This window comes from Apteryx rowi, unplaced genomic scaffold (assembly GCF_003343035.1).
Source record: "Apteryx rowi isolate R43461 unplaced genomic scaffold, aptRow1 scaffold_198, whole genome shotgun sequence".
NCBI lineage: Eukaryota > Metazoa > Chordata > Aves > Apterygiformes > Apterygidae > Apteryx > Apteryx rowi.
Window position 1 is genome coordinate 1,152,116 of NW_020448285.1, and position 132,333 is coordinate 1,284,448.

Below are 132,333 nucleotides of genomic sequence, written 5' to 3' on the forward strand. Positions count from 1 at the left end.
GGACCGGCGCGCCGGGCACACGGCGCTCTCGCCCTGGGCGGCCGGGCCTCCCTGCGGCATCGCGGGCCGCGGCCGCGGGGCTTTGCCCGTGGTGAGACGCGAAGGAAAGCCCTGGGCCAGGCAGCCGGGTCCGGATTGTGCGTGTTTTGTGCTGGTCTGCGCTGTTTTCCCTCTGAAAATGCTTTTCTGTTAGCACAGGATAATGTTTGCAGTAACATCTGCTTTGCCTCGTTCTCCTTTCTAGAGAGTTTTTTCTAGGCTGTGCTTTAAGGAAGAAAAGGAGACAAGCTGAGTGCTTCACGAGGGTCTATTTAGAAACCTACAGAGGGCAGTCCGTCAGCCTGAGGCGTATGGAGAATGGGATAGGCGCTGATAAAAAATCAGAAGATAACGGTGTTATCTAGTATCCATGTGCAGCGCTCAGCTCTTGCGCTTAAAAGCATTACAAGTACAACGTGGTTCCCATGCAACATAGCAACATGAAACAAAACATTGCTATTTGTTACCTGTGTTGTGGCAGTGCACAGGAGCTCCAGTCACGGGCTAGGATGCCATTTTGCAAGATGCTGTACAAGCAGAACAAAGAGCACATGTCCTAAGTACCTAACAAAAGACAGCAGTCAGATACAGGTAGATGGCAGAGCACAAGCAGACAATGAGATGATGTTGGTCAGCATCACAGTGATCAAAGCAATTTTTGCTGCATAGCCTTTGTCAAGGAACAACGGGATTTCAAGGAGAATGAAATGTGCCTGAGGGGAGCTTTACCCAAGTGTGTGGAAAAGCATAACTGAAGGTGTAGAGCTCTTTGAAAATTTAGTAAGTGGACAATGGAGAAACTTTCTGATTCTGAAGCCTAAGTTGTCAAAAAGGATTTCAGCTAGAAACAGTGGGACATAATGAAGGAAAGGAAAATGTAGGTCAAGTGCTTGACATTATCTCCTTAGGGAACCAACAAAAGCCCAATGAAATGTCCTATTAGTTGGAACATTTACATTTATGTAGAAGTATATATATATATTTTTTTTTTTTTCACTACTGCCTGGTTTCCTGACCTCTCTCTCTAGCAATCCTGTACACCAGCAATTTGAAGCCTGTGTAGTATTTCCTACCTTGTGGCTGGTCATTTATCCTAATTTCCTTCCACATTTACATCCTGCTACCAGTATTGCCATTTTCCCTGCCTTCTGTTTTCTTCACTCTGTTTCCCTTGCCTTTCCCATTCTTTGCCTTTCCCAGTTTTGTTCATTTGTTCTCCTATTTTTATGCTGGTCTTAGGGCCTACTGTCAATTACAGATACAACATAGGGACTGCACATCTGGGGATAGCCCAAGGCTGAAGCAGACAGTTGGAATGGGATTCAGTAAGTTAGAGATCTACAGGGACTAGCCACCCAGACCCAAACCCAATGGGGAGAAATAAGCACCTGCAGAAGGTTATTCTGGCAGATGATTTTCTCACTTTTGGGGACCATTTCTCTCCATTGACTATGAAGAGAGCTTTGCGCAAATAATTCAGAACTGGACACCAACCCTTTAAAATTCTAGAATTACGTGATATGACTCACCCTTCCTTGAATCTCACCCTGCGTAGAAATCTTTAGATAGGAAGCAGTGGAGAAACCTGTCTCCTTGTGCCCTTTTACGTATTGCACTCTCTCTACTGTATAAACAAACATATTCTTTCTCCACTTTCAGAAAGCAATTATTTTGAAATAACCTCTTTCTCCTGACCTTTCCTCTGTCACATCATACTTTTCCCATATAGATTATAAGAAACAAAACAAAACTTCCGTTGATGGTTACAAAACACTGGGATATGTTGTAATCCCTCAGGAACTATTCTTGGAGAGAACCATTTCTAATCAGCAGGGAGAATCACAACTGCCAACCACAAATGTTATCCCTAACAGCTGAGTAATCTTTCCAATTGTAGCATTCCAGCCCTTCTGCTGCATGGACATGACCTAAACCACTCTGCTTAAATATCATGATGTGTTCCCAGCAGCACTGGGCTTGTTTCCCACTGAAATCCCAACTAATCCTTGTTTTGGGAGCTTAAAGGTGATTCAGTAGGGCATTCAAGAGATCAAGTAGATGGCCAATGGTGCCCTCTCTGTGCAATGGTGAGTCTTATCTTTGAATAACTTTGAAGAGGAAAGAAACATCATTTTTCTCATACCTTGTTCTACCTACAAATAGGAACAAAAGTAAACACCAGTGCAAGCCCTAAGCCTCCAATGTCGACACCACAATTAAAACATCGGTGGTTTGTCATAGGACCAGGTGGCATTGAAGGGCTGGGAGGTGGGGAGGGGAGGGCTAATTGCTCAGTGCAGTGTTGTTCAATTCATAAGAGATTATGAAGAAAGCTGCACTAAGCAATTCCAAGCAAATCCTGAACTTAGTCCAGTAATAGGACGCTACCCTGGGAAGCACAAAATGTACCGCATTACTGACAAGTCTGGGTGAGAAAATACCCGTGTTTCTCTGAGAACTGCATTTCTTTCTTCTCTGAAAAATACTGACTTTTCTCAATTTATGGAATCATGTTTTATTTCTGAAATAGACTATTTAAGCCATTTCCATTTTCAGAAAAGTATCTTTTACCAGTAATGCAGGAAAACACATGGAAGAGTTGTGTATAATAGTCAAATGCTTAATCAAGAGAGTATTTCAGAGGGACAATAATGTTCCTAGATCTTTGCTACAAACTAACAAAACTGGGACTTCCATAACCAGACATTCTGACATCTGGTAATCCCCATATGAACCCACAAAACTTATTTGTCTTCTGCTAAATATTTGTATGGTGCGTTACCTGTTTGTGTGACAGAACTGATGAAATTGGTATTAGCTGTCTTAAAAAAATGTTTCAGGGAAGGAAAGGGAATAACTTTAATCTTCATTTTAAATTCCCTTAGTTTTAAGTTTGGTTTTATCTAGAAGTGGTGTTATTCCAGAATAGTTATTTACACCCTATTTTAATTCAGCTAACCTTCAAAAGTAAACACATCTTTAAGATAGAAGGGGTGGGCAATATATTTGCCTCTCACTCAGTACATCAGGAATTCACTCTCTAGCTAGGATATGGTCTTATACTCCTCTCTTAAAATTTACATTTTTAGCATTGTACTAGGGAAACACTCATGATATGATTATGATATTGAATACAATATTATGCTGATAGCTTCATGAAAATTAAAGATATTTTCTGTATCTTATGGTATAAATGTTATGGCATGCATGACTTCTCAGTTAAAAGTTTATTCATATTAAAGAGAATGTGAAAGGGAACAGTGGCTGTTTCTGAGTATCTTCTTGTGTGAAAATTCTTCTCCAGAGGCAATTATTATTATTCCTAAGGAAACTATGTACATATGAGGTTATTCCAGACCAGACTGTTGCTGTGTAGATCCATATGAAGACTTGCCATTTAGTCAATAGTTGAACCGCTGTTGAGCTCGTAAAACGTATGCCAGTTACTGCACTATCAGTATCTTCATCAATTATATAATCACTTTGGCTCTGCTTGAGTATAAAAAAGGTCTCCGTAAAAACAATTATTATTATTATACTGTAGATAAGCCACCTTTTAATCCCTATTTATATCATGGAAAACTATGTAAGTATAAAATTGCACTGGTACAGGTGTCACTTTATTCCCACACAGTACATCCGTTTTGCTTGGGTTGCACTGATATAATAAGATCAACAGAATTGAATGAATTCATGGGAATTTGCCTGGTGATTTTTTTTAATGTGCTTGGGATAATGAGGCCTGAATCCTGTCTGGGCTTTGAAGTGCTAATGCACTGCAAAAAGATATTTCAGAGCTCTTGAAAAGTGAAAGATATATAGCTCTTGTAATTGCAGAGTTCCCTTAGACCCTGTAATAGAGACAGTAAGACTGGTGACAGTGGGAACTGCCCCCTCTATGTTAGCCTAGGGTGTGTTTGCTCAGCCTGGGGGTCAGCTGAGGTCAGCCTCAGCTGAGGAGGGGCGAATGGCACAAAAAGGTGTCAGTGGCTCCTACCAGTCTCCACTTCCCTTCCTACTGAATGGGGGCAGGAGAGGGAAATTCTGGTCTGAAAAGGGCTGAGAACCACTGGCATAGAGGGGTCACATCTAGGGGAAGAGAGGAATTTAATCACCATGGTGATTCAACCCTTGCCTTCTTTTCTAAGAGCCTGTCTGCACCATAACATTCAACATGTCAGGGAGCACATCATAACACCTGAGAGCCTGAACCATGTTTTAAAGAAGTTTGCACTTGCTTGCATGTACAGGCCTGACCGAGACACATTATACCATTTGGGGGGAACTGAGACTTGGTTCACGACCACATTCTTCAGGTTTCACACAATTAGAATTGCTGTGAAATCGATAGGGACATACTGTCATAAACATTGAGTAACACAGGGGTGAATAAGTCCAGGAGTCTTTCTGAGGCCATAATTTGACTCTATAATATGATTGTGAGAATTCAGCTTCAAACACAGGTCAAAGAGTGTTGTACATAGAACGCTCTCAAGTTACATAGCATGGTAGCATACAGTTGTCTGTGTAGATGATCATTAGAAGATTGAGAAGAATTTGACCATAGTGATGATTTTTTTATACCTGTCCTCTATTGATTGGAGTGAAACTATAAAACCACTTCATTTTAGATACTTGGTAGTTATCAGATAATTATTTCAGTTAATGCATACTTCTCATTTACCCTACTGGTTTGGGTCTAGCCTTTATCTTTGCAGATTTTGTAGTGAACTTAAAAGCTGACGAATGGTCAGCTCTATAGTCTCTACAAACCCTCTACTTCATCACAGAAAACTGTCACAGTAAGTTTCCTTACTTTTTCCATTCAACATGTCTCAGAGGTGTAAAGGATCGGCTCTAGGAATAAAAGAACATTCTTAACACTCATTATATTTCTGGTCCTTTTGCTGAAATTGCCAGGCATGGTAGTGCACGTGACAGTCTTTTAGAATAAAGATGCTAATTCATTTCAGCTAGGTGACTCAAGAATTATTAATAAATGATAATGACACTTAACTCTTCTATCATACCTCTCACAGGATAGGTGTGCTATATAATGATTATGAATGCTAGATTAAAGGTATTTCAGCTGTGACTACAAACACCAGAAAGGTATTCACACAACCTACACTTGGGCTAGAGAGACTAAAACAGATTGGAGAGACTTGTGAGGCTATTGGAAGTTCCCTTTCTAACAAATGGTGAAAGACTAGCTTCTCCAAGCAGGAACAGTTCAAAGTGGTTAAGCTGGACTCTTGCTTTGAACCATCTCTAAAGGGAGCAGAGAGTGCCAAGGCTCACCAGCCTCTGTGAGAACTCTCCGAATTTGGACCTGTGGGGTTAAAGGAAGTGTAGTGAAGCTACCATTATCAGCTATTTAAATTTGAGGCTAAATCTTTCCCTGGCTGCTCCCATCAGGATGAAGTGAGGTAATATCCAATATACCTCTGCTAAGGCGGGTGCATTCAGGCAAAGCGAGTGTCCCCTGAGGAGGTTTGGGTATGCATTGCAGAGGCTCCTTTAAGCAGAAGCAACCTCTGTCTTCAGCTGCCAGTTGTTGCTGACATCAGCATCAGATCTAGCTGGTTACAGGGGTGAGCACATACCTTAATTAGCAAGCCAAGCTCCCTCCAGGCTGTGGGAGCAAAAAAATAGCCTGCTCTCAGTGCTATCTGTTCAGATTTGCTTCCTGATTTCATCATTTGCCTTTATCCCTCCTACCTCTTTCCCCCTCTGCTATTTGCCATCTTCCTATTTCTTTTCCCTTCTCCTTCTCCTCTTTATGTGTTCCTTTGTCCTACTTCCTCCTTTCTTTTCTACCCTCTCTTTCCATCTGAGATTTATCTTTCCAGCTGGTCTCCTGTACTGCTCATTCTGTCTGCCCCAGCCTCTGATTTGCCTTGTTTTCTGCCATGTTTCACTTTTCTCTTGTTTCCTTCTCACCTTCACTGATGCCCTCTCTTTTAGGAGTTGTTTAAAGTGTTAAAATCTGCCCAGAGGTTGAATTTCCTATTTTTGTGTTGTGCAGGTGGCAGGCTTCCAGCAGAAATAGTGCCAAAGGAAGAACAGCAGCCCAGAGGAGATATCACACTTTACAGCAATATTTAAAGGATTCTGAGTCTGATTAGGGGATGTGGCTGAAAGTCACACAGCTTCCTGATCCTACACAGCATTTTTTAAAAGCTATCAGAGCAAAAAGTACTAAAGTGGAACTAAAGCCCCTAAGCAAGTTCTAGCTTCAGCTCAGTATTCCAAGGTAATGTCCGTCAGACACACAAACACCTACTGCAATGACTGGATTCAGAAGTGCCATAAGCCATCTTTGGATCAAAAGTGCCATTCAATTTTTCTCACTGTAACTCTCTTTTATAAATTCCTCCAGATTTACTTGGAGATCAGAATTTGACTCACAGGTGTTATCTCTGACAGATGAAGGGAAAAAGGTGAACATGTAGGACTGGGGCATCAGGAGTAAAAAAGGATATTCCAAATATACAATTTTTTTTAATGCAATAAAATGTTGTGAATGAACAAAACCTTCTGTCAGATAAAAACATACAAAGACAATGACTTCTTAAGAAGGATGCCTTCTCAATGTATAATAAAAAGCACATTTCACTGCTTATATCTATATACACATACACACACAGACAGGCATGGGCACATATACAGATATTGAAAACAATCCCAAATTTATCTTAAATGATATGTTGGATCAGGTATATTTTATAATGCAAATGACATTTGCATTATAAAATACTCAGAGGTAAGAGATCTCCATGAGAACCCCCTCCAGTTCCCATTTCCCAATTTTCACAGTATTCTAGATGAGGAAGAGAAAGTTATGGATTTAATAAAGGTGCAGCATGCCAGAGTGCTCGTAAGAGACCTCACTTTTTTTTTTTTTTTTGGCTTGGAGTCACTGGCTTTGGCTCAGGTTTGGCAAAAGAATATGTCTTTCATGACATAATTCATGTCAGTATCCTCTTACTGCAGCCCCAGTGTTACACTTTCCATTTTCCCCTTTTTGTTTTTTCTCACAATTTAGTTACATGAATATAAAATATAGCATCTAAACAACAAAAAGTAACCCCCCAAAAAGCACAGGGGTTAGATCCATAGAACATGTTGCTTTGTGGGTTAAGAATCAAGGTCAGGTGAGGAAACCTCTCCCCTGAGGAGAAGATGATTCCTTGTCATTGTGCTAAGCATCTCTATGTAACCATGCACTGCATCTTACCACCCCTTCATCTCTCTCTTCTTCCTTTTGGTTGGACTTGTATTGCTGCCAAGTGTAGGGTTGGACTGTGTAGAGACTTAACATTTGGTAGAAGCTCTTTACAATGGTTCTTTTCCAAAATAAATATATAAATCTGAGAGAGAAAGAGTAACAAAGTTCTTTAATTAACGCTGAGTGTACCCTCAGGCTTGCCTGTAGGTCCAGAGCACTGTCTGTAGTGAGCCCATTGCACTGATAGGTGGTCTGGGGCTGGCAGCAGAAGAAATCTCCCAGAGGAACCTGTCAGTCATAACAGATCGGTGATGATTCCTCCTGTTAGGTAATTGCTCAAGCAGAAGACTCTTCAAATTGTTCAGAATTCAAGAAGAAAGACTAGCTCATCCTGCAGCACTGCCATTTTTAAGATAATTTTAACCTTAAAAAAAAAATGTCCAGGAAAACATACAGCAGTCATCAAGATGATCTTTGCAGATCACTATCTTTTGAAGCTGAACACTGAAGACAGGCTTCTTCTTAACGAAACAGCTGCACTACATGGTCTTGCTTGTGCTGTTTTGCCTGCAAATGGCTGGGGCAGCTGCACAGATAACACTGCAAAGACACACCACTGATGCAAAAGCTCTCCAGCTAAACAGCTACTGTCTGCCTGCTAAAAAGGAAAAGGGAATGTGGTTACCCAGAAGAGAGTGTGAAAAATGACAAATTTTGCTACTTAATTCTGAATTGGAGCTACCATCATCTGTGGCCATTACGTAAATTTGACTAACCCTCAGCATGCTCTGCTACAGCATTATAAAGAAATCTTCAGAGAAACACTGGGATCAATGCAGTGTAAGCACGAGCTTTAAGTCAGCTTTGCATGCCAGCATCTGACTTATGCTTTCAAACACACCCACAGATCTCTGCCTGAGTTTGTTAGTTATCACTAGCAAAATACATAAGGGCATATAGTGCCTTAATATACCTCTCCCAGAAGAATAAAATCCTTATCTTTACTCTATTAAATTAGATGGTTTAGAGAAGAAGTATATATTCCCGAAGATTGGATTTATGAAAAGATGTCTAGAAGCTTCTATTTTTAATTAATTGCAAATTCTGTAGCATTATAGACAACTTTTATGTTCAAAATTGTCCTCAGTAAATCTGTTTTAACTACTACCATTTTCGTATAAACATTGATAAATATAGCTAAGAATGGAGTGTTAACTGTCTCTTTTATGATACTAGTAGAACACAGTAAAGGCTTCTTACCATTTCCCTCATCCTTGGAGAAGTACTTAAGCAGATAAAGTAATTAATAATGTGAGTTCCTAGCTTATATAGTAACAACAGAATATTTGTTAGCTGCACATGTAAGAAGATTTCAAATAAATTCAGTAGTTATATCTGTAGTTCATTTCTTCAAAAGAAAAAATCCTATAATTGGATTTATTTGTTGAAAAAAAGCTATTTCGCAGTTAAGAAGGGAGAAACACAGCAGAAACTCTTTAGCCATGAAACTGTCATTAACGTGTGGTAAAATGAGCTAGATACTCAGCTTGGGTTAAATAGCATAGCTTTATGCAAGCTGTTTGACCCGTACAATTAATTCCAGATGAGCGTCTGTCCCTGTGTAACTCAAAGTAGGAGATAACAAATTATATAGCAGACATATGAAAAAAGCACCTCAACAAGACAGTGGCAGGAAATGATTGATTGACTCTGTGTTCATTTGGTAACCTCAGGAGGTCAAATACAAGAGAGGCTGTAGAGCTTAAAAGTTTAAAAAGTGTACATATTCTAAGAGCTATGTTCTGTCTTCTTAAGAATTTGCCTGGGATGCTAGCCAGAATAGCTTTGCAATAGCACCTGACAGATAAAATTAAAGCGTGAATCATAATCTCTCTGGTCTGCCAAATTGAGGTTTACTCAAGTTGTAGTTTTAAGATAGATTACGGTTTATAATTTGATGGTATGTCCAAAAGCTAACTATCCCTTAGTTTCAAATGGTGTAATGGAAAGACAATGTATTTGTGCTGGGGTACAAACTTGGGTTTGTATGATAAGAATTGAGTGAATGGGTTCAAAATCATAATAGCTTCTGCCGCTTAAATTTAAATGATACCATCTGGACATTTGCCAGGATAAGATATCCTTCTGACAGACCAGAACACTCAAGTATATAAAGCTCTTTGGATTAGTCTAAAAGAATAAAGTGCGTCATAATATTTTTCCAAGGTAGGGTAAATGTGGAATGCTACAAAAACAAGTATCCAAAATAGCACTGATAAGAAATGATTTAAATATAAACAGAGTTTGGAATTTGTAACTCTTGACATTTGAAACCTTTATCTTAGCTATGAGGAAAAAGACTAGCACACTAGTCCTGGAATAAAGCCCATTATAAGGTAGAAGGGTATTATTTTCATTAATACTGGGATTATTGATAGGTTAATCTTCCAAAGCAAATCTACTTAATTTATAATCTTTGAAGCTATAGAATTGGTTGGGTACCACAGTAAGTATCATCCTTCCAACTTGCATTTTAGACACTGTAGCAATCAAAGGATGATATAGCTTCAAAGAGGAACACAATGTAGTTTGAAGTTCAGTCTATCATGCTGGTAACGGACCGACCACTGGGAATTTTTAGTTGGCTTGACTGGGACAAGGCATGGACATACAGAAGTCTTCAATCATCAGATTACGTTGATATGCATGACTAATTGCTGGTCCAAATATAAGGTTTTGTAAACTAAACAACTTGTAATTGACAGCAAACTGCCCATTTTCCTCAACACTAATCAAAAAGACTAATGCTTTCTAAGAGTTTTTCTCTCTATGTCTAGATATTGCAGCAGATTTGTATCTGTTAAGAAGTATTGTAATACATAGATCAAAGTATAAGACAGTACAAAATTAAAACAGACTATTCCATTTACAATTCAAAGCAGTCTTAGATTTGAGTTATCAACTCAGAAAAGTAAAATAGATAGTAGACTTCAGTTCAAGAATATACATTTACTATTTAGTGTCCTCAATATTATCCAGTCAAGACTAGACATTCACTTCATCAGTTGCAGATATAATGAAATCTATGAAAAAAGGGATACAGATTCTGATGTGAGTAGCCATTACTAGATGTAGATCATATCTTCGCTGAGAGTATTTTCGGTTAAATTAATGATATATAAATTAGTGATATATATAAAGTGATATATATCCTAAATATTAACTCTAATTTAACGTTGATCTTTGTCTGAGAATTTCTTTAAAAGATTTTTACAGATGACTATTTAACAAGAAAACCCAGGAAGAAACCCAACAAGAAGAAACAGGAATGGTACCATAATATCTGGCATAAAGTAAAGATATATATATGATGAATCCTGGCTCAACTGAAAACGTATTTGCAGTTTTAAGACAGATTCATCAGTTTATACTGGTTGCTTTGTGCTGCTACATGACAATGCAAAGCAAACAAAACATAGTGGTAAGTTAGGCCAGGTCTACAGCTGCTTTGCATTACTGGAAGTGTTAACCCCAGCCCAAAGAGTCCTTATAAAACTGATCATTAATTGACTACCATTTAGGTATAGAACTTCTAAAGAAGAATGACACTGAGGAGCAGGTGATAATTGTGTGTGCTGTCAGGGAGAGCTATTAACAGATGAGGCCACTGTCCCTGGCTGATTTTGCCCAATTAAGTTAAATCATGCAAATGGACTAGTGAGGAAGGATGGCGCTTAGCTATGCTATCGCCAATGTTATGTATTGAATTATAGATCTGCATCTGCTTATCACCTACAGTAATTTCTATAACAGTCGTTAATACCATACTGTCAATGTATGTCCTCCAGCTGTAGCCTACATGTGAGATTTCAGGAGTTTACGGAAAGTTTTCACTCTTGTGTTTTTGCATTATTGCACAGAGACGTGGGATAAAAGATTGGCAAATGATGAATTTCTGAAGTAATTTTTTTTGTTTTAAATTTTAAGTTAAAAATTAATTAAAATGTTTTATCTGTAAATTGTTACAAAAAGTGTTGTACCCAAAGTGTAGGTGATGCATTTGCAATCCATAAGAAAGGATCTTGAATGCTTGATGTGTAAAAAGCAGAGAAGTTTTATGTACTGAACAATTCACTCAGATATCCATAAGAAGACACATACCACAAACACTCCAGTACTCTCTGTTCCTTACAGTACATTCAAGGTCTAGAAATGTGACAATAAAAGTCACCTACAATATTACAGATTATATAAGCTTTTTCTGGTGTTCAAAAGGTGTAGAAAAGATTGGCATACTAGGCATAGTCAGGATGATCTCTCACAGCGTGCTGCCGCTTCAATTCGAAGTCCTCTGTAAAGAGTTTGGAAGAATTATTTCTGGCCAGTCCAATCATAGTGTCTCAGATGGGCTGATGAATGGTGTTGCCGTACAAAAACTTCAAGTTCAGAAGCAACCTTGAGATGTCTGTTTCCAGCGTTATCAAAGATAGGAAGTATTGTAAAGTGAATATTACCTATATGAAAAGGAAAGGAACAGCAGGAACAGCAGTGATAATATGAGTGTGCTGCAGCTGTACCTGGACAGTGGGAAAACCAGGGAGTTAAAAGAAAGAGACAGTCAGTTCCAGAAGATAGTCTGGGTGAAATTTTTCTTTTATTGTCTGCTGTTTTATTTCATTTTTAATTGGCAAGGAAGAGGGGTCATATTCTGATTCCAAGAGTCTTCCAAAAGTCAAGAAATGTCATATATAAAGTAAGTCAGCATAGTTTTTTTTCTTGGAAGAACTATCAAATACTAAGTTATTTTATTAGCCAATAGGTTTATTTTAAGAAGCAACTGAACATTATACATAGGGTAACAAACTACGCAGTAACCGTTTTTTTCTCTACAAATCTTGTATTTGTAAGACAAGAAAAGCTATTACACATGAAATATTTCGCACAGACAAATGTGCATGCACATTCACTGTCTTAGTGTTTGAAATCAAATAGAGATGGGCAGAGAGAGAGAATTTGGAAAAGCTGGTTATATACCACAGTTTTCAGCTGTATTAGGGTAACTGCACTGGTCTATTGGGAAAAAAGAGTTCTTCTGCTTGAATGCCTAGATATATTACTCCAGAATACCAGTAACCTCTGCTAACTTTTGCATTTAGGTCACCATAGAAAGATTAAAGTACATTTTCAGAAGTAGTTATTGTTACTAGCTTTTATGTGTCCAATAACTCCCAGTTGGTGTAGCCCCTTGGCACTTTAAGCAAATGAGGTAAATCAGAGCACTTTGTAGACTTCTCAGAGCTTTTTTTGGAGGCTGCCCTTACAACATCTAAATCCCCAGAATCTGGGCAATAATCTCTTTTACTTTAGTGTGGCTTCCCACTTTACGACCGAGCACTGGGGCTTAGGATTTGTCAGATGTCCACGCTGAGGAACCTTCTCTTGGCAGTTAACAGGGTCAGATTTACTGCAGCCACAACTGCCCAAATTGATTCACAGACTTCATTTCAGGATAGCATGATGTGTTTACACTGAAATAAACAATGGGCCTCAGTTCTTTCTTGTTTAAATCTGCTTCCAGGTTGTTTACATGTGATTCTAACTCAGCCTTTGATAAAGATTTTGAGTTCTCATCTGTCTGTCCCTGTAAATCTTCAGTGACTCTACTTAAATCAAAGCCTTTGCTCTGGATTTTCAAAAGGTTTAAATGGATGCAGTCTTTTCAGTTTTATCTTGTTTTGTTTTCTTTTTCTCCTTTTTTCTGCCTGGGAAATAAAATAAGCAGATGGAATCTCAAGTCTTTTGAGAACAACTGCAGGGAAGAAGTTTTCTGTGGGTGTGCAAAAACAAGCTAGAGGACAATCTGTAATTTACTGCTGCATTGCTGAGTCTGAAGTAATTGTGTCACTTCTGAACAGTCTGAGGAGGTTGTGCACATATTAACATGGGGACATTACTAGAAAAAAATTGCAATGTCAAACTGGCCAGTTCCCACAAAAATTGCTGATGTGTAAATAATAGAAAAATTGTTATTTTTCACAATGATGTTAAAGTAGGTATGGACTAAGTTGCATTAAATATAAATAAATTTACAGCTTTTCTGATTATTAACCTTTGTTAATGGATGTGAATACAGCATTAAGAATGATTTGTTTATTGCCAGCCAAAATATTCCGACACAATTATAGCACTCCATGGTCTTTCTTAATGGATAGTATTAATTTTGGAGCCTATCCAGGCTTGCAGAAATTATTCACTGTATTAATAGGTGCCAGCTGTGAAGACAAGTCACTGACAGTTTCTTAAAAACACCGTTCTTCTTTCACACTGATTTCACTTAACGCTAATCACTGCACAGTTCTGTGTTTGCTGCTAAAAGCCAAAAAGAAAACCACCACTTTTGTTTACTATTGTAAATATGTAACCGATGAAGTATAAAATATTCTCCAGCTTACTCTTATTCTATGCCAGCAGAAATAATCATTTTCAAACAATCATTCTTTTTTGTTACATTCATTTGAGGAAAAAGGATATTGTAAGGTGTCTTCTACTGATTCTGCAACTTCACATGAAATTTCTCATAGAACTTCTAGTGTATTTTTTACATGTAAATTCACTCGAGTAATAAATGTAATGCAAGTACTTCTGAGGAGCAAAAAGTGACTGATCTTGCAGTTTTATGATCACTTTATCCAATCTAATTGTAGGGAGCACTCTCCTTCTCTGGCCAGTGGCCTGTTCCCGCCTCCCTTGTGTTGGCTGTCATACTTAGAGAGCTTCATGGTGAGATAGCTCAGCTTGCCAGTCTGACTGTAACTGCTCTGCTGGTCTTCCGTAGAGTTCATTTTCTGTACTCTGATCTGTGAGATAGTCCGGCTCAGCCCACAGCTGTTTGACTGGAAGCAGCAGGAGCTTGTAACCAGAGGCAAGGAGGAGAGAGCTGGACTGTTCTTGCTAGGCTGCAGAATGAGTGAAACTTCAATGCACACATCACAAGGCAGTAATATAAAAATAGGTAACCTGAGTAATAAGACAGCATTGGAAGTTGCACTAAAAATCACTAAAAAAATAAATTGTCCTAACATCATCAAAAAGAACATGAATCTGACCTAAGATCAAAAGACAGAAAAGCCTCCAAGCAGGCAATGTACTGGGAAGCAAAGAAGCTCTATGTAGATTATCACTTATTTAATAACAGCCATGTAAGTGGTACTTCACTGATACAGGCCTTGATTCCTGCCACTTACAGTCTAAACCCTTGCCCTGTACATTGCAAGATGGAGGTGCAGGGACCTGTCTACATCATGGGGTTGCAATCTTGAAGGATCAAACCCTGTACTAAATAATTAGACATGATTATGGGATAACTGAACCAGAAAGTGTCTAGACACATCTATATTAATCTACAAGAGTAAAACTGTACTGATGTCATAGCTGACATCAGAAGCTAAGGCTTTGCTTTTCCAGGGTTAATTCTGGCCATGTGGTCTCACCTATTCGCCCTGTACTGCCTCTGGCACTGTCTGACCCATCCGTGAGCCAGTTCAGTTCACTAAACTAGCTTTCTGCCAGCTTAGCCAGTGGATTAAAGGCACTGTGGGGACACACGAGCACTAACAGGAAGGCAGGACTGGCAGAGCAGAGAGCAGCCTTCCAGAAGCAGCCAGCCTTGGCTTGGATTGTCTCAGCTACAAAGTGAACCCAAAAATTCTCCAAAGCAGTTATTATTTGCTTTTGGTTTATAGCACTATTGATAGCAAATATGTATCTGGTTATTCTTCACTTCAAAAACTCATAGCATTACAAGATGTTTCAGGTTGGAAGGGACCTCAGGAGGCCTCTAGTTCAATGTCCTGCTCAAAGCAGGGTTCACTTTGAAGTTACATTCAGTTGCTCAGGGCTTTATCCTGTTGGACCTTGAAAAATCACAATCTTTCATTTGAGAAGCTGCACAGTTTGCATGAAGCCTGTGATATTTTCTGGGGAAAATGCCTTTCCTCTGTCACCAGAACATCCACATAACTTTAGCTGAGAGCAAAACTGTAAAAAATGACCATTGTTCTTCTCTTGTTTGGGTTGCTCAGGTGCAGGCAGAAGCACACTCTGCAAACACCCCCACGCAGAAGGCAGCTACTCACTGGCCATTTATCGCCTTCTCGGCTGGAAGGGGCCATTTCTGCTGGGAGGGTCTGCTGAAAGAGCTGTGAACTCCCACCCTGAGAACCCTGACTTTCCCAAACCCCCCTCAATCTGAATAAGGCACGTGAGTGAGCAAAGCCTGCTGCTCGTGCTGTTTAACCATTCTGACCCAGGAGGGGGACGGAGGGCTCAGCTGGGGGGTGCAAGGACACAGGAATCTTTGCTGGGCAAGGGGTGGGTGACTACAAACCCGCAGGGAGGATAACTCTCCCCCAACACAGCTGGATCTGGAAGAGGGCATCAGTCCATAGCCTGGGATACACATAAACTGGCTGTTTTTTCTTCTTTGAAATGAACCAGAAATTTTAGTAAAAAAGCAGCAAGGAAGCTGCTTAAGAAGAATGTTATGTGGGTAGCAAAATCAGCTACCCAAAAGTTAGGAAATGCCAGTGTTACAGCTGACTATATGACCTTGACTTGGTCCCCTATGCAAAGTGCATTATGCAGTATCAGCACGTATTGTCCATCTGTGGTATCTCTGTCTTGTTCAGTGCAGAATATAGATGAAAAAGGAGTAATAAGGAGATCTTAAACTCACCACTTTCTAACTTTCAAAAGCCTCACCTTGGACCTTATATCCTGATTAATATTCCTGTAGTGTAGAGGGTTACATGCAGTATGTATGATGTGTGTAGACACACTTGTTTATACTTTAGACCTGGTTCTGACCAAAAAGAAAAGCAAAAATGCCTTTAAAAAGAATGAAAAATAAAATGATAAAAGATGAGATTTGATTTTCTCTCCTATTACAATTCATGTTAACTTTGGACTTACAAGGTCATGTTAAATAATTTATATAGGAAATAATAAATCAGCTTATCACAGCAAATGTAAAACAAATATGACTGAGTTTGGATGTGACAGCACAGACAGTCACATGGGGAGAAAATCCAGGCGGCTGGCTCCAAATAACCAGTAATCTTCCCAAAGGCAACAGACAAGAGAATGGCCTAGGGCCTCTAAGAGCCTGACCCAGCAAATTTCAGGAGAAGCAACACTGAAGAAGCTGGGATGAGACAGAATGCTGAGAGGAGAGCTCACAGTGACACCATTTGATACAAATGCTGGCTTTTTTCCATCTTAATCTCTTCAGCTTTTCTTTTCCTTCCAGAGTCTGAAGTAAATTCCAGAAGACAATATGTGCATAACATCAGCCACAATAAAATTTTCAGATGCTTAGGAATCCAAATAAAATTCTGGTAAAATTCAGGTAAAATTTCAGGTAAAAATTCTTACACTCCTGAGATTCTTGCAAAGAGCAAGAAATGTATAGAATGGGCTTAAAGGTGGGAAATCTCTGCTATTTACTCCCCGTGGAATTCAGCAATCCTTCTGTATAGCTCTCTGGCCCTTTATTGCTTCATTTTGCCTTTGTGGATGAGTTACAGGGCCATCATACAATGGCTTTCTATTTGGTCCCTCAATTCCTATTAAAAAATAGGGGAAATGTAACATGTTAGTGGCAACACACACTGGATGAAAAAGTAGGTATGGAAATGTGAGCAGGAGCTTTGCCATTGATTTAATGTGATCAAGATTTACACCACTGTTTCTTAAAAAGGCATCCATTTCCAAATGTCCATAATAATAAAAGGGCCAAAAGGTGCACACATTTAATCAGAAAAACATGCACAAAAGAAAAATTGTAAAATATGAAAACCTTTCTGACATAAATAAGATGTCTTTAAACATGCTATTTTAATTCAGATCAAGTGTTTGTCAGTTAAGAGCATTAGCTAAGGACACAATCTTCCTAACTGGCATATGCATTCATCCATTGACGTAGCCTGGAGGGATGGTGATCAATTATTCAGCAAGGCATTTTATGTTGCCTCTACCTTTCATAGCACATATCTGCTAGATTGTGATCAGCAGCAAATATGTGAACAGCAGCAAATGAAAAAACAATATTTCTTGGTTGAAGCTAAGTGAGATTTTAATTTCCTCAGTAAAAACTCCCCTCAGTCACTAGACTGTGGAAGATGCATGAGTCCAGTTCCCTCTGTTCCCCTAAAAGACCTGAGATGGTGGTTTCCCACTCTCCAGATGACCCATATGCTTAGCATTCAAACCCCTCAGAATTCTGCCGCTTCCATCACATTTTACTGTCACCTCCTCCTCCCCCAGATCTTTCCTGTTGGTCCATCACTGTATCAATAAAAAACAGCTCTCCTCACGTACTTTTCCAGTTTTGAAATCCTTCTGTCTAAGAACACAATCAGAAATGTTCTGGCTAAAGCTGATAAAGGTAAAGAGGTAAAAATCATTTTCTTCCCCCTTCTTTCCCATCCACCTCCAGCCCCGTTCATTTGGGACAGGCCAAAGAAAACTATCCCACCAAAAACACATTAGTCTTCTGCTGGATCAGCGGAGCTGATTCACCCTAAAGTTGCGTAATCCCTGGAGGCAATGCAAGGAAGAGAACAGGAACACCCGTGGGAGTGGGGACATGCAGAGAGAAAGACTGCCATCTTTGGTGGCAGCCCACAGTTATACCAGATTAAGTGCAGCATGCACTGCTCTTGGAGAACATGTTGACCACAATGTCTATACTGGGAAAACACAATCTTTTAAGATAACATAAGCTACTTCCCACTTGTTTTGGCTTTTTTAGTTTAGGCTTTTTAGTTTGTCTTTCATTGGCCTGTCCCTCTCTAAAGCTGGAGTCACAGTTTTCTTTAATGCCTAAAGCAATTTATGCACTTCAGAAATGAGATATGTTTAAAATTCCTTCAAACTCAGCTTTTTTTCTCAAATCATCACATGCCTGAATGAATCTATGCAGGATTCTTTCCACACTCATCCTCTGACTTTCTAAATTATGTATTCTTCACTCCTTTGCCTTTTAGCACCAGGTAGATTTCACATTTGTTATGTGTAGAAAATAGCTTTTTTACTTCATAACATGAAAGATATACCAGAGATCATTATAAAACAATCAAGATTTTTAATCTTATTCTTCTCCTGTGGGAGCTGCTTTGTGCTTCTCTAGCTCCAGGGCATCTGTCTCTTAGAAGAGCATATTTAGGGTTTTTCCCCTTGTATTTTTTGTTGTCATGGGTAACATTAGGTACAGAGTAGGACACACAGGTGAAACTGTAGTATCTCTCTTCAGCTCTCTCTCACTCCTAGGAGGTTAGCGGTAAATACAACATGACTTGAGAGAGAGCATTTCAATGATCTTCCTGTGGGAAATTATTGTATCTTCATTGTCTAGATACATTTGCTTAGTAACTTGAAAAGATCTGGCTGATTCTAAACTAAGAGCAGTATTTGGAAAAGAAAGTGTTTCCTACTAAGAGATTAAATGGACCTGGAGATGCTGGGGTAGCTCTTTAAGAAGTCAACTGTGCAGTTCTTACTTTTGAGTAAATAATCAGACATTACGTACCTGAACTGTGCTTCGTGTGGAATTAAATGCCTAAGTAAAAAAAGGTAACTTACTAGAAAACATTCTGGTCACAAAGGTACCTCAGTAGGCCTAGTTTTCACCAGAAAACATCTCTGCTGCGGAAAGGCTGGGGAGCAGGATAGCTTGAGGAGACTGGACAGTTCTGCTGGAAAAACCTAGTACTTGGCAGTGTGCCCAGAAAATAAGACCTGTCATGAAAAAAGAAGCAAAGTGCCCACCAAGGAGGTTGTCCCTCATTTAGTCCGCCTATTAGCCTGGGACATTTTCAAGGGTAGCTGGGAACTGAGGAAGTCTCGTTTACCCCTACACTACCACTGTCACCTGCATCGCCACTCTCAGAAAACTTCAGTCATCATCCATGAGTACCCCTCTTTGGAGGAGGGGAAGCAACCCCCACAAAAGGGAAGCTTGAGGACTGTACCACAAAACCCCTGCTGTACTCAGGAACTACATCCACACTCCCACACCAACTGCAGTCAAGTTCTCTGTGGTACAAACAAGACATGCCCCAGCAATGGACCATATATTAGTATTCTAGGACTTTTTATAGGTCCTCTTCAAAGCCTTGGTTAGATGCTCCACTAGAAGTATTTTTGATGCATCTTCTTTAAGCATGCACGAGGCAATGGCATAGTATACCTTATCACTGGCCGTTTTGCCAATGAGGGACTACCGCGCAGCAGCTCCTCCCCAGAGCCTGAGCATATTCTGATCCAGGATCTACTTTGGATCACAGCTGATAGGACTGAATGCAAATGACATTTATATGACATCTGATGGGCTCTACGTAGGTGACAGTGCCGCACTGTTGGCTACTATGGCAAAGGAGAGGTCCTGGGTAATAAGGCAAGGTCCAAAGTAAAGTTTCTGGCTATAGAGGTCCAACTGTAGCAACTACAGGAAAAGAAAGGAATGGACTGAGAGCCTGTATTTAAAAGAATCACCTTTGCTTTGGGGCATAATCATTATATGGACCAACAAAAGACTTATGAATAGCTGAGGGAGGTCCAATAAAACCCAGCTGAGAATAGATAATACCTGATCTGTCATAAAACCTGTCAGCACAGAATTAGCCCTGTTTGGTTTTTTTTGAACATTTAACTTTCTGGAGTGACTTTATCAGTATTTTGTATTATGTGATTGCAGGATTTTGATCTGGTGCAAAGTGTTCAAAAGTTCGGTTTAGCTTTTTGTCAAACTATGACCCAGACCCCTTTACTCCATGGCACTATCACATCTGATGGTACAGAAGGAGTTTGGGCAGGACCCAGGCATGGCGGGTGGACCCACAGATCTATGTTGTCGCTCTTTAAACCACTGTTTCATTTTCTGCTCTGTATCTTCTACAGTAAACCACTGTTTCATTTTCTTTCTTGTATCTTCTACAATAAACTGTAAAGCAGCATTGTTAAAGGAGTTAAATAAATAAATGCTGTCGACGAACAGCCTCCTCTTAAGCAGGAAGCTGTGTGTCATCGAACTTCTCGCTTATGTCAGGGAACAGAAGAGTGAAGGAGAGGCGATAATGACAGGGGTTGCCTCTAGGGAGGGAGGTGGAGACAGAAGAACTCTCGGCATTGGAGGGGGTGGAGAGCTCAGACTGTGGCGAGGGAGGAAAAGGAATATAGTGCAGCCAAATGAATACGGTGGAAATAGATAAAGGTCAAACAAAAGAAAAATTGATTAAAAGGGAAACAAAGCAGAACAACCAAAGTCTTCAGAGCTATAAAAATGAGGGAAAGAAAAAGGTTTAAAAACATTCCCACCAAAATTCCTAAAATAGGCACATGTTAACACATTCAAAGAGGAAAAAAAATAAAATAACGGGGAGGCTTCGATCTTGTCTGTCTTTCTCTATCCTAGCCAGCAGTGTGCCCACGTTCCCATGCAACGTGACTATAATTATAAGCTGTGATCTGTCAAAGTAGGACCTGGAAATTTTCATCTTATTGCCCTGAAAACATAAGGGGAAGGCTGCAAAATTGTTATGATGCTGATTCCTTCGGTCTAAACACATTGTTATTTAACACTTCACGATATGCCCACATAATGAGGGTAGCTGGATTTGCAGGGACTGGAGATTGATAGCATCAGACAATTAGATAAGAAATCTTATGAACGTGACCAATACCTCACACAGGTTTACTGTCTCTTGGCATTTAAATTGGAAATTGCTTGCAGTTGCCTCCTCTTTAAATGGTGATCACATATAAGACTCCCTTTCCAATTAACAAAAAGCCTTGAATGTAAAAATACATTTAAAGAGCCTTTTGCAGTTTTGTCACTTATTTGTGCTCAAGAGTCTGTCTTTCATTCTTTCCCCCACATGCTGACAAATTCCATGCTGACAGACCAAAGAAAATTGGACTCAGCTAAGCCCTGAGAATTTTTATTTCAGCTTTGGGCATTTAGTGTATTGGCAATGGGTGCCTCTCTTTACTACTTCATGAAAGCACCAGCCTGCCATTATAAAGGAGCATAAGCCCAGATAAATATAGGGGTGCCCTCAATCTAAGAACAATGAAGTATTTCATAAATGTGATATTTGACCTTGTTAGGGATGGGAAGTTATTGATACTAATGTAAAGGGGCACCAGAGAGAGAGGCACAGTGGAGCTTGTTGGGGGCTGTGGGAAGTACAAGCAGGAAGAAGTCTGTGGCCCCAGGCGTCAACGTACACTTGAAAGATGGAGGACAATTATTAGCTTTGAAGATCTTATAACTTGCCTCCAAGAAAAAGAGAATTTTGTTTTGCTAGAGAGGGACTGTGGAGATGAAAACAAACAAAAAACCCCAGGATCTCTCCCTGAAATATGGCAGATAAAGTTGCTTGTGAACTGAACATTACCAGACCTAGCATTCTCTGGCAGAGAGAACCTACTGAAAACTTAGATCAGCCAGGAAAATAGTCAGTTACATGAAATCAGTTTTCGGGGGGTTAGCTCATTTTTTTCTGAAAATCTTTTATTAACACAGTCTGCCTGGAGATGCTGCTTAGTTCCTTGTCATCTAGCCACTGTCCCCAGAGGACAAAAAGAAGCCCTGAGCACAGGTCAGTTCTGCCCAGGTAGTTGCAGTGTTGAGCAGAGGGCAGAAACCTACCGGAGTGGAAGACCCATGAGGAGAAGCAAGGGCTGAGCAGAAGGTACTTGCAGAGGTCACCATAGGTAGCTGATTAGCTCAGGAACAGCCAGAAAAGGAAGATCTAATCTTATGACCATTCAATATTCAGCAGAATCAGATGAAAAGCCAGGACGGCTGGCGTCCTATGTGATGCCTGTCATTTGCACCTTTTACAAGCATATTCTCCATTTCATCATCCAAGGTGTTAAAGAGAGTATTGAGTAGTATTGCATTCATGGCAGATCTCTGCAGAACCCCACTCGGTACATCTCACCAGTCTGCCCTGTGAACTACTAAGAACAGTTCTCCACAAAATTTTGCATTCAGGTTATAGCAGCGGCATTTACACCATGACATTAGTATGTAATATGAGACAGTATCACAAATCTTAATGAATTCAAGATACAGAATATCTACCACATCTCTTTTACTTGTAAATTCTATATCCTTACATAGAAAGACATCAGATTCATTACAGTCCACATTGATTTTTACTTCTTGTCCCTTCGCATAATTATTTTATTCCAGGGTTTTTTAGCATGGGTCTAAAATTCCTCAGCTCCTTTTTTTTTTTTTTTTGAACAGGAGCTAAGTTTACACTTGTATATGCAAATTCTCAAAGACAACTCCTAGAATTGCCTAGGGCCTCTATGTACTCTGGGTTGAACTCCATAAGGCCCAGCCATTTTAAAAGCATCTAAGTATTCTCTAACCCTTTCTTTCCCTATTGCAGCCTGCATTCTGATACCTTTGCTGCTGGCATTACAGTTGGCTTGATTAGTGAAGAGTGATTCCACCAGTAATTAAACACTTCTGCCTTTTCAGCTTATTCACTGAAAACTCCTCCCTGTTGAAAGGTGGATCAACTGAGTTCTCAGTTTTAACCTCCTTATGAACATATCCTGTTTTCTTGTTATTCTTCCAGCACTCTCTTGTTTCTTATTTAATTGGCTGATGTTTTGATTTTGTCTCTGTATCCTTGTGCTAATTACAGTTAGCAAACTTAGGTTCCATTTTTCTTTTTATGTTTTAACACTTTTTAAGAGCTTATGGTTTAGCTAAGTTGGCCTCTTATTTCACTCCTTATTTTATCCCACTTTGAGATAGTTTGCAATAATGCCTTTATCACTGCTTCTTTAAGGAATCGCCTTTTTGGCTTTTGACTGTTTCCTATGAGCACTTAATTTCTCGTTTCCGGCTGCTTCAGTTCTGTTATGACACTATTTGAAAATTAACAGAGTCAATATTACTTTCACCGAGTAGAACTTGACCCATATTCTTTTGATGAGAAAAGTAAGCTGGGAAACCTGTAAGAATGAATGACTAGTCATGTGGGATTTCTCCTCAGCAAGGTGGCTTGTATACTTCATATGACTCACCTGTTTCTTAACAAAACCATTTGTGCCATGTAAATGTTATCAGTCTATCGAGGTTCCTCTGAGTCTCTCGGTTCCCTCCTATGATTCTTTCCTTTGAGCTGAAATGCAGTTTCTCTAAATAAGTATTCATATGTAGTGGTACTAGTAAGATATATGAACATTTGGGAACAGCCTGAGTAAGGAACTATAGAAATACGAGTCAAAATACAGAATAGCACTCTGCTGGTTGGCTTATTCTTATTAAAAGGGACCACCAACTAATACTTGTTTCTAAATGAATTAAAGTACAATGAATTATGAACTGAATAAGCTTAAGAGAGTATCTTTGAAATCATATCAAGATATAATAAAAATTCCCACTCATACTGTTTTCTATATTAGAAATAAAAATAGGCTCCTCAAATGAGCATGTCTGCCAAACATCAGCAGATTTCCATGGTGAACTCTTTAATCCTTGAACAGAAGGGGGAAAAGAAGAAAGAAAGAAGAAAATAATGGAGCAGCTAATAAACCTTTTAAGACAGCAACAGCAAAAAACACTGCTGATCATAATACTATGGCACAAAATTCATCCTTTAAAACTGGATATGAATGAATACACTTACCACTCAGACTGGAGGTGAGTATGAAACTGATATGAGTATTCTCCAAAGGACCATGTCTAGACATTTGAAATACAGTTCGCTGGCCTCTCATCAGCTGAAGCCTGTGTATGATACATCTGTCATCAAACCTGGCAGCAAACATTTGCCTGTGTGATTCATTGCTTGTTTTTTTTGCTATAATTCAGTTAATGATGACCATATATATTTTAATCATTTCAGTGAATTCAGTTTAGGTCGTTTATATTATGCAACAATTATATTGCACGGAGAGAGATAAATGGAGATGGTAGAGGAAAGTTTCCAGGCAGGCAACTGTCAGCAAATTTTGGAACGACTTTCTTGTTCCTCACTCATTATTAATACCAAAAATTTTAGAACAAAACATAGGATGAACTTGTACTATTAGTTCCTTACTTCAGCTGCTAGGGTTGGATTCCTTTTTAAACATTTTATATTTTTATGGTTAATTAATTTTTTTTTAATAAGGGCTAAATGTGACAGATGATGAATATGATAACTGAACTCCTCACATTATGAGCAGTTTGCCAAAGGAAACATGACTCGAATGACTAGTTTAGTTGTAAACTTAGGTCCTTATTTAGATATCAAATTAAACCAATGATAAGAAAAGTGGAAAATAAGTTGGACAGAATAACTAAATGAATGACATAGCTGGAAAGCATTTTTTTCTTTTTTAAAACATCTTGCATTACAATGAGACACAACCTGAAGGTGGTCTGCAAATTGGATATAAAAACAACGGAACAAAAACTCTCTACTTGACAGAGTAAAAGATCTGGGGAGGAAACCCTCACCACAGGAAGAAGAAAAATCATCAAGTTATTAAAAAAGACAAAACCCTTGGGCATAAATGAAATCAACGGTGAAGTGAAGAGAGATAGCAAGACTTCTCATCCAGACTGTCTGAAGAACTGAAGAAAGCTCTGAGCAACCATAATTCTATGGGAGAAGGATGGACAGTAGAGCAGGGAGGTGGGTTAAGAGACACTGATTTGCTTTCTGAAGTACCATTATGTCTTAAAAGTTGTTTGTTGGCTACAGAGCTCTTGAACAATAATTGGAGAAGCAAAAGATGTACTGGGAAACCATTCTTGAGTTTAATTTTAAAAAAAGAAACAAAAAACCCAGTGTCTTGCATTCACCTTTGCCATATTGCTATGAAGCTCAGCACCAGAGAAAATCAGATACTGAGTTCAGAGTTGACTATGAAGAATAAACTTTCACCACAATATATAAAATCACTCATTTCCTATACAAGCCTTCTTTAAATGGAGGGGAATTAATGTTAAAGACAATCATGTGTTTCAGTTTTTTGTTGATCTTTTATCTTTTCCTCCTTACTTTGATGCTGGTCTCTGTCCCACCAATGTTCTCAGTCTCATCTGCCAATTCTTCTTTTATTTTTAAGCTTCTGAAGTCTTTTCTATCCTCCCTCCAAGCATAATATATGCTCTTATTTTCACAAAGTTGCTGTGCTGTCTGCATTTAAGCCCCTCTTAAACATAGGCTTACAGTCGCTACAGTTGACTTGTGTGTAAAATATCTATTATAACTTTAACTTTTCTCTATTTGTCTTTAAACTGTGGATTCTTTGGAGTTAGTTTTGCAAAGAGCAGTAACAACCTTTGTTGAACATCTAGGATGTACTATCATATCAAGCTGCCTCCATATTAATAGGTAACAGAAGTGATAGGAAACATTCAAGTTTGGGGTTAAAAAATCAAAAAACCCTCTTTTTGTCCAACTAAAGTTTTGAGATTTTTAAGATGTTAAGGGAAATTCAAGGATTTCTTCTCTATTAAATTAGTTCCTCTGGCTGATTTTAAACATCTTTAATAATATTTCAGATGTGCTTTTCATAGCAACTACTTCAGAATTGGAAGACGTGTGCAATATAGTAAAAAATCCCCCACTCAAGCACAAGGAACAGAAGGGTGAAAAAAGTAAAAGTTTTGCAAAGGCTACTTTGTCCAGAACTCATGTAGTCCATAGTGAACTTGACCTAAACTGTGCAGCAAAGGGACAGAATTCTGGGCAGTCTCCAACAGCTTCAGCTAAATTAAATATGAACATGAATAATGCTGTGGGGCCCTGCATTCTCTGGAACTCCACAGGCATGGGACTCGCAGAGGATCCACCCTTGCTGCAGAACTGTGTTCCAGATTTTAATTAACTGAGTTTCCTCTGTTATGGTTTTCCTATGAAAGCCTCCCACCATAAAAACACTTCTCAGAAAGTTATTCTGCAGCTGATGAAATAAATCTTTAGCTGTTGTATTTTCAAAAAGAAAAGAAAAACTACATTATTTGAAAGAATGTAATTTCAAGGACTACAATCACTCCTTTCAGATACGTGGTTCATGAACTCAACACCATCACGTCCAAGTACTGCATGTTCTCATCTTTCCTAACCTGCCATATGCTACCAAGTCATTTCAATTTATATGCACACTTATGGCTCCAGGCATCATGGGCAGATGGCTCTTTGCCACCTAATCAAATCCACACATCAAGGGCATCCCAAACGGAGTCCTTTGTAGGATTATATCCTCTTTTAGTTCCTCTCCCTTCCTTGAACATTTGCACTCACCACAGACTTGTACACCAAAAAGGTTCATAATTTTCAGATTTAACAGACTCATTATTAAATTAAGCACCAAGTATTACAAGCATTTCTAGCCCATTCACTCTAATAATACAATTCAGTGCTTTGGAACTTCACACCATATCCATTCAGTCCTTAATAGCCTTTCTGGTTCTACTTTGAGTCCCTCCTCCTTTTAGAGCTGCACTGATTCACTGAGTAGAAAGCTTATAGAGATGTCCTCTGCTATCACATACACAGTTAAAATCATGCATCTTTATTCCTGCAACCAAATGACAGTTTGTGCTGTGCTGCACCAAGCTCGATGCAATATGTAAATCTGGAAGCCTTCTAATTTTCTTTAGCTGCATACTGATGAAATTGGAATTTCATGGATCAGCTCATCTTAACGTAGGCTCGCAGTTGTTGCCTTTCATGGGCTCATAATCTCAGAGTCGCATTTGATTCTCTGGAACATCCTATTAATCAGATGGGAAAGTTCTCATATGAGTAACTCAGGTATTTCTTCATGCCACTGTGACCTACATTGGTGGTCTGGTTTTTCGCACATGCTTTTATCACATCTTATTGCTGTGATTTTTATAACTCTTTACCTGCTGGTTTACCTATCACATCCATTAAATACTTGTATAAGTAGACATTTTGACTTTCAGAATACACAGCAAGGTCAGGGTTAGCCTGGCACTGAAGAAACATTATTTCACAAAGAATCAGTTAAACCTGGACAAACAGCTTCAAAAACACTACTTTCTGTTATGTACAGAATTTCCTCAGACTTCTAGACTTCCTTTCTTCTTTCTAGACTACTTTTTCCAGACATTAGGATAGATACAAGAAAACCTCATCTACCCTCTGAGAGAGATTAAGCCCTTCAGTTTACACCTTTTCCTCTGAAGGAGGAACAGTGTAGTAATTTTTAATATTGCTTTCAACAGCTACAGAAAAAACTCACCCTTGTATGATCCTTAAGATAAACAAAGCTGTTTGGTATGAATATTTTAAGAATACCTAAAAACAGTTTTGGAGTCTCTACCAATAAGAAGCAATCAACTATCTAATACCAGTCATTTTATGATAATACAGCTGGAAGAGTCTATTTTAAATATTATTATAAATGAGCAATAGTAGAAATATAAAGATATACATTATTATAATGACACTGCAGATGCCAGATAGAATAGAAACAGGAAACAAAGTTTTTTTTCTCTATACTAATACCTCTAAATGTTCACAGTAGCACTTCATAAATCTCATTTTTAAATAGTGCATATGTTTTATATCTAGCTTTTCTAAACAGTTCAGTCAGTATGTTGTGCCTCAGAAGACTACAGCCAGAACAGCATACACAGCGCACCTTCCCATGCCACAGTAAGCCACCTCTGCAGGTTAACAGGGGGCTACCCCAGAGAACATGGTGACCCAGAAGCCAAAGATAGAGTGTTTACAATTTGTTCCAGACATCACCTAGCTACATGTAGTTCTTTGTATTTACAGTCCCTTCTACTGCTCTGCTGAGTGTAGTAACCTGAATATGTCAAGCATATAGTGGGAGACTGTTAAAAGTGGACTAAAATACTCTGGTTTTCCAGTTTCTTATAGCTGCAATGGTTTAACAGGTGCTTCATAGGTACAATTCAAGTAATAAATTTATAACCAGTTAAGATTCTGCAGCCCTTTTTTTTTCCCCAAGGAGAAATAAAAAACATCCTCTAGTGGCTTTTGAGACACTACCCTACTAGCAAATTCAATAGACAAGAAGAGGTCCTGTGACCCAGAAAACATTTATTTTGACAATTTTCAAGCTCTGTTTTGAAAATACAAAAGACAACAATCTAATGAGTGGATGTTTGCAGAAAGATCCAAGTTTCTGACATGATTAAAAAAAAAAATCTATTTGCCACTTAAAGTCATTTCCTCCATAATCATAGTCTAATTAAGTATCCCCTGACAACAGCATTCAGCTTGCTAGGCTAAGCTGGGGCCTATAAGTACTTAACCCCCCCCCCCCAAAAAAAAAAGAAAAAGAAAAAAAAAGAAAACAGGAGGACACACAACTTTGTGGTTTCTCTGACAATAACAGGAAGGTGTTCTACAGGATGGTTTTTATTTTTCTCTCTTTTGATAATATGGCTACATAGCCTCCTCTGCTCCCTGAGTTGGTGCTTTAAAATACCAAACTATGACAAAAGCACCACTCTGTCACCCATGTTTTAAAAAGTAGTTGTACCCTCCTGGCCTGCTCTAAAATCCTGGAGGAGTCTAGTTAACACTCCAGCTAGCCTCTGAACACTGATCAGACTCAGATAGGAACCTAAAGCCACGCTGCCTGGTGTAGGTCAAGTTGGGCACAAACAAGCAAATCTCTTGGCATTCAAAGATCAAGGACAGGGAGTCAACAAGCTTTGGCCTTTTTCCAGAATGAGGCAGCTGCATCAGGGATTGCTTCAGATAACAAATTTAGATATGAGAAAGCAGAACAGGTACTCTTTCTCTCTAATTTAATAGCTATCTAATGCTAGCATTCTGAATTTCCCACCCAAGGATAATGAAGTATCTTGTCAACAAAGAAAAGAAACTTGTACTCCTAACTTTGGTCCCCTGAACCAGTGCAACTATCTCACTCCTCCAAAGGCCCTCTGGGTCCTGTTTTAGGCACTAGGTGCTTTTTTTTTTTTAATAGTTATAAAGCACTGCTAATCAATAAAAGTAAAAACAGTATAAAGAAAACCGTTAAAGAAAGATAAGTTAATGTAAGGAATTCTAAGTGCCAATCCTGCACAGAAGCAGGCTTATTTTTATCTGCTTCTTTTCCAGTGCCACCTGCTTCTTCACGTAACTTTAACACTTGAACAAAGGAGCATGGAGAAGGGACACCAGGTCAGCTGCAATAGTCTGGACTGAGCTACTGCTTCATGCTGACAAAAGCAGTCCCTGGGGGGAAAGCAGTGAGGCAGAAGCAGCAGCATACAAAGATATATCAACCTGCTTTAGCTACTGAAACTCTTGAAAAAGTGCTGTATTAGGTCAGAACAAAGGTCAGCTTTGTTTGTTCTGTCAAGACAGCAGTAGCAAATACTCAGGAAAAGTGTATAAGAATGTAGCAATTCCAGACTGATAATCTCTCTGTATATTTCACAATTACAGGTAGTTAGTAATTTAGGATTTTTCTGAGTAGAGATTGTATTTAAGCCACCATTTTTGAATAATTATGACATTCCACAAATAAGTCTAACTCTTTTGACCCTATCACACTGAAAAAAGTCCCACTGCAATGAGTTCCACTACTAAATTACATAGTGTTGAAATAAAAGTTTGTTGAAATTCACTGCCTGATCACTTCATTGAATGCCTCTCAACTCTTACAAGTTAGCAAATATTCCCAGAACACAGTCATGGATGATGTCAAATGGTCCTCTATCCTATTTTAGTTTATAGTATTGCAGATGTAGACAAACCATGGTTTTCAATAGTAGCATAACTTTTTTTCCTGTTTTGTGCTCTATTTTGTTCCTTTTTTTTTTTTTTAAGATTTCATCTGCTTTTTTGACTACTATAAAGCAGTAGCCTGGCATTTGCCAAGAAGCATATATGCTGACAGCAAGATCTTTTTCTTAGCAGAGTTTAGAACTCCTCACTGTAGAAAAACAATCTTAACTATTACAAACATTATGTGCAGTGATTTGCATTTATTAATACTAAATTGCACCTGGCACTTCAGAACCCAGCTACTCAGTATCAAGAGATCTTTCTGAAATTCTCTAAAGCTTCATATTTCACTAACCTGAGTATATTGTGCTTTCAGCAGAAAGTCACAAAGCTGTAAAAACATTCTTTGGAGTACTAAGACTAAGATTTTCCTATACATAAAGCCCAGTACATCTCCACCCCTCTCTGTCTTGAGTAGTTAGTGCAGAGAAAAATCTTTCACTTTATTACCTTGTTCTCATGCTAAACTTTTGTGAAAGTAGGAACAGAAGACCCCAGAATGACCTTTTAAATTTGACGGCTTCATATTAGCTTACTGGAAGGTAGGTGGTGTTGCTGAAACAGTCATACAGTTATATATTTAAATGTAAATTGGCATTAACTAAGAATGTGTAATGGTATATCCAAATTTACATTTTCTATATCTGGAAGAAAACCAAGTCTTGATAAGCAACAGGAAGAGCTGAAAATAGAAACAGGGGCCAGCTGGTCTCTTCTGCCAAATGTTAAAGTGTGAAAGTGTTCTATATTGTGCCTCCTAAAAATGAAAAGCTTGACTTTGAGCAAAATAGCCAATATAAAAAGGTTATTGCCACCACCACTCATCTGTACTTTTGGGAGTGATAACTGTTGCAGTGCTTTGTACTGATCCTGATGTGTCTGAGGCTTGCTAGGAGAACATCTGACTAGAATCTTACAGAGATTTAGGCTTAGAGACCCTATCTGAAAGATCTGAACAGCTTTAGGTGCAAGATAGGTGCCAACACACTTCATTCAAAGACTGCATCAGTTCTAAGCATATGTAAGAGCTGATTTTCATGCACTTAGGGAACCTTATAGGCCCTTCAGGTTTTGTCAGCAGATTCAGCCTAAAAAGTAGATATGATTTTGAGATCAATGTTAGATACAAGTACATTTAAATCAGTGCAGAACCATAATGACCATGTTAGGCACCAAAACTGCAGTCAGGAGAAACAGTGCCCTCATCATGTTGGGAGACATCAAATATCAGACTACAGAATATTAAAACATATGCACATTCCCATCTTTAAAACATATGGCCTTTCACAGAATCACAGAATGGTTGAGGTTGGAAAGGACCTCTGGAGATCGTCCAAGTCCAACCCCCCTCCTCAAGCAGGGTCACCTAGAGCACGTTGCACAGGATTGCATCCAGGCAAGTTTTGAATATCTCCAGAGAAGGAGACTCCACAATCTCTCTGGGCAACCCATGCTCTGTCACCCTCACCCACACCTTTCTTATATTTAATGCAAGAGCGCAGAACTATCATTCTTAAAATAAATAAATAAATAAATAAACAAACAAACTAAGTTTGAAGATTTTAAGATTAAGCTAATCACTTCTAACTTGCCTCTCCTATTAAGTCTGTATTTAGATTACAGCAAGTTACTAAAACTGTACATAGGACAGAAAAAACAACATCTAAATACCTTTTTGGAAAATGGATAGCTGTATCGTTTAGTCTAAAATGATTTCCCAGAACAAGCTTACAAGACAGTATTTTATTATATAACTGCATAAACAATTAAAAAACTAGTACAATCACTGAGGCTGAAAATCAGCCTTAGGCAGAGGAGTCATGGCAAAATTCACATACTACTAAAGCACTGCTTCCAAACAGGCTCTAAACTGACCAATACATAAAGTGTCAGTGGTGCTAACAGTGATTTTAAGAGGAACTCCTCTTAGTTCCTCTAATGAGAAAGATTTCACTCCCAGGTTCAGATCTAGACACTAACTGCATGAAGTGTTCTCCCAGATATTTCTCTGGATTTAAGTTTAGAAACACATCACTGTCTTCAGTAGTTGCCTTGATGGCAGAAGTTGAGAGAGAGATCAAAGATTTTGTGTTGGGAACTATAAAATGGGGGTTGGAGGGAGGATAGAACTACTACAGGTTTTTTTAGTAAATGTCTTTAACACCAAGATAAACCCGTATTACAGATAACCTTGTAGCACTTTACAAAATGTACATTATATATATATAATATATATACACACATGTATATAAAATAGTATTATTTCAATCACTAAGTTCTTCCTCATCACTGAAATAAGCACTTTTCTTAATCCGTGGACGTTTTGAATCATCAGAAATTGACGACTCTCCTGCAGTCTGTGTCCATCTTTGTTCCTCTTCCTCAATTTTAGCTTGCTATAGTGAAAAAAGGGAAAGTATTAGATAGTACTAAGAAAAACTAAGATGCATTACAGATGATAATGCTAATTATTAGTATGCATTGAATTATTTCTGAAGAATTCAAAGGCTTTACCTCCATTTCCAGATAGACTGCCTGATGAATGCACTGAAAGCCTTTCTGAAAGTCATTCTCACATGCAAATAGTAAAAATGTCTTTTGAACCAAATGCAGGCCACAGGCAGTACCTTTTAACTTTCAAAGGGAGGACCTGTATGTGCATGGTAAACTTACAAAATTTTAGAGTAGCTGAGATTTGAAGCAAACTATACAGGTTGGCATTATTGAAGCAGCTTTATTCTACTAAGAAGTTATCTCTTGCCTTTTGCAGTCATTTATTCACACTCTCAGTGATATGAAAATTACTCAGTTGAAAGTTAAATTAGATATTTCCTAGCTTTACTCGGACACATGACTTCCCAATCAAAACCTTAGGATGAAAGAAACTGAAGTATTTCCTGGCTTATTTACCACTTCCAATTTTTATTTCCAATGGTGGAGTATTTTCAGATGAGTAATTGTGCGTATTTGCAACATTTTTTTCAGACTAGATCATGTAAGAGTCTGTTCTCACCTTGATACAGTTATATTAAGGACAAAGTTATCTTAATAACTCTGAACTTTTTTTTAAAAGGGGTAAAGGAACAGATGAGGATTGGGGAGCCATGAAATCTGTACATCAGTTCAGGCTTGCTCTGTGCAGTGAAGCAAAAGTCTGTACAGAAGTATAAAAGGAGATAATACAGCTGTCAGACTATCAATATAACAAAAGCTGCATTAAACATGTCCTGAGGAAAAGGTTCTATTGAAGACAGTGATGGATTGTATTAGGTAAAAGAAGTGCTCCAAAAACAGGTGTTCAAGGTTTTTCTTCAGTGAGCAAGGGCAAAAGACGTACCTGTTCATTTAGACATGATTGTCTGGATGTTCAGTTACTAGGGTAAAAAGGGATTTGCAGATCAAAAACCTAAGGCAGCATCACAGCAGATATGACAAGGAACTAAGCAGTGAAAAAGCTTGAAGGAAAGGATGAAGAATTTCAATTCAAAAGCACAGATAGCAAAAGTGAAACAACAGAAAAGACTGAACATGCCTGCAACATGAAGAAACAAACTGTAGTCTACAACTACTGTCAGGCACAGTGCCCTGACAGCTATGGAATGGACAGACCTACAGGTGCATCTTATAGTCTGTAAGACTGCTTTTGAAAGGCAAGTACAAAAGGAAGTCGTGTTGCATTTAGAAATAAATACACAATGCTTCGGTTTTGTACCTGAACAGCTATGGCCTGGCTGAGGCTATCTAGAGCAGGGTCTTCACCTTCCTCTTCACTTTCTTCTTCCTCCTCACTTCATTGCACAGAAAGAGAAAAACACATAAATCTCTATTTTAAGCATTCAGTATGAAGAAAGCTGCCTAAAAGAAGTAGTAGCATGTAAATAAATACACATACATTTCTTCTGGTTCAACTATTTTCTTCCTCTTCTTCTTTTCTTTTTTCTTTGGCGGCTCCCTCTCTCCTAGCATATTTTTAGGACAAGCATAACTTAAGTGTCCTGCTTCCTTGGAGAAAAAAAAGAAATACTGGTTAACAGAAACCATTACAAACAACTATATGTTGAAACAAATCAGGAGGAAAGTGAACATAATAAATAAAGTTAACAAAATACAGTTCGTAGTGAAAAAATGGAAGCAATTAGTAAGATGAATGGAATGCTGTATTAGTACACAGAAGGCAAATTCTTATTTATAAATTTGCCATGGAAACAAGGAGATTGGTGGTGATATGTATATTTAGCCTCAAATTCAGAACACACTATAAACAAAGCAAATTTTATTCTGTTGCTGCAATAAACTGCACTCTAGTGTGTTCAGCTATGTTCAAGACCAGATATAAACCTCAACGTTCACAGTATAAGAAATGAGAGAGTCAACATTTCTGCTCTCAGAAATCTTAAGAATAGAGATTTAAATAATTCAGGTTTGTATTTGGTGTTAAATACTATCCAAATCTCAAACATCTAAGATACTATATTCAAGACAAATGAGGAATTGTGTATAACTTTAAAAAAAAAATCCACTTATTCTGTGCAAAGACAGTTGTTTCTTACATTTGTTTTACCCCCAAACATATCATGAACTCCCAAAGATATAGCAAAAGCAGATAATCTGAAGCAAAGATTAGGAGGCTTTCCTTCTCACACAGCATTGTACTGATAATATTCAGCTCTGTCTACTCATCAGTGCATTACACAATCATTACAAGCACACATCTCCTCCTCGCCCCCAAAATCCAAAATAAGAGAAAAAAGTGGTACTATCATTCTTGAATTCACTGTTATGTGAGTAGATAATACTAGCAGCAAGAAGTGCCTACCACATGCAGGGTTAGCAGTGGTCAAACAGGAGAGACAAAGTAGAAGTCAAAGATGGGAATATATGTGTTCATTTTTGGTTTTACTCACCCCACATTCATAACATTTAGACTTATCAAAGTAGTTTCGCCTGCGAATGAATTCTGCTGCTCTTCCATTATCAATGGCAATACTTGCTTTTATTACTCTTCCAAATAACTACAGCAAATTGGAAAAAAAAGATAAGTAAATATTTTGGGGCTCTAAACCCAACCCTTTTGCCGTAATAACTTTCCCTAACTTACCTGTTTGTTATTGAGTGCCCGAGAACAGTTTTGTGCAGATTCTTTATCCAAAAACAAAATAAAGGCAACTCCTTTACTCTTCCTGGTGTCTTTGTCTTTCATAATAGTAACTCTGAAAACATATATCCACATTATTGATATGCTAAAATTCTTTCAGAGATATTTTTCCTTAGTTATAGATCCTAACGGGACCTTAGCTTTGTTAAATACACTTTCCTAACTACTATATAACAACAGAAAGGCTTATTAAACAGAAATTCAAAAGAACAGCTATGTAGGTAACGTGCTTACAGGTAGAATGAGGATAATTCAAAAAATATTATGTGGAATCTTTCAGAATCCAGTATCATTCTTTATTTCCTTGAATAACTTAAAGAATAGAGAATATACTCTTTAGATATGCAGATGACGTAACTGGAGGAAACTACATATATTGGAAATAAAATTAAAATTCAGGAGTAATCTTGGCCATTGCTATAACTGCTGAAAAATAAGGTGTACTGAACTGCATCCAAACTGAGAATTCTGTTTTTGGGTACGACTAACCAACTAAACAGGTTCAGCATGGGAAACAGCAGACATTCTGCAGTTCTACTAGGATCTCTGACTGGAATCCAAAGCGGACATGGACCCATGACTTATTATTTTACAGGACATACGAAGTAAAATCTTCAGTCTAACATAGGAAGCATCAGCTGCAGTACCACATCTAGTAATAGACATAGCAATTTGAAAAAGATTTAGACTCAATAAAAGCCACAGACAAAGAAAAAGAATGATAAGAGTTGTAGGGAAAAATAAACCTAACCTCAGCTCTTTCAGTCTTGTGTCAAATTTATTTAGTCTTAAAAAACACCAAGGGAAACAGGATTGTAGCTTCATGTAAGTTAAAAACAAAAGTACACGTTAAAAGGAAGAAAATAAACTCTCCCTGTCCTCTGTGTCCACTACAAGCGGAAAGAGGTTCAATCATAAGGCAACCCAGCGATGTAAGAAATAATACTTTTTTCCACAAGAAAGCCCCCCTAAAACCTCCACACACTTCAAAAGCAGAAGGCCTACCAGAGAGTCTGTGTAGGTAATGTATGATCTACATATTAAAAAGTTCAGAAAATAAAAGCTTAGTAGAAAAGCTCAATTTCTTTCCCCCAAATACACTCACACACTAAGAGTTCATAGCAGGTTTTTTTTTTTTAACCAGAACCTCTTTCACAAGGATCTGTCTGAGCGAATGTCTTAAGTTGAAGCGTCAATGAAACTGACTTTAGAACAATCCTATTAATTCTTTTGCTATATTATTCTCCCAAGAATTCTAATGGAACTCTGATATGAAATTGTCAAAGTTCTGGTTATGGTATTTAATGTACCTGTTAATAACACAACAACCGAAGAAACAAGGGCGACAAGTTTGTAAAAAGTTAGCAATTTCTTGGAGCCCTGAAACTGAAATGGAATCATCAGTTGAATTCCACAGTATCTGCACTGTTCAGAGTCACGTTAGCTTGCAAAGCTGCAAAGAGCTAGGTAAAAGTTTTGCTACAGATATGAAATTATTCATGGTAATGTCATAAGATATTTCCATGACTCTTTTCATTCAGTTTTACTTTTGGCAACGATGAGATGAAATGTCAGGAAAAGTTAAGCATCAGTAAGTAATTTTTGCAAAATAATACAAGTGGGGAATATAACTATAACTATGCAGATAGAGTTGTGAGTTCTAAATTAGCTGTTTTCACACAGGACACAGTAAAGGATTTATTCCGCAAAGGCAGAATTAAAAAAAAAAAAAGCAAACAAACACCAGAAACTATTAGTTAAGGAAAAAAAAAAAAAACCCACTCTGTTATGACACCTTTCAAATAAGCAATGCATCATATAGTCAATATTCCATGCTATTCTGATCCTCCTATCTGAACAACATCAAAAGCCAAAACAACAGGACATACCAGCCCCCACAATGGTTCCACATGTAGATTGTGGAACTCCTGACCGAAGGATAACCAAGAGGTCAGAAGTGACAAATTTATGGACAATAGGTCCATCAGGGGATATTAAACACCAACAGTATTACAACATTTGGCTCAGGATTTTTCTAAACTAGTAGTTCAGCAATAGACTAGAACAGGTCAGATAGCCCCACCCTGAAAACAAAAAGACGGTAGCAGCCCAGTTTTATTGGTCACTGCATGTTTGCCAGAGTCCTACATAAGGGTTTTCCTCTCAAAGTCAATTTAAAAAGTATGTTTTTCTAAAGCTGTAGTTTGATTGACATTTTGTGCTGTTTTGTCACCTGAAATACATTGCTGAGAACACAGTAACTCTATGTCACAAATTACAGTAATACAGTAAGCTCTATATCTCACAAATTATTACAGCAGCTGCTAAAAGTTAGAGCTGATGCTTGCTGGTGGAGGGTTGAAAATATAAATCTAAAGTCTAGTTATTCTGACTGGTTAAAAAAACCCAAACACATACAAGAACTAAAATCAAACAACCCCCCCGCCCCCCCCCCAAAATTCCTTAAAATAACATCTATTCTATCATTTGGTAGAGGTGGATATCTACAACTATTGTTCATGGATACTCCACGTATTAAGAGCCATTAATACATAGCCGTATGCCTAATCTAGAATGTAATACTAAATAGTCACAACAAAAAAGTCCCTCTAGAGGCACATACAAAGAAATTATAGTTTGCAATTGTGGGAACTCTAAGGTCTAGTTCACATATGTAGACGCTCCCACTCTTTCAGTTATCCACATAGATGTTGAGAGGTAGGGAGGAAGGGGAACAACACTTACTAGAAGAAAAATATTGTTTCAACTACTTCAGAGAAAAGACCACTGGTATAAAATATTGTACTTGCTCTTGAGAAGTGGTTAGCAAAACAGTACTTGTCTCCAACTCAAATATTCTCACATTGTGCATGTAACTGTTAGAGCTCCCAGACATTAAATTTATACTTTATTAAAAAATGAACAGGACTTCAATACAGTTCCACATCTCACACTTAAATTATTAAAAGCACAAGACATTCAAGGGAGGCAAAGACATTAAATATTTAAAATCAAAGCTACAAAAATAGCAGGCTGTATCAGGTCACTTACTTGACAACTTTCCCATATTTTGAAAAAATCTGAAATACAGAACAAAATAAACAGATTTAACAAGAGATTATTGCATTTCCTTAGTAATAAATTTATCAAGACAAACTTCTTTGTAAATAACAGATATGTGTTAATGTTGCATTTACACATGAAATAGTTGTCACCAATTTTAATCTGAACAATGTAACTTCTTAAAACAGATTGCTTACCCTGTATAGATCGTTGTTTGTCAAAGCAAAGGGCAAATTGGACACATACACTGTGCTTTTACTTGGTGCCAACCCACCACTCATTTTTCTGACGAAAGGAGAAAAAGAGAAGAGTTAACTATCTGTATTCAACAAAGCAATCAGTTAAAAAAAGCAATTGTCAGGAATTTTTGTTTGTTTGTTTTTCAAATATAGCACAGAGAGTCATCATAAAGTGGGGAAAGCATAACTTATATTTTCCTTTCAAAATTTTACATGAAATCAGTGTTTGTTTTCATGTTCTATACCAAACAGATACTCCACTACCCCCACTCGGGCTCTGAAGAATATTATTGTTCTTTCCTAGTCAATTTGTAAGTCATGACAAAACAGAAATATTAGTATACTTAAAATAAGCCTCTGGTGATTTGTGCAGTAAACACAGGTTTAGGTCAAGATACAAACACGTAATCTTCCATTTATTAAATATTCTGGCCAATATGTGAAATTAATGACCTTTGTTCAAGTACCTGCATGATCTGATTCTTTATACAAGTTTCAGTTAAGCTGTATTCAACATAGAATAAACCACATCTGGTTAAGGTAAAAAGCTTCCTTAAAGCAAGAGTCCTAATTACTTGGGGGGGGGGGGGAAGGAAATAGCACTTCACTGACTTAAAAGTGTAGCCCAGCTGCTAAAGCACTATTTCCTCAGTTTTGTATCTATTACTCCTGCTTCTACATTGCTTTGGAACCGCAAATTTGCAGAGCTGATTATAGACAGCATCTTCCCTAGAGGCACTCCTTCTTCTGAACAGGCAATTCTACCAGCAGGAATCAGGGAAATCTTGAAGCCATTTTCTTTTCTAACGTCTTTTAAGCTCTGAGACTAAGCAGCCAGGAATATGTCTAGAAACAATAAATCAATTCAAAAACATTTCAAACATTCTGTGTTACAGCTGAGGGCAGATTAGATAATGCTAGGTAATGAATAACTGAACTAACTTGAAAAAGAGCAGACTGTGTTTTTCCTCAGGTTTAGATTCTTCCCCAACACTTTAAGTAGTACAAAAGTCTGTGCAAAGCACTTCTTCCCTCTGATCCATTCTGTAGCCATGGCTTGGTCCAACAGCTAAATGAGTAAAATGCAAGATCCAAATAAAGCATAGCCCTTACAAGAGGGCATGCCAAGTAGTACAGAGCTCCCTACACAATCCAATTAATTCTTGCTTGTCCAGTTCCCTGCAGCCTTATTCCAGCTTTTAGCACACCTGATTCCTAACTGCCTCCTTATTGAAGATCAAATCACTTCTTCAGCAAGACCAACTCATTTAAAAAATGCAAGCAGAGAATGATGATGAAGGCATAAAAGAAGCCAAAGTATTAGAAATCAACATTCCTCACAGTACAGATGCCTTAGGGGACTTCTCAGGTGGTGAGGCTGATCAGGCACAAGGGTTAAGTGCCAACAAAGTAACTAATATCATACTCTAATCCATCTGTGGTTATTTTCTAGTGTTTCATGATTCAGCCACCTGAAGACATGACATTGCTAGTAAACACTGATTATCCAAGTGTTTTGCTTCTCTTTTCTGACATGTTTACTGCATCCCAATTCAAGCAGCAGTTTCTAAATGACTGAATTTTGAGTCTTCCTATCTACACAGACTGTGTTTTTTGACATGAGTAGAAATGGCAACATAAAGGTTAAGCAAATGAAACCAAAATGAGAATTTGCAACAAAAGCCATACATTGTATTTGGTGTTACACAGACTGGATTCACAGTCCTAAATTCCTTGCAGCTTGGCATTAGTATCTTTGACAAAGGTAACCAAATAGACTTGGCAACATGCCATACAACTAGAGCGCCCTAAGTGCAGTTATCCAGATGTACAGTGCAATACAATAGCGCTGGTAAGAGCTATCTTAGTGCTGCATTATGGCACGTTGCCAATGCTAATTTACTGCAATAGCAGAGGAGGTAGCAGCAGAGGTGGACCTCACATGGCTGTAGATGGCAATTTACTCTGCCTAAAAGACAACAGAAGCTACAGCATCTTCTAATTGGGGACCAAGCAGATCCCATATTAATGAACAGATGCTAGGGAGAACAACACAACTGCACAACAGTAGGCTTGCATATCCCACAACACCGCAGCGCAAGCCTCCAAAAAGAAGGTGACATGTCACATGAAGATTATTACTGGCCTATTACTTCAGTACATAGGAAGTTATTATGACTGCAAGCTACAGAATTGCCATTTTCAGCTGTACACTGCTTTTTCCAGCACATTTAAAAAAAGTTTCACCCCGGATCATGGCCTCCAGACAGCTAAGGCTGAGCTTTGTTTCCAGTGCCTCAGATAAATTCAAGTGAAATATTGTTGCTACTCTGACTGCCCAAATATTCTTGGCAACTTGTATTGTTTAGGATTATTATGCTAGGATTTTTGTCATTTTACTTTTCATGTCTGACTCACTGGATAGATGCAATTTTAATGAAACAAAAAGTAAAGTAGCTGTAAGACCATTGTCATTCTCATGTTAAGATGGCAAAGTTTCAAATTTACCACTCCAGGAAAGAATAATTCCCCAAACCTGCAAGAGGACTTTCTGTTGCAAATACTAAGGGGTCACTGGGATGCCTTATAAATACTTGTACTTATTTAAGCCAGTAGATACACTGACAGGTTTGCAGAATTGCAACATTTGGACCATTCAGTCACATATACATAAAAACCTGGTTGTCCTTATTAAGCCTTTCACAGAACATTTAAGCATAATAGTTTACTAACAACAATCTCTCAAAAAAACTTAGGCATGTTAAAATGCTGATTCCTGGTTATTCGTTGTGGATATGGTGGTATAAATGGAATTTGAGATCCAGCTACTGGTACAATTCCTCCCATCCCCCAAAACCTTAACAAAACAGCATACCTCTCAATTTTAACTGTCATAATTAATCTGTACTTTTTGTTATTTTTTTTTTTAAACCATCATGGGGCCACTACAGCTGGTAGGGCACAAAGGACCAAAGTCATATGAATGACTTCCACTTCCCCTGCCATTAATGGAAGCTAACTTTGCTATACCAGCTTCACATTTATTGGTATGATTTTTTCCAGCTTTGCCAAAAAAAAAAAAAAAAAAAAAATCCAATCCCCACTTTGAGTTAACTATCTAGAAGAGATACTCTTCCATTACAAGGCTCCAGGGCCTTTTTCTTCAGGAACTTTATAACTTCATAAATCTGCCCAAGTTTAATATTTTCATCACATTCCTTCTCCTTGATCACCAGTCTCTCTACTCTACAGGATTTCACTTCACAGGCTGACCAAAGGAGCCCTCCTCCCCCCACCCCCCACCTCAAGCTTTCTACTTGCTGCAGGAGACTCACCTGAGTCATGTAAAACCTGGTTTCTATATCCTGCTAGAGCTCTCCAACAAAACTGAAAGATTTCTATTTTATACTGAATGCTTTTATGTGGATTCCCTGATCTTCAAGGTATCACTTGGATATTTAACTTTAAAGTATCAGCTGGAAGCCAGTACAATATCTCCATGGGGCTAAGAGCAACTCTCATTAAAAGACCAGTCAAGCTGCAATATTAATCCTTCCTCATTAATCATTTTCACATAATAAGTTTTGGGATGGGGTCATCTCTCATTACTATAATTTCTTGAATTTAGTTTTTTTGTCTTATCCAGCAACTCAAACCAAACAAAGCCATTCTTCTGAAAGGAGGCATCTGTTGGTGATTATTAAGTCTCCTGAAAGATATACTGGGCATCAAGCGGAGTCTGGATTTGCCAAACTTTTTATGACTTAACATAGCAAGACATAAAAATGCCTTAACATCAACATTTCAACTTAAGCACAAACTTTTTTTTTTTTTTTTTTTTAAGTGCATAGAAGCAAGTCAAGTTAGCGACTTAATGAATTAAAGGATAAATGAGTTGCGGATAATTTACTCAACACATGCTTACTTACAACAATCAATTTGAGTTGTTTTTTTTAATCTTCATGCTTAAAACTCCATATTTGATTTCTTATTTAGGATCATCAACAGAGTTTAGACCCAAATAAACAAACATAATTAGTTTTTCTTGCATTTTACTCATTTAGTAATTTTTTTTTTCTCTTTCCTACACAAGAGACAAGTAATAAGCTATCAGAACAGAGTGCATTTTATCTCTACATAGTTACTTAAATCTTAAGAGGAAAATATAAATAGGATCAGAATTAGGTCAATAAAGCTGACAATATCAGCAGAAAGAGTGCAAGGTCTTTCAATCTGTCCAAGTCAGGAACATACACTAAGAGGATCCATACTCTCAATCAGCAGCACTCTTATATTCTCCCTAACTACAAAAAACTTTAGGACAATGAGACATACCAGCCAGGCCATCAACAAGGACTATATTAGTTTTAACCAGGCTCTCTTACTAAATGGATTCCCAGCATACTGGAGATGTGTAGTTCTGAAGAGTTGTGTGGTTCAGTCATGTCTAGTCTAACCTAGAATTTCAACTACAAATGGCAGGTCCAGGCAGTTCACTTAGTAACATCAATTCCCCCTAAAAACCCTAGCTGAGACAAAGTACTTCTACGTCAGAGCACAGTTAACTGCAAGCCAATACTAAGATTGGAAATCTATAGCTTATCTGAAAACTTCTAAATACTGTACAGAAGTATTAAGCTGTAAATCATATTAAACAATGGTTCTTCTACACAGATATGGATCCTACCAACTGTTACTCAGCCTTACTTAACTGCTGCACGATGATAAACTGTTACTTCCCCAATGCAGAAGTTCCTCCCTATATTCAGCCGATCACAGTGCCATCGCTGCTCCGATCCCACCGAACCACTGCGAAGGAGCAGAGCTAACCCACAGACCTGGCCCCACAAGTTTCCTTTAAGGAGAAGATAAAGGCCCCAGGGAAGCACGAAGGCTTTACACAAAGCTGCACCAGCAACCGCGCCCCCCCCCCCAGACGGGAGCTGCCCGCCCCCCGCCCCCGGGCCTGCCCCTCCGCTCGCGGCGGGGCCCCGCCGACACAACTCCCTCGCGCGCAGAGCGCGGCCCCAGCGGCGCCGGGTCCCGAGCGAAGCGACGGCGGGCGGTGCCGAGCTCCCCCGCCCCGCGGCCCCGCCAGGCGCCCCTACCCGGCACGGCGGGCGCTCAGGCCACCCCAGAGCTCATGGCGCCGACGCGCCTCTTCCCTGCCGCCGGCCCCCAGACCGCCTCCGCTCCGGCGGCGGCGCGCTTCCGTTGACGTAAGAGGATAAACACGGCCGCCGACCAGTACGCAGTGGGAATGAGGGAAGGGAGGCGGGCGCTTCCGGCAACGCACAAAGGGGCGCCGGAAGGGGCGCCGGGGAGGCGCGGCGCTAGCGCGGGGCTCGCCGTGCCGCTGGCGGGAGAAGCGCGGCCACCGCTCCGCGCCGCGGGCACACACGGACGCACGGTGAGCGCGCGCCGGGGCCCCACCCCGGGGGAGCGGGGGGCGGGACCCCCTCTCTAGGGAGAGCGCCCCCCAGCCGGGGCGCGCGGCGCGGAGCCCTGGGCCGGGGCCGGCGTGGGGGGGGCGGGGCGGTACCGGTGTGTGCCGGGGGGGGGTCCGTGTCTGTTGGGCCGGGGCCGGGGCAGCGGCGCTGGGCTGCGCGTGCCGCCCCTGCGCACGGAGCGGGGGCCGCGCCGCGGGCCTGACTCCGCTCAGTGTCCCCCGCCGGTCCGGGCGTGCTTTGGTGCCGAACCGCCTCCGGCGCTGCCGTTTTTCACGATGCTGGAGTGAATCCGACGCCTAATAGCCTATAAGTGTTCTCATCTTTCTCACTTTCAGCCTGGAGAGAACTGGAGAGACCCCCCCCCCCTTTTTTTTTTTCTTTTTTCTTTTTCTTTCCCGGAGGCTTTTTACTCCTGTTAAGCGTTGCGGTCGTTGATATTACAGCTCTCTGCGAGGCGACTGGGGTTTCAGAGTGCCAAAAGTTTTGCGAGCAAGAGAACAGAGTGCTTTACTTCGGTTTGATGTTAGTAGCAGTTGGGTATTTACTGTTTTTTAAGTACTTTTGCAGCTCCAACTCGGGGCTCATTTGATTACTTAGGCCCCTCAGTGCAGTTCTAAGGTCTGTGTAGCAAGAGAGCAGCTCCTGAGAGCCTCTGAAAGTAGACAGGCCTCCTATAACTTCTGTGCAGAACACTATCAACTTGACTGAAATCCATGTAGTTTTCTATAGCTTCTTAGAAGTTGGTATGAATGGAATTACAGGGATAGGAGAAACTGGAAGGACCCTCTCCTTGGCAGAAGGCCATTATTTCAAGACTCATGAATTTTGGACAGTGAATGTATAAACTTAGGGGGGTTTTTTGTAATCACTTTTTTTTTAACCCTTGCACAACAGAAAAAATTATTTTTCAGTTTACTTTGTCTTTTTCTTCTGAAAGGAAGGATGTTATTATTTCTGCATACTTAGGAGAGTTATTTTGAACTTTAATCGCTAGAAATAAATGTGTATAGGCTATATAAATCCCTTTGTATACATCTTCAGTGAGGCTTCACGTGGATGTGATCAGTATTTTTTTTTTTTTTTCTGGAGGGGTAATTAAGACCTAAGCATGTCACTTATGAGCTGATTTCCTTAAAAGTATTAAAATAAGTCTTTACATTTTGCTTAACAACAGATTGTTCTGTGATATACTTAAAATCTTTATTGGTATCCCAGCATTTTAAGTCTGCTCTTCACAGTTCTCTCTTCTCTCTCATGCTTTTTAAGTAGGCTCTTTACCCTGAATTTTGATGGATCATTTTAAAATAATTCTTTATTTGAGGTGTCTGGGACTTCAAAGGTACTGTAAATAAAACACACAAGAAAGTGTGGAAATTCACAGAATCTTTACAGGTGATTAGTGGAGGCTGAGTTACTGATTTGGCTTAGTGAAATATTCAGGTTTGTTGGTACTTTCAAGTGTAAATGCTTAAAGTACTGCGTTTTTGACCTGTTATGACCGCAGTGTGGTGAGCTGACATATTTTGTTGTCAAAACGTTTGTGCTGCAAGGTGGAACGGCACTGTGGAAGCGGTGATCCATACAGTTGTTTGCATTGACATTCTTAGCACAGCAGCCCCATCGCAGCTTGGTAGAATATTCTTTTGTGGCATTGACTGATGAAGGACAGGATGTTGGTAACTCCGGGTGTTCACGTAAAGACAAGTGCTAATACATCCATCTTTATGTAAATATACCCCCAAACCATTACCTTCATTTCTGTTGCTCCCAGTGATAGATTAAAATGATGTTGCTAGAAACATAAACCAGTGGGGTTTTAAATCCTTATCAGAATACTCTTGTTGCTAATATTTTTTTTTTCAACTTCCACACTTTGGCTCTTTTTCTTCTGAACTGGGAATTAATTTGACTTTGGTGATCAGTGTTTTGTTAAATTGATTTTTCCTTATTTTAAGTCAAAAAGATTGGAAGGAGCGTAAAAAGTGTAAGGAGTTGGAAAAATAGATGATTCAATGGCAGATGAGGTTTCGTGTCAATAAATGTACATTAAAGCATATTAAAGGGAAGCATGGATCTAGTTAAATGTTTTACAAGCTTTTGAGTTAAATGAATCTGATCTGGAAAAGGACTTTTGCATCATGGCATCAGTGAATACTTTTCTGTGTATAACTGTAGCCAAAAGAACAAATGATGAACAAGAAGCACTGTGGAAAATAACAGGGATTTTTTTTCCCCTTATAAATTAGGGGTATATGTCATTGGGAATGTTTAGATTGTATAGGACAGTCAATCCTGGCACTGCTTCCAACCCTCCCCCTGACCCCCTGATTCTTCTGTTTTTCACTTGAAGATGAATATGTATGAACAGAGGTTTGCTTTTTCCCCCCTAACTTTTGATTGGTTTAATAAAAGTTTCTGTTTTTTCCCTGTAAGTCCTACCTTGCAAAAAGTGTATATTGCAAAACTGAGGAGGTTCACGGATTGACTAGAGCCATGGAAGAAGGTCCTCTTGTGTGAAGAGAGACTGAAATGACTGAGATCATTCAGATAAAAAAGGGATGAAAAGAGAGGCATGATACCAGTACTTCAGATATTTTCTGTTCTTGTCTTAACACAAATGGATATGCAGTAAAGTTGAAAGGTGTTGAAATTGCAAGAAGGTATTTCCTTGTTTATTTCCATATAGAGTATGAAACTACGCAACAACAAATGACTTGAACTAAAGAGATTCAGAGAAAACTTGAATAGTAGTTTAGATAACAAAAATACTGAAGCTTTATATTTTCTAATCATAATAGTTATGAAGGAAGGAGAGGGAAATACAGAAAGCCTCTTATTTAACTTGTTTTGGTGTCTCATCTAAGCTGAATATGCCTAAGCTTGCCTCTAATTGCTTTTGAAAATCTTATGGCCTAATATTTATTAGGAACAGGTGGATTCTCTCTGTATCCCTGTGTTTTCTCTATGCCTTCCTCATAGTAGAGAATTTTGTTTACTACTGTGGTGGATTTTTCTCTCTGTTGTTACATTCCTGCTTTTTTGTGTTACCAGTATAGAATATGTGTATTCAGTGTTTTCAGCCATTCCCAAGTATGTGGGGGGAGATTACTCTTTTCCCAACCTGTTTTATCTGTCCTGCCTGCTCTCTACATAGGAGATGCCAGGATATGTTTGAAGCACTATCAAATACTAATTGTTGGAATCAGTCTAACTGTTGGAAGAAAAAGCTGTGTCTTTTTCTCTTTCTATTCTCAAAGCGGCAATTGCTGGATGTTGCAGAATTGGCTGTGATATTTCTGTTTGCTTGCAATTCTCCGAGCATCTTTCTTAGATTTTACTCATTTAAGAGTGGCTGAGGCTTTTTTCTAGAACTTTCCAAACCATAGCAGAGAGTTAAACTGGCCCAGATTTTTCAGTTTCAGTTGTTTGTCACAGTAACAGTATAAAATCAGATATATCCGAGTAGCATCAGAGACACTGCCACTGCCTGCCTCTGGATTTACAGCACAGCTTTGGTTTTATGCTTTGTTCACATATGGCAAGAGATAGCCATCTGGGTTAGAAAGCTGCATGTTTTGTGTTTCAAAACTGTAGAGCCTGCAGAAGGCTGGTAGCGCAATTTTCAAAATTAGAGATCTGGGAGAAGTAGATATTTCAAGGCCTGATGACAACTGATGTTCAAATAAATAGACAAGAACTATATGGAAAATACTGGAGGGCTCTCAGAAACGTGTCAGCTTTTTTTAGCTTACTAATGTTCTTTAGAAAGGAAGAAAGAATGAAAAATTAATCATTGATTGACAAAGAAAACCCAGATGTGCAAAAATCTAAAGTTTTAGCGACTCCTGCAATATGCATGATGAGGAAACCCTTTTCATATTACATCTGTTGTACTAGCATAGAGCAAGACGTAGTGCCTTGACAATCAGAGTGAAGCCATTCTTGGCAGCTGGCCACAGCGGGGCAGCTTGCGCTGCGCTAATGGAGTGGTTTCTCCACGTACTGAAGTATCATCATTTGAGAGAATAAAGAACGTGCTTTTGGGAGAACAGTCATCTCTGACCAAAAATGAGGAAGAGGCTGTTTAAATTAATACAGCAGGCGATTATATGTCACAATATTAAAGAAATTTCACAGTACTTTTGCTGTCTATGCTAATAGAAAATAGTATCAGTTACAGTGGTGTTAGATAGGAGACAAAAATGGATTTTATTATCTTTGTTTTAGGACAACTTTGTTGTCTTGAGAGAACAGATGAATCTGGTTACAATGTAATAAACTTGAGGTCTGATCTCTTGAATTCTTGTTAATGGAATTTCCTCATACTGATCTTAAGAGTTTAGATTTTTTGTCATTATTAAAACTGTGTTCTGAATAGGCCACATCATTTAAGAAATGGAAATTTTTCTCAATAGTAACAGATGAAATGCATTCAAGATACTGAAAAACACATTTTTCTGCCTTTAAACTTTTTTTCTCTGATATTTTCAAAAGCATCCTTACTTTAGCTCATTGACCCAGTTAAAATGTGTATGTTTAGTCTTCTATATAAAATTTGTCACCTGTTTTTTCCTTATTAATGCTTTGGGCAATGTGTTTGATGGTGGATTCTGTCTGATTGACTTTTCTCTGTTTTATTCTTCTTGCTGCAGAATCTCCTCACTGAGATTTTGCTTCTCTCCCCATACACAGAATTACATCAGGCAAGAAGTAATTCTGTTGTTGGTGGGGTTTTTTTCCCCCCCCTTCAGTCTGTTGGCTTTTGTGATAGTACATCTGTACCTTTTTTTTTCTTTTTTTTTCCAACTTGGGTTTTGTTTTGGCAAAATACTGGTGATAATTCTTGCTGATTTCACTGTGGTCCATCAACAGTGATAAAAGTGGTGGTGTTTTTATCACCCTTGCTGTCGAATAATTCAATATGGCATGTACATGAATGTCAGTGCCTGCTGCCAGCAATGCATACTGGGGTGCTGGAGGTGGCTTAACTGACAGAGCAGCACGATGTGAAAGCTTGCATTCAGCTTTAATGGCATTTGCCTGAAATGTGTTGTTTTTTGAAAATTCTGTTCAGTTAACTTCACAATTTCAGTGAGTGTTCCAGGCAGCAGTGCCTGGCCACTGCTGTATTTGTCCAAATCCACAAAAATTTAAAAACTGCCAGCCAGCATCTTAATCCGTTTTCTAACGTTTGCTGTTGGTCTGAAAACTGGGAGAGAATAGCCATCAATTACCAAAGCCTGTACACATGCGAGAGGTGCTTATGATGTGGCTGAGCAGGACAGGGGTTAGGAGATGCAGAGAAGTGACGTGGGCCACACCACAAAAGGCCGGTGTGCTTTCCAGTTGTGACTGCGTGTGGGTGGAATGAATGGCCCATGCTGGGAAAAGAGGTGGGCATGATGGAACAGCAGCAAGATATTTTGAGAAACAGTGCCTTAAATGTATTTCAGCATCATGGTCTCGTCAATATTCAGATGTATTCAGCTGCTCTTCTTCTAGGTACAAAGAAGAGAGAATTGTGGGGACTACTAGAAGTGAGGAGTGGACAGTGTAAGAACAGGTGGAGCACGGTCCGGGTGACTCAAGAAGAAAGGGCTCAGAGACTGCCTGGGGACAGTTAATGCACATGTTGCCCTGACAAGAGATTGAGTGTTTAGCAGAAGTCCTTGAAGTAGAGAATGAAGAAAAATTGATGCAGTTACTGTGAAAATGTCAGGAAAAGTGCTTCTTATGGATACACCTAACCAGCAAATACAACTATACGTTGTCTGTTTTAGAATTGGGCATTGTTACATGGAGCACTCTGGAGAGGCCAGGCACAATAGAGCCTCTAAATCTCATCCTTGCAAAAAAACCATTAACAACCAATCTCTTACTTGTTTAGTCAGTCATAGACTGTAAATAAAAAAAACTATGTCAGACTAGCCCTGTGTCTTGGTTATGGAACCTACTTAAAGTCAAGTCCATAAACAGAACAGCATTTTAAGAAGATACTCTGATTTGTTTGTGCCTGTGCTACAGAGTAGGTTCAGCGTGTTTGGACTGAAAGGCTGATTATAGTTAGAGAAAGAGCTACTTCATAAGGATTTACTCTCTAAAATTATCAAAGGAAAAGCTTATGTTGGACCAAGCTTATGTTAAACCAAGCTCTTCATTAACCTCTGATGTGCTACCACATCTTGTTTTTCCTCTAGTCATACCAAAAGACAGTTAAATGAATACAAGTTAAATGAGTATATCAAACACTGTCCTGACTGTTTCTATGAAAGCAGTTACAGTAGTTTCCAAAAGATTTTGCTAACAAATGGAAGAGAAATTGAGACTTAGGGTAGTGAGCAAAAGATGATAAAAGGAAAACAGAACTCCAGTATTTATTAGGAAAGTGTTGTAACTAAGATAATTTGTCATGGGAAATTCTTTGATATTCTGAATTTAGCTGAATAGTTCACATCCTTTCTTAGTTTAGTGTAATGAATTATTCTGTGCTAATGCAGGCAAATTATGGGGAATGGGTAGTAAAAGGATTTGGATTTTAAATATCTGGTTTTCTTAAAAGAAAAAAAATATAAATTTATGTGAATTTTTTTGCTAACTTCAGTTTAATTTTTTTGCAGGTAATCATTGAATGTGACTTCAGAAGCAGGTTGCTAAAACTGACAGAAAAGTGAGTATGCGAGTATTTGTTGTTTTTTCACAAAAAACTTCCTCTAATGCTTAGTAAACCCTTATATTATGATTCTTGATGATCTATATTAATAATTATTTTTATATAGCCTCAAAAATCTATCTCCAATTAAGTATTTTTTTGTGTGAGGTTAGGGTAGTCTTATGTATCCCTCCTTCTGAATATGTCCTGCTGTTTCTTTCTTTTACCAAATATTTTTAGTAGCTAAAACGAAAGGGAACTTTGAAAAGTATGATTCTAGAAACTTCTTATCTATTTTCAGCCATAGATATTATATAATTTGGGATTTAGGTGTGTCACTTTTACAACTGTCAGAATGCTTTTTGGCTCTTCCAGTTTGTCATCTGACACAGCATGACTAGAATCTCTTATGGTGTTGATTTTATTTTCACCTGAATTTAGCTATTAATTTTGATTTTAAAAGCCACTTTTTTCTAGGAAGAGAAACTCTTTTGTTCTGCCAGATCCCAACTTAAAACAGGAAAAATTTGCAGGTATAGAATATATTTAAATCACTGTTGCATCATGGAGCTTTGTACTGACTGCCAGAATGATGTGTCATATTTTAACCTCTTTCCAGATGGTCAATCAAAATTACAATATTATATTATAAAGCCGGAATTGTTCAATCTTATAACAGAGGAGCTAACTCTTTTAAAAGCTCCTCTAATTTTAGCAGAGCAATCTCAATGTTTTTGTAAGGTAGGTCTGTGTGAATTTGTTTGTACAGCTGGTATTTGCAAAATGCATATATTTCAATAGGACTGTTGTAAGTATCTGTAAGTTTCTGTAATCATACTGACTATATTTCACTTATTCCCAGTTGTTCTTGCATGAACTGAGCTCTTTTCTGAAGAGTGCATAGTGCAACTCTATACAGGGTTAAACGAAGTCTGCCACAAGTGTTGGTCTTAGTTAAAATCGCTTTCAAACTGTGCTCAGATGTTCACTGCTCATGTTTGTTTGTTTTGTGTGGAAAATGTAAACGACTTCTTAAATAGTCTGGTATATCAAAGTTGTACCAATAAAACTGAATCTATTAACTCGTAGGAGAGGTTACCATGGGCTCTTTGCAATTCACAGGTTTTGAATAATGATGTCAACAGAACTTTGATTTCTAGCTTTTTTCTGACTGAAGTTCACTGATTACTTTCTATAACTAGATAGATTCCTTTTTTAAATGAAGTCCTTTTAAAAGTGATGTGTATGTACCGAGCTTGTGCATAATATATTACCCTGGGAGAAGCTGGAGAGCCTTTATTCTATGCTGACTGTGTTTTGGCTACTCATATTAAGTTCAGTTTTGCATAATTGGATTTTTCTTGTCTTTAGTGGCATATCGAAGGGATGAAATGTGGTCTGAAGGGCGATACGACTACGAAAGACTTCCAAGAGAACGCCTTCCTCCAAGGATTCATCCTGATGCAAGTGTACACTATGTTTCTTTAGGACTGGGCTTATACCATAAGGGCTGGATTTATATAAGTAATTGAGTTTCTAGTAAACCTTCACATATTTTCCCCCCTCCCCCTGATTCAGTTCTATTCTCATTCATTTAAGCCACCAATCTAGCAAATGGATCTGCACAGAATTAATGGGATGCCTACCCAGTTAGACCTTGTACATTTTTCTGCCAAAATCCTTTGAAAGCATCTTAGAGTAGTCGTGTTCTGCTAAACTGATTTTCAGTATAATTCTGTGTGTAATTACACACAGAATTTTTAATAACTTCTGGAAGAACCAAAAGCCATACTATATTGTAGTTTTTCCTCAGAATGGTTTTTTTTTTAATATTAATACATTTTTGAAGTTATTTGAGATGGTAAAATAACTACTTTCAGCATTAAACCACCTTCCAAATTGCATGTGCTGACTCAAGCCTGCATTGATAGCTTGGATTTTTAAGGTTGATAGAAAAAAAAAAAATCTTGCTAAAGGAACAAGACTTGAAAGATAAGGTCTTGAACTTATGTTTTCACTTGCTTTTTACCTGCAATTTAGTTTATATACTCAGTTCTTGGAAAGTAAATTTGGATTTCTTGCAATTTGTGCTTAATAAACAAAGGATGTCTTTAACTGGTAAATGGTGTGTGATATTTTATTTGAAGGAAGTAGAATAATTCTGCATTATAGCAAAGAACTATCATATTTGGGGAAAAGAAAGGCTGAAATGTATTGAAAAGGTGTTTATTCAGCTCACGAAGCAAGGACTGTTTTCACTATAATCTTCATAGTGTGGAGGATGTTATTGACAAAAAAAACTAATAACATTTACAACATTTGTTTTGTAGTCATTACAGGTGTAACTTTATTTACTGCATTCTTTTCTTAAGTTAATGGTGAAGGTGTCTGAGAAATTTATGTAGCTGATGCTTTTTTTTAAAAAAAAAAGCTAATGCTATTGCTTTACACTTTCAAAAAAAACTTTAATGACATTTAGGGTTTTCCATCTTTAGTTAAGCTAGTAGTGCCTAAAGGGTTGCATCTATATCTAATGGTGTCCAATTAGATGCAATAAGCTATTCCAACATCAGACTGACATGATTTTTAATGCATATTGTTCCCTTCTGCTATTTCAGCTTTAAGATTAGTACTTTCCAGTATTTAAGAAATAACTTTTTGTTGTTTTGTTTTTTGTGCTTTCACTATAGATTTCCAGTTGTTAAAAGTAATATGATTTCACTTATTTTGTGGTTTAGGATGACTACCATAGAGTAGTAAACATTGTGCCCAAGAAACCACCACTGCTTGAAAGACCTGGGGATGGAAGTTACAGTCGGTATGATGATTACAGTCATGTTGACTACAGAGATTATGAGGAGAGTCGCAGTTTTGCCCATGAACGAAGAAGTGGTCCACCACACCGAGGTGTACGTAAGGTGATTCTCCTCTCATTAATATAATGCTTGTTTTCTCATTAATGCTTGAAGGCTGAACAATGATGACTCAAATATTTCACATATAACATTGCTGTTTTTCTCTTAAACTGAAATACAATGAGAGAGAAAAGCATCTAGGTTTTGATACTTAGTGCTTTTATGCAGTTATTGTGCTTCTGAGGCTCTTGTGATTGATGATGCCGTGTTCTGATTTGCTGCTTCTGTGGTTCCTAGTTACTCTATGAACATGGAAAGGAGCCCTTTTCCAATTTTCTGGAGAGCTCAGAGTCTGATGTCGGAAAACAGACATCACTAGAAGCTCTATCTGTAATGCAGTGTAAAGTTATCTAAATGAGTAGAAGAAAGATTGCAGAATTTTCTTCATATATAACAAGTCCTTGTACATACGACTTGTTGAATTTCTCATTTGCAAAGATACTTGCTAATTTAACTTCTGTCATGATGTTGGTTACGTTTTTTCCAGCAGCTACATTTAAGTACAAAAATTATGGTAATTTTGAAAAGTCATGATTGCTGCCTCCCCCAGCCCCCTTATATTTATTTAGCTGTCTGAAATTCTGTAATTTCAAGTTAGTGATAAGAATTTACATTTCAATGAGGAGATTCCCCCCCCTTAAATTCAGGGGCTCATATACATAGTTTGGAAATTTTTATAGTTGTTTTTGTTTCATACAGCATTTCAAGATATTTGTTTTTTTGATTTTTTTTTTTTGGTTCTTTTAGTAATGATAGAGGAAAACAAAAAGAAATGGTTAGAGTGGACAAACAGAGTAAATCTCTCTGCAAAAGATTAATACTTTCTTTTAGCTCATCAAATGCTTTCATTCTACAGTAAATAAGTAACATTTGGCTACTAACTGTATTTCACATCTGATGCTGACATACACTTCATGCAACAATCTGTGTGTGTTGCAGGATGAATCAGGATACAGATGGCCAAGGGACGATCATCCTATAAGTCGGCAGCCTGAATACAGGTATTTTGTAAAACTTGACAGCAGTGCCACACATAGAATCATGCAGGTTGGAAAGTTGTCTATTCCAACCTCTTGCTCAAAGCAGGTTTTGTTAGAGCAGGCCGATTAGGATCTTGTCTGGCTGAACTTTGAATCTGAAACCATGAAACTGCTGGGAAGCTTTGTTTTAAAGATACTGAATGTTGGTTAACTCTAATGGTTCTCCTTCCCTTCAAGTTCTCCTTCCTGAAATCGTCTCGGTGTATTCACTTGGTTGCTGACATGCATGTGCTGTCACTCTGTTACAGGTATTGAAGTGTATTTATATGCCTACTCTGAATCTGAATATACTGTTAGTTGCAACTGCTAAGAACCTTACCCACTGATCCATCTGGGTTTCCTGTCCTTCCCCTTGTGATAGTAGTTGAAGAACTACTTTTTCCTCTTTGTTGCCCTAGTCCTTTAAATAAAATATGAACTTTTATATGTTACCTTTACAAATTTGTATTTTAATGTACATTTAAATATTACTATATGTAGTAAACAGTTAAATGAATGTTAGAATTTTTTTTAATAATCTTTAAAAAATTTTTCTCTTCTGGAGACTGTATCATAAAAATGTGTTCCATGCTGTAAATCTACTTTGATCATAGTCTGTCTTTGTGTCTAGAAGGTTCATGTATATACATGTACTTATGGACACTTATGCTTTGAATGCAGAAACAAAGAAGAGCTCCTCTTGTATAAATTTGTCAATCTGTCATTTAATTCTTTGTTCATTCTTTAGGAGTTTCCTTCAAAAAATTCTTACTGTTTTGTAATGTGTATTTTGTTCTGATACTCAGTGACAAGGAAACTGTCTTCACTGTACTTATTGGGAATATTAAATGCATTTTTCTGATATTTATTATCAAAAGAGTCCTTGGAGCAGAGCAATAAAATGACAGGGATGTGGAAAAGGACATCTGTGCAAGTAACAGGCGATAGTGGAAAAGTGTTTTCTGGTTATACTGTTTGGAATACAAATTAGAAGGCCTTCATATTGTGCCGTTTCTTTCTTTTAGTATTTATTTAGTAATGATGAGAGGAATAATGATAATGTGTTTGAGATGTTTGCCTGGGACTGCAAGCACTGTGATGCATCTCTTTGGTGCATGACTTCACTTGCATGACACTTGCATGACTTCAGAGAAATCATTGGTTTTCCTACTGTTTGCTTCTGTGACTGCAATAACTTAAGACCACAGTACAGTGGAAAGATACAGCAACTTTAAAACTTGCTGGTGTGCATAATAGTATCATGAAGTTCAGCACTGACTAATTTGTCTTGTAACTTTGGTTAAAACAGATGTGTTCGATTTTGTGTAAAATAGATGAGTTGCATGTTTTCTCATCTAGACTGATAACTAGATATTTCCATAATACATTATATTCACTTCTGTGACCACCTTTTGATCTCTGCCTCAAATTCCTATCTGTGAAATGTTAGGAATAGTATTAAACAGTAGGACTGTAACATACATATGTTTGCAATAATGTCTGATGTGGGACTGTCTGATATGATAAATCAAGTGCACAGAACAATGTCATGCTCAAAGTCTTGTTCTGTGGGCAAAGAGGAAACTATATATACCTCATATATAAAACCAAGAATTTATTCTTAGTATAATTGAAATCTTAACAGACTAATCCAAAAATCAGTATTAGTACAAATGTAATTATTACAGAAAGAATATGTCTATGCAGAAAAAGTTTCAATAATAACCAGTTAAAAAGGTAATACATAAACTTCTTAACTTACACCCCTTTTCTTGATGTTATGCTTGCCCTTCCCCTGCTCCTCTGGGTCCTAACTGTGGTGGTTTCATTCTGGTGTATGTGGGGGGTGTTATGATGAGCTGCAGCACCTGTAATCCTTTGCTGGGAGGGATATGATGTTCATGTTGATTGTTTCTTCTTCCTCATGCTAGGATCCACTTGAGGTCATTTTTATATATTTGCTAACATGCTGTTACACCTATGCTTTTTTTTTTTCATTGGTCTACAGCTCCACGTTATGTCCAAATTTACTATAGATGATGCATCTTAAATATGTTAGATACTGTTTCTTTGTTACCCCTAAAACCAGTTTTGTCCAACTGATTGTTGATGAGTTGTGCAAAACAACTCTTTTGTGCCAAAGAGTCTTCAGTGCCAGGCTTGTGCCCCTATCTCTTATCATCCCGTGCCTGTGCCTCCTCTAAGCCACATCCTGTATTTCCACTTCTCAAGGCCTCTGCTATCTTAGCAGGCCTGTATTTCTGTGTGCTACATCATTGGGTTAGTTGTAAATATCTCGTTCTACATAGACTAACTCCTTGTTGCTGCTATCTGTATAAAGCTATGGTTGTACCATACAAAGATAAACAGAAGAAAAACACATTAGCTATAGACACCTGGTCAGTTAAAAGAAATAGCTTTTTCAGCTACACCAAGTGAAATAAAACTGCAGGCAGGTCAAGAAACATTAAGACAGAGCAAGCCTGACAAGCCTCAGAGTTGAGGCATTGCAAACTCAGTACAAAGCTTATGGCCTGTTACTAGCAATGGCAATACCATATTACAGGGCTGCACAATTGCAATAGATATATATTCCTTTGAATATGACAATTTAGACATAGCATAACCAGATCATTATGTAATTTCACAGAAAAGGAGTTTACATACTGTAAGGGATTGTCTGCTTTAGACTTCTCTCAAACTTGTTTCCCTGAGGCTAGAAGCAACAGTAAAGGGTTTCAAGAAGTAGTTTGTAGCAACTTGTGTGAAAATTCTTCTAAACAGGAGAGAAGAGATGAAAGAATTGCAGTTGTTTAAAGCTGTAAAAAGGGACTGAGTTAGTGCCAGGCAGTTCATTTTACACAGAGCAAGAGTGGCACCCAGTGGTCAAAAAGATTCTCTTAAATGTTTCTTCTTGATTTCTTCCATTAAAAATGAGAGTATAAAATTTCAGTCTGTTTTGTTGAAGGCTTTAATAATTTATTGCATGGTAGTCTTGTTTGAGTCTTTATTACACATTTTAGAATGTATAACTGTTACACAATAGCTATAAGAATATGAAAGAACTTCATAGAGATATTTGGTTCAGTTGAGGGTGTGGGGATGTATTTATAATTGAATGAAGCTGTACTGATTTGTTATATAAATACACTCTAGCATGTCAGAAGTCTGAATACTCTTGGATATCAAATCCTGTGATCAGACTGCTAAACACTGGTAGCATTGCATGCTTGGCAATAATTAGGATTTTTTTTGCATATTGTTTGCTATTGAGCTATGTAGTGGATCTCAACAGAGGAAATCAAAGTACAGTACTCAGTATATGTTATCTCTTGTGGTAAAAACTCCTAATTATCTTTTGTTCTGAAAACATTTGCATTATAAAACATAAGATTCAGTAATGATTCTTTAGGACAAAGCTGTCTCTTTGGATGTGATGAAAGCTACTTTCTGTAAGTTCTCAAGGAGTGTGTATAAACTGGCTTTTTTCTTTGGGGTAGGAAAAGGGATTTAAGATTATTTTTAACTAGAAATACTTTTAAAATGTTGCATGGAACATGGCTGAAACATAGTGTGAAGTTAGATTTGTGAAACTAAAGATACCCAGAAGACTTGTAAAGTTAATGGGATTTTGTAATCAGTACAATTACTATACTGTGACAAATATAGCTCTTTACCTGACATAAATAGTCAAACTGAATTTTTTTTTCCTTATTTTTAAAAATTCATTCAGCAGCTAGAAATGTGCTGTAAGAAGCTGTTGTCAATACTATGTTTAGCATTTTCTCTTAAACATTAACAATTCACATTTTCCCAATTTGATTTTTGGCAACTTAAGTTTAAAAAGAAAAAGGTTTCTAATCTCTTGCTTTTTTCCTATTTGTTCCACTTATCTTCTTTCTTTGAAATGATGGAAAACATCAATTGGTATTCTCCCAAATTAAAAGAAGCTGCTTACTTTGAATATCAGGAAACACTCCAATGATATGGAATTTTGGGCGGTGAAAATTTCCTTGATGCTGAAGAAACCATCTGTTGTTTTCTTATAGAGCTGTTTGGTTTTGCCTAAAAAATAAGAAAGGTATGCTCACTTTGCAGCCATATAACTGTGGCTTGAGCTGCAATATGTGAGCTGACCAGTAGCAATTCCTCATGAGCTTATTCTTTAGCCACATCCAATATATGGTTCTTAGCCATCTTTTTTTTTTTTCCTCTCTCTCTCCTCTTTTTTCTTTCTTCTTATTTTTCTTCTTATCCAGTTTCTAAGCAGCTGTCACTTGCCAGTAGTCTACCACTGAGCAGAGCATCACTGGTCATTTTGTTCTTTTCTGGACCACTCACTTCATGAGAGTCATTAGCCCTGTTTTGATCCCTGCTCAGTGAACAGCTATCCTGATCACAGCTTTATTTGTTTTAACCATAATGTCATATTTTCTATATAAAAAATAAAAGAATTCAGAGAATGTGCTGTGTGTAGACTTCAAAAAGTGTTCCCAGATTTCTTGTGCTGATCTAAGGAACTCTTTCTGAATTTCTGAACTCTGGGAACTGATGTGATTTGTGTAACCTTACGGTCATTGTTTGATTTGATAAAGTTCTGTGCCACTTGGTTCAAGCTTATTTGGCAAGTATAAAGAATTGTACGTTGTACATCAAAGCAGAATCCCTTCAGCTTGGCAAACAGAGAATTATCTGCACACAAGATGCGGTTTTAATGTCTTGAATGCTGATGCTATAAGAATTGTGAAACTTATAATTTATGAGCTGAGCAGAGCTCAGATAACACATGACTTTTTTGTACATTTATCATATACTGACTTGTGATGTTGATCACTCTTCTAGGGCTGTATTATTACCTGTCTTTAATGTTATGTCTGCCTGGGTTATTCGAAGCATTTGGCCCAATTCTTTTCATGAATGTCACATTGTTGGAAAAGTTGCAGGGAACAATCTGCTTGTGTCGACGAACTCTAGTGATACAGTACTTCTCAATGGGCCTCATAGCAATGGATTTTACGAACCAGCTCATTATTTTAAATTCAGATAAACTGTTCTGTGTGAAATGCTTTAGAAGATTAGCTGTTTCATTTTAGTCATACTGAATTTTAACTCTTTTGAGTGCTCAGAGGATTACTTCATCCTTGTTTTCACCAAACTGAGTTCATTAATTATCAAATACATGAAACTTGGCAATGTAAGGTGAATAAGACTCATCTTCAAAGAGAAATTGGAAAATGATGCACTTGTAAATCCCAGCTATATGTACATTAAATTTGCTACTTAAAGTTATCCAAGGTCCATTTTTTTAAAGTAAGGATTGCAATATGTGTAGAAAAAGTATTCTGAATCAATAGTAATGGTGGTTTATATAATATAGACTCCTGAGAAGTGGCTCAGATAGGAGACTTTGAGTATCTTCTCTCTAGTTATTGATATGGATATGTTTTCATTTGTTAATGAAGAAAACTTGCTGCTGCTGCTACTACTTTTTTTTTTTTTTTAATGGCATGTGTGAAATTAGGAAGTAGTCTTAGTCTGGTTCTTAATGCATTTGTGTATATAAAACAGATCTACTGATCTGCAGGGCATAGGGCACATTTTGTATTAAATAGAAATAAAACAATGTGGAATGGTAGAAATGAAACAAATTTGTCTGGGGAAAATGCGGAGACTTCACTTTAAGCAACTAGTGATCTGAGAACAACTGAGATTCTTCAGTTAGTTCTATATTTTGTTTCAGAAATCTTTTAAATCAATGGCACATTGCCTTTCATCTGAATGCTATATGTGGCTTTCTGAACATTAAACTTCCAGTTATGTCTTTAAGGAGGTAAAGCATAATATACCCCCATTTTTGTAGAGAAGCAAACCTTCACAGAAATTAATGTGTTTACTCAAGGTCATGGAGAAAATTGGTAGCCAAGTGGGGGATAGAGATCTAGCAGTCTTGGCTTTCTGATCTCTGCTTGAACTACTGTTTCATTTAGTGATTCACCTCCTGCTGGTGCAGTATGCGATGATAGGATACTCTAGAGGAGTGGTCTAAAGATTTTTGCATTAATAAAATAATTGTTCTTTGGTAAGAATGATTGTTTTAAACCGAAACCCTTGGTAAGAGTCTCTCCATATGGAAGCTAAGGGCTGCTGACTCTTATGTCTTTAAAGCAGGATTTAATATTTAGGATTCTATGAGAGTTTTTTCCAGACATGTCATAGGCCAAGGCAGTTATCTTTACATAATCACTTCTGCAATCAGCTTTGAATTAAAGGGGGTAGGGTTTTTGTTTTCTTCCCCCCCCCCCAAGTATTTCAATGAATTAAGTGAAACAGTGAACATGTTTTAAATATTTTATGTTAATTTAAAACACAACATATTGTAAGAAAGTTTAAATCCAAAGCCTGAAGACCTCCCACAATATAATGTAAACTGATCTTTGTCTTGCTTATAGAAGAAAAACTTAGCCAAAGGGATTTATGAGATGGTGCTAAAAATGTACATAAATCTGCTGTTCTGTTGCAATAGTTGACAGGTCTTAAGGGACACTATACAAGAACCTCATTCTTTATTAAAAAGCATGTGTGAAGGGAAATCAATGTGGCAGTCTCCCAAAGAAAATAGTCTTGCTTTTGACAGAGATTGATAAATAGAGTTCTAATTGTATTTGTTAACACGTGCTTTTTTCTTGGTTGGGGCGGGGGGAGGAGGGAATTCCCCAAACTCAAACCTTGCCAGAACATTGACTGTCTTGGGTATTCACACAAGCTACTAGAGTAACTTGTGTTTATTCATATACTTAAATTACAGTTTCCTTATAATATGTCATTGTGGTAGATTCAATGTACTTGTCCACAACGCTAGACAAGGACTTGTCTGCTGAGTTCTCGTTTTCGTTCAGAAGACCCATTGTATTAGGCCATTAGCTAACCTAGTTTACCTTGGCTTCTGAATTCTTTTTTTGGAGCGTGGAACCTTTTGAAACAAGATAACAGTCAATAGGTACTTTACAAGTAGGTTTTATTTTACACTTTGTAGTTAATGACTTTGTTAATGACTTTGTGTTATACTTTGTGTCATATGCAGCAGTGTTACTGATTCGTTAGTTGCTCCATTTCCTTTGAAATGTTTTCTGCTCCACCTCTTTTCTAGCTATTTTGTACTTGGGACAACCGATATATATGCAAACAGATTTTTTTTGTTTGAGAATTTGATTTTTGGTACTTAGCCAAAAATTACATGCATCTAAATGTATTACTAATGCTTTAGGTTCCTTTGGATCACAGATTTTTGAGTGGATTTGAAGAACTTAGATCTTAAGCAGATATCACTCTTAGGATTTCAAAACTGCCTTGTACAGGAGGCTGTGTATAGTTAAGAACTGTTTAAGACTCTGCACTATGACAGGTCAGTGCAACTGAATGCAAGAAAACTTCAGTTCTGACAAGCCTTTTTATATTTCCATGATGAGTCTGTTTCCCCTGTTTAACTTAATTTTAAAGTCTCTGGGTTCTGTGTGTGTAATCACTTGTGGTTGATTCTGCTGACATAACTTTATTAGGCTGTTTTCTTACTAAGAAAATTGTGTCAAATTGAGTTTTTGATATTATTTATGTTGGTGTGACCTGCTTGGCTTGATCTAGAATCATATTAGAAATGTCATTCAAGGCAAGGCAGCTGTCACTCTGTCACTTGAGAGACTGGGGAGAAGAAGGGAGGCTGATAGAGAGGCTTTCAGTTTTAGAATTTTGTTCCCACACTCCACAATGTAAAAATATGTGGAGGAGGTGAAGATTCCTCTTATTTTTAACTGTATGTTTTTGCTTGTTCCAGCTAGTAGTAGGGTTATTCTGCAAGATGAATGTTACTTCTGCTATTGAACTAATAGTACTTGAGTGACTGCTTTTGAATATTTTTTTTATATTTTCATTTGCGTAACTGTAAGGTGTGATCTTTCCTGAAGATTTCTTTTATTTCTTTGCAGAAGTGCTCATTCTGATTCTGAAAAATATTTTCTTTTTCAAAAATTCCTTGTGGATAATTTTATTCCTCTTAAGGGATTTTGCAGAGCTCAGATTTAATTGCTGAAAGGATTCCCATCAGAGTTTGGGGGGAGGGTTTAAACTCCAAAGTCCTAATGTATGCTGTATTGAGCATTTAATTTCTTTTTCTTTTAATCATTCTTCCTGATGAGCTGCTGAGGTCAGTGCCAGTGTTCCTGCCATTCAGCCAGGACCCTGCAACTTCCCATAAGAGTCTGAGCTAGTGGGAGACTCCTTTGACTGGTGTGGGTAATAGAGAGGTCTGGCTATTCTATTTCATTAGGGAACGGTGTAATGGAAGCTTTGTTTTTCTAATCAAAACTTTTCAAAGTTTCTCTTATACAGAAATTGTCAAGTTAGCAGAATTTCCCACTAACTGAAAGTTCTTATTTTTTGTCCTGCTGAGCTTGTGGATACATAGCATCACACATTAGGGCTTTCTCTTTGTATGAAACTTAGAACTGTTCTAAATCTTACTTTTAACTCCTGCTGAGACCCATAAGTTGAGCTGTAAGTGGGTAAGCTTGGCTTCCGAAAAACGTAATTACAAACAGGTAATTTCAGTCTGTGATTCTATGTGTATGGTGTTTCTTATACTTTGACAATGCTTCCTTGCATGTTTCTGCTACATTTAAATATAGTCTTTGTGTGATGACTCTCTGAAGAGTTGATAAAGTTTACTTTGTGTTAAAGGTGGGTAGTCAGAATTTCGTCAAAGAAAGTTCTGATACTCTTAAAAATGCAGTCTGAATTGTTGAATGAAGAATAGTTAGGTAGTACTTGTAAGTATTGTATTCAATTGACAACAATTAAACACTTTTGCACCAAGTTTATTTTCCCTTCATACTTGGAAGCCATATTAATGACCTGAACTGGATACATGTTAATCAACCTATTGCTTGAGGAAAATAATTTTTTGGTTACACATAAAAAATAGATTCTCATCGTGACAATTCTCAATTGCTATCATGAATTTTGACCACTTGCTTTTGATCCAAAGCAACATTATGTTTTAAGGAACCATGGCTTGCTGCATGTGTAACTTTGTTTCCCACTGCAGTCCATGTAAGGTCTTACAGTGGCATACGAAAGTGGTATCATTACTTATATGTTTTTAAACAGTGCTCATTGCTTGAAAATTGTTTATTACAGCTATCAGTAAATATGTTATGATCTACATATCGGGAAAAAATCCATAGCATGTGGAAATTCAGTTAAATTTCATAATAACATCATGGATTTGTTACTTAAAACTAAGTCACTTGTTTGGAAAATGATTTTCTTTTTTATCAGTGATGTTTACGTAATGTTAAAGGACTGTCAGGAGATCCTCTGTTTACATTGTATAAATGGGCAACTTGCCTAAAGATGAGATTATGTACCTGTACAGTGTGAGATCTTGGCTAAGAGCTCACCTCAAAGAAGACTAGAAAAAAGCAGGCCCATTTATAGCGATAGGTCCTTTTTTGTAGCTATCATAATAGTCATGTGGTAGATGGTATGAAACTATCAACTTAATACTCTTTTGGGAAATAATGAGACAAACTCCCATGGATAGGACTTGATTATTCTGGAAAGATTTCCTAGGGAATATATAGAAGAACAGCTAGGTACTGAGAGACAGTGGGGAGGAAAAGGGAAGGCAATCTCTCTTGAGTCCAGACATCTCCTGTTAAGTTGGGCACCTAACTAAAGTACTTCAACAACGAGCCAACGATTTGGCTTAATGAATGTAGTCCTGGCTCTCTCAGGACAGGGAGCGTTGTCGCAGAGGAGTTGTATGTGATTTCCCTTAAGATGGTGAATACTTCATTTGTTAGGTTCCAAGGAGCTGTTTGTTATTTTTGAAACATAATAATAATTTCAGGGAATTTAATTCCCACTGTGACAGGGTGGGAATACTAGGATAGTTTTGCTTAGATATTTTTTCTTTAAGTGAACATAAGTTGCCTAGCTCTTTTTTTTTTTGCAAAGAGCAGATTCTTGGTGTAACATTTCCACATGTAGCAGCTAGCGAGTCTATTATGATCTGTGTCTGAATTTATCAATAAAACAATTCAATGATCTCATGCAGTTGCTATTATTTTTAAAAAAGATGGTTCTATTTTTGCATAATAATTTTTCTTGATGTTTATTCTTGATATATATTTATGTAATCATACAAGATTCTTTCCCTTGAATGTGAAACTTTGTGATATTCGTTTCTGAGTTGATAAGAAATGCTTTTGTTTAAGTGCAAGTGAATATTGATGGTTGACACAGCACTGCTGCATGTCACAGCAATGTCCTTCTGTTCAGAAATTTGATTCTTAACAGTTGCCTTGTGCTTACTGAAATCCTAATTTTTCTAGTATGTTTAAGTATTTTTGGAAATTATGTTTAAGAGCATGTATATGCCATTTGGAAATAAAATGGAAAAGAAAGAGTTTTTAGTGCATTGACTTATTCAGACCAATTCAGGTTTGATGAGATAGAAACTAAGCATATGTTTTATGATTTTTATCCTACTGCATGCATTTTTGGAAGAATTTTGCGCAATGGCTGTTGAGTAAGGCGAAGGGTTACGGTAACAGAGAAGGCTGAAGTTGAGAGGATAAGCAGTGAATGATCTTCAGAAACTTTCTATTCACTTACCGTTATTTATTCCTCACTAAGACTTGTCTCCCTTAAACAGTTTTCTTTTTGAAATTTTATATTTGAATCTGTTTATTAGTCATGGCCAGAATATTGTGTTTTCAGTATAGTTTGGGTATGTGTGTGTATTATTTTTAGAAAAAATGTTAATATGTAACCACTTTGAGTCTTTTTGCTGCTAACTTTAGCTAGTCTAAATGTCAGCCTGAGGGACTATTATTCCATTGAATAATAGTAATAAATAAATAAAAGCCATGAAGTCTGATCTTCCTATAGGTTTAAACTGCTGTGGAACTGAATTTTACTATCTACATTGGTGCTGTTGCAGTCCTTCCCTCTCCCTGTTATTGGTAATGTTTGTCTCGTGTTTGCACTCTTCAGTGAGCTGGCACTGCATGCTGCCCCACCAAAACCAATTAAATAATTTTTCTGTCAGTTTAGCTCCCTGAGGGAAAGCATCAGTACCAGGGTAGGCAGGGAGTAGGAATACGGAGTCGAGAAAGAGTGGGGGAGGTAGCTGTTGTAGCAGCACCAATTTGAATCTGTATGACTTGTTGTGGAGCTGCACTATCAAATTAGCCATTATTAATATTGTTGAAATAACTGAAAGTGTTCAGCAGTTACAAAAGGAATTTATCTAAATAACATGGTTTGTCTCTGTGTTAAATGTGTTCAAGCAAGTGCTGTTTGCAATATATAAAAAATGACCTTAAAAAAGAAGGAGATATTCAGGCATATTATGATGATTGTAAAAGAGGAGGAAAAAAAAGAAAGGGGAAAAAAAAAGGCATGTTGAGCTGAGTAGATGTATGAGAGGAAATGTCTGCCTTCACTCAAGGCTTTCTCATTTTGAACAAACTTGGTAGATACTTGAAAAGAAGGAATGAGATCAAATAAAGGGAAAAATAAGTTGTGTACAGAAAATTTTTCTTTGTGTGTGTATAATGATTTTTAGCTTCAGAAACCCAAAAGCAAAGGTAGCTTGGTAACTTCTATTAAAGAATTTAAATTTCCAGTGCAGAAGACCAAATGACTGTTGCAAACTTTTTAGGGGTAAGCAAATCAAACCTGATTGGCTGATTGCTACAAAATTTACTTGCGTTTAAGTACAAAAAGATAGAAATTAACAGGGCATATTTCTGTTTTATAGAGAAAAATGAAGCATTTTTCTGATTTATACATCTCATTAAGGAATTTGGAAAGAGGAAAAAAAACTATAGTGGTAAGTGTACTACTATATGTCAGTATTACTGACATAAAGTATTACTGCTTACAAACCTAGTCCACAACGCGCTCTTTCCTTTTGCAGCTTTTTATTGGTAGTATTAGAAAGTTAACCACAAAAGTTGATCAAATTAGTATATTCTAATATAGTACATTATTTGTTGCTTTCTGGTAAATATCAATAAACTAATGGCATTCTGCTGCATACCAGTGAAAAGCCTTAAGGAATCCTTTAACAGATATTTCATAGTTTCTGCATTGCTGTGTTTAAGAATATTAAACATAATGTTTGGTAAAAATAATAATAGCTTGCTGAACATAAAATTCACTTATGCCCCTAGAATACAGTGCAAAAGTCTTCTTTCTTTTCAGGTGCTTAGTGTGTATATTGTTTTTAAAAAAAAGTTTGCTTTCATTGAATTACTTATGGCAAGCTCTGACTGTCAAGTTAATGGTCTGTTGGCATTTCTATTGTATGCTATTCTTTTCAGAAGCAATATGAAGTTCGAATGTTTAAAAAAACAAAATTGTTCTGTTAGAAATCTGGCAATATAAGGTTGCATGACTCTTAACAACACTTATTTTCTCTGCAGTCTCATGTTGTTTTCTATGCCGATTTAATGGTTTTTTAAACAAACAATAAGACTACTTAAAAATTTCCACAGAGCTATTTACTTACATTTTATAGTATGTTACTATCCACAAAAGATTGTTCTCAATACCTTTATGCTTGCTTCATATAGCACTTGTGAATTTTTTCCATCCTCCATCCAATCGGTCCTAACCTCTACTGTACTACGGGGAAACTTTTTAAAGTTCTTCCCATTTCTGGGGTGAAATTACAATATAAGCTCCTATTTAGAAAGGGTCATCATTTACCAATTAACCTAGTAGGCTATGCAATCATTTAAGACTGATCTTTTTAGTTGGGCTCCCATTAGAAGCTTCTGTAGAAGTGATGATGATAATCTATTCCTCTGGTCTGTTAAGGTATTGGGAAAAATCTAGAGTATGTGAAGATATCATAACTTGCCTCTTGGCCTTCTTCCAATTTTAAGCTTATAAAACTGATATACAAGATTTGAATTACATGTTCTGGGACTTTAGACCTATGATTTCTTTTCCATTGTAGAGAAATTACAGGGACTTATTAACCCTCCCTTCAAAAAGAAGAGAAGCCAAGACCACATGCATTTGAATGCAGTTATTTTTTCTAATTTACTCTTAATTTGTGTACTTAACATTATATTTTTGTCTTTATTCAACATACAGTTGTACAAAGCTGTTTGCTCTTAATTCTTTGGAAATTAAATCAATGTTTATCTGGACTCTATTTCTTTTTTGTTATTTCTTTATTGTTCTTCTGTCCTCTATGCTTGACAATAGTTTGTCTATCAGATAATGGAGTGTTTAAGTTTAGATACACTTTTACTGGGTGGGCTTATCTTCCAGCAAGCTTACCAAAGTGCATCATTGATGAAAGTAGAAAAGAGGGTGCTCTCAACTCAGGACAAAGAGGAGAGTAATCTGCTTTCCAGTTACATTTGAAGTCCATTGCTTAGCTATTTTATTAAAGGATGTAACATGCAGTCCTCTCTAATGGTATTGTGGTACTCGAGTCATCTTGGTTTTTCTTCCCTATCTGTCATGACATCCAGGGGAAAAAAAACCTAATGATTTTAATGGCTTTTATATTCAGTAAGATGGAAAAGTGCCATCAGCTTAGATTTTTAGTGTTAGCATACGATGACTTCTACAGTACCACATGCAGCAATGAAAACTGTGAAGCACTTATGTACTTTCAACTTCTTGATGTATATTTCTTATTTCTAGCAATACTTGTCCTAATGAGATTTATCACTGTCTTGTAATAGTTGTTTCCTTCTGCCTTCATGTGAAAAGCTGTTAATAAGATTACACTGAATATACCTAATTATGTTAATTTTATTTAAAGCAAATGCAAATGTCACTTGCAAATACTGTGATTATTTGCTCCACCATGAAACATTGAAAACCAGTTTTCATGAAAAGTCTGTCATCATTTTAATGTGTTTTGAGTTCAAATGAAGGTCAGTAGAACCAGGAATATTTATTATCTCCAATAGTGTAATTCATTGTATTGTTTTAGCTTAAGATAAATCAGCATAAAGATCTTTTGGAGAAAAACAAAGGATTATAAGTGAACTCTAAAGCAGAATTAAATTGTTGGTTCAATGCGCAGTTATGCACTGCATACTTTGGAAGGAAAGGAAATGAGTTCTAGGAGAGAGGCTGCTGCTGTCTGGCATTTTCTACCACCTAAATTTACTTTGAACAAATTGGAAGTAGAGGTGTTCTTGACTCTTCATGTTTGCTTTTTGGATGTTTAACATATCAAATATGAGGTCTGGGATGCAATGTATTTTCTTAAATCTTTGCATTTCATCTGAATCACGTTAGCTCCTGCAGTGTCCTGTAGAGGAAGGTAAGAAAGGTTTTCTGTGTCCGTCCCATCCTACTCCCCCCCCCCCCCCATACTGTACTTTAAGTGAAAATGCATAGAGTTAAGAAGCATGGTTCAAGTTCAAGTCTCACCTCTTTCAGGGTTTTTTTTTTTTCATTTTGTTTATCTTGGGGGATATGTATCATTTCCTCAATTTATTTTATAAAATTGTGTGAGTTACTTCTAGGCAAGGCCCCAGCCTATAAATAGAGCATCTAAGTCTTGTGACAATAACCATAATCCCTCAGATGGAATGGGCCACGTACAGGTTTTATGTTGACATTTTATCTAGCCAATAGACTGCTCATCTATGAGTTATTAAAGGAAACTAAATTTTCTGCTCCCCAGGACTGTGCTGTTGAGTTGCCAATCTTTGTTCAGCGCATGAGAAATGGCCTCTGTGGCTGGGGAGGATATGTAGATTAATCTACATATAGATGCTAATATTGTTCGTTGAAATATTTCAGGGAAAACTAACTTGTGCTTTTAGGACTTAAGAAATGTGAAGGCTAAGTATAATTATAGGAGGGATCTGGTATAAAAGGGATTAATCCTGTATTCATTATTAAAGGAAACAGCCCTATTTTAAAGTTGCAGTTGAGCAAAAATTTTGAATCTCTACTTAAATAGTCCCTGCTCAATAAACCTTTTGAGTATGTGTTGGAATCTTAAGCATGTGCTTAACTGCTTTGCTGAATTGGGGCCTTTATTACCAAATTGCAGGTGTATGCTAGCTTAAGGATAAAAAAAAGTGAAAGTAAAACAATGCTTATTTTGTTCTGTTCAGTGTGGTTTGTTGCGTTAGCAGAAACATCAGAAATGCTGTAGTGTTGCTAACTTGTCTGAAACTGATTAATGCAGTAAATAGCTTGAGTGTTTAGTATGGGATAGGGTCCAGTTAAGAATTAACACAGAGTGATGAATGACAAAAAATGAACATGAGATTTTAACTTTTTGTGCATTTCAGTTATATTCCTGTAGAGTGAGGCTTTTTTTTTTGTTTTTCTGTCTAAAAGTGGGTTTCAATGATATTTTGTAAAAGCTTGTGTGGATATTAGAGCATTTATTATATGTGTGCAATAGCTGGGGCTCTGTAAGCATTTCCATAATAAACTTCTCTGTATACTGAGGCTTAATAACTTGCCCGTAAAAATGTGCTTTGGGCAGAAAAGTGGTGTACCAGTTTGCCAGAAAGCTTGTGCTTTATTTAAAAAGAAAAAAAAAATCAAAAGCTCTCTGTATGTTACAGAAACATTCAAATGCACCAAATGATATTTTAAATCTCAGAATTTTTGTAGCAAAACTTTTTATCATTTTGCTTAACTGCACATTTAAAAAATTTTTTTTCAGTTGCCTTATACTGATCATTGCATACCTTAACATTTTGTACCCTTACATTGTGTACCCTAATATACAAAACTTTAAATTATATGTTGAAAATTAATCTTAATTCATTTTTGTCCTGGACTGCATCTCCGAAAGCTGAGATGATTTGTCAGATTCTCTGCATGTTTAAAATCAATAGAAATGATGATATAGTCAACAAATAACAATGGGGTTTTTTTGTATCCGATCAAAGGGAGAGAGTTAGAAGAGAAAGTCATCTGTACCTAAATCATTCCTGATAGATATTTGACCTGTTCTTAAAATAGGTAAATAAATAAAAAGCATACACTTATGAAGACAGTCTCTAAGCAAACTGGTTGAAAGCTGAACTAGTCTTTTCAGTATTCCTGACGTCAGAACTAAATCTGCCTTTTTGCAGTTTAATTCTATTGCTACTTGAACTTTTTATACATTTACTGTAGATAAAGTGTTACTTTCCTATTTTATATAGCTATAAAATTTTATACACTACATTTTATATGTTTGAGAACTCATCTGAACTTCTTTAGATTTCTTTTTCCTAGACTTAAACAGACCAAGGGGTTTCATTGCTTCTTCATTAAACATATTTTCTCAATCTCTGATCATTCTGGTTACTTGCTCTGGGAAAGTCTCCAGTTATTTCACCTATTTTCTGAAGAGTAGGGTTCACAGCTGGGCACGTTGCTCTGTGGCCTTGAAAGAAAGCAGGATTAAGCTTGGGTGCATCTGGGGATGATGTGTGCTTTGATGCACACAGCTGTACAATGGCTACTGTATACTTAATAATTCTTTAGCTGTTTCTTCTGGTGGCTCAGTTGAGATGAAAAAAGGGTCCCAATAAAGAAGAAGACAAGGTGTTTAGAAAGGAAATGAATATTGATTTTTTTTTTTAAAGCATATTTGTTAGATATAAATCTGTTGTAATGTACATTGTCTTGTGTCAGTTTTGGTTTGTAGTCCTATAAAATATGCTTTTCTGTGAGATAAGATACCTAGAAAAGGCCTGTGGCCTGTTAACAGTGAAATAATCATTTAACTGTAAAACTGTACTTTGCCTCACTAGTATTTTCCTGGAAACCAGAGTTGCTGAGAGCTACTGAGTTGTTGTGACTTTAGTTTCTTATTAAAATTTGCTAAACAAAGATGCATTTTATTTACCTGATATCTTATTCCATTTGACAGAAAATGGGAAAAATGCAATTACTTTGAGAAATAGGTTGAAGGATTGTCTGCATTGTCACTGGCTTATGTGAGAGCATCTTCTCCTTTCCCACCTCGAGATGATTTTCTTCTGCAGCAGAAGCTAAAGGTTGCCTGTGGGATTTTCTTGCACTGAAGCAGAACTGCTTGTGTAGAGGTGCTGTCCGTGCAAAAAGTAAGCCAGCACTGTGTAAACCACATGAGTGCAAGTGCCCGTCATGAAGGTTTGTATTAGTGCAGCACTGGCTGTGTAGTTTCGGTAGTCCCAAACACCTCGGGCGTGCCGAAGCCCTTTGTTAGCCACTGCAAGCACGGGCCTGTAACATGCTGTAGGAATTGTACGCTAGAGGTCTTTTCTCCTCTCTCCGCCAACAGAAAACTGGCTATAGCTACACTGCTAGATGGGACCACCAGATCTTTGTGGGACATTTGATTATTTAAAATAGTGCCCTAAATGAAAAATAGGAGAAAAACAATGAAAGAAGGTGCATTTTGGCTTACTATAAATGCTAGGAAATCTTTCTTTTTACTTAGCAATTCTGTGACTGTCAAAGGAGCTGAGAAGCACTTGCTGCTCTTCACTATGTATCTTCTGACCAACATGAATGTCACTGGTCTAGATTCAGTTGGTGTTCATGTGGATGTTTGTAAACTTTGAGGTTCTGTAGGAAAAGTGCAATTTGATTCTGGTTTTTGATCTTTGCATGCACACACGCATGTACATACAAACATACATACAGTCAGGTAACCAGGACATTTGGGGTATGGTCTGGAATAATAATATATAAATCTATTAGAAAGTTTTGGTGTTTACTAGATTTATGCTTTCAGATCAGACTGGTTTTATATAATATTGAGCGTGTGTGTGGCATTTTACTGAAAAGTTTAAAGTGAATATCATGTAAATTGCATAGGAAGCAGACTTTTAGTAGGTATAAATCATCATATTTTTCATTCGAGGTTTGGCCCTGGACAGATACATAAGCATGAGGATTGGCATTTTTTAGTTTTCTTTAGTCTTTTTTTTTTGATGTAAAATGATGCCTGAATGATATTTCCCACTGCAAGGTTTGTGAAATCAAATGGGGGAGATAGTCCCTTGAAAATAAGGGTAAAAGAAAAATGGAATGGAAGAAATAGTGGAATAATGTGAGTAATACTTGCATGTGCATTTTAGCTATCATAGTATTAAGACTTTGTTCCAGATAAGGCAGACTCTGGAGTGATTTTGAAGAAATAAAATGTGAAAATCTCAATTTCTCAAATGTTTTTCTCTTTTTTTATGTTTTAGCTAAATTATCCAGTAGTAGGAGGGAAGTAGCCTCTAGCTATGAAGTAGTTGAACGAAATCTGAGGAAATAATTGCAACTATTACATATTCATGTATTTCTATTTTTCTAACTTGTTTTCCATTCATTGCATAGTACTTTAACGATGTTGACAATTTTCAGACTTGTTTTGCAGATGACAGTTAACTTATTTGTATTTATCAGAGAGAAGATGTTGCAATTTTGTTATCTAGTGCTGTTCTGCAAAAAAATGTAAGGATAACTAAGTAACTTTTATTTTTCTGTTGTTTTCAAAGGGATATCAGAGATGGCTTCAGAAGAAAAAGCTTCTATCCTTCCCACTATATGAGAGAACGATCCCCTCATAAGAGGGACTCTCCTTTCTTCAGGGAATCGCCTGTGAGCCGAAGGGATTCTCCACACAGCAGATCTGGCTCTAGTGTCAGCAGTAGGAGTTACTCTCCTGAAAGAAGCAAAGTCTATCCTTTCCACCAGTCCCAGCATAGCAGAAGTATGTCATCTTTACATAAAAGAAATATTTCTTCTCAGCAAGGTAATGCTGGATTAATGATGAAAACTGGTTAGTGAGGTGAAACTGATTGCCACTGTATAAGACCTTTCTCTTTACATATTCTCTTATACATGAGGGCACTAGATGTTTTGTTCCAATTGTGTTGTCTGCTCTCTGGTTGTTTCATTGAACTGTCAGTTCCCTTATGTATATCTGTAGAGATTTCATGTGGGAGACTGCAGGCATTATTTCAATAGCATTTGTGCACTGGCTGCACAGCTCTTAGCTGCACAGCCTTTCCAGTATAGTATGTTGTCGTCTTTTTCAGATTGTCTCAAATCTTGGTTTCCTCAAAGCAATGTAAAACATATCTCAGTCAAGACTATACTGTGCATGTTCTGCTTTTGAAAAGCTTAGCTGTTAGTCTTTGAAAGCTAATGAATCATCTGTTTTTAAAATATTTGATCTTTTTGTGTCTAAACAACTTGCAAAAATAAGCTAAATTGATTATTTTTAAAATATACCCTAATCTTAGCTACTGCTGTTTGTGAAGCTTTTGTGAATTAATCAGATTAGATTTCCCTTACTTTCTGCAAATGCTTTTTGATGAGCTATACAAACCTACTGTTTATTTTGACAGCATTTTTTGTCTTCTCTGATTTCTTAATTCAAATTTTTGTTCATTGATATGTATCTTGTTTGTTTCTGTGGCAGCACACTGGACTGTTATGTAGCACCTTTTATCAAAAAAGATCTTGTGGTGTTTGGTTAATATTGCTTAAATATTGAGTAATTATTTTGCTCTTTGGTGAAAGACAAATTATCTCTCTAGCTGACAACAGAAATTCTTTTAATGTTTTGCAGCAATACTCATGTAAATGTAAATTCACATAAATGCAGAAGAGGAAGTTGAGATGTTCGACTAAAATTACAGGAGGGTTATAGATATGCAGATCATAATTAGCAGGAACAGGAAAGAATGGTGAGAGAAACTATATAAAACTGTGGAATGTTTCCGGGATTTCCTGCAACTTTGAGCAAATTTCTATCACGTGTTTGTAGTATAGTGGCAGAATTACTCAAGCACTAAACTCTAATAAGAAAACATGTTAAAACATGTTCTGTACAGGAAATAAGTTCCTTTTTCACAGGAATGAAGTTAAATAATGTAGAATGTTTTGTTTCAACCTGTAGTCCATGAGTGCCTTGGGGATAATGGACAGCTGCTGCAGCCTCTGTGAAAAATGACCAAGAAATGTATGTGCTACATGTCTGTGTGTATGGAATTTTTGAAACAGTCCATAGACCTATTAGAGCCTATTAGGAGTCCAGAAATAGAGGAAGGTTCAAAACCACTGGTGTAGTGTTCCTTTGTTTTGAAAAACAAGGTAGTGAAGTGGAGGCAGATATCTTCACAAACCAGAAATGATGCTAGTCAAGAGACATAGTTACATTTGGGTCTGCAGTGTTTGGGATTTTCTTTTTTTCTTTTTTTTTTTTTTTCATTCCATGGTCAAACATCTCTTTCTGTCATCTTTAAATTGGTTTTAAGAGACTAGTTGGCTTGCAGACTGGCCTATTTCTTTACAACTGCTTCTTCCCTGGAAAACAGTACTTCTAAATTGCTCCAGTAGATAACTGAATTAAAATGGCCTATTTGCAAGATATACATGGCTTAAATAAAACTTCTAGAATAGTTTTTGAATATGATTTGTGTCTTAGGTAAGCTCACATACCACATATTTAAAAGGAACTTAAAATGGGACATATGTCATATGTGCCTGTTTTACTCTGCTTTTCTGTTTTACTTAAATGGATTTTCAGCATGTGAGTAGTTATATTATTTCATGCTGAAATTATTAGTACTGTGTCCATTTAAATATTGTAATACTGTTTAAAATCACAGTCTCTGAAATGTTTTGTCATGGTGTGCATCCTTTTAAGATAACAGAGCTGATTTCTGTGCAGTGGTGGACACTAATGTTGAAACAATTTGGTGGCCTGATGACTTTCACTGAAGGATGAATAGCCCATGCTCTCCAGACCTTCATAGGTTAGGACAAATACAGGAATATGCACAACTTCAGGATTTGAAGAAACAAAACTGTGGGGAAAAATAGAAGGTTGGACTGAAGGGACAGAAAGGGCTTGTGAGAGCGGATAGACTTTCAGCTATGGTGAGTGAGCATGGAGAGAAGTAAAATGGCATTCCTTGCTCAGGCTACTCCGTTAAGGAATCTGTAGAGTTTTATGCCCCGGAGAATACAAGAAGGTAAGTAGCAGTGCTTAAAAAGTGTCACATTTGATTGTACAGTTAGGGTTTGTTGTGGGTCCAAAAATAGCCATATATATATTCAAAATAAATGGCCTCCTAATAATGGCTCCAAATTAAATGGCAGGTTCTCTCTTCTTAATTTTGATTAATTTACTGCCACCTCTTTCATCTAGTTCCATCTATTCAAATAGAGCCATGTATATGTTATCTCAGTTGAGTATATTAAAGAGTCCAGTGTGATGAAGGAGGTATGTAGAAGGCAGAGTTGGGAGTAGTTTGGTGCATTTAAAAGGAGGTAGGTCATCCACAGTGTTGAAAAGCAGGTATCACAAAAGCAAAACTCCTATGTTAGTGTCATAGTGATGGTAGGGCGATATTCTGTGATTCTGGGAGTGTGTGGCAAATTAAAGATGTGATTATTTCCATCTTGTTTATGTTTGTGTCAGATATGTTGTGTTTGCAGGAACTTCAAATTTTTTACAGCCTTTTCTGTTCATTTTCTTGTTTCATTTGATTATTGAAAAGCTTTTGTGGTTAAAGGCAACTCATAGTTCATCTCTGGTTTCCTGGCCACTCGAAATTCTTAAATATGACTGCTTGTTATGTTTTTGAATAAGTTTTCTATTTAGTGTCCTCATCAAATCAAGGGTTGCAGTGCGGTTTGGAAAGTTTACTTTTGCCTACAGCATTTTAAACTCCAGTCATATGCTGTCTTGCCAAATGTGGTTAGTGTAAAAGTAAAAATCTATTTGTCTGTCATCTTCCCCAACTATTTTCAGTAGCATTGTTGAAAGAAGCATCAGTAGCTGTGAAGATTTTGCAGGGATTAATAGGCCTCTGGCAGCACAGCAGTGACTCACTTGCCTCTAACAATATGCAGAGATGAGCAGTTTGATCTTTGCTGTGCATTAACAGTCTGCCATATACACTTGAGCTCATGAAAATGTGGGGAAAGAGTAGAAGGCAAACTTTTCAGATATCTGTTAAATATTATGTACATTTTGCATAGACTTATTTTTATAGGTAACCTTATTTAAAAATGCACAATGCAAGAGGCAGTCTTAATTTACAGCACAAAGTTTGTAAAGAAAATAGCTCAGCTTTTAAGAATGAGATGTCATATTTTCTCTTTATTACTTGGACTCATTAAATTAAAGCCATATTTGTTTATAGTTCTGTTATGAAAGTTTGGATGTAAATTATTATGCTTTTAATTTATACCTTTTTAACTGAACCAATATAAATGTAATTGAAACCACAATAAGTCTATATCAGTAGTTTTCGACTTGTGAACAGTCAAACATTACCCAGTGAATGTTAATTGTGTAGTGAATTTAGGCCTACTGACAACAGATCTGCTTTTCCTATTTACCTTTTGCAGATCCCTTATATGTAATCTGTGGACCACAGTTTGAAAACTAGTAGTCTACACTGCAACCAATTCTGCGCTGTGGGCTGCCCTAACTGATACGGGACAAGGCTGTGCACTGATTGTGATGAGCACAGTAAATCTGAGTTGTCATTTTGCTGATTTGAACACTTAGTTTAAAAAAAAAAAAAAAAGACTGATAATACAAAGACAGTCTAGCCTATTGTTGATGCTGTATAGGACTGTATCCCCTTGTAGGGCTTATATAATAAAAAGATAGGAATTCTTCATTTCATCTATTAGTAAGTTTATTCCAGGAATATTAAAAAGGAAAACTACATGATCTTGCCACATCATATTGACATGCCCTTTCAGTTAAATGCTGGAAAAAAAGGAAAATTGTTTTTCCTAAATATGCCAGTCTTATAAACTATATTGCTTCTGTCTTTGCAAAGAGAAGTAAATGTTATAATATTGATGTTTGTCACCAGATATTTGGGGGGGGGGGCAGTATAGATTTCCTGTCTAAATTAAGCAAATGTCACTGCAGTTTTTCCAAGCCAATAAATATATTTGGAACATACATCTTTAATATAATTTTGCAACTGTGTTTTTTTTTTTTTTTTTTTNTTTTTTTTTTTTTTTTTTTTTTTTTTAAGGTAAAGAGAGGACTTCAGCTCAGTCATTGAAAACATCAAGAGATACATCACCATCAGGTTCCACAGCAGTACCCTCATCGAAGGTGAATTTTCTTTTTGAGTGCTTCTCTTGCCATAGTTGCAGATTGCTCCCTTCCTCCCTCCCTCCACACACACGCGCATGCACACACGCAAACACACTTGGAAGGAGAGATGCTGTGTGTGCAGGTGTTCTGCAGTCCAACAGAAGATGGATTTCTACCAACTCCTTGTTTGGTGGGAAGATGCTGATAATACCGTGTATCGAAAGATGACACAGACAAGCCTTTTACTCCATAACGCTTTCTCTGATTTTAGAAGAAAGGGCATTTTGAATGTATTTTAAATTGGCATTTCCCAAAATCTGGAATATGCTAGAAAAGGAAGGGCAAGGATAAAAATGGGGAAACAGGTCTTGGGAGCGAGTGATCAATAGGACATGCCTGTACTTGCACTGAACTCTATCCTTCATGATGATTCCTAATGATTCTTAAGCTGTTGCTGGATTTGGAAACAGTATTATCCCTATCAGTGTTGTGAAGTGTCTGACTGAGGGGGTGATGTGAATAGTAGAGTTTACTTGAAAGCAGGGCTGCTTGCAAGAATGGTAGCGTTTAATTGGGAACAGAGCTGCATTGCAAAACAGTTCGGTAAATGCCGTTTTATATTCTGAATGATGCTATTTAATTTCCCGTCAAAAAATCTTGTGGGCTAAGCACCAACTACATTAATTATGCTAATTCATTGAACAGACAGGCTAATAAACACTAATGAACAATCAGCATTCAGTATTGTTCTAGCAGTCCTGTGGCAATAAAAAGGTTTTCACTTCGCGGACTGCTCAGCTTAAAATTATATTTGAGGTTAAAATTAACATTTCTGTGGGAGTATTTTCCCTGAATTTTTGAGAAATGCTTTAGTGAGAAATAAAGAAACAATGCAATATATTTTTCTAAGTGGATAAGGTCCTATAAAAAGTAGCATTCTCCCTAAGTAGCATGGTGTACTAGCTTAGTTTTTGAGGTCTTTTTAAAGAAAAACAGTGGAATGCTTAAAGGAAAAATATCGTGGGGAAGAAAGGTACTATTTTTGTGAAAAGGTGAGACTGGAGGAAATAATTAGCAGGAAAAAAAACAGGCTTTGGTTGTGCTATGTCTTTCTAAGTACTTATCCCTTATGCAGCTGTTTTAGAACTGCTGTGCTAGGCGTTAGCTAATTGCTGATGTCCTTAAGGGGGGAGGTAGGCGCTATGCTTTTAGCGATGTAGATAGGCAGAGTGAGATAAAAGCTGTTATATGCACAAGCTGCACTAATTTGGATTATAAAATAAGTTTTATAATTAGGTCACCTATTTTGCTTACAAACTTAGCATAGGCAGCTTAATACCAAATCCTTGCTTAATACAAATCTGTGAGAACAGGGAGACATTGCAAAATTTCTTTGTCTGGCATTAATATGCAAGGAGAGCTTGAACTGTCAAGTATTGTTTAAATGTTTTGCTTTCCTCTCCGGTCGGGTCTAATCTATGCTGTATTGTTTTGTTGCCAGAGGTTTGCCTATATCCACTGGCAGAGTTGATGTAAGCTACACAAAAATGAAACTTGCTGTTTGATTAAAATCGTTTCCCCAGACAGTACAAATCTTTGTTCAGCACACATCAGCTGCAGAAACGAAGTATGCTATGCGTGTGCTTCAGTGATATTTTATCACTTGTTTCTGTAAGTCCTGAAATCTACCTGTAATACACTGTACCTGTAATACACTGTACCATCTATCAGTGGGGCCTCTTGGAGTGATGGCTGGATTACACTAACCAGTTATGTTATATAAGGGTTTCACTGACCTAGAAATATCAACAGCAAAAGTTCTGGTGAAACTTGATAAACATCTCTATGGCCAGGGTCTTACAATTTAATTAAATTTGATAAATGAATTAGATGCTTTGTTTTATAGTTTAAATGTGATAGTTTCCACCACTCTAAGTTATAATTTACCTTTGAAATAATTATAAAGGTTTGTGCTTCTGAAGCAATACTCTTTTCAGTGTAGTACTATATGCAAATCTGAAAGGTATTTTATCTATGCCTTTTAATTAATTTTTTACATATTCATGCATGTGAATTAATACATATTGGTGTTATCTGATCTTAAGCATCTGTTTAGTTAACTGCTGCATGAAATCTTTTGTGTTTTTCTTTAATAGCTGTCTGGACTACAAGCCTTGGAGGCTGTATCCAACATAGTTAAAGCAAAAGGTAGATGTATGAGACAGGGAAATCTTCCCAGCAAAGATATCAGTAAGCTGACAGGTTTTTGCTGTTATATTATGCATAAGAAAGGAGTGGTGTGTGGGGGGGGGGAAAACAAACACCAAGACTTCTTTTTTGTACAAGCTTTTGTCTTTTTTTTTTTTCTAAAGATTATACTAGGAGGTGAATTTCTTGGTACTTTATAGCCTCAGTAGTTGAAGAGGTATGCAGATGTTTTTCCTTGAGAAACATTTTCACATTCCTTTAATTTTCCTCCCATCCTGTAGTTTATCTGTGAAAATACCCTTATTTTGTTACGTGAAGTGCACTCAAGATTTTTTTTTAGTATATAGACCTATTGATTTAACTGTAGTGAGATTAAATTAATCAAATTCTCTTTGCTGTATTCTAGTAGATATTTGAGTGGTTAATTTCCACAAGCCATAGCTTGTGGAAATATTTGAAGTCATGTGAGATTTTATTTATCTTCATCTCATGCAAAGCTGACTATCAGTGGCAAAGATACTGGTCTTTTCTTTTTGTTAGTATTGGCCAGAGGTACTTTTGAGGAAAGGGAGGAGTATATAATGGAACCATAATACAAGATTTTTTGGCAGCTACAAAAAAGTCAGGCTGAAGGTAAAAGTCAGGCATCCTTTGGGGAAAAAGAACATGGGGGGAAAAAACTTGGCAGCTGATAGTTGGTAGAGAGTGTAAGAATAACTATGTAGCCGGGAAAGGTGAGCTGGACTACTTTATGAATTATATCACCCTTTCTCTTAGCAACCCTATTAGTACCCTGTCTACATATCAAACTTCTCTTAGTCTATGTTGCCTCCTGACTTTTTTAGTTCTGTAATTTATAATTATAGAAAAGAGGGATTCCTACCTGACATAAAGGCATCTTTATGATTTTGAATCCCAAAGGGTTCTATCCCAGTTGGTCCACAGGTGAATTCTATCTTTATGCTATACCACAGCACAAAGATGTGTGCGTTATATTTTACTTGAGGGAACCCCAAAAAGTCTGGAGATGAGGCAGTCTTACTGCAGGTCACAGTATTTGCTTCCTTTGCCCATTTATCTAATTTCAAATAAGCTGATGATAACTGGTCCATGATTTTTGATTCTGTATTTGTTAAGTAAAGATAAAACAGCCATTGGGTGGGGACTGTGACAACCTTGCAGGCAGGAGGATTTTTTGTATCTTTTTTGGATATCCATCTTAGTGCTGCAGTTTTTAATATTACAGCTGTGTAGATTCTTGAATGGATGCTTTTATATATACAGTTGTACAAATAAAACATCCACATGGTGGAAATGAGATTTGTAAAGTTAGCTGTTCCTAAATTGTTTTTGGTATGTGGGTATTTGTCACTGTCTATTTGTTGCTGTATTAGTAGAAGCTAGATCATATTCTTAGAGTGAAATCAATTTTTAAATACTATTTATATGACCATTTCCATCTGAAAAAGTAGATTGAAAGGCCATAAAGCCAGGACTGATTCTACTATAAATGATCAACATTTATCCCAGGTAAAAATTAGTGATTTTTTTTAATAGATGCATTTCTGATCATTTAAAATATGTATAGAATACTTTCTGTCCCTAATTAGCTTAGGTTGTATAGTATATGCAGTGCTTACTATTTTTGTTTAAATCTGTTATAGCCTTTTGTCCCTGCAAATCGAGGTGAATTTTTAAATCAGTCCCCACTTGTATCTCACCTCTCCTTTGTTACTGTTTGATCCAGGTCTCTTTAAACTCAGTAAAAGTGTCAAAGAATTTTTCTATTCTATCTACCCTGTGAACTTAATAACATTGACTCTGAAAGTATTTTTTTTAATGTCTTATTGGCATTCATCAATTTCTTTTTCTTTTTTCTTTTTTTAATGAGTCAATCAACAAGTAAGATATCTTCAGCTTGTTTTTCTTTTAAAATGTTTTTGGGATCTACATAACTGTTTCTTTTAACTTTTGAAGGTGCATTTCCATTTCCATGTGTAAATATATTTCATGTTAAATCTTCACTCTGTTTTTGTACAGGCCTTGGATAAGAGCAACAGACTATCAGAAAAGGAACTGGCAGAAGCTGCAAGCAAGTGGGCAGCTGAAAAGTCAGAGAAGGCTGATGAAAGCAATTTACTGGAAATTACAGAGTATGATGTAAGACAGGAGTCATAGATTGATTTTAAAATGCTACAACAGTAGACTCTTGTTTTTCTGCACCCTCCTAAAAGTCACAATTTGTAACTTACTCCTGAATTTGCCTGCCTGTGCTATTAAGTATTTGTTGAAAGGAAAAGAGAGGGAGACTAAAGCCTTGGGTTTTGTGATTTTTGTTATTTAAAAAAAATCCACAAAAACACAATAGTTTTTGTTGGTATGACTTGAATTCATTTTGAGCTACAACTGAAAAAACAAGGCTCTAACTCCTCCAGGGGTTCTCCAAGGAACTCTTGCACTGGTGTAAGGTTGCATGCCTGCTGAACTTCCTAAAATTAGCAAGGGACTTCTGAGTCAAAGTGTGAGGGTACATTTAAAACGTAAGACTAGAAGGAAAACTCTGGTTCTTTGAGTTCAATTCCCTGCCGTAGCAGCCTGCTATGTCATGTATTCTTTTCCAGAAAGCAGTCCTCTTCCATCTTAATTTTTAAGTTTTTACCCATGCTACTGCAGTTAGATTTTTCTAGAATCTTTTTTTTTTCATTAATACTCGACATTAATTAAACTGTCAGTTTATACCCATCTGTTCTTGTCCCTCCTTGGAGTCTACTCCTTGCTATGTTATAGCCTTTATCAGTCTTCATTTTGTTTTGCTGCACTTGGATAGGTGATCTTTTTTGGATTCTGCTGCATTGGGAGAAGTGGGAGAAGATGTATTTGTTGCTGCCATTTTGTCAGATATGATTACTTTACTGATCTGCTAGTAGAGTAGGCTCTGCAAGCATTTATTAATGTGTGTCAGGGAATGGTAAGTAGTCTAGTTCGAACAGTTTAAATTGATTTTTCTGAACTAACCCATCTGATTTGTTCCGGAAGTTAATTTGGCAAGTGCTCATGCAGCTAGATTGGCAAGGGATTAGCAAACCTCTTGCTCTTCAGTTCAGCTGTGGATCTTGTGGCAATGCAAATATGGGACCTACTCAATAGCCTGAATCCCTCATTGTAGGAGGATGCAAGTTAGTGGGATTGCTGATGTGAATGTGTCTAGGTGTTCTCCAACCACTTAGGCGTTGTCTAGTGCCATTCCAGAAAAGAATGGGCTTCTGAGAGATCCCTTGTCATCTTATGCTTCTAAACCATTTTCAAGAATTCCCTGCCTTTCTCTCATGAACATGTATTATGTGCCTTAAGGCTTTTAGTCATACAAAGACTGACTTATGGAGTTGTCAAAGTTGACCCACCCAGGCTGATAAGATTGGTAGACTGTAATTTCTGGCAAAGAAGTGGCAGCAAGTCCTTAGTAAAGGTGATGTTTTTAACTAGCACCTTTACCTCCAGAAGGAGACTTCTATCTGTCATTTAGTCAAACCAAATGTTGTGTAATGTCTCTTTTGTACGATAGTCTGTTTTAATCCTGAGATCATTTTAGCTGTCCTTCTCTTAAACTTTAGATGAAAGTTTGAGATGATGGAACTTTGAGATGATGGATATAATTTCTCCAGAGTCTTGCACATGCTGCTTCTCTGTCTCCCCAGAGATATCTTTTGTAGTGTATCTTAGATCACATGAACAGTTTGTAGCTGTCTTTGCAGAGATCAACTTGTTTGATTATAGTCACCTAACAGTTAGGTGTCGACGGAGAGAAAAAGTCACATGCTGTTCTAGAGGCAATTCATTCCTGTCCTGTCTTGCATCTTTTGGCTCCCTCTACAATCTAGATAGTTTTTACTAGCTGTCTGACTCAAACAGCTAAAGTGAGGTGAGAATAATTTGGGCCTCTCATACTAGTAGAATACCAGGCTGTCCTCTCCTTGTATTTCCAGTGGATAAGCTCAGAGCTTTTAACACAAGTTGTTCTTGGTTCTTGAGTATGTGACCTTTATACTTCACTGTCTTTTCTTATTTCTGTTGCTCCGGTCTTCGAGATCGTCCTACTTTGTTTTCTGCTGGTTGTGCCTCCCAACTTTGTTTCACATATCACTACTGCTACTTTTTGTCCTGTAGGAAGGTTAATAAAACTCAGTTTTCCTGAAACTTTGTTTTTCTTACAAAAACAAAATAGTGCCTACTGTTTACATAGTTATATGTATTAAATTTATAATTAATGTGTTTGTATTTTATATTTGTTTTAAATAATTGGAGGGAAAACAAAAGCATCCTGGAAAGCACGGAATTTCCTCCTTGTAGTTCATGCTTGTGGGACTTAAGAGATAGGTTAGAGAAAAAATAAACATCGTCTTATGTAGCTGTTTTGTTTATGAAGCTTAGACTACACCAAAATCACTAATATATTCTGTATGCTTTGTTTACAAGATTGTATACGTTACTTCTTCAACCCGTAGAACACCTATCTTGATCAGTTGTCTCTGTGTGTTCTTGGAAAGTAAAACAAAAAGTCATCCATTTATTAGCGAACACAGATTAAATAAAAAATTCTTGAAAGATGTATGTTCTCAAGTTAGTACATGGAAAACACGTTGAACCCACAAACCTGAAGGCTGAATGTGTTTAACAGATTGTAAAATGTTGCATCTCAGCCCTAGGTCGCTTTTCAGTGTCTCTTTTCTTCAAAACTCTGTGATGATACTGTAATTGAAGAACTTATCTTCCTTGTCTCCAAGTATCAGTTCCATGCTCCAGATTTTGGGGAAAAGGGTATTCCTTTGAGGTCAGTTTTCTAGAGGCTAGTGGTCCTGTATCATCTCTCGTCCTTTCCAGTCCCATAAACATGAAAATTACTGAGAAAATAGTGCATGCAGAGCAGCTTTCTGTGACTTCCCCTGGCTGTAGAAAAATTCATGTGCCTAGACTGGTACTCATCCAGGGCTGCTGAACCTTTTGGTCCTAGAAGTTCCTTTTCTGTGTGACTTGGGAGAAGGGGAATTTGCAGCCCCCTTTTTATAGGAATTCATTTCTTATTTCCTTTTTTTGTTGCCTTCTTTCTGTCTGCTTTTAAGGAGAGGAGAATGAAGTGAATACAAATGGGCTGAGCATGGGTTGATGTCACTTCTTTCAGTTACAAAGGTGTTGTGGTATCTACTACACCACAGAATAATGAGATGTGGCCCTTGGGTAAATCAGTTAACATAGGAAATAACCCACTGGATCCATATTTATCTGGACTCTTAAATCATGTCCATTGGTGTAATAGCCGACTGCATCAATGATTTCTTGATGTTGGACAGGAAGGTCCAATTAGGTGACTGAGCTGTTCACTTTCCTCCAGGAAAAAAAAAGAGACAAAAGAGTTTTGAGCAGATGCTCGTAGGACTGCTTAAACGTTTTCTTTTTAATATTCTTCTTTTTTACCCTAATTAAGTCTTACAATTCTCCAATTTTTTATTTCTGAATAGTAGAAAATATTTTTATGCATCTTCCTCAATTCTCAAATCTTTTAACTGTTCTACCATTCTATAAAACTGTTCCATAATATTGCATTTGAATATGCTGTAGTAATTTTTTCTTTTTCCATCTTCTTGAAGTGGGAGTCTGTATTGTCTGAGGCAGGAATACTGTCTTATTTCTGTCTTGAAGGGAGACTTATACAATGTTGGTACTCCTAAGATTTCTTCCACGTTATTAGGAATCCTCTAAGTGCATGTTTGCTTTTGCTATACAGCAGGTAACTCCATTCCTTTGTTTCGCCTATGGGTCTGAATGCTGCAAGAGTTCTTTTTGGTGGCCTGCTAGTTTTGTCATTGTTTACTTACCTGTGATTTTTATTACTTTTATTCTTTCCCAGAAAGCTAATCCCACTTTTATTTTAGATTTCTTGCTGGTTGATATTGTAAGTATCACATATTCTGGTTCTTTATCAAAGGACAAGCAGGTAAAGTTATCTGACATCATTCTCCTTCCACAGTTAAAAAACTGTGTCACAGGTTTTTTTATGCTGTCACATTATCTATGGGTTCTAAATCCCTTACCTGTAACTGCTACATGGTAACAGTAATACTTCACTAATAGTCTTGATGAGCAAAGTTGTATCTAATTTAATAACCGTATTTGGTGTTTTATTTTCATCTCATATTTTGAGGTCTTTATTTTGTTCTCAAAAATGTGAAATTTTTTTTTCTTTTAAGGCTGGATCTTCAGCTCCATTATATGTTGAACAAACAGAGGAAACAGAAACAAATATAACGGATAGTACAGAGTTATATGAGGATGGCCAGCTTCTTGGCCGTTCAAAAGCAATTGCAACTAAGACCAAGGAGATCGAACAGGTGAGTCCTCTAGGCTTTTTTGGCACTGATATACTGCATGTGTAATGGTTTGCTATGCTCTGTTTGATCTTCTAGAAATATGTTGGTATCTTTTTTCCTCCTTGGAGTATAATATTAATGTAATCTGATCTCTTGAGATGGTATAATGATAACATCTTGACTTATTTAATACTTATACATTACTGAAGAAGTATGAAATTCATCCATACACAAGAATTAGTGATGGTTTTCTGTAATTTATGTGCAATACCTGTTTATTTTTCAATCCAAAAAAAGACTATTTCTTTGAATAATTGTTTCAAATCAGCCATAACACAAATATTTGAAATATACTTAAAAATATGGTTTTATGTGAGATCGAAATTATCAGAAATTACTTTTACACTGTAATACTCTTAAATTGAATACTTACAATATGGGATTGAATCCTACAAATTGCATAGCTATTTTTGCTTTAATCAAATTTAAATCTCAATTCCTTCATCATTATCTGAAAATTAAGAACTTTTAGATTTTGCTTTGATTGCAACATTTTATATTTGGGTGAGGGAAAGATATTGTCTAATATATCATATTATTGTGCTCAAAAATACTCTATTATGTTCCTTGTTGAGTACTTGCAGATCTATTTAATATAAAGTGAGATTTCTGTTACTCTTCCTCATAACACTGAGCCTTTGAGGAAGTTCAGCAGAAATTTATTCATCTATCAATTAGCCTTTAATATCATGTCACTGCAGGTTAAGGAAAATATGTACAATCACTTACTGATTTTCATGCATAAACAATGAAACAATTGTGTGTAATATTTCTGTATCCTTCTGAAATGGAGTTTTTACAGTAAAGTGCTTTTTTTTTTTTTTAAGACAACTTTGGAGACTTGCATTTAAAATTTACGATTTGTGTGGGAGAGGTGACTTTATTCAAACCTGTTCTGCTTTAAAATGTTGGCAGTATGTGCCTATGATAGGTTGAAAGGAAATGCAGATCACTTATCCCCCTCATAGTTATCTAATAATAGCATCTTCAAGAAAATAGCTCTGTGGTCTTGTCCTAGATAAACCTCTAAAGCTTATTTGGGGTCTTCATTTTCCTTCTTAATTCTAGTGGCCTGTGTTCCATTGCCTGCAGGCCCATTTCCTGTACTGTAACATTGTTCCTTTTTCTTGACACTTTAAAGTCAAATTCCTGCTCGGTTGTTTTTCTTTCAAACTTTTATGATGATTCTGTGTAATCATGTATTGGTGTGTTTCCTGCTTTGCATACTGTAACTACTAAGGTCATGATGTGGTTTGTTTGTGTCTGATCACCAGTTTTTACAGGGAATCAGCTATTGCCAGATATATAATTTTTGACTGTTTAAAAACAACAAATTGAAAATATTGAAGAATAGGGACAGATTTTGAGAAAATAGCAATTGTGATCATTTTGCTGATACTGTTAAATCTGTGATTAGTTTATTTCTGGTGAAGGTCTGCCTCCAGGTCCTAGTGATAGACTTATAGTCAAGGCTGATGAAAACTTGGACATAATAACATTAGATCATCTTGAAAAGGACATTTGTTTTTATCTGTTGTGGAGTTGACACTTATCTCTAAAGAAATCTAGCTTATGCTCTGCAAAACAGAAAACTTTTAGGAGCTTATCTCAGAGTAGCCTGAGGAGTAATTTAAAGATTTTGATTTCATAGAACCAGTTTCTCCTGCTGTTGATTTGAATATTGAAGCTCTCAGCTTCCACAGAGTTAAAATAAGATTTTTAGAATGATACTGGAAGCATCTTCCATACGTTCTAGTCAACCGAACAAAATCCTTTTCTTTCTTTTTATTATATAGAGAGATATGAATTTAACCAATTAAATTTAGCATTGTCAAATGACCTAGAAATTTTCAGATAGATGTTTAGAGGTAAATAATTGCTACTTCAGCAATATGTTTAATTCCAGAAAATTTAATGCTATGATATCTTAATGTTTTTCATGATTGTTTTGTAAACTTTGTGAAGATTCACAGTATTGCACGATCTCTTTGTAGAAATATATGCACTGTCCCACTGGTTTGTAGTTGTCAGGATCTAAAAGTAAATTTTGTTTAATTATGTGTGATTTGAATGCTCCAGTATTGACAGGAAAGGAAGAAAACGAGCAGACAGTGGATGGAAACTAAATTTTTAGTCCAGTGGTGAACTGCTTGCTAAAGGTTTTTTGGATGAACTTCTTGATATAATTTATACTTTGTTGTTATTTCTGTTTAATTTAAAGTATGTTTCTGGTTTTGCATAGTAAAATTATAGTCCTTAGCATGCAATTTTTAGTACTATTACTAGTCATACTGTATTGTTTATACAGTATTGCTTATATAGATGTAATATTTAAATTTTAAAAGTAAACTGTAGACCTAAATACACTTTAGGAAAAGAGAGATTGTCTTGATAATTCATAATAAGTTAAATAAGTTAAATTTCATCAGGTGTCTAAAATAGCTTCTGAATACCTAGATTTAACGTATTATTTCTGGAATGTCTTTTTGTGTAAAGATTATTGTACTAAAATACTCATTGCAAAGAATAATGCTGCAGAAAATGGTGAAGTTGTCATCCTGCAAAGTATGATTCCTAAAAGATTGGCTTTATGACCATTAGCCCTCACTGGACAGCCACGGAAGTGCAAAGGGAATCTGGCAGGATTGAAATAACTCCTTGTGCCACTGCGTATGTTTCTGAGAATTGGTGAGGGTCCAGCTAGTGTCTAAGAAAGTGAGGTTTGATTAGAAGGCTTGATCCATTAGACCCTGTCTCATTCCACTTCCCCAGGTGTTTTTTTGTTTTCTCTTGAAGCACTAGATCTAGTAATGTCTCTCTTTCAGTTCATATTTAATCTTATGCTCATTCCTGAGTATTCTTGCTGTTCTGAACTCTGGATAAACTCCTCTGTGCTTTGCTCTCTTCTCATTTATCTGTTTCCAAAGCTACAAGCAGGAAAAAAAGAAAAACTTTCAAAATACATACTTCTAATTCATAGTATGCTACTATTTCAGGTAAACCCAGAGGCAAAAACTGCGCTCACAGAATACACACTGTGTCACAATGAGCAAATTCAGTGCTGTACTGCAGGGAAACAGCCTGGTGCACATGGAGAGGGGGCCTTGTGGTATAGTCTGTTATTTCTCTTAAGAAACAAACGAACAAAAACCCTTAAGCAATTGAAAGAAATATTCATACAGGTGTTTTGTTTCAATAACTCAATCTTTATATCTTTTTTTATTGCTCGTGTTTTGGTTCTTTTGTAAGCTACCCATCCTTTCTTTTAAGTTGCAATGACACAGTCACCAAATTTAGAATCTTGAAATGGAACGTGATCTTAAATGGTCCCTATGACTCTTCAACAAAATATTGTATATTAGATTTGTTTGATGGGGGACTTCATGTCAAGCATTCATGTCTAAATTATGTAATTATGTAATTTAGAAATATATGTACATAAAATTCTTTGTGTGCTGATTAGGATAGGGCAAAAGTTTTTCAACAGAGAAGTGCAAATTGCTGTTTGTTGTTTAGTGACTACCTAGTGCGGACCTGCAGTTGCTTTGCAAATACTAACTGAGGCCGAAACAAAGAGAAGAGAGTAGAAATTGTGGCCATGCATGAAGACTCAGACAGATAGTTCCTGGCTCTATGCAGACAATGTCTAGATTCTTCTGACTCCCAAACTCGTAGAACTCCAAAGCATATACTTGAATTTGAAGTCTGCCAATATTCCTTGAGAAAAAAAGACATAGCTAAGATGCACAGGTACTTGAAAACATTGAACTGAGACAACGGATCCTGGAAGCCTCTGGTCTCTTCTGTGAAATGGCCAGCATGATCATGGAATCATGGAAAAGTCGAGTTTGGAAGGGACCTGTGACGATCATCTGGTCCAACCTTCTGTTGAAAGCAGGGCGTCAGATTAGGTAATTTAGGGCCTTGTCAAGGTGAGCCCTGAATATTTTCAGGGAGGAAGATTCCATCATTTGTCTGGACAGCCTATTCCAATCTTTCACTGCTCACTCTCTGAGACTGTTCCCATCCCAGTCCTGTTCTCAAGAAAATCCTTTCTTTCCACCACTGCTCCCTGCTGCTCTCTGCAGTCTCCTGTGCCCACCTTGAGCTGCAGGGCCCCAGCTCCTTGCTGGGATCCCTTCTCGTGGCTGGCCTTACCTGCGTGTCAGGCCCTGCTCCTCAGCGCCCTTGGGGAAGGGACCGGTTTTCCTTTCTGCCCTGGAGCCCCTGGCCCTGCTGCTATGTCCTTGGCAGAATGGGATCTTTCCTGGCACCTCTCTGCAGTAGGCACTGGGAAAACTGACCCCTTTCATCCTACTGGTGCACCTTCTTTTCGATATTTTTCCCTCCCAGAAGGAAAATTTTGCAGCATAAAGATTTGTCTCATGTATGTTTTACTGCAGCCAGTAGTAGGGTCTAGACCTTAGTGGTGACTTTTGATGTTCTGTTTGTAAATGGTCAAAATTGCAGAACACTTTTTGAAAACAAAAAGAGTGAAGTAATTGACTTGTGTTTCTGTGGGAGCTAGGCACTTCCTTATCTCTTTTAAAATGTCCTTCCCTCCTTTCTCCACAGTCATAACCTTGCAATTTGTTGTTATAAGTTGTCCCAAGGTGATGGGGTGGAACCCTTTAGTTGATGTTTGAAAGATTGATCTAAGTACTTGAAAATAGGGTAACCTAGAATTTTGCTCTGGTAGAGCTCAGGGTCTGTGAATGTTCATAGGCTACTGGTATAACAGTTTCATGCACTACTTATATTTCTTGATCTAATAACATGCAATATGAATATATTGTTTTGGACTTGGTTTTGTTTTTATATAGTTAAGGATCAGCTTATGCTTTTAGAACATAATGTGCTGAAGTGGTTTTCTTTTTCCCCCAAAGTGATGATAAATATGTCCCTGGTGTTATATTCACAATTGGAGCAATTCACTGTCAGTGTTGCACAAAAGGATATCTCTTTGTTTTTCCTTATGAGCATGAGTAGCAGGCATTCTTGAAGTGTACTTCTGCTGTCTTATCTTGTCTAGACATCAAGTCTGCAACACTGTATTAACTAGTCCATTATTATGTGTCCAGTTTCCTAAATGTTGCATGTACAAGCTTCAGTGACATAAGTTACCTCTGAAAATCTATTACTTTATTTTCTGAAGACTAATTTCATGAAACAAGCCAAGTACTTTCCTTGATTTTGGCAAAAAAAATCAAACCTCTCAGTTTCTGAATGAGATTTGACACTCGGATGTCAATTCTTCTGTTACCACAGAGCTCTGGCATTGAAGAAGGAAACATAGGAATGAATGCTTTTTTTTTCTTTTTGCCCTTTTTTGTCTTTTTTTTTTTTTTTTTTTTTTTTTTGAATTACTGCTTACTATTAGGCCTGGTTAATTACCGCTGACTGGACACTTTCAGTGGAATGGTATTTTTAAATGTTCAGCAGAATAATATTTCAAAATGTTCAAACAGCTAGATTAATTGCTTGTTTACTTGCCCTTATTTGATAACTTTTTTACTGGAAGATGCTGAAAATTACAGATTTTTCAAAGTTTTCATTTGAAAGTTCACAGATATGATGCATGAAAAGTAGGTAAAAGGGTGTGCGATTGGGTCAACAGATTATCCAGATTATAGTTCCAGATCTGCTGTGCAGTTCCTTCACGGTTTCAGGCCACTTACTTGCAACTCTGGCCCAACAGTTATAGTTAAGTGAGAAAACCAGCAAGGTTTTGGCAGTTATAGTGAAGAGAAAAATGTTTCAGAAGAATTGTCCCTTGTTCTCATGCTTTGTCAAATTTCTTTTTCTGGTAAGATTTATGTGGTGGTAACTGAATTGCCTGTGTGTCCATGTAACACTTTTTAATGGGACTCTGTTTGCTGGAGGTGCTGTTCTGAGAGAAGAAAAAGACTGATAACTCAAAGTGAAATTTTTCATTGCTAATCTTTGTTTAAGAAAGTCTTGTTTTTAATATCACACCAGGAAAGCAATATACAGGGATTTCTGTCATGATAAAATAGCTACACTTTCTGTAGTTTACAGAAGTATACTTACATGCCTTTTTCTCCTCTCAACCCCTGTCCTTTGCTAGTCTTGGAACAAAGAAAATGGATTAGGATGTGCCTATGGTCACCATGTCTGATTGTACATTGACAGCATGCACTCTTCATCTGCTTTCCTATATCAGGCTCAGTCCTGTAAATATGTGCACTGAGTAGCCATTTTAAAGTTAGTGCTTATAGGATAGTATCCTTAGACTTTTTCTTTAGAGTCTCTTTTCCCTTCTATTTGTATAACATCTAGAACAAGAGATTGCTACTTCTGTGGTATTTACTTCATCATTCCTTGGGAGAAATGAAGCTGTTGACAACAGCTGAAGATGTAGGATATTAAACACAAAATGTATTTTTCAGTTCCCAGGATGTTAGGTACCTTTAATCTAGGAATTCTGATTTCTATTTTTAATGTTATGTGGTCTGAGAGAAAAAAAGAAATTATCAACAACTTGTGCTGTTGATGAGTTAATGTGGGCTCAAGAGATTGCGCAGGGAGTGGAAATGAAGAAGGCAGACAGGTTTGAAGTACTGTGAGCGTCTTTCAGAAACTGGAGAAGAGAGAACCATCACTGGGAAAGATAATCATTGATTGATCAGAGAGGTATGAGAGGCTGAGGAAGAGAATTCAACAAATGTATGTTTGACATTATCAACAGTGTAAAGGTGAAAGAGAATGTAAATGGAAGGTAGCTTCCAGATCTTGGACAAGAATAAGTTACTGAGAAACCATGGTAAGTTAGACATACAGTTAAGTTTTGGCAGTTGTAGTAAAATAAAGAAATAAATTGAACCAATGGGAATCCAGGAAGGAATGAAGAGGGAGAATCTCAAAGCTGACCCGGGATGCACCTTCTTTTCTGCCTTGAGGTGAGCCAGGGGAACAGGTTACTCTTCCCTTAGATTAGCTTGCTGGTCTGCCTGTGCTGTGGCTCCTTTCAGTCAAAATGATCTAGGCTAGAAAAAAAATATCCTAATGAAAATATGAGTTAAGAGGTGAGTAAGTTAAGAGGAACCAGAACAGTGACTAGAGAGCACATTAAAGGTCATTTCTCATTCTGGATGAGGTCAGACATGCTTTGTATCTGAGGGGAATAGCCCAGACAAGAGTAATAGGCCAGATGAGAGTAGAAGATTGGGAAGTGGTAAATTTTTGGTTTCCTTAGATTTTCTGTGGCACTTCAAATCTTGCGTTCCTAATGTACTGTAGCAAAGCTTTAATAATGAACTCATCATTGGTCTAATTTGGTTGTATCATAGGATGTATCATGCTTCCTCTTAGCTTGTTTACTTTACTTAAATGTAAGAGGTTGTTTAAGTGTGTTTATTTTTTCCTAACCAAGAAAACCTTTGTCTCGGTTTCTCGTATCTTACCTTAGGCTTCTCAGAAAAATTGATGATGATTCCCTTTCTGAATGATATCATCTGCCTATGGTCTCATTTCATTCTTTTGTGACTTATTAGTTTCCTTGTATTAGTACCTCCTTCCCTATATACTGGGTAAATCATGTATTGTTTTTTATTCATTCTTAGGTACTTCTTTCTTTCATATTAGTTTTGACTTGCTAATCTTACTAGTCTTTTTACTTAAAGTTGATTTTAAAAAATTAAGGGATTCTAAAATAAGTGTTATCCTGCTTATTTGCGTCCTTATCCAGTGGCCTTAAGTCTTTTTTTGTACTGGAGTGCTTCAATTTCCTGAATATGAGCTGTTTGTTAGAAATGCGCATTTTCATGTTTATTGGGACTGCAAGATGGAGAAAGTAAAGACTTTATTAGTATCCTCATAGCATCATTGATTCTTCTTGCAAATACAGTGATTGAAAGCAGGAAACTGGTAATGGGATGTGAAACCTCTAGCGCCTTTCCTTTTCTTGTGATGGAAACACTGTGATTTAGAAGTTACAGACCTTCACTGTCCAGTTGTGTAGCTATATTCTCTTCCCTTTCCCTGGACATCAGTGAGTTATTTGGAATGAAGTGCAGTGTTTATAATTGCAAACTGCTGCATATGCAAAGTCAATGCAACTCACTCATTTTACTTCAGTACCTAAAGATATAGTTTAATAAGGAAACACGTTACCATGTTTCAGTTTTTTGCTGGCAGTTTTTTTCATTGCAAAGATGATAAAAAGTGATTATTGTTATTTAAGATGTAAATCTCCAAGCAATACTTTTTACAGAACTTACACCATGTTGTATGCATGTATACAGTAACATCAGTGTATTTTCATTTTTAGAATACATCAAATAAATTAGATGGAATGCACCTTAAACTGTCAAACAAAATCTTCTATAGTTAAATAATGCTAGAAAGTTAACTTTATATTATCTTTTTAACATAGCAGTTTTTTGCCTGTGCTGAGCACATAATTTTGAAGTTGGTGAGTGCTGGGGATTCTACCTGTTGACAAATCTAGTCATTGATATAATTTTTGATATAGTGATGCTTGATTTACATGATCAAACAACACTGCAGATTCCAAGATATTAAACAAGGGGATTGCTTGTTTACAAAAGTTAGAGTTTGCCAGTAGACCTCTGGAAGACTTAAATGAGAGAGTGGTAGTAGTTAGGTATTTGATAAAATTGCTGTACTTAGAACAGATGAAAACGTGAAAGAGAATTTTGCCTATTTCACTCAGTGCCCAACTGTTCAAGTTTGAAAGAGAAGACCTACTTCTTGATCAGATAAAGTGAAAAATCTAGGGATTTGTCCATTAATTTTTTTTTTCAATCTATTGCTAGCAATGATTGTTTCATTTAAGGTATCTTATTCTACAGTGAGAAACCAGCAGAACTCAACAGGTTGGAAAAAGACTTAGAAATTATATACTGAGTAGGCTAGGAAGAAGAAAGGTTAGTTTCAGGAGGTGATGACTGTAGACAGGATTGGAAAAGGCGTTAGGAAGAGAAGACACTGTCTAAAAAGTCTGTGGGCTCTGAAATATAATTAGGAACTAATTATGAGAAATTGTCTACTGGAAAAATTGTCAGAAGTTAAGATGCTTGGAAGGATAAACAAAACTGACACTGCAGAAGCTCCTGAGAAAAATAAAGGATATAAACAAAAATAGGAAATAGTTTGACCCTTAATAAAGGAAGTAGTTTCTGTGGGGTTATTGTTTTGGAGTTTTTTTAGTAACTTTAGTTTGAGAGGATAGAGGTACAGCCTCCTCTCCTGATTGTACAACCTTGTCTTCTGCTCATTCTTGCTTTACTGAAGGACACTCTGGATGTGAGAGGTGGTTTTGGTAGCACTGTTGGATTTATTATTCAACCGTCTTAAGGATGGAAGACAAAATTGTCTCTTAGTTGTCTCAGTGCACTGAGGCTTTAAGTTTTAACTTTTTAGCATTTTTGTTTCTTATAACTGCTATCTTTTGAACAAGGTGTCTTGAATTTCTAAGGATATTTCAGCATTGCTGAATAGGTGGAAAGGGAGGAAAACCTGTTGCTTCCTGGGTTAAAACAGAACAAGAAAACATAGAACTAGTCCTGTATGCCTGATAATTAGATCCAGAAATTTGAATCGTCTCCAGAATAGCCCTAGCCCAAAGAACTACTGTCTGGCTTATGTTTTTCACCCACCATGACACTAATTTCTCATCAGATCTCTGAATATTCTCAATGCAGTTTGTGTTGATCTTCTGAAAGACTTATTAGAGATAAAATAGGGATCCAAATGGCGCTTCAAACAGGTATATGTCAGGCAGATGGGGAAGAGTGTTATAAAGAAAAGGAGGCTGAGTTTCACAAAATCCTGTGCGATGATGGGAAGGTGGTAACTGAAGGAACATGTCAAAACCCCTGGTAAGTGGTAAACGAAGTACAGTGGCATGAAGGTAAGAGACAGCAGGGACTTGATGTTTGGCACAGAAGGCAGTTTCTTTTCCTCCTGTGCAAATGAAAGCTTTCAGGCCTGGTGGGAAGGTTGCAATAGGTAATGCCAGAGGAGTATCACACAGAGAACCTGTGGTAGGTGCGGAAAATCTGCTGCAGGGTGAATCTGCAGTTTTGTGTTTTTTCAGGTATGTGTTATAGACTGCTGGGCTGACCTTAATATAATACAAGTTTGTTTTTTAGAAGACTGCTTTGCTGGTGCACATAGTTTGATCCTCTAAATCTAATCCATTTGTAATATGAGTTGAATGTATCACTGGCATTCACATACAAACAAAGGACCATTTTTGACCAAAGACATCTTTGTGATAACTGTATTTATCACTTGGTTCTAAATTTTCCATTTCTTTTTATATTTTGTAACTCACACCCTTTCTATGCTGGTATCTGCTTTCTTTTATTTTTATTTTTATTTTTTATTTTAAGAAGTTAATTCTGAAGGGGTTCAGAATTAGGAACTTACTTGCCTAAATGATCTGAAAAAATCTTTTGTTGCATAAGTAGCTTATGCATGTCTTTCTTCTGTAATTTAAGATTATAAAAATACTCGGTTTTTATCTGGGGGTATAAATGACTAATGCATATTGTCATTTATCACCAACCCACAAGAATCACTTTCCTGTTTTGTTTGACTCCTGTTTACGTTGATGGTTTGACTTTTTCAATCCTCAGTAATTGTCTGGAAATACACTAGTATGGACGTCACAACTTTTAATGGTACGCTTCACAAAAGATGGCAGGTAAATGAAAGCCAGGTTCCCCACAGAATGAAGATTTTGCAATTGTAGCATGCTCGTTTCATCTTGTTACTTTATGAGTTGAAAGGTTAAGAGAGTCAGTCTGACTTGTAAAATCACAGAAATTGAATACTGAGAAATGGGTCATGTTCATGTTTCTTGAGCTTCTCATGCTTCTTGAAGGGCTGTTTTTGCATTAATTTTCTGAACTATCAGACTTTGATTATTGCTCTGAATGACACTAATAACCCTTAATAGAAGTGTGTGATACTGTTTCTCCGTAGTTTAATTGATATGCTAGCAATCTTCACTCTCTCCTTCCCTCAAAGAGCTTAAATGTTTGGTCTCACCCCAGCACTTCTATTGTTGTATATACTTTCTTGACCATAATTATTCCCCACAAGCCTTAGTATTGTAGATAACTTACTTATACACTCTTTTGGTCATATGCTACCTAAATAAAAAATCTCCACACAAGCATTTTAAACACAAAATCAGAATAAATTAGGGTATGCTGACACAAGCTCTTCAATGATCATCAACAATTGGAAAATTGCCCATTTTTATTGCATTTTTAACTTGGCTTCCTAGGGAAACTAGTTTATGCAATCACAGTGTATCTGTGTTGCCCTATCTTTTGATTTGTTGTCAGGTTTCAACTAAATTCAATTTAGGCATAAATCTCAAGATAATTAGTTCCTACAAGTTTTATGAAAAGAGGCAACAGAAGAAACTGTAAGAGTTTCAGTGGAGAAAAACTGTAGTATGATTGCATCTCAGAGACATCATTTGCATCTCAGAGACATCAGAGAATTCCCTTAAGCAAGTGCTGCAGTTGTTAGAAAAATTTATACCTTTGCAGACCTCAGCTGCACATTAGAGTTCGGCAATTTTAGTTTAAGAAATTATGTCCTTGTGCTGTACTGTCCTGTGTGTTGGCACAATGCTTTTTGTGGGGTCCAGCCATGAATCAGGAAAAAAAAAAAAAAAGCCTCTATATGTTTCTTTAACCAGTTTTCTGATTCACAGTGTGGTTCCATAAATGCATCTGCTGCCAGAAGTAAGTTCCCATGCTGTGTTGTGCATCTAGAAGAAATGATGCATCTACTGTCTCTGAATACTTAGTATCTTGAAAACACTGCCTTAGACACCCAACGTTGGTTAATCACAAGGTGCAAATCTATAGAAAAATGGTCTTTGGTAGTTTTGGCATTTGCACAATAACTGATAGGTTGTTCTTGTAGTAGAGAAGACAAAACTTTAAAAAATATTTCTGTTTCATTGCTATCTAAAGCTGCCATGACCAACACTCTCTTTGGACACCACACCATTTTTCAACTTCCATAGCCTTGGTTCTATATATTTTGGAGAATTTGCTCAGTTGGGAGCATTAATTTTACTAGACACCCTCGTAACAGCTGCTTCCAGCTTGCTTGTTGGAGCAGAACTTTGATATATTTGTGAACTATGCTGGTACCCACCTGTACGAGCCTCTGAAGTTCTTGCATGGATCTCAGCAGGAAAGAGCAGTCAAAATAACCAGGATCTTTGGTTGTGAGCCAGCTCTGTTTTGTTAACCGAACATTCACTTTTCATTCAAACACAAACATCTTACATATATTTTGTTTGAGTCTTTGCACTTTTAGGAAAATGAACAGCAAAAGACTTTTGAATGTTTTATTTATTTATTGCCTGTGAACTAATGTGATGACGTCCTAGAAGTAGGCAATTATAGAGAAATGCCCCTGCACAGGAGCACAACTCACAGTGGTGTAAAGCTGAATGCTCTTTTGAATGCTTCTGTTACCTGTCACGAAGCAGGATGATTACAGCAAAGACTGTCTGTTATGGTTTTAAGATACTGTTTCTTTGTTCATTGGGGGAATCTGTAGGCTGGATGCAGCCTCCTTGAACCCTCTAACTAGATTACTTCTACTGGTAGGCAGTCTCACCCATAGCTCTCCAAGCAAAGGGATGGAAAGTGCACCTTCGCTGGATCCAGGCAGTGACTGGTGTATCCCCTTTTGTTACTAGTATAACAAAAGCACAAGTTTTTTCATTCAGGTGAAAGCTGAACCGGTGCAGGAAGGCAGGTGAGTGTCGTTAGGAATCTTCCTGTCTAAGTTGTTTCTCTAGGGAGAGAGGTGGCCAGCAAGGGGAAGATGGAAGGAGGACTGGATGCAAGTGAGGATCTGGAATGCAGGGGTAAAAGGAGGGAAGAGTTTCTGAGGAAGAAGTGGAGTGGAGCTAAGTCTGGCTGAGGGAAGATGTGACCTCTGAATTGGAGGGTGGAGGAAGTCTGGAAGAGATGAAAGGACTTGTGGTGACAGGAGGGTTAGGCTTGCGAATTGAGAGTGTGGGAAGAACTGAATGAGGGTGGAACTGGACTTGCAGTTGACAAAAAAATTTGTGCCAAGCTCAGGAACTACAGCCAAGAGGGTGGGGAAAAGAAAGAATAGGGGAACAAGAGGAATATGGGTGGAGATGAGAATTAATTCCACAGGAGAGGCTCTGAAGCCCACAGGCAAATGCAGTGGAGTTTCTCCCTGGCTGGAGGGTGGAGACGCTATATCATGCAAGAAAACTCGTTTCTATTTCTAGTGCCAGAAACAAGTGGGGAGAAGTTGAGTGCTTCCAGCATGGTGTCTTCCCCTCTATGTACCCTTGGGGTGTCTACAGAAAGCTACAATCATAAGTCAGGAAATGCAACGTTCCTGCATTGAGTGCCTGAAATCGCTTACTGAAGGATTTGTCAAACATGTCAGTCATTGCTCTTTGTCCTCTTGTCTCTGTCTGGTTTGGTTTACTTTACTATATTTTTCGTCAATTAAAAATCAAAGCAATAGAAGTAATTTCTTAATGTAACTATAAGTTTCAAACAAAACTAAATCCATTTACTCAAGCGTACATCCAGATATATATCAAGCATACCTTGATTAATTTTTAAATACTTCTCATAGTTTTTTCTGAAATTTAGCATTGGATATAATTGTGGCTCACTGTTCCATTTCTTTCTTTTTTTCTTTTTTTTCTTACAATGCTATTGTAAGATGTTTTCTTGCAAAAAACAATGTTTTCTCTGAAATCAGAAGCAAAGATAAACTCTTTGGGATTCTGTTTCCTGTTTCACTAAAGTCAGTTAATGTTTTTTTTTTTCTTGTTTTTTTTCCTCTCTCTCTCTCTGAGTTTCTAGTAACAGGATACCTAAATGTTTAACTCTGAGCTTTGCAAAGCTCTCTGACTCACCCTTAATTTGGTTTAGGCTATCGTTTTCTTTAGCCATTTATAAATGATATGTGCTTTTAATAACACAGTGAAATGTTTCATAATACATGCAACAAAATTATTGGCCTTATTATTCTTGCAAGCTCCGTATGGATTGAGAATTACATCTGCATTCCAAATGTGACAATTATCATCTATACACTAGTAAATACACAGTAAAATGGTTGTAGTATTGAGTCATTAACATACTAATCCAGATGTGATTAGTTTAAAATTGCCAATTTATACTTGATTTGATAAGACAGATTTTTTTAAATTAGTTTAAACAAATGCATTCTTGGTCTGTGTGTGAATTTTCTACCTCATTTATCAGCCACTATTTGGAGAATAATTGAGGGGTGGGGGTGTCAAAAAATCTTCAAAGTGTCACATTGATTATATTATCTTTCATGACCCAAAAAAGTCATCAGGGAAACACTGTTTTAAGACTATTCCTCTGTATTTTAAAAAGAGTGGGCTTTTTGCTACCGAGAGAAGCTTGTTTCATTTTAGTAAGTTGGCTCTGGAGCCTTTTAATCTGTGTAGGTGTTATTCATGTTGTGGTAAGCAGCTAGAGGAATGATTCTGAATAAAAGTGTCTAGTCTACTGCAAGGGCTATTCCCTCCTTGCTATATCTATATTGATTCAAATAATTTTTCATTTATGGAGACATAATTTTTGTATGTATGTATTTTTGACAGTTCAGTGAAAATATAAGGTTATAAGGTGTTTGTCTTAGACCTGTGCTATACTTAGGAGACTTCCGAGAAAGTAACATCTGGTTTTCAACACACTCCGGTTTCTCTCCTTATTTTGTGTGTAGACCAGTCTGTTCACTTTTTTGAATCTTGACATTTCTCATAAAAATGGTCCTTTCCACTTTGGGAAGAGTAGGATTTAATAACTTATAACCCTTTTGTTAGAAGTGATTTTGGATATTTTTGAAAGTCTAGTGTCTTTATAGGAACATGGCTCATATCTCTTTCTTTGAGAGTTCTTGTGACAGGCTTCAGTTTTTGTTCAGCCTGTTGCTGTTTGACTAAGTGTTTCTATACAGTGAGACTATTCTTGAAAAATATATAAGCTGAAGAAGTATATTAAGATATGCAGAGGTCTGTTAGGGATAAAGTGATGAGCTTGTTTACATCTGTTGTGGATCAAGTAAGGTTTTAAAAGGGGCAAGGTCATAACAGGTTAACTGAGTCTGAATACTCCAAGTATCTTATGTCAGGTAAGATTTTATGTGTATAAGGTTACAAGTCTTCATTGGTGTAGTTGCGATTCATTTCAGTATGGATTGCTCAGCATGTATGGGGAACTTTTAATCAAGCAGCTTTTTACTGGATCTCTTAAAGTTGCTGGATATGTTTTAAATGAAAGTTCTGAAAGAACGCCTGTGCGTACATGTATACAGTGGGCAGTGTTTGTTTCTGTTCTTTAAATAACATGTCCATTTTGTTATGAAACATACCGTGTGGCTTTGTTTTAGTTTTTGAAACCAGTGCATGAAATATGAATTCCTAAATTGTTGCATTTTTTATAACAAGGTAGTACAAACACACTTAGATAATTCAATTGACACGAAAAATTTTTTAATAAATTTTTGATTTTTCAGAAAGTTAGGTTATAAAATGAGAGCTGGAGTGAAGGCTTGGGAGCAGGGTAAGACTTGGATAAAATAGTAGTGATGTAGCAGTGAATATGATGAGACTCAGTAGTGTTTCATTATGTATGTGTTAGCTAACTGTGAAGCCTTTGGAGCTGGAAGAGTGACTTGGCTTTGTCCATAGTGTAGTTTGCTGAGCAATATAGAACTAAGGAAAACAAAGAGGTGAGGTGAACAAACAAAAGAGGTTAATATGTAAAAGAGGTAAGATGAAGCAAGTCAATGGGTCATATGAAAACTAACTAATAGTTATGAGACCTGGTTTCAGTGCTTTGCAAGCCAGTGAATGGAGAGCAATAGTCTTATTTTCCTGGTTAAGAGTGTAAGTTACTGGCTTAACCTACAGAAGGCAACGTTTTTTTTTTGTTGTTTGTTTGTTTGTTTGTTTGTTTTTTAAATGAAACAATTTCTATTATTGTTCCATACAGTCCCTGATATATTTCCAATGTACTCTTAAATAGAATAAAGTATCCTTTGGTTAGCATGCGCATCAACCCTTTGTGGATATTAATCCTTGAAATAGGAAAAGTGTCATGCCTGACGATTTGAAAATAGAAAGTCTGCAATATTTATAACCTTATTTGATTTTAAAACAAAAAGCCCACTGGAATTTGAGTGAAATGAGAAAATGTCATTCATATTCATTGTGAGGTTTTTCTGTTGAATTTGACTTGGTCTATTCTAAATCATTACTTTTTTTTTTTTTCCTCATTTAATTCTGTTCCCAGACAGTGTAGCTCAGCCAGATCTTGACTAGCATGAATTATTTTTGTTAAAAAGTTCTGGAAAGCTGCACAAAGTGAGGAATGCCTTATTTTTCAGGATATGTTTGTACGAATAACCCCTGTCTATTCTGTATCTTTGAGCACATGGTAGTCTTGTATGAAGTAAGGTTAAAAGGTAAATGGCATGGTACTGTTTCTTTTGGCTATTGCATTAAAGTGTTTGACCTTTTGAAACCTATTTTTATCTTAGGCAGTAAACTGTTTAGTTCTGCTTATCAAAAGAAACTTCATTGCTCTCTTTCCATGCTGTTCTTATCCAAAACACACTGTATCGCTCCAGCATCAGTAGACTTTATCAGCCAGAGCTATTACTCTGTTTAGATATATAGCTTTAAAAAAGTTTGTTTATATTGTAACAGTACATTATGTTCAATAAATACTTTCATATATAGCTCCATGGTTTCCAGTTTCATTATCTAATTCTTTGTCTTCTGTTGTATTATTAGCACAATGAATAATCTAAAATTCCTGCCCCCAAATTCTGCTTTTGAGGACCATAAACATGTAAAAGTGTCATGATTATAAAAAAAAAAAAGTAAAAGACAAAGTTTTAAATCAGTCAAAGATAGAATAAATGCATATTCAGTCCTTTTTAAATTAAATTTTAAGCAGTTTTTCAATGAACTGTATAGGTTTTTTCAGCTGGTAGGAATTCTCCAGCAAAACATTTTATTTCACAACAATTATCAAGAATTCTTATAGCTTTGGTAAATGCATACAAGAGATTATCTTTGCAGTGAATAAGGATATAAAATACTATAAAATATTACATAACTATTAGAAATATCATGGTATTGTTTGGGATTAGTAAGCTCTATTACAGAAGGAGCTGGTAGTATTAACACTTTTTGTTACAGCCTACCTTTTTTACAAATGCTTATTCTTTCCCCAGATTTTAACTGTATGGCTTGACATGTTTTGTTTTGGTGTCTGCCCCAAAGTGAATTTTTTTAGAATATTCAAACAAGTGTTTATCTAAAGATAAGGTTAATGTGGCAAAGTAAGTATGCTTGCAAATATTAACAGGTTTCTTGATTGTTCGAGGATGTCTTCTAATCATCAAGGTGTTGGTGATACTTAGAAATTTTATGAAGCGTTAGTTGAACTAACGATCAAAATCATACCTTTACTTCTCTGTGTGCTTTGCTCAAGTTCTACATATTGGAATATTGACCAAAGACAGAACTTACTGCATCTCTGAAGTGAACCACAATTCATAAAGCTGCTAATGACACTCAGCGTATCTCTTTGGCCTGCAGGAAGTTGACTGAGTTTCTGGGCAGCAGATAATTTATTTTAATCTAATTTTTTTTTTATTGACTAATATGTTAATTTACTAGATGCTTTACCATCGTTACAAGTAAAAAAGAAGCTACTTGTGCTATTAACAGCCTCCCTATTTTACAGTAAGAGTAAATAAGATATTCCATGGAATAGATCCAGGAACACTAAGTCTAGAACTCTAGTATATCTATCTTATGCAAATTTTGTCTCATGGATATTAAAAAATCTCAGTTATTTGTTGACTTAGTGAATTTGTTGCATCGTGCTTTTTTCAAAGTTTACAGATATCAGACATCACAGGAAGCTGCTATAAGCTATCTGAAGAATAGAGTGTTAAAGCTAGACAAACACACAAGAAACCCTGTTTGATGATCCCAGTTTCTTGTATAGGTCATAATACTTTTTATAAGGACTGACTGAAACTGGACTCTGAAAGAATCAAAGCTGTTCAGTGGATGCCAGAACCTGAAGACAAGAGGACACTTCAAAAAGTCATGGGTATGTTCACATATCTTGCCAAGTTCATTCCAAATCTGTCCTCTGTCAGTTCACCCCATTAGACAACTTCTGGAAAATGTTCAGTGACACTGGATTGAACAGTGCAGACATTCCTTTAATGAGTTTGATAGGTAACAGTTCTTGTGCTGAGATGCTGCAGCATTGCTTAACTATCTTATTAATAAAGGCTTGTATTGAAGAAATAGAAATCCAATATTCTAAGGCTCAGAAGATCTTTTTAAATAAAAATATGCTAGTTTTTCACATGGAAAAATAGTTCACAATGAAAAGATAAATGATTCCCAAGCTTTTTGAACCAGCTAATAACTGTCATTCCTCAATGTTTCTTATGAACTATAATTTCTCCTAATCAAATCTCTAATTGAAAGTACTGTGGACACAGTCAATGGTATATCTACTGAGTAAATGCAGAACTCCTACTTATGTTCCCTTGGACCACAATTTGGTAACTACTGACCTAAGATATATGATTTACTAACTGTAAGAGACTGAATCTCTTCTCCTTGTGGCTTTTTCTTTAGAGAGACATGCTTTTTATTTTACTGCTTTTGGATAGGATTTACACTTGTGAATTGAAGTGGAAATAAGTAAAATTGTGTGAACAGTTTCAGAAAGAGAAATAATTTGGGTGCTGAATGCAAAAAAATACAAAAAGAAGGAATATATTTGCAGTAAGAAATGAAGCGGGATCATGCAACTCTTCAGACCTCCCCAAGGCCATTATGAGATATGGTAGCTTTACATTCTGCTTCTTTGAATATTTCATATCTGACTGAAGATGCCTGCTGTGGTATGCAATTGATTAAGCGCAGATCCTGTCTGCTTTGTCTAGGTAGCAATTCTATGAGTGGTCCCAAATGAGCTCAAAGAGACTAAATACCCTAGTGAGGCTGTAGATAAATGGCCTCTCTGGATGTTATCTACAGCTGCTCTCTCACCCCATCATAGGCAATTTCTCCCTATAGCCCAACTGATCTCTTAGCGCATGACCAAATCAGGCTGATTTTGCCAAAACATGGATTTAAAGAGTAGTCCTGTATGTGCTGGTGCACAGCTAAAGTGGGGTGATGGTTTCTGGCATGGGGATGGTGGCAGGTGGGAAGGGGGAATAGTCTCTTGAGTAGTCACAGCTGCACATGGAAGAGGATATCCATGCACAAGCTAGAGAAGACTTACAGGAGAAGTCTTCAAAATCATGGTCTTGATTTACATTTTCCTTTATTAAATGTTATATTTGAAATGAGTAGTTAGGTAGATGGTGAGAGTGACTTTTTAGAGGATAGAGACAGGACTGTGACTAGAACACGGAAAAAAATATTGATTAATTATTTAGACACTAATAAAACTGATTTGTGAGGCTAATACAATGTGTGCAGTAATTCTAAACTTTCAGAAACCTTGAGGTTTAACATAAACTAAGTAATAAAATGTTGGTAATCTAAGTAATTGTTTTTCTTGCAGCTGTTGCTTTTTCCTTCTGAAAAAAATTGTTCATTGCATACAGTATGTATTGTGTGTAGTATTTTCCTTATACTACATATGTGATGGAAAAAAAACAACTTTGGCATGCATATCAAAATCTGCTTTAGCATTCTTTTTAACCATGGCTTTAAAAAGAGAGTGATGAAGTTGCTATTTAGGCACAGTGATAGTGAGAAACCATACTCATTAAATGGCTGCTTCTTATAATCATAGATCCACTAACTGTGACTTTATAATAACAGTGCATTTGTCAGTTATTAGGTGACTTATAAGATAAGAGCTACTCTTTAACTAGAAAATGAAGATTCTTTTTTTCTACTTTTGCTGCTCACTTATGTTGTGCCACTGAAGAAAACGTGATCAGCACCTTTAGGATAAAATTATCTCTTACCCATTGACAAAAATAAGCCCTCTTAATGCAGAATGCTGCATCTGAGAACATTCATAGCTGAGAATATTTGTTGAAATTGAAAGCATCAAGAATTTTGTTGAGGGGAAAAAACAAATAGTCATAAGTCGCTTCTTAGTAAAACTCTCATGGACTGTTGCTGATCTTGACTGCAACACAGTCCATATGTATGGATTTTAAACTACTGTACTCTTCTGTATAAAAACATTTATGTGTTTTTATGATAAGGAAGAGTGGTTTGTCATGTAGTTATTGCCGTTAATACACAGCCCATTCTGATGAAGCTTAAATGAATATTGCTTTTCTTTAGGGTCAGTGGACATGATGACTGAAGGTTATTAAAGCATTTCTAGTAAGAGTCTTCTGTAGATAAACTTCTCCCTTCCTGTTTTGGATGGAGCAATAAGTTTACTGTGGAACAGATTTAGGAAATAGCTTTCCATCAATTCTGTATTTTATAAATAAATAGTTACAGGGCGAGGTCCTTCCTTTGGCATAAAGCTGATTGTTTCCTGTTTAATCCTGGAATGGTGCATTTCAAGTACTGGGATTTTTTCAGTGTGCATCAGAGAGGAGAGCTTTTAGGATTTTGTTTTAGTTTATGGTTCTATGAAAATGCAGCTTCTGGACTATAAGGTCATTACAGAGCAAACAGGGAAATGAATAGGTATTTAAATTGTTGCTCTTTGAGACAATTTTTTGTCTCAAAAGATTTATCTATGAATTTTTTTGTAGCTGGATATTATTAAACGAGTTGAAAAGGTATTACTGATACATCTTTAAGAGATTGTCAATACTTCTAGAAAAGTTTAGAAACTGAGGGATTATAATTGCCGGTATAAATATGAATGATTTGAGTTCAGCTTTATCATCTGCTTGCAGAAGGCACACACTTTCTGTAAGAATAGAGCTAGAACTTAGGTAAAACAGCAGTATTAGTTTAAGGAGCACACAAATTAATATATGAAGTAACACTACCCTCATCCAACACATCTGTTGTAAAGAAGCCTGTGAAATCTAGGCCACACACAAGCTGGTCTCCAAGGGCCTGTAGTTGGTGTTAGAATGCTGTTATTATGTGGTCTGATTGGTTTGGTAAGGAATTATCTCCAGTAAAGCCATGTAACATAATAGTCTTTGCTCTTCTACATGGGAGCTACTTGTGCTTTACCGAGCAAGACATTTCTTGAAGTAATAATGCACTTGCTATTGCCAAAATGTAACATTACATGAAATGTATTCTGTCATAAACATTTTTGTTCTATAGCAATTCTTGTTCATTTAAACATTCACTTAAAGTCCTCAACTGAGGTACTGAAGTTCATTAAAGTAAATATACTGATTTCCTGGCAATATATTTTAAGTAAATTTCTTACTTTTTATTGAAAGCTTGTTTGTAATAATTTCAGAGTAATTAGGAAGTATTTAGAAAGCATAAGATTTCATAAATAAAATTCTGTTCATAAATAAAATTCTGTTCCTGAACTTTCCTAAATATTCTGAATTAATTTTATGGCCAGGAAATACAAGTCATAGTAATTTAAATATTATCTTGCAGTGTGCTGAATACTTCCTATGTGATGATATACTTTTCTGTTCATGTTGACTTAAAAGAGAGTTGAGAGCGCTTGATGGTTCATACAAACAGGTTGCTAAATAGTGCCAACTCACTTGGTTTTTTGCTGTTATTGTTCGGAACAATGTAGCCTCAGCCTGCAGCTCTGTCCTTGTTTTGTAACTAGAGTTGTAAACACTTGATACAATTATTGAGGCCTTGTCTTTTTAATTGCTTTTTATTTTTATTATTTTTGGCTCTGCTCAACTGTGACATACAAAAGCTGCATGTTCCATCTTTATAATCATCTGTAAGCATTCAGTAAATGCACTCAAATGCAAAATTACATTTGCTTGTAGGGAAAGGAAGGAAAGGTTGAGGAGGGACTGAGAGGTGATGGTTAGAAAGATTATTGCTCAAAGAGCAATTCTGTGCAACAGTCACGAGAAAGCAAGGCTGACCTGCTGAAGACAAGGATTATGGCTGGGCAAGGCAGTGTGGCTCTTTGTTAAGGTGCTCCTTCAATTATTGCACACTTGAACCAGTCATGCTGTTCTCCTGAGCTACTGTAGACTCCGTCCTGTGTAAACCCCATGAATCCACTGTAAATGTAGCGGTGTCAGCAAGGGTGTGATTTGAAGCAAAGGAGCATCTGGGTGATGCCTTGAGCCTAAACTGGAGATAATGGTTCCATGTGAGTAAATAATTTGGCCTGTCTGTTTTCTTCTCAGTGTAATATACAATGTGGAAAAGACCAGAGCTGTGTCTCAAGGCCCAAGCTGGGTTTTTAGTCAAAAAATGTGTGTGTGAGCTGAGCAGAGAGACTGTTCTGTAGACATGGAAACCCAAAACCAACAATTTTAGAGAGCCCTTTTCATAGTAGAACTATATTTGAAAATGGAGTTAGAAGTCTTGCAGTGGTGATGTTTTAGATTGCATCTTTCTCTTTCAGACTAGATTAATCAAAGGACCAAATAAAAAAATCAAACAGGAGATACTGTCTCCCAGAAGTAAAATGCTGTCAGTCAGCTGATGAGGAAGACCTTGGCCCTGTGCAGAGAGCAGTGAGTGGCTCCGACAGAGCTTGGCTCTGAAAAGCCTTAGCTGCCTCTGCCAGGGGCCTCCTTGAAGGTGCTGTGGCTCCCAGCTCCTGGCCTTGCTGCATCTATCACATGCCACACGTATGCCGTTAGTCTCAGCCTTTAAGGACAAAGCGGAGTTCAAATTAGAATTCATGCTTCTCTTAAAATGATGTCTGTATCCACATCTAACCCATGTAAGAGACTTCTAGCAAATCTTTGTCAGGTATTTAAATGCCAAAAAAGCATTTTTGAAAGCTAATTAAATCTATTGAACCAGGAATTTGAAATTTCCAGTGGGAAGGGAGGCAGAATTTCATTTAAGTGCAAATAACTTTCATATTTTACACTTCAGTAAGTAACAAATTCACATGGAATGGCTCATTATTATATAGTAGATTAAATAACTTGTTTCTCCCAATTTGCATTTCAATGAGTATCTAATTGGCCTATAAACATTGATTAATGGGTGCCGAAATTATTACACAGATTCAAGGCAAAATTGTTAGTGCATATTTAAGAGAGGTGGAATAGACTTGTTGATGTTTCATAATTAAAAATTGTATGACTCTATAGTATCCAAGTATTAAATTTGTCACACATTAATTCAGATTTTTGTAACCATGAAAAATAGTTCATCTTGTTTGAAGACCAGTTTTAAATGTCCTGATCATGGGAATTGTCTGCAAGTCATTTAATGCCAGTTCTGAACATTCCTTTCAATATGGAGCTACTTTACACATAAACATAACAGTATAATTATGTTTCCCCTGTGGTAGTGAAAATTTCTGCTTATGCTTTCAGTGGACCATTAGCTTATTGTACTTGAGGAGAGTAAATTTAGGTTAGCTTAATAAAGTCTAATTTGCACAGTTGAGAAAAATCTGGGATTGTGTGTGTTTTAAGTGTGTGTGTGTGTGTATATATAGATATAGATATAAAAGTGATTTGGGGAGAGGTAATAATTCCTTTCAAAAGAAGATGTCTTTGGCAAGTATATCCCTTGAAACTACTTTGATAACAGAAATACTGAAGTCTTTGAATATACAGTAGCTTCCCAATTTGCTAGAACTTGCATTCACAATTACAGTGTGAAATGTTACTGCATATGCAATTAGCTTAGAGCTAGGTCTACATTACAAAATTTTTTGGCATAGCTCTGTTAGGAGTATGAGAAAATCATTCCTTGTAGTCAGTCCACTCGTGCTGGGAAAACCTGGTGTAAATGTGGCCAGGTTAACAGAAGACTACTTCTGTCAAACTTATTTTAGGTCTGCTGGGGAGGAAAGGCTGCTACTTCTGGGGGAAATAAAAAGCTGGCCTATACCACCAGAAGGCTTTACCAACCTAGCTTTCTTCATTTAGCTGGGGGAACAGAAACTGTTACCTCTGTCTAGCACAGAGGAGCCCTAAGGCTTCATTGAAGCAAGAGACGTTTCAGGCAACTTGCTCTTTCATTAGCTGTGTGTCTCGAGGGATATGGTATGGCTCTCAAACCTGTGCTGTACATGTGCTCTGCAAGTTCAAGCTCTGCCTTTGTCAGAAATAATTATCAGTGAGCATATTGCTTCCCTCCTCCTTGATTTGATACCTGTGGGAAATGTGCCCTTTAGTAATTGAAAAGGATCTTTCTTCTGAAGATATGTTACATGAGTACTTACATGAATCACAGATACAAGATTGTGATTGCTGGACATGTTGGATCTTCTCAATGGTGAATTAGTATCTAAGGTTTTAGGCTCTTTAGCATGGTTTCTGAGCCACAGCACCAACTTTTCTTCCCCCATGTGAACTGAGCCTTGAGGGTCTTTGGCCTTCAGATGAGGAGCTGAGAAACAGGCATGTCTGAAGATAAGCATTGACTCGCAAGCACTGATGGTGGGGAGTATATGTACATTGCACAGCTGCTCAGAGAGCCCTGAGTTGCTTCCCATGGCTGTGATAAAACAGTGCTGGAGGAGGTGAGACAGTGGTAGCTGAATCTGGGAAATGTAAGGGATGAAAAGGATATTCAAAAAATGAGGGAAAGACTATAATGAAAAAGAAAAAGGGATTACAAAAGTGGAATTTCAGATGAAACCAAAGGCATCAATTTTGCTTGCTAAATCATCACATCCACTCTATGGATGTGGTAGTCATTGTGCCAGATGAGAAAGGAAATGATGTAGAGTCTGTGAGTGGATAAGCATGTCACCAAGGTATTCCCTAGCTAAGTGTGATTTCATCCATACCCAGGGTTCAAATGTATGATCAGGCTACGGTGATGGTGTTTTCCACCCACCATCTGAGCTGTTCAGTATGTATTCTTTGATGTAAACTAAGACCACTATCAGGCCTTCACCAGAGAAGGGGTATAGCAGTCTAAAATGTTAGCATTCCCTGGCTGCTTGCTTCTCTTTTTCCCCATTAGAGTTTAGTGTCCCAAAGCTGAGCTGGAAGAAGACGATATGGGAGGCAGAGAGGCGAAGTAGGGAGTTCTCAGAAGTTCCATTTTGCCTGGTCAGTTCTAGGGCTTGATCCCCTCCAGCCTTTGGGCAGAACAAGTACCTGGGGGCAGTAACATTTTTTTATTGTTCCAGATGGATCTGGAAGTAAATGTCTGCCCAGGCCTTTACCTATATTTAAAAAGTTCTAACAGTGCAACTTTTGGTTTACTTTCTCAAATATATGAGGAGTGTTAACTAACATGTTCCATCATCACACCTTTAGATTTGTGTCTAGACACAAGCACTTGTACAGAGACTAGCACAGTGGAGTGTTGATCTCAAATGGAGGCTCTAGGCTGCTACTGTATAAAAATAAAAGCTAAAATGCCTTAAAATAAGGAATGATATATGAATAGTCATATCTGTGATCCTCAGAGCTCAAGGGTGCCAGATTTGCTGACTCTGGAAATCTTTTCAGAGAGAACTTGAGTTCAGCTTATGCACATCTTCATAGGAAAATCAGCTTTTAAAAAAAAATTTTTTTTCAATAGAACAACTGTTTCTGCTCCTCCTTCATCTGCTTGTTAAGTGCTCCACATTCTTTCCATTATGCTTTTGCTGTAGCTTAGGTCAGAGAATAAAAGTATGGTATGGCCTCCGTAAATGATCACCCTGTGGCTTTAGTTGTTTTGAGGATTACCTAACATATGTATCAGACAGAATAACCATGTTGTTGGTATTGTTCCCTTTCTTGTCTTTGAATACTGAAATATTATTTCTTCTTTCCCCACACATGGAATCATTTTCAGTGTTCACTTCCAGATGTTTACAGATGAGTTTTCCATGGTCTGGGCTCAAAATCAATATCTGATGGAATTTTAAGGATATGGATATTTTGAAACTTTGGGTCAAAAGTTCTTCCAGTATTCCTCTACAACAAAGAGTTGATTTTTAGCAAGTGACTTTACTTGTTCAAAATATTCTCTGCTCTTCCCTTTTTTCCTCAAACTTCACATTCTCTGACTATTTCCCAGAAATAGCTTCCTCCTCCTCTGTGGAGAAGATGGATTTTAATATATAAGGCCACCATCTTCTTTTTCAAGAGCTTTGAGTGCTTTTGCAAACCTTTCAAATAGCTGATTGTACTGTGAAGCTGTTGTGCTGTCTTCTGTGATTGATATGTCTGGTCTCTACTCCCTTCTGCAAGGCAGAATAGCTTCTCTCTGAGGGTTGGTTGTGTCATACATTGGCTTCAGAGAGAAACCGGTTTATGAAGTTCCTATTTCCACTCCCCTACCGCAGTTCACAGTTCTTTCAGTTGTACTGGTGAGTGTGATTTTAGAATTGAATCATTAAACTTGCATTAGTTGTGAGGGAGGGAAGGTGATTTAAACAGGGATCATTTCAATGATGCAATTTATGTTGCAGCTATACAAATAGGCTTATCAGCACAACTGAGGAGGGGGCAAATGCAGGAGGAGGATCAGAATTAGCAGCCAAGGTAGAAAATTAATTGAAAGAAAATTATTCAATAAAAAAAAAAAAATTGTTGCTACAGGAACTGGAGCTATTTCCTTTCTTTTCTCTTGCTAGAATTGCCTTCCTGCTCCTCCTTCTTCCCTCTTCCCCTATTTTAGGTGTACTGTCTTTGCTGTTGTTTTTTAAGAGGTCTTTTGCCACAAAGCATTGAAAACTTCCATCTCTTGTATTTAGTTTATGGATTGTTGTGTCATCAAATGACTTCTCTGTCTCTAGACATGATGATGATGATGGCCATCTTAATTCTCCTTTCAGTCTTCTATTGTGAAAGTTTTTGGGGAAAAAAGTTGCCTAGATTAGGTTAATATTTACATGTAAGGATCAAAGAATTACATCTGTGTCATTTCTCTGTGGCATGTGTGAGATAAATAGCAAATAGCGCTATCTGCCATGAATGTGAAGAGCAATTAAAAGTAGAGTACTTCCTTCAGTTGTATCTTTTGGGCACCTTCCAGTGCAAAAGAAAGAGCAGTGTGTCTGTGATCTCTATTAGTGTCAGCATTTCCCTTGGGTCAGTGTTACCAGGTTAGTTTACCTGTGGATGATCATTCGCACGTCCTCAGTCTGAACACCTCAAAGGTGATAAAATAGTGCAAATAGGCAATCAAAAAAAGTAAATTTTTGAACTATTTTACCCAAAACATAATGGCTCTGGGGGTGGAAAGAAAACTTTCAGAAATCATTCAGTGAAAGTGACAAGCATGCTGTGCAAGTACTTGAAAGGCAAGAGGTATCCAAAGCCAAATACCATCTGTCTGTCATATGGCTAATCAGATACAGGATTTTTTCCCGAGCTTTTACCTTGGAAAGAATCTGAAAAAAATGGAAACAAAATTTGCTCTGTTTGAAGTTCTCTTAGCAAGTACCATATTTCACTAGCTGTGAAAAATGAACTCTATGAGAGTCTGCATTCCTTATTGTTTTGCTGCTGAAAAACTAAATCTACAAAGCAGAAAACAAACCCAATGTCGGAAAAAATACCATGTAGACACTGTCTTCTCTTATAGGATATTTTGCTCAACTTTGTTTTGGCTTGCTCTCTTCTTTTTGACTTCTTAATCTCTCTTGAAAATTAGTTCCTCCCAAAAGGCTTACTTTTATTTGTCAGCTAGTGTTTGAAAAATGATTCTTGTTTTAAACTGTTATAAAATGTTTGTTGTCAAACACTTCACAACGGCCATTGTTAAAGGTATTAATTAATGTGTTTCTGAGAATAGTTTCATTAGTGTGCAGAATGCATTCTTTTTCCTGTTCTCCTGACATGAATATTCTTGAGCTCCCTTGGACTTGTCCTTATGAATAAAATAAATCTTTTTTCTTAACAGGGAATTGATTATATATTATTATATTATTTGTGTCCACAATTTAGATAAATGTGGGAGGACAGTGTTGTGTAAGAACCAAGTTCTAGCACAAGTACACTTTCAGCATTAAAAGATATGATTATCAAAGTATGATTACTTTGAGGAATATCAAAATCTGAGGGTTTTTTTCTCTCCTAAAGAAGGTACAGAGAAATAAAGCTGATTTATTGTCGTTCAGAAGTCCAGTGTATTTTCTAAAAGGAAATTGAGCAAAGGGATGTGAAAATGAACTGCATCTGGCAGTGGAAGAATTTCTGACGCATTCCTGTTTTGGTGGGGGTTTGGCTTAATAAATGTAGCTGGAATTTGATTTGCAAAAAAAAAAAAAGAGGAGTTAGGCCACTGGCTTGCTTTGAAAACCTCTGAATATCATACTTGGACATTTGTTTGAAAAACAGTTGTAGTGGTATGAGAAGTTACTTCTCAACAGTTGTACATAGCTGACCTGCAAACTCTTCATTTGCTGTAGTACAAGATCAGATGGGTTCACATAAACCACTGCCAATGTTTCTTTAATGAAGACACATCCCTTAGTGATTGAACTACCAATACAGTCAAACTAATTAAAGTTATATTTGTCAAGGACTTATATGAGGAACAGATATCCAACAACAAATTTGGTGAAACTATTTGAATGTACTTGTTTTTAAAGTATTATGAAAGATTACCAACTAAGTTATCATTACCTTGAATAAAGATAGAGATTACTGGGCATGCCATGGTTAAATTCATTTTACATATATTTGCACTCAAAATCTACTTTACTATTTGTGCTTTACTCTAACATTATTTACTAAATACTGCTGCAGGAGGAAGTCACTCCTTAATGTCTTTTTCAGGCATTTCTTCCAATAACAATTATTTCTTGTATCCAGATAGCTCTGAACTAGTTATGTTTGTATTAAAGCAGGTCAGAAGAAGGGAAAAGGACAAATATGTCTTACAGTAGAAACTCATGTTTAATCCAATATTCATTGTTTGGTTTTGGCTCTGTAGTAGCTCCTCAACTTGATGAGGACTGTTGGTGTGCTAATGTAAAGAGTCCTGCATTTAATCATCTAAAATATGTTCCTTCTAGGTCTACAGACAAGACTGTGAAACCTTTGGCATGGTAGTGAAGATGCTAATTGATAAAGATCCTTCATTAGAGAAGTCCATTCAGTTTGCCCTCAGACAGAATTTGCATGAAATAGGTGAGCGATGCATTGAAGAACTCAAACATTTTATTGCCCAGTATGATGCTGCTAATCAAGACTTGTCAGAATCCTTCAAAGAGGGCCCATATTAAGGACAAAAATACACTTTTAGATCCTCTGTAGTGTGTACACCATAATATACAAATATGCTTTTTGCGGGGGAAGAGGAGTTCTTGTTGGAGATTGAAACCCAAGGCCTGTGCTCCTCATTGTAGCTAAGACGGCTATACCTTGTTCATTGTGGTCTTCACAATTGTATTCTTCCTACCTGTACTTGTTGACATTTATTCCTTTGAAACAAATATTCTCTTCAGTAATCCTGTAAAGTGACAAACTATTTTTGGAACTTTTACACAGTTACCTAGGAAAAAATGTTCAGTTTGATGTATGTACACTTACGTTTCAATGTTCAGAAGTGTAACTACAAGCACTGTATTTTTTATTAAAATAACAAGAAATAGCTCTTTATTTGTCAGCTTACTCAGAAATATGTCCTGTTTTCATAATACTATAGGAAGACTTGCAAGATTGTTCGCAACTATGATTTACATTATTTATTATAGTTGAATTTTAAACTTCAGATTCATTCTATAAAATGACACTAGGGGTTATGCCTCTAGCCTCTGGCTGCCAGAGCCACTTTCCCTGCTTGCTGCAAGAAGTGATGCATTTTTCTTCTAATTGCAGGTTCTGCAAATGCCTTTTAAATTTTAGTATTTCCTGTATTGTGAGTCATTACTAGTAAGCAGTATTATGTCGGATGAGTTCCATTTTTTTGTTAATATTTGCAATATTTCCTTTATTTTTTGACTACACCTTATCTAGCGTAACTGCAGGCAGCCTCTGAAGAGGGGAAGGTCTATTCCCTTGCATTCTCCCTCTCTCCCTTTCCCCCTTCTCACCACTTTTCATGGGTCAGTTTTAACAATTGTAGGGCTGCATAATTCCTAGTTCTGGCATTAAGAAGGGGTAGGAATTTGGGGTGTCAAGGTGGGGGGGACAATGGCAGTGAGCAGGACTGTCTCTTTCTTTCTCAAGTCCAAGTTGCCCCAAATTCATTGGCATTTCAAACCTAAATGATTCTGTGTAATGTCTGGACTCATTTCTGACCTGACAGGGTTACTTTTAGTTGGGGACAAAAATGATTGAGGAGAGTCAAGAGAGTGCCAGTGCTACATGATTGGTTTTCAGAGATGAAATATATCTAGGACTCACTGGTGGTATTCTGAGTATTACATTATGTACAGGTTTATTTTTAGTAAGATACTGTTTGTTATGAACATTTTAGGAATGGGAGAATTTGAGTCATAATCACAAAGAGGTAAGTGTAAGCATGATTGGTTTTATACGTTTGTATTTAAAGATGTGAAACTCTGTATATAAAGACTAAAGACTAAAGCTTACCAATTCCAAAATGCACAGTATTTTTAAGTGGAAAATGTCAGTGAATTCAGTCCCTTATCAAGTAGCTTTTCAGACTTCATCAGAATGATTTGCAGAAAGGTAAATACAATGGCAATGATTTTACATCTGCAAGGTACTGTATGTGTCACAGCACCTTACACATGCACATGTTCATCTGGTATATTAAAGAATATATTGCATCAGATTCCTGAGATGCCTGATTAGTTTTAATGTCAGAAGGGTGTGGTTTTGCACTTAGCGTTGGTTGGTTTCTAAGAGTTCACATTGCTCAAAGGGGATGACCTGCGACTTACCTTGTTGGCAATGGGGATTGTGTGGGCTGCACAGTGAGTGGAATCAGCTCCCTGATCCTACCCAAAAACTAATTTTGGGTGGGAGAGAGGGAAGAGAGGCAACCTGTCGTGGCACAGTAGCTAGACCTGACCTGCCCTTTTGGCAGCAACAGGGCTTGCTCAAGATCAGTCATTAAACCACAGGCAAACCTCTAAGAAATGAAACTAAAGCGCTTCAGTACTTGCCTGCAGAATGGAGAGTCTTCAGGTTGTTAATAATACTTTTGACTCATTTAGAAACATCAGAGTTTGTACTTTGGGTTAGAAATGCTAAGGAAAAAATACTGAAATCATGTTTAATATTTTCAATTTAAAATGTCCATTATGACTGTATATTGTGTTAGGAGTCTCCTTTGTTATCACAGTGAAATTTAATCAGACTTCTAAAAGTATCCAATTTTCAAGTCTGATTTTCTATAAAGTAAGACCTAAGTTTACAGTATTCTTGATTTTTGTTTTTTTCAGATTAGCTAATAGGTCAATAAGATCTTTTAGAAGTTTCTGTTAGATTGTTCTTAGCTTAATCTGATTTTTTTTTAATTGATTAAATTTTACTAATAAACTAAGGAGACTTTTGATTTTTTTTCTAGATGCTATTTCTATGAAAGGCTTACTATGATGTTCTCATTCATGAGTGATAGGTTACTGTTTTTCCCTGTTTAATACTTGTCATTGTGTTAAATGTTCATGCTTAACCCTTTGTGATGTATGCTTTCTGTTGATTTAAGTAAAATATTATGCCAGTCACTTAACTTAAAAGCAAGAAACATGGCTTTTATTCTTGCTTCCTGTAGAAACAAATATACACTTTGGATTTGATTTCATGTCAATGCAAAAAGTTGTCCTTGGTCTTGTGGACAGCCTTGATGGGGCTCCTAAAAGGGGCAGGAAAGGTAGTGGTAGAAGGAACCAGATGCAGTGCTGGTGAAGAGGCAAGGAGTAATTTACTTTCTTCATTACATTAACATCTCTTGAAAACAAAACTTACTTTCAGCACTCATGAATGTGCAGATACCTTTTAAAAGAATAAAAGGGGAAGAGGAAACAGAAGGAATGGAGCATGGAAATTCAGTGCTGTCTGCTGATGCCGGAGCCTGCCCAAGCAATACCTTTGAGGGATTCCGAATGGTTCTATTAGATCTCAGTGGGTGACTTGTGTCACTATAGCTATAAAGGTAGCTAATAGCATATATCTACAAGGAACTGGTCTTTGTTTTCTGTGCAGCCTTTCTTCTTTTGATGAGGGTAATGTATGGCCCTAACATCTCAGTTACTATTGTGACTCCACTTGGAATAGGTACTACTTCTAACAATACAAAACAGTAGTTACAGTTTGCTGACTGTATCTGCCTCTTGTGCAGGTAGCAGACACTATATCCCATATCATTGCCTTTATATTTAAGAATAGAGAATGGATTAGAAGCATTTTCCAAAAGAACTGATTAAAAATAATAAAGAAGAAGAAATCTGTTGTCAAGCTGAAAAAAAAAAGTGTGATCATCTTTAGGCATATAATTTTTGAAGCTGATATTGAAACTGGGTGCTCTGTATTTCTAGTCTTCCCTTGACATGACTCTGTCTTAGCAATCTATTCCTCAGCAAAACAAAGCTTTCTAAATGTTTTTTCATGTTGATTATTTGTGGTCCTGCAGCCCAACATAGGTAAGGGAGAGTGACTTGCCTTAGAGCTATATAAACTAGTGCTGAAAAAGCTGCTCATCCAGTGGAAGGAAACAAAGTTAGAGCACTGCTTCCCCAGGTAGCACACTGTGCAGCTGTACCTTCCTTGACTAAGTATAGTTCTTAAGGAGAGAAAATAATTTGGCATAGTTCAAACTCTTGCCTTAGGCTGGAAAGAATAGCCGCTGTTCACAAGGAGAGCAGCATAATGCACTGTAGGTTTGTTACCTCCTACCTTGCCCCAGCCCCACACTCCTGACTCTCACACAGATGTGCCTCAAATTTTTGTTCTGAGTAAAACTGAGCATAATAGCAGGCCGCTATCCACTCCCCAAACTTCCAGCAGAACCATAACAATATAAAAATAGGGGTGTGTGGCAGGGGAAGGGTCATTTGTTACACCACTCAGTTTAAAGTAGCTGGAGCCCTTGCAAGAACAGAGAGTTCAGAGTTCCCCAGCACTGATACCTTTAGTCCTAACTCATCCTTGTTTTGATATAAAGGCAGGGGAAGAGTATCTTTCATGTTTATTTGGGGGGTTTAGATGGCGGTAATGTGAAAGTTAACTCTCTGAACATAGCTTGTAATTGATACCCTTTAGAGATCTGAGTTGCACAGATTTTTTTTTTTTTTTTTAAATAAGAAAGTATTACCTAGCAACTGATATGACCTATGGAGAATGTTTGTCATCTTATACACCGTAAGACTGTGCACTTTCTGAGTACTACTTAAAAATATGCATATGCTGTATCTCAGAAGATGGTATAAGATCTGAAGAAATATTAGTGTAGGTGTTTCTGCATGAGACAGTTACTTGCTCCAACAAGGACACGGCAGTAGCAGCAGAGCAGTCTAGTCCTGAGGATCCCAGTCACCCACATTTGGAAATGCAGGTAAGAATGGTTGGTCCCAATCACTATTTGAGCATCCTGGGGAAAGTGTTAACAGGTCAGTATCTCACCTAAAGGCTTGTAAGTGCTGTCTGCCTGGCTGATGTAATATTCTTATGCACAAAAGGCATTAGACTACTAAGAAAGCAAGGGCTGCCTAAGCCACCACGGCAGCTAGCCAGCCACAGCCCACAGGCCACCCGTTGGCCTGTACTATGTAGCACAATACTACTTTGATCAGCTTTCATGTGCATGAAACTTGTTTGTACTAGAAAAACTACTTCTGCAGTGAATACCACCTCTGGGAGTAAAGGAACTTTTGCTTATTTTTCCCTGAGAAATAGAAGCAAGTAACTGCTAGCTTGATTTATCCACAGCAACTGATTAGTTTTCTTTGGTGTGAGCAATATCCATGTGTCCATCCCTCACTTCTAGCTGCTTATATTTCAAGACACTTCATATCCTCAAGAATTACAAGCATGGTTGCCAGACTTTTTTGTAAGAAACATGTTATTTCATTAATTACCTTTGAAGTGGTTAAAAAGCTTTAGCATTTACTATTTTTATTGGCAGATGTCACTATTCACTCAAATAACATTTCTGCCCTTTATTTAAAACATTAAGTTAATTGTAACAAAGTATCTCCTGCTCCACATATGAGTTAAAGGCAACTTTTGAAATTACCTACTACTTTATAAAAAGGTTTTTTTGCCCCACTTGCATTCTAGAAGCACCAAGCATCTGTCTTCCTTTAAGCAGGCCACAATCAGACACACTTTTGGGGAAAGGAGGGGAACAATAACAAAACCACATCCGCAGGAGTTGCATTTTTGTTGTACTGGTATATTCCATGTTTGTGTGGTTTTTACATTTATATAGCTTACATTTTGCTTGACCCATAAATAACACTTGCAAGATTAAAAGGGCCATAGTTTAGAGAGTATTTACATAGCCCCACCATGCATACAGAGCTTTTAATACCTAGTAGACAAAATTAAGATGTTTTACACTAAACATTTTTTAACATTTTTAAACTTAAAACCCCTGACTAAAATACAAGTGATATTTCATCCATAATGCTGCTGTTAAACCCCTAACAAATCTATCTCGATAGTGTAACAAACTTTTTCAAATTCAGGGATATAAAAATATTCAGCTTTTAAAATTTTAACTGTACAATATGTACATTAGTATTTGCACTGTTAAATTATGAATACACTTTAGGCTATGAAATACGACATTATAAATATCAATGTTTTCAATTCAGAATTGCAGCTAATACATTTTAAAACCTGCATAATGCATTTCAAAAGACAGATATGGAGCCTAATCCTTTAAGCCCTTATGAAAATATTTGTTACATAAGTAGATTTATTGACTTAAATGGCGTTACATGCCTGAGCAAAGGATTCCAGCATTTGTACTCTACTCTTTGGGGTGGGGGAGGTGGAGGAGAGGACACAGAAAGCATCACTGTTCAGTGGCAGTTACAACTAGATTTAGACCCATCAACTTCAACTTGGTTCAATTCTAAAATAGCTGAATTAATATCTTCCTTTAGCAGGCAAAACAAAGTCCTTACACAGGGTTAGAATTCTTAAAGGAAAAACATGGAAATTAAAAGTCATTTACTGCTGCTTTAGAATAGATCAAGGCCTCAAGCATTTCAACCGTCACATCTGATTTTTGCCTCCTTAATAGAGGACTCTTTGGAAGAGCAGCATTTTCCTAAATAAAACAAGTTCCAGTTTTTGTAGAGAAGCCTCCAGGAGGAAGAGTGAGCTTTATCAATGGAAAAGGGGCATAGTGCAGAGCCTTTGTTCTCATGGAGAGAAAAGGAAAGTCAAAGACCACCTGTATGGATAAAGCTACAGTATAGGACAGTTTTATTTATTGATGTTTGTTGAATCCCTTCTGTCAGATTAACTAAACATAGGTGAGTAGCGAGCACAAAGTAAGTGTCTACAAAATGTCTGTATCAAGAACTGCAGTAACAGTATTTTGACAGCTGAAACATAGTATTATAAACCTAGCAATATCTGAGCAGATCATTATTTGGCATAGTGACATTTCTGAATGTTATTTTTACAATGTAAACTCTCGTGGAGTTATCATTTACACTGGCAAAGCATTAAGAACCTTAGCAACTTGCCTAATTACAATTATTAATATAAAAAGATGTGGTTCAAACTGTAGCTATAGAGTTGATTGGTCTTCCCAACTGTTAAAACAAATTAAGAAATTATGCAATTTTTTCCTTTGTGTCCCCTCTTCTTCTTTGATTTGGTTGTCCTTTGTCCAAACTGAGAACTAGATAATGCAGTAGTTGGACCAGAAAGGTCATCGGTGTAGTATGGATATCTCAGTGATCGTGGCTGTGGAATTGGCTGTCCTAGAAAATATCCTTCCTCTTCAGAATCAGATGATGAGGATGAAGTCGAACACCAAGAGTCATCTTCATCACCATATAATCCAAAAAATTTATCAACCATTTGATTATGCACTGCAAAATCAGAAGTAGTATGAGCATACCGTCCATACAGCTCCGCATTTTGAATATATGCCTGAATCTCATGTGAACTTTTATTTTGAATAAGTTTTTCATGATCCTGAGGAGAATAAAAACGAAATCTCTCTTTTGGAGAACATCTTTCTGCAGCCAAGTTAAGTGCATTATCTGAACGAGATTTCCTACATCTTCTACGATGATGATGATGAGGCCGACTTCCACGCTCTTCAAAATGATAAACACGCCTACGAGTCCTTTCACTCATTGGAGGTTGTCTAATTTCAACATTCTCATAACTTCCATTATCAATAACATCATCTGAAAACTTTACTTGCTGTGGTCTTGACTGGGATTTAGATCTTCTCAGTACAGGCATATGTACTGGCTTTTCCTCTGGTAACACCTTTTCCTGACACAGTTCTGAGCTCAGACTCTTCAAGGACTCTGTGCTCCGGTGGAGCATTGAAGAATTCAGAGTTCCCATGTTGCTCATTTTCTCACAGTCCTCCACCTCTAGTTCCTGGAAAGTTTTCAAGGAATAGAGAGATGGCCGTGGCTTGCCTTCTCCATCCATTGAAGCCCCTGTGGTGGGAGTGGAGAGAGCAGGAAAATGAGAATGAGAGGAGTATCAAAGAGAGAAGTATTATAATGAAATATGTAGACTGAAATATTAAAAACATTTTCACTAAAGCAGGCCTTATTACTGATTTAGAGCTATTTCCAATGGATTAGCTGCACAGAAGAACAAGCATTGTTGGTTTTTTTTAATTACAAAGAGGCCTTATAATATCTGAAAAAGGTTTTTACTTAAAATATTTAAGTCTGATAACCAAAGAACTAGCTAACATTAGGACATCAAGACAGGAAGAAGTTCAGTGAGTTTAAACCTAGCTCCCTTCAGTAGGTCCTTGTTTATTGCAGCATATGGCTGGTTCTGAGCTACGCAAGTAGCTGCAGTAACTCACATTACAGAAGGAAAGGAATGGAAGATTAGGATAACTTTTAAAATTGGTCTCATACCTAACTCTCAGGGCTGCTTTTTTGGTGGAGGAATGGGAAAGGGAGGTTAAGTAATACACACACACACTGCATATCTGACTTTTATCCTTTTGGCTAATTTCAATCAATCAAGTTTGACAAGCGGTTTGCAAAAGTGGATTATCAGTGTCTTTTTAGTCAATGGGCAAAGCTAATCTCCTAAACCTCATTTCCTAAGGCTAGAAGGTTACCATCTTCTCAGATTTTCTGCATATTTTTACAGGCAAACCAGGAAATTACCTGAAGCATTTTGTAGAGCGTCTTTAATATTATTCTAGTATATAATGCAACTTTTTGTACTTAATGTATGTAATTGTTAAGCAGCATAAACAATTCTTAATTTACTCAAAGTGGTAGTTTGTATATCTAACAAATACATAGCGCAGGATCATTCTTACTCTGTTTAACATTATGGGGGTTCATTATAAGCAAAGGAAGGAGTTGTGCAGTCTTAATTTAAATAGCAGAATTTTATCTTGTAGAAGAATATGTGCTTGATAAAAGCTATCGCTTCATTTACAGACACTGCTTGCTACTAAAGCTTTTTAAAAATTGCAAATACAAGAAGTCTTAATTCAAAATATTACAACATCTATGCTTTGGTTGACCTCTCTATCAAAACCATTTGATTTTTCTTGATACCTGTTATGTTAGACAGAGCCAAAGAATCCATTGAGTCTCGAACACTTTGTTCTTGCTGTTTCAGATCAGATAAACACTCCAGTGAACCTTCATACCACAGCGTTTGGTCATGTTTGTATCCTGCAGCCCCATGCTCCATGTCTAACTCCTGGATTTTTCTGCTGCTGGCGGGGCCTGGATGGCTGCCATATGCAGAGTCACCCAAGCCATCCTGTGACTGGGCCCAGTACATGTCTGACTGATACTTTTTACTTGCTAGGCTTGGATTATTTTTTTTCAAGTCCAACTTGCTCTTGACTATGCTATCAGAAATCCAGTGCTCACTTGATCTAATGTCTACTTCAGCAGGCTGCTGGAAGAGGCTTTTATCACCAAACTTCAGAAGAAGTTGAGTCATGTAGTCTTCATGTTCAGCCCATTCTTCAGGGTCTTCAGGCATTTCTTGCTCTACTCTTCCTTTCCAGAAGTCTTCATTAACAAAGCCTGCCCCTTGCCTCAAAAGGCTTAAGTCATCCAGCTTACGAGAAAGAGTATCATCAGCGTTGCTTGAAAGACCAGGAAATTTGTAATTGAGAGCTGGTGACAAAAGGAGAGACTGGCGGCACTGGTCAGCCGACCGGCTGCTTTTTCCCATACGAACACTCCTCCTGGAGTCTCTTGATCGAGCAGACTGAAATGCAGAATCAGAAGAGTCGGAGGCATGAACATCCTCACCCAAGCTGCAGGTTTTTGAGCAATAAATCTGCCCTTGCTTTGGAAGGAAGGGGCAACCAAGCAAAGAGGTCTTGCACTGAGCACAGGAAAAGCAAGTCTCTGTGGCATGCCAGTGCTGTCCATCATAGGTCATCTGAGCGTGGTCAACACCTAGAAAGGGAGAAAAAGCAATGCTTTAGGTTCTCTAAAGAAATTACTTGCACAATCCAACACTTGAAATGTGAAATTGGCTCATAAATTGGCTTTCACTTAATTTTTAAGTTTAACACTTAAAAAGGGCATATTTACCAATGTGTTCCCCACAGGTCTCACAGTATTCTGCATAGAGAGATTCAAAACAGTTACAGCAGAATGGTCTCCCGTCCTTCATGATGTATCTCTGTCCACCCAGGATCGTTTCACACTCAAGGCAACAGAAGTGTTTCATGTGCCAGTGGCGACCCTCAGCTTCTGTACACTCATCAGCAAAAATGATCTTCAAAAAAATAAAAAGCAAGCTTTTAGTTAAGTGGCCAAAACCTCACCTTAGGACTCAGAGCAAGTAAAGTATCCAGTTTGTACAGTTAACAGACCAAATAATTCGATTTTATTTAGCTGCATTGTGGATACAAAGATAGAAACAAAAATCTTCTGTGGCACACTAATCTCTTTTTTTTTTTTTTAAACAACAAAGAATTAAGAAAAAACATACTTTGTAATGCAAAAAAATAAATGAGAACATAAGAACCTGAACAATTGAAAAGGTTGCTATTATGAAGGCATCCAGGAATGTTTGTACAGATGCTTTTTCTAATTCAGTCTACAAGATTCAATTATAGCTACAAACAGGTATGTGTTTTCTAAATACCATCACATTGCTTGCGATATTGCTGGTTTTACAAGAAATGAAGCAACCCTCAGCTTTCAAACCTACCTATGCAACAGAGTCTTTGTTGCTTAAAGGGATGCATTTGAAGCTAGTAATTGCCCAAACAAGCAATGCAGTTTGTTAACTGAGCAATAACAGATTTGTGGATTGACATAAAATGTAAATTATTTACCTCATCACAGGCTGAACATCGAGGTTTAAGTAGTTCAGCATGGTGTCTGCCACAGTGAATTTTTCCATCTTGGTAGAAGTAGATTAGGTCAACGAGAAGCTCATTACATGTGAAGCATACAAAACACGACGGATGCCAGCACACACCAGGCCCAGCTCTCGAGGCAAAGACTGCAACTTCACCGCCATTTACTTTTGTACCACACTAGGAACAAAACCAGAAAGTGAACACACCTCCCATCCCAGACAACTGGCCTCGGACACACACTTAAGCTAAGTTCAAAACACCAAACCTAGTATGCAGTTATTATTCCAAAATTTTGCCAAAAGGGGAAAAAAATATTCTCAATCTTGGGATAGACAAATTCTGTACATCAACAAAACTTTTATGATTAGAAGTTTATTTTATACATAGAAATAATTGTACAGGTATGCCTGTTTTTCATGTGTATTTGTTTTAATATGAGTCAACAGCAGTTTTTTGGAGTAGGAAATATATCAAATATCCAGTACCTTTCTAGTATCAAAAGTTGTGTTTTGTTTAAGCAAGCACTACCTTCATCATATTTATGTGCAGTTTTAAGAATATTCTAATTTTTTTTTTCAGAGCTCAGGCATAGACAGAGATAAGCCTACATTTAATATCAAGATATTGAGGTTTTAAATTATTCATCCCGCTAGTTCGCTTGTGGCACTAGTAATATATTACCTGTTCACAAACTGCATGCATCACTGCTCTTGAGAGTAGTTTAATAGTGCCTCTCCCAAGTGCCTCCTTTTTGCGCTGAGAACTAAACATCTGCAGCTCCTTCTTTTCTTCTTCACTTAAAGACTGACAGTATCTCACCTTCCACAAAAAACACAGAACTTATTTTAGATATTAATATATTATTTAAAAATCTTATTAACTAAGTGCACATATGCAAGACATCAGGCATGCTGGCAATCATTATTAAACTTTTCCAACATGTCTTCTCTACAGTCTTTACTTCTAGTTAATATGGCACAATACAAGCCTAGTATAGAGAGAGATTTTGCCTTACAGGAAAAAAAAAAGATACCAAATGAAGAAGCAGTCTAGGCAGAAAATAGTATTTTAAAAAGCCAAACCAAAAACCGTTGCTATCCTAAAACAATTGAATGAAGCTAAATCAAATACAGCCATAACAGAGTCATTTAGATTTATGGTTAGATGCCCACAATTAAACTAAGTATGGCAGTATACACAAGATCTTAAGTACTGACACCCCCCCACACACACAAAGGGCTTGTTTGTTATTTCCACTTCTACCCCAAATTACACTGCATATCTGAGATGCAAAGCTTTTACTATCACAAAGCATCCTTTTTGTGCACTACAATGAAATTCCAGGAATTTTAGGTTCCTGGTAATTGGTGGGTGGCTGCAAACACTATAAAACCAACTTGTGTGAAGTTTATTGCACTGACACCAACCTTCCTAACAAGAAGAGGCAGTGTCCTTCCAGACAGCTCTTATCTGAACACAAGTGAAACGCAAGCTAAACAATGGATTCGGTGTACACACCATGCTGTTTTATAGGTTAGATGCCACTACAAGCAATATTTTTGGCTTGTCATAAATACACAGGTAGGTAATTCTCTGTGCAAAAGAAGCAAGCAAGACCCAAATCGTGACCGTTCATCTGTAAGTTCCATATTCACCTCATTATCGTGGGGTGGCAACTGATACAGAAGTTGTTTAATTCTGTGTTTCTCTCCAGGGCTGTTAATGTAAGGGACCTTGTCCTCTGGCAAACAGGCAAAGTACAGCTGTACCTGAACAGGAGGTATGTAGAATTCAGATCAAGAGACACATATCACCCAAACACTGTAAGCATCCTTCAGCTACTGCTTTATCCCAAGTCTTACTTACAAAAGAAAAAGGATATGCTACATTAGACTCGTGACAGGACTTGCGCTGAAAATACGAGACCCAGATGAACTAACTCGGCAAACCTGAATTGCCTCTGATATAGCTAGCACCCAGCTGCTGAATTGCTCTTCTGGAATGCAATTTGCAGTGACAATTAGGGGTATCATAAATTATGCAAATTTAATGTTCTCATTATTCCCACCCCCTTTAGGGCTGGGCAACAAGCCTGTTGAAATTCCAAGTTCCCTTCTGCAGTTTACCATGCAAGACATGAAGCTTTCCAGAAAACAGCCACTATATAAACAAATTTAATTTGCTCTGTGCATTTTACACATTGCTGAGACAAAAGCTGTTTTGTAGTCTCCTGCTGATCAGGTTCATCCCGAGCATCAGCTTTCATTGCTTCCATGTGAGCTTTGGTAGGAAGACAGAAACACCCTTCCCTTGGGAGCAGGCTGGATCCAGCCACATTTCAATCAGACACAAATTAACTATGAAATTTTCATGGGCTGAACACACACTCTAAACCTACTTGAAAATATTTTCAGATCAATCTCCACTCATTTTTTCAGAAGAGAATTATGACAGGAAAACTGTAATGAATGCTATGACAAAGCCCAATGGCAAAAAATATTTTTGTGGAACAGCTACAGATTTATTGTTTTTCCTATGCAGTTTCCAGCTTGTCACAAGGCCTGAGGCTGTAAATAAGACCAGACTATTGGCAAAAATATTACTTGCCATCCAGATTTAAATAATGTTTAGGTCAACAGCTTATTACTGTGCAAGATAGATGAAAAAGAGGCAGTAATCAGTCACTTGACTCAGGAAGCAATCAAAATTATATGGGAAAGCTTGTACAAAACATTATTTGGCTTTCATTTAACCAAAATTTAAACATCAAAAGTCTACTGTAAGCCCACTTACTACTGATTGTATTTCAAGAAGCTGCAGGAAAAGCTAACAACATGCAGAACGAGAAGCAGCTTTTAAAGACACTTTATGCCCATTTCTCAAGTTTATTACACTGTTTTCAAAATACAGCTATTCTTCCTAGAAAAGAATCTTTAATTAAAGTTTCGGTAGCTGGAATATGAGGATATTTTACTGAATTTATTTAATTGTTCTGGCTAAATGTTAACTTGCTGTTTTGCTTTTACCTCAGATTCATGAGGATTCTTATATATGCTAAAGTAAGCGATAAAAATAATTTCACTAAAAATAACAATTTATTTGCTATTCCTGCTGACTTGTTACTTTATTCATGATTAAAAAAAAACTCTACATAGCAAAAAGGATACATCTTTTGTGCCTTCATAACTATGAACTGTATTAGCTGACCAGCTGAATGAGAGTTGCTCTCCCTCCTTTAACAGAAAGTCACTCTATCCATTTAACACTGAAGTTTGACTTCTGGATATTATTAAATACACAGCTTCAGTACAATTGCAAGATCATTAAAGGAATATTATTGGAGTTTCATTTCAATCATGCAGAGCCAACTTTCTCATTGATAATTTAACTTGCATTTCCATTAGCATTATGTTCTAGCAGATAAAGAAGAAAGGGGAGAGGGAGAAGGGAACAGCCCAACCAACCCTCAAGCCACAAGTGTCAACTCCAGTGAATGTGCAAGAGGAATCCTGGCATGAATAAAGAGCAGACATACAGCTATTTAAACAAATGTAAAATATGTTAGCAATTGTCACAATGACAGAATGCTTTCATTTCTGTGTGCTATAGTAACATACATTTTTTGGATGTCAAATCCCTAGTTATTTAGGCAAAGGGTTGTACAAAACCAGTAAAGTACTGACCAAATAATACAATGCCACAAGGTATGCCATGAGCTTTAATTTAACCAAATAACTTATTTCAAAGAGAAAGTTAGCGTTTTCTATGCTGTTTTGACTCTAGAATATATACTTGTGTGACACATTTATTGAAAAATCTTGACTAAAAAACATTTTTTGAAATATAAATTCCTGAATGACCAGGATTTTAAGCTCCCTTAAGACCATCTTACTGGAATAAGAAACAATACAAAATGTTAAAAGTTTTAAGAATATATATAAGACTTGTATAGATAAGAATATACATAAGACCTTCTGCAGGGTATCACTCACTGAGACAGTTCTTATTAGGGTTGTTTTAAAAATAAAGAGCCACAGTTTGTACCTGCTCTGGTCTAAGGCCCGGTGGGACCCAGGCATATTCTTCCAAGGCACAGCCAGAATCATCATCAGATGTTGAGCTTCGCTGACACCCAAAAGCAAGACTGTTTGCTTTGGGCTCCATCTCCAATGGCATAACGTAAGTATGAAGCGTTAAATATTTCAGCTGCAGTTCATCAAGCAGTTGATCTGGAGGAAGAGATTACCAGAGCGTTAATTAATTTGAACATGCAGCGACTATCAGTGTAAATAATCTTACAACAGTTCAGTATTCCTTATGTTGCACAGAATACAAAGTTATTGAAGTATTGTTACAACTTGCTACAATCAAAAAAAAAAAAAAAACAAGGAAAAGAAAACTAGACACACACCACTGCATTTAGTAACCAACATATATTTCAATATTAATACTTGTTGTCTTTTGCACTTCTGCTTGTTTTGAAACATTGCAGGCTAAGGAAAGACTCGTGTTGAGCAGATATTAATAAAATGAATTACATGAACTCTTTTTGAAGTTGTTACCAATCTAGTAACACAGAAGACATGAAAACTGCTTGTCCAAAACTAAAGAAATGCTTGGGGAAAGACAGTTGTGCAATTAGCATCCTGTTTTTAACGAGGTAGGCATAAAGTGGGCAATGAAAGTCTGTTAGATTCTTCTGAGAACTTTGCTTCAGCTGTATCAGATCAGAAGGGCGTTGGTCCAGTTAAGTATCTGAAATCCAATTATGTCAGATTAGGCTCTGTAAAATACATCATGATTGTTCTGTTAATTTAAAACCCTACAGGGACATGCTTTCTTTGATTCATGAAGTCTACAAAGTTTAGTATCAGTGGGACCATTTTCAGCCAAAATTGTCAAAGAAGGTTCTCATCAAGATCTATAACACTCTGCAATAAGAAAAAAAAAACCTTAAATATTTTTCACTAATTCTATCAGAAGTTCCTAGGAAATCCTGAATAGGAATTTCAGTGAAATACACATCACTACCAAAACCAAAGAGGATGTATTTTGCCACGACTGACATCCCGATCACCTGGGGTTAGAAATAAGCAGTACATTACAAATGAGCTGTATGTTCCCTGTTTCAGGCAATTCTTTCACCTATTCATCTAAATATAGATGCCATTTTATATGTGCTAGATTTGGGCTGTAGGCCAGCCATAGAAAGTTTTCATCACCTTGACATATAAGCTTGCTGTTGGGTCTAAACGAGAGAGCAATCTAAAAAACTTCTGGCTCATTTCACATTACATTACAGGTCTCATCACCACCATATTAGAAAAACTAAGTTACTGCTAGACCACAGCTGGAAGAAAAGTTTAAGACCTAGTACCTAACTATTCTGCTTGTTACACAGCAGGAGTTTCTCCCTCAGGAGAGGCATGAGGTACTGGTTAGTGCCAGACGCTGTTTATTCAGTATGGCATTCCTCATGTAACCCAAACCTGCTCAATGAAAAGTGGCCATAGGCACACAAAGTAAACAAACAAACAAAAACTCACAGAAGTGACGATATTTAGTATTACACATTCTATCTATCCGTGTTTTCAATACATCTATACATTCTCACATCCAATAAAAAGAGATGGAATTACTTAATTATTCCACTGGGCTAGTGCTCAAAAATTTAACTTAAGATTTTTGTTAACTTTATTCCAAAACTTGTTTGAAAATATATGTGCTATTTTTGATTTACTGCTAAGATGCCAATGCACTATCATTGCACTGCATAGCTGCACTGTAGTAAAAGATTTCTTTATTCTTCTCTGAAGTAAGCAAACCTGCCAACCTCCTCTAAGAACAGTGTACTTCTACAAAGCTTGACAGAAGTCAGGCAAATTTCTAAAATCTTACTCTAGTTGAACAACTGAAGGCTAGCAAAACAGCTTTTTACACAGAATCACAGAATGGTTGAGGTTGGAAGGGACCTCTGGAGATCATCTAGTCCAACCCCCCTGCTCAAGCAGGGTCACCTACAGCATGTTGCACAGGACCATGTCCAGATGGCTTTTGAATATCTCCAGAGAAGGAGACTCCACAATCTCTCTGGGCAATCTGTGCCTGTGTTAAACCACCCTCACAGTAAAATAGCTTTTCCTTATGCTCAGATAGACCTTCCTGTGTTTCAGTTTGTGTCTGTTGCCTCTCGTCCTGTCACTGGGCACCACTGAAAAGAGTCTGGCCCCATCCTCTTTACACCTCCCTTCAGATTTTTAAAAGCATTGATAAGACCCCCCTCACTCTTCTCCAGGCTGAAGAGTCCCAGCTCTCTCAGCCTCTCCTCATATGAGAGATCACAGAATCGCTGAGGTTGGAAGGGACCTCTGGAGATCATCTAGTCCAACCCCCCTGCTCAAGCAGGGTCACCTAGAGCACGTTGCACAGGATTGCGTCCAGGCGTGTT

General features: G+C 37.1%; 3 protein-coding genes across 14 annotated transcripts; 1 reads left to right on the plus strand and 2 right to left on the minus strand.

Moving 5' to 3' along the window:
• Positions 1–31,824: 31,824 nt before the first annotated feature.
• ZCRB1 (zinc finger CCHC-type and RNA binding motif containing 1) lies at positions 31,825–43,761 on the minus strand. 3 transcript variants are annotated; one of them, XM_026063007.1, is made up of 9 exons: positions 43,662–43,757; positions 43,261–43,408; positions 38,512–38,599; positions 38,303–38,331; positions 35,195–35,306; positions 35,001–35,108; positions 33,989–34,098; positions 33,809–33,884; positions 31,825–32,492 (listed from the first exon to the last, which is right to left on the minus strand). In XM_026063007.1, exons 3-9 carry the CDS (start codon positions 38,593–38,595, stop codon positions 32,361–32,363), a joined length of 651 nt encoding a protein of 216 aa, XP_025918792.1. In that variant the 5' UTR covers positions 38,596–38,599; positions 43,261–43,408; positions 43,662–43,757; the 3' UTR covers positions 31,825–32,360. The 3 variants fall into 3 exon arrangements, with proteins under 3 accessions (XP_025918792.1, XP_025918789.1, XP_025918791.1); XM_026063004.1 differs by lacking the exon at positions 43,261–43,408 and having other exon boundaries at positions 43,662–43,761; XM_026063006.1 differs by lacking the exons at positions 43,261–43,408; positions 43,662–43,757 and adding an exon at positions 39,166–40,325.
• Positions 43,762–43,864: 103 nt separating this feature from the next.
• PPHLN1 (periphilin 1) lies at positions 43,865–118,164 on the plus strand. Of its 10 annotated transcripts, XM_026062997.1 has the most exons (11): positions 43,865–43,963; positions 50,621–50,670; positions 52,024–52,121; positions 53,391–53,570; positions 54,507–54,568; positions 73,117–73,373; positions 77,635–77,717; positions 81,948–82,067; positions 86,150–86,290; positions 89,326–89,438; positions 89,846–91,651. In XM_026062997.1, coding segments are annotated over exons 2-11 (1,101 nt in total). In that variant the 5' UTR covers positions 43,865–43,963; positions 50,621–50,669; the 3' UTR covers positions 89,892–91,651. The 10 variants fall into 10 exon arrangements, with proteins under 10 accessions (XP_025918782.1, XP_025918777.1, XP_025918780.1 ...); XM_026062992.1 differs by lacking the exons at positions 89,326–89,438; positions 89,846–91,651 and adding an exon at positions 115,471–118,164; XM_026062995.1 differs by lacking the exons at positions 89,326–89,438; positions 89,846–91,651 and adding an exon at positions 115,471–118,164 and having other exon boundaries at positions 52,024–52,115.
• A 2,580-nt stretch (positions 118,165–120,744) lies between these two features.
• Positions 120,745–130,394, minus strand: PRICKLE1 (prickle planar cell polarity protein 1). The gene is made up of 7 exons (XM_026063009.1): positions 129,930–130,394; positions 127,541–127,654; positions 126,567–126,704; positions 125,859–126,062; positions 125,107–125,293; positions 124,105–124,968; positions 120,745–123,006 (listed from the first exon to the last, which is right to left on the minus strand). Exons 1-7 carry the CDS (start codon positions 130,059–130,061, stop codon positions 122,150–122,152), a joined length of 2,496 nt encoding a protein of 831 aa, XP_025918794.1. The 5' UTR covers positions 130,062–130,394; the 3' UTR covers positions 120,745–122,149.
• Positions 130,395–132,333: the final 1,939 nt, after the last annotated feature.

What these genes read in the sequence shown, in the direction of transcription:
- ZCRB1 (XM_026063004.1), bottom strand. Translation starts at nt 38,595, where the DNA reads ATGAGTGGTGGGTTGGCACCAAGTAAAAGCACAGTGTATGTGTCCAAT. An exon ending in CAAACAACGATCTATACAGG is followed by an intron (nt 38,332 to 38,511) that starts GTAAGCAATCTG and finishes TCTGTATTTCAG; the next exon opens with ATTTTTTCAAAATATGGGAA. An exon ending in GCCAGGCCATAGCTGTTCAG is followed by an intron (nt 32,493 to 33,808) that starts GTACAAAACCGA and finishes TTTTCACTATAG; the next exon opens with CAAGCTAAAATTGAGGAAGA.
- PPHLN1 (XM_026062987.1), top strand. An exon ending in CACACCGAGGTGTACGTAAG is followed by an intron (nt 53,571 to 54,506) that starts GTGATTCTCCTC and finishes TGTGTGTTGCAG; the next exon opens with GATGAATCAGGATACAGATG. An exon ending in AGTCGGCAGCCTGAATACAG is followed by an intron (nt 54,569 to 73,116) that starts GTATTTTGTAAA and finishes TTGTTTTCAAAG; the next exon opens with GGATATCAGAGATGGCTTCA.
- PRICKLE1 (XM_026063009.1), bottom strand. Translation starts at nt 130,061, where the DNA reads ATGCCATTGGAGATGGAGCCCAAAGCAAACAGTCTTGCTTTTGGGTGT. An exon ending in GACCTGTGGGGAACACATTG is followed by an intron (nt 124,969 to 125,106) that starts GTAAATATGCCC and finishes CTCCCTTTCTAG; the next exon opens with GTGTTGACCACGCTCAGATG. An exon ending in GGCTCTGTCTAACATAACAG is followed by an intron (nt 123,007 to 124,104) that starts GTATCAAGAAAA and finishes CTCCCACCACAG; the next exon opens with GGGCTTCAATGGATGGAGAA.